The sequence below is a fragment of the Bos mutus genome, chromosome 15 (genome assembly GCF_027580195.1).
Source record: "Bos mutus isolate GX-2022 chromosome 15, NWIPB_WYAK_1.1, whole genome shotgun sequence".
NCBI classification, from domain to species: domain Eukaryota; kingdom Metazoa; phylum Chordata; class Mammalia; order Artiodactyla; family Bovidae; genus Bos; species Bos mutus.
Window position 1 is genome coordinate 55,455,077 of NC_091631.1, and position 144,179 is coordinate 55,599,255.

Below are 144,179 nucleotides of genomic sequence, written 5' to 3' on the forward strand. Positions count from 1 at the left end.
AGGGCCCTGTACTAGTCACACTTCAAGTGTGACATGTAGCTACTGTGTGCATGTGCATGCACAGTTGTGGCCAACTCTTTGCAACCCCATGGACTACAGCCAGCCAGTCTCCTCTGTCTGAGTGGGATTTTCCAGGCAAGAATACTGAAGTGGGTTGCCATGCCCTCCTCCAGGGGATCTTCCAAACCCACGGATCAAACCTGCATCTCTTGCATCTCCTGCATTGGCAGGCGGGTTCTTTACCACTAACACCATCTGGGAAGCCCCTCGTGCATTATATAATAGGATATTTAGCAGTGTCCCTGACCTCTCTGCTCATTAGATGCCTGTAGTACCCATTCCCTAATTGTGACAAATAAAAATGTCTCCACGTATTGTCAAATGTCTCCTGGGGGACAAAATTGTCCCTGGGGAGAGTCACTGGCATATCCTTTTGCCAACACCACATGACTTGAAATTACATAGTATAAGGTCTCCAATTTGTTCTTCTTTTTCAAGACTGTATTAGTTATTCTATCTCCTCCGCATTTCTATATAGGCATAACTCAGAGATATGTGGCTTTAGTTCCAGATCACTGCAATAAAGTGACTCATAATAAAGAAAGTCACATGAATTTTTTGGTTTCCCAGGGCACATGCAAGCTTTGTTTACACTATACTATAGACCATTAAGTGTGCAGTAGCATTATTTCTAAAAAAAAAAAAAAGTATACATATTAATTTTAAAATTCTTAATTGCTAAAAAAAATTGGTAACCATCATCTCAATTTTCAGTTAGTAGTAATCTTTTTGCAATAGTAACATTAGAGATCACATAACAAACATAATAATAATGGAAAACTTTGCACTATTGTGAGAATTACCCAAATGTGACACAGAGACATGAAGGGAGCCAACGCTGTTGGAAAAATGGCATCAATAGATTTGCTGGATGGAGGGTTGCCACAGATTCAACTTATATAAAAACACAGTATTTGCAAAGCACAATAAAGGTAAGTGCAATAAAATAAGGTATGTTTGTGTAAGTTTTAGAATCAGCTTATCAATTTCTACCAAAAAATACCTCCAGAGATTTTGATGAAATTATATTGAATCCATAGATGAATTTGTAAAGAATATAACAATTACTTAATCTTCCTATCTGTCTTAGCTTAGGCTGACTTTATTATTTCATGATATAATAAAAATATCATGGACTTGGTGACTTAAACAGAGGTTTATTTCTCATAACTCTAGAGGCTGCGAAATTCAAGATCAAAGTAATTTATTCCTGGCACTCACTTCCTAGATTGCATATAACCACTGTCTCATGTCATTATATAGCCCTTATTACAGACAGAGTGGTTTAAACAACAGAAACTTATTTTCTTATATTTTTGTAATCTGTAAGTCCAGTATCAAGGTATGCCTATGTTTCTCCTAAGGCCTCACTCCTTGGTTTGTAGATTGCCTCCTTCTTACTCTGTTTTCACATGACCTTTTCTCTATATACACATGCCATTGGTGTCTCTTCCTCTTCTTATGAGGATACCAGTCATAGGATTAGGGCTCCACTCTTATGACCTCATTTATCTTAATTATTTCCTTCAATGCCCTATCTTCAAATACAGTCACACTACAGATTAGAGTCTCAGTGTGTAAATTTGAGGGGAACACAATTCATGCTGCTGCTGCTGCTCATGCTCAGTTGTGTCTGACTCTGTGCTGCTATAGTCAGCCCACCAGGCTCCCCCGTCCCTGGGATTCTTCAGGCAAGAACACTGGAGTGGGTTGCCATTTCCTTCTCCAATGGACTGCAGTCCACCAGTTGTGTCTGACCCTCAGCGACCCCATGGACTGCAGCCCACCAGGCTCCTTCGTCCATGGGATTTTCCAGGCAAGAGTGCTGCAGTGGGGTGCCATTGCCTTCTCCAACACAATTCATAAGGGTTAACAAATTTCCAAAGTATGCTTCCTTTTTTTCAAGAAAATTAATTATTTTAATTGGAGGCTAATTACTTTACAAAACTGTGTTGGTTTTTGCCATACATCGACATGAATCAGCCACAGGTATACATGTGTTCCCCCATCCTGAACCCCCCTCTTACCTCCCTCCCCACCCCTTCCCTCTGGGTTGTCCCAGAGCACCAGCTTTGAGCACCCTGCTTCGTGTATCGAACTTGCACTGGTTATCTATTTACCTATGGTAATATACATGTTTCAATGCTAATCTCTCATATCGTCCCACCTTCATCTTCTCCCACATAGTCCAAAAGTCTGTTCTTTACATCTATGTCTCTTTTGCTGTCTTACATATAGGGTCATCATTACCATCTTTCTAAATTACATATATATGTGTTAATATACTATATTGGTGTTTCTCTTTCTGGCTTACTTCACTCTGTATAATAGGCTCCAGTTTCGTCCACCTCATTAGAACTGACTCATACATGTTATTTTTTATAGCTGACTAATATTCCATTGTGTATATGTACCACAACTTCCTTATCCATTCGTCTGCCAATGTACATCTAGGTTGCTTCCATGTCTTAGCCATTGTAAACAGTGCTGCAATGAACACTGGGGTACATGTGTCTCTTTCAGTTCTGGTTTCCTTGGTGTGTATGCCCAGCAGTGGGACTGCTAGGTCATATGGCAGTTCAGAATTGATGCTTTTGAACCATGGTGTTGGAGAAGACTCTTGAGAGTTCCTTGGACTGCAAGGAGATCAAATCAGTCAATCCTAAAGGAAATCAGTCCTGAATATTCATTGGAAGGAGTGATGCTGAAGCTGAAACTCCAATACTTTGGCCACCTGATGTGGAGAACTGACTCTCAAAAAGACCCTGATGCTGGGAAAGATTGAGGGCAGAAGGAGAAGGGGATGACAGAGGATGAGATGGTTGGATGGCATTATCGACTCAATGGACATGAGTTTGAGCAAGCTTTGGGAGTTGCTGATGGACAGGGAAGCCTGGTGTGCTGCAATCCATGGGGTCGCAAAGAGTTGGACATGACTGAGCAACGGAACTGAACTGAATTGATGGCAGTTCTGGTTCCGGTTTTTTAAGGAATCTCCACACTTTTCTCCATTGTGGCTATACTGATTTGTATTCCCACCAACAGTGTAAGAGGGTTCCCTTTTCTCCACAACCTCTCCAGCATTTACTGTTTGTAGACTCTTTGATGGCAGCCATTCTAACCAGCCTGAGATGATACCTCATTGTGGTTTTGATTTGCATTTCTCTGATAATGAGTGACATTGAGAGTCTTTTCATGTGTTTGCTAGCCATCTGTATGTCTTCTTTGGAGAAATGTTTGTTTAGTTTTTTGGCCCATTTTTTGATTGGGTCATTTATTTTTCTGGTATTGAGCTGCATGAGCTACTTATATATTAATTGGAGATTAATTCATTGGAGCTGCTTGGAGATTAATTCTTTATCAGTTGTTTTGTTTGCTATTATTTTCTCCCATTCTCATGACTGCCTTTTCACCTTGCTTATAGTTTCCTTCGTTGTGCAAAAGCTTAAGTTTAATTAGGTCCCATTTATTTATTTTTGTCTTTATTTCCATTACCCTGGGAGGTGGGTCATAGAAGATCTTGCTGTGATTTTTGTCAAAGAGTGTTCTGCCTATATTTTCCTCTAAGAGTTTCTTGTCTTATAGTTTCTTGTCTTACATTTAGATCTTTAATCCATTTTGAGTTTATTTTTGTGTATGGTGTTAGAAAGTGTTCTAGTTTCATTTTTTTATTGGTGGTTGACCAGTTTTCTCCATTGTATATTTTTGCCTCCTTTGTCAAAGATAAAGTGTCTTTAGGTTTGTGGATTTATCTCTGGACTTTCTATTTTGTTCCATTGATCTATATTTCTGTCTTTGTGCAAGTACCATACTGTCTTGATGACTGTAACTGTGTAGTATAGTCTGTAGTCAGGCAGTTTGATTCCCCCAGTTCCATTCTTTTTTCTCAAGATTGCTTTGGCTATTCGAGGTTTTTTGTGTTTCCATACAAACTGTGAAAATAGTTGTTCCTAGTTCTGTGAAAAATACCATTGGTAGCTTGATAGGGATTGCATTGGATCTATAGATTTCTTTGGGTGCTATATTCATTTTCACTGTATTGATTCTTCCAATCCACAAACATGGTATATTTCTCCATATAATTGTGTCATCTTTGATTTCTTTCATCAGTGTTTTATAGTTTTCTATATATATAGGTCTTTTATTTCTTTAGGTAAATTTATTCCTAAGTATTTTATTCTTTTCATTGCAATAGTGAATTGGATTGTTTCCTTAATTTCTCTTTCTGTTTTCTCATTGCTAGTGTATAGGAATGCAAGGGATTTCTGTGTGTCAATTTTATATCCTGCAACTTTACTATATCATTGATTAGCTCTAGTAATTTTCTGGTGCTGTCTTTGGGGTTTTCTTTCTATATGAAGATCATGTCATCTGCAAACACTGAGAGTTTTACTTCTTTTCCACTCTGAATTCCTTTTATTTTTTTCTTCTCTGATTGCTGTGGCTAGGACTTCCAAAACTATGGTTAATAGTAGTGGTGAGCATGGGCACCCTTGTCTTGTTCCTGATTTCAGAGAAAATGCTTTCAATTTTTCACTATTGAGGATAATGTTTGCTGTGGGTTTGTCATATATGGCTTTTATTATGTTGAGGTATGTTCCTTCTATGCCTGGTTTCAATGAGCCAGAGTTTTGGCTTTGCTATTTTCTTTCTTTTGTCTGTTTTCTATTTCATTGTCTTATCCTCTTATCTTTATTATTTCCTTCCTTACGCTTACTTTGAGTTTATTCTGCTCTTCTTTTTTGACTGTCTCACAGTCTTATAGTGGAACACTAGGTCATTGATTTAAGACCTTTTTCCTCTTTCTAACATGAGCATTTAAAACCATACATTTCCTCTTGGCACAGGATAAATGGCATCGTACAAATTTTGATATACTGTGGACTTACTATTTTTCAGTTTTAAATATTTTCTAATTTCTCTTGTGATTTATTTCTTGAGCCATGTATCATTTAAAATGAGTTGCTGTATTAAAAAAAAATAAATAAAAATAAAAAGTAAATGAGTTGCTGGTTTAAAATTTTTGGATGTTTTCTAAATTTTTTACTGCTTTTGATTTCTAGTTCTTGTTTTGGTCAAAGATCACATATGATTATAATAATTTCATTTTGAGAGTTTTTTTAATGCATAGCACTGGGATTTCTTTGGAAGGAATGATGCTAAAGCTGAAACTCCAGTACTCTGGCCACCTCATGCGAAGAGTTGACTCATTGGAAAAGACTCTGATGCTGGGAGGGATTGGGGGCAGGAGGAGAAGGGGACGACAGAGGATGAGATGGCTGGATGGCATCACTGACTCGATGGACATGAGTCTGAATGAACTCCGGGAGTTGGTGATGGACAGGGAGGCCTGGCGTGCTGCGATTCATGGGGTCGCAAAGAGTCGGACATGACTGAGCGACTGATCTGATCTATTGTTGTGAAAGCACCTCTAGAAAGGAATGTGTATTCTCTGGTTGGATGTAGCATTCTATGAACATCAATTAGATCAAGGTGGTTGACAGTATGTTCAGATTATATTTTTGCTGATTTTTTGGGGGGGAGTCTCGTTCTACCTCTTCCTACAGATGTTAAAATCTCCTACCACTATTTTAGAATTGTATGTTCCTCCACCCTTTTGTTCTTTCAATTTTTGTTTCATGTATTTCTGAAGCTCTGTTATTAGGCACATACCCATTTATGATTATTATATGTTTCCCTGATGACTCAGATGGTAAAGAATCTGCCTGCAATGCAGGTAACCTGGGTTCAATCCCTGGGTTGGGAAGATCCTCTGGAGAAGGGAATGGCTACCCACCCTGGTATTCTTGCCTGGAGAATTCCAGGAACAGAGGAGCCTGGCGGGTTACAGTCCAGGGGTGGCGAAGAGTCAGACATGACTGAGCGACTCACACTTTCACTTTCACAGCTTCCTGATTAGTTGATGCTTTCTCCAGTATAAAATGACCCTCTGTGTCATAAGATCTATTTTGTCCAATATTAATAGCCACTCTAGCCTTCCTATGGTTATGCTGCAGGATGTCTTTCATCATTTTGAGCTGCTGTAATAGAATACCATAGACTAGGTGGCTTATAAACAACAGAAACCTATTTCTCAGTTTTAAAGGATCAATGTCCAGATCAGGGTGCCAACATGGCCAAGCTTTGATGAAGGCCCTCTTCTGGGTGGCAGACTACTTGTATCCTTATATAGTTGAAAGAGGACTAGAAAGTGCTCTACAGCCTCTTTTATAAGGGCACTAATTTCATTCATGACAGCGCTACTCTCATGACTTACTTTCCCAGAGGTCCCACTTCCCAATACCATTACACTGGGGGTTAACAGCATATGAATTTTAAAGGGGACAAAAACATTTAGTCCATTGCACATGGTACATTGGTATATCTCTTCTTTTTCCATCCATTTACATATGTTTTTATATTTAAAGTACATCTCTTGTGTAAAGCTTAGTTGGGTCTTGCTTTTAATTACATTTTGTTAATTTATGTCTTTGGTTATGTTTGCTCCATTAACATTTTAAGTAATTATTGATTCGGTTGGATTTAGGTCTTCCATTTTATGATTTGCTTTCTATATTTGTTTCATTTATTGTTCCTCCTTTTCTGCCTTTTTTTTTTCAGTTTTTCACTTTCAAAACTCCTGTTTAAGATTACCTGTTGGCTTTTTGAGCTACCAGGGAAGCATAAGAATGTTCAAACCATCAGACAATTGCACTCATCTCCCATGCTAGTAAGGTCATGCTTAAAATTTTGCATTCTAGGCTTCAGTGTTACATGAACCAAGAGCTTCCAGGTATTAAAGCTGGGTTTAGAAAAGGCAGAGGAACCAGAGATCAAATTGCCAGCATTTGTTAGATCATAAAGGAAGCAAAGGAACTCAAGAAAAACATCTACCTCTGTTTCATTGACTATGCTAAAGCCTTTGATGGCATGGATCATAACTAACTGTGGAAAGCTCTTAAAGAGATGAGAATACCAGACCATCTCACCTGTCTCCTGAGAAACCTATATGAGGGTCAAGATGCAGCAGTTAGAAAGCTGTATAAAACAACTGATTGGTTTAGGATTTATAAAGGAGTATGACAGGGCTGTCTGCTGTCATCCTGTTTATTTAACCTGTATGCTGAACACATCATGAGAAATGCCAGGCTGGATGAGTTACAAACTGGAATCAAGATAGGTGGGAGAAACATCAACAACCTCAGATATGCAGATGATACCACTCTAGTGGCAGAAAGTGAAGAGGAACTAAAGAACCTCTTGATGAGGGTGAAAGAGGAGAGTGGGAAAAAAAATGGCTTAAAACTGAATATTAAAAAAGCTAAGATCCCAGCATCCGGCCTCATTCTTGCAGAGTTCATCTAGAAACCAAGAAACCAACTTGGAGAGTTGGAGAACTCAGGTTTATTACACCGGTGGGCCCAGAGGCGTAACACTTCCAGCTCTGAGCCCAGAACAAAGGTGTTACAGAGTTTTAATAGACAGTGCATGACACCAGATTTAGTGGGCAGTGTTGACTGTTAATACGCTAGTTCAAACTAGGGGTTTCATGCAGGTGGGAACAGCAGGTTAGGACAGAGCAGAGGGGATGCCTGACCTTTACACAAATAAACATTGTTAAACAGGATTACAGGGGCTGGGTAATTGACAAGGGTGAGAGAGGTAAGGTTCAGCTCCTAGTATTGTTGTAAGTTTGTTTCCCCCAAAACTATGTAACTTACATGACTTTGCAAGGAGTTAGCTTAGTTGCAGAAGCAGAAGGAGCATGAGGTTATTTCTAATGGGTCCAAGTTTTTTTATTCCTCTTCACCACTACTTCATGGCAAATAGCAGGGGAAAAAGTGGAAGCAGTGACAGATTTCCTCTTCCTGGGCTCTGAAATCACTGTGGATGGTGACTGCAGCCATAAAATCAGAAGATGATTGCTTCTTGGCAGGAAAGCTGTGACAAATCTAGACAGTGTGTTGAAAAGCAGAGACATCACTCTGCCGACAAAGGTCCGTGTAGTCAAGGCTATGGTCTTCCCAGTGGTCATGTACGGTTGTGAGAGCTGGACCATGAAGAAGGCAGAGCACCAAAGAATTGATGCCTTTGAACTGTGGTGCTGGAGAAGACTCCTAAAAGTCCCTTGGACAACAAGATTAAACCAGTCAATCTTAAAGGAAATCTTCCCTGAATACTCATTGGAAGGACAGCCAGCTCATTGGAAAAGTCTCTGATGCTGGGAAAGACTGAGGGCAGAAGAGGGTGTCAGAGGATGAGATGGCTGGATGGTATCACCAATGCAGTGGACATGAACTTGGGCAAACTCCGGGAGATGGTGAGGGACAGGGAGGCCTGGCATGCTGCAGTCCATGGGGTCACAAAGTGGGACATGACTGAGCAACTGAATAACAATTAACATTTTAGCTATACCTTTTACTTAATTTTCTTAGTGATTGTACTAGGGATTAAAATATCCATTCTTAACTTTCCACAGTCCACTTTTAGAGTTAGAACTGTTTCTTCCCATGAAATGTAGTAACTTTGTAATCACTTAGTTCAATTTATTAGCTCCTGTTATTGTCATATGTATTCGATCTACACATATTATTTACACTATAACAAAATATTATATTTTTCCTTTACATAAATACGTAGCATGTTATAAAGCCAATTCAGTTACTCTTTTATTTCAAATACTGAATGTTTTAAATTCTAAATTTTTCATTTTGGTCTTGTTTATATTTTGCTATCTGTTGGGGTTTTCTAATTTTTTATTTATTACGTTTGTTTTCCTTTACTTCATTGAACATTTATCTGATAATTCTAACATCTTGATCTGAACTGACTGTCTTTTGAGAATGGGTCACATTTTCCTGGTTCTTTATGTATCTAGTACTTTTTTATTGTATGCTGCACATTATTATTTTGTTCAGACTAGATTCTGTTACATCTAAAAGGAAGAAAAGATGTGTATGTGTGTGTGTTAACGTTTTTGTTTTAGCAGTGAAATTAATTTGGTTATATTCAAACTTTAAACTATTTCTTCTAGGGTGGGTAACAGCTCAAAGCTCAGCTGATTCTTTTTGTCCTTTTTGAGGCACTTTGTGTCTATGGGAGAAGAGTCAGCCAGAGACTTGGGCAGAGTCTACACAAGAACCCAAGAACGCTCTACTCTACTTTGCTCCTTCTCACAATTCCCTTTCTCGCTTTTGAGTGGCTGTATTTAAATATCCCAAGCTCTGGTTTATGGTTCATCAGTCCAGAAATCTGATTGGCTTTCTATAATTGCTTCAACCACCCTGTGTCATGCTGAAATTATAGCCTGTTGTTAGGATAATGCTGCCTAATGGGGCACACACCCTTTCTCAGAACTTCCACGTTTTGATTTCAAGACCTATATTTAATGCTCAGATCCTTCAAGTGGTTGGTTTTTGTCCAGAGTTTATAGTTGTTATCTGTTGGAGGGTAGGTTTGTTAAGATTTTATTCCTCCGTGTCAAAAGCTGTACTCTTGATTGCTACACTTTAGGTTTATTTTAAAAGTCAAGGACTTCCCTAGTGGTTCAGTGGTTAAGAATCCATCTGCCAATGCAAGAGACACAGGTTGGATCTCTGGTCCAGAAGATCCCACGTGCCATAGGGCAACTAAGTCATGCAGCACAACTCCAGAGACCGTGTTCCTAAAGCCTAGAGTCTGTTCTCCCTAACGGAAGCGACCACAGTGAGCAGCTGATGCACTGCAACTGGAGAGAGGCCCCGGCTCACTGCAACCAGAGAAAGCCTGCAGGCAGCAAAGAGGAGCCAGTGCAGCTAAAAAAAAAAAAAAAGTCAACTCTCTATCAGTAATACAGAAGGAAAGTATCACTTTCTGTGAACTGAATATAATCATAAAATAATGATTCATTATTATTAATTTTTTAAACCTGAAAGTAAAAATAGATAAGAACTATAAGTAAAAATTTAAAATATAAATTCTTTGGTGAGAAAAATAAAACTACTTTTAATGTCATTTGTAAAAGAGACAATAGCTCTAGTAGGTTAGTTTAAGATAAAGATATCTTATCCTTGAATTGTTCAGTTTTTCAGATTTTACCAATAGAGATTCCCAACTAACACGTGAACGAGAATGGAAAAGGCATAAGATGTACCATAGTTTTTCTAGCATGACTAAATACAGCTAACCAAGAAAGGAAACACAAATGTCACTCTAACAAACTTCTGCTTCAGGAAATCTCTAGAATCTGCTCTGATTGTGCAGACTTACTCAGTAATGTCTGCAAGCTAATGGAGTAGGGGCTCTTTACCCTATCTAGTTTGAACAATGCATATTTAGCATTTGTAAAAACAAAAACTTTTTCAAGTGTCAGTTCATGTCACAGTATTTTCATGTTCATCAGATGAGCTCAGAACCCGCTCACTGAGAAACAAATCACAGCTTTGGTTTGCCCTCTACCCATTCTCCTTGACTTGCCATCAAAATAACGATTTAGCATAAAATAAGTTACTAGGATCACTGCTCATCTTTTCATGAAGTTGAGGGCACAAAAATTGAGAATCCTCTTCTTCAAATAACAAGACTGACGATTTTATTTTTAATTTTGCCTGCATGGGCGGGCTCTCTACTTCTGGCACACTAGCCTAGTTACCCCCTGGCATGTGGACTCTTAGTTCTCTGACGAGGGACTGAACTTGCATCCCTTGCACTGGAAGGCAGATTCTTAACCTGAGGACCACTAAAGTCCCAACATGACTAACAATCTTAAACGGAAATACTTTCCCAAAGCTTTTTACTCCTTGGTACAAGAGCTCCTTGATTTGCAGAGACCATCTCTCTAATCTGGTGGCCTCAGGAAGACAATACGTGAACTCCCTGAAGCCACTGACACCCATTCTATAGTGCTGCAGTTTCTCACAAAAACAGCTGGGTTCCAGTCTATTCAGCACCCTGTTCCTTTAGTTTTAAGCCGCTTGCTAGGGATTACTCTGGAGAAGTGTTAGAGAGAATAAGTACAACAAATAATTGTTTCAGAGCTTCCAGTGTTCTCACCTTTGCCTCCTCAGGTCTGAAATTCTAAACTTTCCTCTCCAATGGGAGCTAAAAAGTGTTAGTTGCTCACTTGTGTCCGACTCTTTGTGACCCTATGAACTGTAGCCCTCCAAGCCTCCTCAGTCCATGGGATTCTCCAGGCAAGAATACTGGAACAGGTTGTCATGCCCTCCTCCAGGGGACTTTCCTGACGCAGGGATCAAACCCAGGTGTTCTGCATTGCAGGCAGATTCCTTACTGTCTGAGCCACCAGTGAACCCCTGGGGCTGAAAGCCCCATTTAATTTCTGCCCTTAGCTTTTACCCCTGAGGCAGAGACCATTTACTTATCCACCCTCTCCCCAACTCCACAATGTCTCCATCTCTTCAGGGCTGGCCTTGAGGCCATCTAGCCCTTGCCAATAAAGGTTAGCTTACAAAAGTGAAAGAGTTACAGCCCCTTAAGGGCATGGGACTCCAGGCAGGGAATTCACTCACCCTAGGCTACCCTCCGGAGAAGGTGATGGCACCCCACTCCAGTACTCTTGCCTGGAAAATCCCATGGACAGAGGAGCCTGGTGGGCTGCAGTCCATGGGGTCGTGAAGAGTCGGACATAACTGAGCGACTTCACTTTCACTTTTCACTTTCATGCATTGGAGAAGGAAATGGCAACCCACTCCAGAGTTCTTGCCTGGAGAATCCCAGGGATCGGGGGAGCCCAGTGAGCTGCCATCTATGGGGTCGCACAGTCGGACACGACTGAAGTGACTTAGCAGCAGCAGCAGGCTACCCTCTACTCCTTCTAGCTGTGAATGATACTCGCTCAGAAATACTTCGGGAAATACTATGGTTAAGATTCCCTAGGATCACTGCTTAAATTCAGGTTAAAATGCTCCATAAATAGATATAATATATAATTTATCACCCAAACCTATACATTTGAGAAAGGTGGAGCTACTAACAATCATGCTTGGAAAATAGGGTTAAATTAGAATTGCACCAGCAATCCGGGACCTGTGGTCACCCCAACAGTAAATGGTCTTCTGCGTGCCAAAATCCCCATTGTCTTTCTCAACTCAAATAGCACCTCCTCAGAGAAGTCTTTGAAGGCTTTTTGTTCTCTTAATTGTTCATCTTTCGCAGCTAGGGTTTCTCTAAACCAGAATCTTTATATCTCACCTCAGGCTATAGAGAGAGAAAGAGATTGCTTAGCTTAGAATCCTATCTCTACCTTTATTAGTAGAGTCCTTGGGCAAATAAACCTTTCTGTGGTGGTTTATACTCACTTGTGAAGCAGGTATTAAAAAAAAACAATCGAACTTACTTGGGAGGATGAAATGAGTAACACACGCAAAGCACTCAGAACATCACCTAGTCCATAGTGCTCAGTACAGTTAGCTATCACTTCCTCTAAAAACGCCCCCCACTTCAAGAGTCAAGTATCTGATCATTAAAAAAAAAGCAAAATTTATATGTCACTTCTGCCTCATCCACTCTTTCCATTCTGATATTTTGAGGAGGAATATTTTTTACTTTAATAGTGATCCTGAGTGAAAAAAAATTAAGTCACCTGGGGCCCAAATTTATGTCACAGTACTCGCTGCATTATAGAAGTTTCTATTTGCTTTTCCTGGGTGGTAGCTTTCTGGTTTTTATCCCAAGTCATGTTTTTGTTTTTGAAGCAAGGTCCCAACTATGACACATGTGGACAAAGTAGGTCCCGCCTGCCATTTCAGTAAACAAAGTATGTAGCAGCCATAAAGCCACCTGTTGTGCCCTGAGGGGAATTTTAGGCAGAGAAAAGATTCTGACCCTTGATAGCACACATGTTGTTGTTCAGTCACTAAATGGTGTTTGACCTGTGACCCCATGGACTGTAGCACACCAGGCTCTTCACTCCTCCACCATTTCCAGAGTTTGCTCAAATTCATGTCCACTGAGTGAGTCGGTGATACTATCTATCTCAATCTCTGCCGCCCCCTTCTCTTTCTGCCTTCAATCTTTCCTAGCATCATTTCCTGGGGTCTTTCTAATGAGTCGGCTCTTTGCATCAGGTGGCCAAAGTATTGGTGCTTCAGCTCTAGCACCAGTCCTTCCAAAGAATATTCAGGGTTGATTTCCTTTAGGATTGACTGGTTCAATCTCCTTACAGTCCAAGGGACTCTAAAAGAGTCTTCTACAGCACCACAATTGGAAAGCATGTTTTTTGGTGCTCAGTCGTCATGGTCCAACTCTCACATCTGTACATGACTACTGGAAAAATCATAGCTTTGACTATATGGACATTTGTCAGCAAAGTGATGTCTCTGCTTTTATAATATAGTCTAGGCTTGTCATAGCTTTCCTTCCAAGGAGCAAGTGTCTTAATTTCATGGCTGTAGTCATGATCCACAATGATTCTGGAGCCCAAGAAAATAAAATGTCACTGCTTCCACTTTTTCCTCTTCTATTTGCCATGAAGTGATGGGACTGGGTGCCATGATCTTAGTTTTTTGAATGTTGACTTTCAAGCCAGCTTTTTCACTCTCCTCTTTCACCCTCATCAAGGGGCAATTTAGTACTTCACTTTCTGCCATTAGACCGGTATCATCTGCATATCTGAGGTTGTTGATAAGATGTATATCAAAGGAATAATTTCAGTTAAGCCCAGACTCTTACATCTTTCCTACATAGAAAAATACTAAAATCATCTTGAGATGTCTTTTTTTGTGATTAGCAGTAATCTTTCAATGCTTGACTACTTTTTCCTTTTTGCAAAAATTCCTATATATCCTTTTCCCTTACGTCCTTGGAACAATTCCTCAGAACATGGCTGTATCCTAGGCTATACCCCTCATTAAAGCTACAGAATTAAACACAATTCTCAACTGCACCTGTGTGTTTTGTTTTTCGGTCAACCCACAGACGTCTTTTGCAAAGAGCTAGGAGCTAAAAGGGAAAATATTTTACAATGTAGACTTGCTAAAATCTATAATCTGGATTTTTGGCACATCCTACATAAAATGGAATGGTAATTTTTGTTTATCTTGAAGATAGTCAACTTACAATTTCTACTTATTAGGCAAGACTGCCTTATCAATCACATAATAGTTTTATTTTCTGTAAATTTGAGATTTTTGTCAGTTTTGTGAGGACCACAGAAATGCTATTAGAGAATGAGGATGGTTTGCTTTTAAGCTTTATTTTTTGATGAGTGTAGTTCTGATCTTTCGTTGTTATAGAACACATATAAAATGATTTAATGAATACTCATGTATCTACCACCTGACTTATGAAAATAGAACATTATCAGTATCTTTGAAGGTCCTTATATGATTTTTCTCCAACCCATCACTTCTGTCACAGCTTCTATTCTGAATTTTGGGTTTATAGTGTTCTTGCTTTTATTTGTAGTTTAATCATGTTTGTCTCCATAGACAAAATATTAACATTTAAAAAATTTGTATAAATGGAGTTATACTGTATGTCATCGTCTGTGCTTTGCTTTTCATCCCACAAGACCATGATCCTGAGCTTCATTCATGTTATTGCATGGCTATCATTCATTCCTTTTTGATGTTGTATGATGTTCCACTGAATGTCTATACAAGATTTGAGCAATTTATATACTTATATACTGTTGATTTATTTAGGTTGTTTCCTGTTTTGCCTGCTGTTCAAAGTGTTATGAACATTTTTGTACATATATTTTGGTAAAAATGCTCAAGAATCTTTCTAGGATACTTACGGGAGGAATGGTTGGCCATGAGCCATGCATGACTTCAAAGTTTAGTTGTTATTTAATTGCCAAGTTGTGTCCAACTCTCTGCCACCCCACAGACTATAGCCTGCCAGGCTCCTCTGTCCATGGGATTTCCCAGGCAAGAATACTGGAGTGGGATGACGTTTTCTTCCCCAAGAGATCTTTCTGACCCAGAAATCAAACCTGTGACTCCTGCATCAGCAGATGGATTCTTTACCGCTGAGCCACTAGGGAAGTCCAATTTTAGTAGCTAACGTCAAAGTGTTTTCCAAAGTGGTTGTGCTATTTACACTACGCAACAGTGTAACGTGTTCTTCCATTGCTCTGCATTCTCACCAACACTTGTTAATGTGGACTTAAAGTAGGTTTTCAGTTGAATGGATGAAATGATGCACTTTAATTCATGTGCTCCTGATTACCAGTGAGTTTAGCACCTTTAAAAATTTATTTTTTGTCACGCCCTGCATGGCATGCAGAATCTTACTCAACCAGAGATAGAATTTGTACCCCCTGCAGTAGAAGCACCCACCAGGGAAGTCCTCAGCTCCTTTTTGTATGCTTGTATTTCCTTTTCTGTGAAATGCTTTGCTTAGGCCTTTAGCATTTTTTTTTCTATTGCATTGTCTTTTAATTTGTAAGAGTTTTTCACTTAATTTACTTATCTTTAATTAAAATATAGTTGATTTACAATATTATATTAGTTTCAGGTTTACAGCATAGTAATTCAATATTTTAATAGACTTCACTCTATTTAAAGTTATTACAACAAAGGATTAATCTCCAAAATATACAAGCAGCTCATCCAATCAAAAGGTGGGCAGAAGACCTGAACAGACATTTTTCCAAAGACATACAAATGGCTAACAAATACATGGAAAGATCCTCAATATCACTCATTATTAGAGAAATGCAAATCTAAACTTCAGTGGTGTCACCTCGCACTGGTCAAAATGGTCATCATCAAAAAATCTACAAACAATAAATGTTGGAGAGGGTGTGGAATAAAGGCAACCCTCTTGCACTGTTGGTGGGAATGTAAATTGACACAGCCACTATAGAGAACACTATGGAGACTCCTTAAGAAACCAGCAAGAAAACTACCATATGATCAAACAATCTCACTACTAGGCATATACCCTGAGGAAACCATAAATGAAAAAGACATATGTACCCCAATGTTCACTGCAGCACTATTTACAATAGCTAGGACATGGAAGCAATCTAGATGTCCATCAACAGATGAATGAATAAAGAAGTTGTGATGCTTATATACAATGGAATATTACTTAGCCATAAAAAGGAACACGTTTGAGTCAGTTCTAATAAGGCAGATGAACTTACTATACAATGTGAATTAATTCAGAGAAACAAATGTCTATAAAGACATACATATGGAATCTAGAAAGATGGTACTGATGAACCTATTTGCAGGGCAGCAATGGAGATGCAGACACAGAGAAGACGTGTGGACACTGTGGGGGCGCGAGAGGGAAGGACGAATTGACAGAGTGACAGTGAAACAAATACATTACCACATGTGAAACAGCCACGGGAACTTGCATATGATGCAGGGATCCCACACCTGGTGTTCTGTGACAACCTAGAGTGGTGGGATGGGATGAGAGGTGGAAAGGAGATTCAAGAGGGAGGAGACATCTGTATACCTATGACTTATTCGTGTTGATGTATGGCAGAAACACAATACTGTAATTATCCTCCAATTAAAAATATAATTAAAAAACTATAAAAAAGTCATTACAAAATAATGGCTATATTTCCCTGTTGTATAATATATCCTTGTTGCTTATTTATTTTATACATAGTGTTCTCTCTTAATCCCCTACCCCTATCTTGCCCCTCTTTTCTTCCCTCTCTCCACTGGCAACACTAGATTTGTTCTCTATATCTGAATCTGTTTGTTTTGTCATATTCATTCATTTATATTTTAGATTCTACATTATGTAGAATATTTGTCTTTGTCTGACATATCATTTTTCATGTAGTTTAAATATGTGATTCTCAAATGGAGGAGAAATTGCCCCTTAGGAAACATTTGGCAATGTCTGGAGACATTTTTAATGGTCACACAACTTGGCAGGGGAAGCATGTAACAGGTTGAGATCAGAGATGATGCTAAAACATCCTATAAAGCACAGTCTCCACAGTAAAGAATTACCAGGCCCAATATGTTAATCATGTCAAATGAAACTAGAGATTTGTCCTAGGGACCAATATGTTATCAATTATATGTGTTGTAAATATTTTTCCCAGTTTGTTGGTATCTTCATTTTTCCTGTGGTACTTTTTGATGATAAGAAATTCTTAATTTTAATATATTTAAGCTATCAATCTTTTCTTTTATGGACTATGCTTTTGTCTCTGATTTAAGAAAGTTCCCCATGCCTTAAGAATAGAGATTTTCCAATGAAATGTTTCATAAGTTTTAAATTTTGCTTTTTTATATTTAAGCTTTGATTACGTTTGTTTATAACCTAAGAGTCCAAAACTAACTTTTATATGAAGAAATGAGGACTATTTATTTAAAATCCATCTTATCCCCACTGGGTTACAATGCTGTCAAAACTGAAGTTTGCAAAAATGGGCTTATTTCTAGTTGTCTATTTTTATCTTTTTATCTGGAGGCTAAAGTTGTTTTTACTTTCTTATAAAAGAAAAACTGAATCCCAAGAGTTTAAGGTTTTCATAAATTTCATGAAAATAGATTCTAGAAGCTTTTTTAAAAAGTGTTTCTCTGTCTTTTCTAGAGATACAAAAAGAAGGAAATTTGATGTTATTTTGAACCAAGACCAAATACTTCTCAAATTATTATAAAATGAACTCATTAATTTCACTGAAAGTTGTTTCACTTCTCCACAAACTACACTGCCTACAGTATACATTTCACAAAGGTTGGAAACCCATTTATTGACTGGCAAAATGAAAGCCTTTCCTCAAATATTTTTTAACATCTATATTTAACCTTATACATCATCCAACTCTTTTATCTAGGGGTTGTAACAGAAATATCCATATTCTTTCCTCCATAGTAAGAAAGACCATTTCCTAACTGCTGAGAAGCTGGCTCTTAAGGACATTCCCGACCAGATCATTCCAGGAAAGGAATTCATAGCTCAAAAAACATTCACACCTGTCAATCAGCCTCAGCCAGCAGCTTTCAAATCCAGTTGCTCTGAAGCCAGTGGCAAAACTATTCACAGGGTGAAGCAGAGATGAAATATATGTAAACATCTTTGTTTCCTTTTCGCTTTTCTTATTCTAACATTTCCCCTTCATTCTCATTTAGCCCACACAAGCTCCAAACTAGTATTCAGTAACACCGAAGTGGGATCATTTTATTAAAAGAAACTATACCCTTGGAATTGAGGTAAATCAGAAGCAGAAGTATAAATCCACTGATCCAGAAAATAATCCAGCATTGGGACAAAAACTTTTCCAGGAAAGGAACATTTTTTTTCAATTTTTTCCTTTGGGAAAATACTCTGGAAATGATTCCCTTTTTAAACAAGTATTTGCTATTGCTTGTTATTATTTCTTTTTTTTTCTGAATATTCTTGAGGATTATCAACTAATAATGCAATTAATCTGGAGCTTCAAGTATGGGTTTAAGGGAAAATGAGAAGGGGTTTTCTGTAGTGACAGCACTTTCCAAGATACCTACTTTTGATATATGATCACCATAAAGATTGACAACTCATGGCAAAGCAATGATATACAGTGGTCATTAAATACTCTGGTTGGACAGGATGTCTCTAGCTGATCACCATGTCTGGGATCAGGCGGTAGTTAAACCCAAGGGGGCTAAGAGGATTTACCACATATACAGCTCTCAGATTCTATCAGATTTATTACATTCGGAGCACTGTTTAGAACCATATAGCAGAAAGACGTTTACTCAAAACTCAAGAGACCTCTATTTACCAAACGGTTGTACATACATCTTTCAGATATAGGAGTACAGATCTCTGGTGGTCTTTTAAGGAAATATTTCATTAACAAGATTTATGAGTTTCCAGCTCATTTAAACACATTAAATAAGCAATTTCCTAAAAATTGCAAAGGCACATAGGAGCTGCTCTAGGAGCAATGTATAAGTACACAACGCTGCAAATAAACTGGACTGAGAAATCAGTTTGTTTTGCAATGACTCCCTCCTCTCCAAGTTGAGGCCAGGAACACAGGATTACACATGAGGAAAAAAAAAAAAAAAAAGACAAAGCCACAAGCATAAAAAGTCCTACAACCATCAGACATAAATACACACCCGACCTGCCAGGCAAGGGCTCCAGGTGAAGGAAGTAGCAACAGTCATGGCCCAGGCTCCTGAGAATAATCGGGTCTCCCATGGGAGACGCACCTGATCTGTACCTGTTTCCTTTTGCCTCAAACTGCTCACATGCAGACTAGGAAGGCCTACAGGTGCAACATCACAATCACATGGACAACAATGCCAGGGGCACAGGAAAGGCCACCATCCACATAAAATTCACACTGAAGGTGCTGCCCAAGGGCTTTGACCAGGGCAACGATATCAGCTGTACGCCCTAAAAGATCCTTCCCTACCCAGCCTCCACACAGATTTGGAACAGCCAAGTGGTACATTTGAATGTGAAGTGGGGTTTAGCAGTTACCATTTCCACCAAATTGTTGAAAGTAAATTGAGGGCACCTTAGCTCTTTATATGCCATCATATGTATCCGGCTCAAGCTTAACAAAATACTATGAAATTTTAGTTTGAACGTCAGAAAATCTAAAATGGGACAATGTGGCGATTCTTGCTCCCCAGGCCCAGGTCGGTGTCAGGGTACCTCCCCAATCATCAGTGAACACAAGTTCTGGTCCGTTCAGTTAGTTATTTGGACGTCTGCCCACTCCGTCGAGTCTCAGTCTTCCCTTTTCTTCAGGACGAAGCATTTTTTCGCGTCACTGGACTTGGAGACGACTCCAGTGAGGTAGGGCATCCTCTATTACCCGTTCCCTAAGACAGGTTCCCAAAACAGGGAGTAGCTTTAACTCGTCTGTGAGGAGTCTTGAGCCGGCGGTGAGTCCGAAAAATGAGGAGGTTTTGAGGGCCGACACCGGAGAAAGAGACTTGGGAAAGGAGGGTCCCGGATCGGCACCACCACTTCCGGGCCGCAGACCGCCCGACGGACGTACAAGCTGACCGTTAGGCACGGGCGGGGCCGGGGTCACGTGGCCTGCGCGGGGTCAGAGCCCGGCGTACGCGGGAGCACGCAGAGCAGCTCGGCCCGCGGCCGCGCGCCTCGCGTGCGCGCGCAGGCCGGGGGCAGAGCGTGTGGGCTGAGCCTCCGGCGCGCGGCGGGGCGGAGGCGGGGCTCGAGTGGGGTGGAGGGCGGAGGCGGGGCCTCCTCCTTCACCTCCTCCTCCTCCTCCGGCGAGGCTGGGCCGGCGGCGGCGGCGGCGGCGGGAGGAGGGTGACCCACGGAGGGGCGTCTCGGCCATGACTGCGGAGCTGCAGCAGGACGACGCGGCCGGAGCGACCGACCGCCACGGCTCGGTGGGCCTCGCGGCGGCGAGCGCGAACCGGGGGGCGGGCTCCGGGTCCCACGGGGTAGGGGTGCGGGGCCCAGGCGGGAGCCGCGCGGGGCGCAGGCGGGCGGGCCTGCGGAGATGGGGCGCGGGGCTGCGGAGGGCGCCCGGGCCCGGCGGGGGCGAGGGCAGTGCTCCGGCCGGGGTGAGCACCGGGGCTCCGGGAGGAAGCTGAAGTCTCTGCAAGGCTCGCTCGCAGAGATTGAGGACTCTTCTTGGGGTCCAGAGACGGGCTGAAGTTCGAGGGAGATTAGCTAATTTGGGATATCAAAAATAAAGGGCTGGACGTGGGCTGCTGTCTGCATCAGGGATCTCTAAAGAGAGCGCTCCTGGCCCCCGCGAAACTTCGGAAAGGGGCGGCTTTGCTGAATTTTTTTTTTTTTTTTTTTTCCGAATCCGTTTTAGGGCAGTGCTGTTTTAAGAGTCTAAAGCAGACCGAAGTTATCTAAGTTAAAGCGAGGATTTTATCTACACCGTGTGAAAGACCAAGGGTCCTTGTTACCACTTCCTACCTTCTACATTTCCCTCCCCACCCCCCATATTTTTAAGCAGAAAGCAGCCTCCCCAGTTACTGCATTCATCACTGTAGATTGTTAAGGAAGGGGGAGGAACACCGTGATGAATAGAAGGTATGCTGATAATGCTTTCCTAGTCCTAGTATCTAAGAAGATTGAAATCAATACAGGGGTTTCTGGGCTAAGAAGGTGAGAGGAAAAGAACACTGGTTTGAGAGAAAAAAGGCTAATGTCTGTGAAAAAAAAAAAAAAAAAAAACCTTGGGAAGTGGGCAATTTGAGAATGTCTTCTAATGTTACTTTGGAATGTTCTAACTTAACACTACCCTGTCACCCGTCAAGTGGTGCACTTTTTCAAGACAGAATGGGAAGTATTTAAATGCGAGTTTGGAAGTGAGGAATTTCATAAACTATCTATTTACAGTACAGAGCTGTCAGATACCTCCATGTGAGAAACCTTTTACGCCTCCTTTTTCCCCCCTCTTCGGACACTCAAGAGACCAATGGAGTATAAAGTGACCGCACTTCCTTTTTAAATTCCTGTAGTAAAAGATACCTCCAGGTCCTGGGCTCTAAAATGAAAGTACGCAAATGGTGTTTCATGTGTTGATTTCTAATAGAAATATTGTTAGGCGTTTACAAATGACCCTTGGAATGTGAGTCAGGATTTTCTCTCGTTTCACAAATCAGTTCTGTTTGTTTAAAGGACAGTGACTTAAAAGCAGGTGGGAAAATCTTAGTTTTGAGATGTCATGTTATTTTAAGGGAGAGCAAGTCATATTTAAATTTGTTGGCTGAGACCATGTGCCTTTTGGTCAGCAGCAACTGCATTTACCTCTGCCGCAGTTTGAGAGATGACCACTGTCTCAGCCTTCTCGGTTTAAGCGTTCATGTGTGAGGTGTTTTATGAACACTTGTATATAAGTCATAGCTATTTTTGGAAAGCTTTGGAACTCCAGTGGCTGTGGCTGGCTGGAGGACCTGATTCCTGGCAACCTGCAGAGTGGTGACATTTACTGTTCTTCCCAGCGATTCGCCCCATACAGACAGATGATAAGCTTGGAATGCTTGATAATGTTTGCCCTTTTGGTTTTTTCTAATGTAAAATGCCTGAAGTTAGCAGGCTAGAATGAAGGAGTCTTATATGAGAAGTACCTTTCCCATCTCAGAGGAAAAATTTTGGTATTTTCTTCATCTTAAGTTTCATGTTAGAATGAACTCTATTTTAAATTCTGTGAAGCAATTCTTTATTGTCCTTAAAGGATCTTGAATTGTTCTAATTGAGGGGAGCTCTCCTCCCCTGACACTCAGCAGCTATTTAAAACTTAGAGTGCTTCCTTTCCCTTATTGGTCAGCGTACATGGTACAGGCAGAATCTGTTATAGCCTCAAAGAACTTGAGTGGGACGAAAACGCAGTACTCTTGAAATCTGTTCTCAGTCTGCACTTGAGTCTAAAAGAGGTAGGTACCATTTAAATCGCAGCTTCCCAGGTGGCGCTAGTGGTAAAGAATCCACCTGCTAATGCAGGAGACTTGAGAGATGCAGGTTCGATCCCTGGGTTGGGAAAATTCCCTGGAGGAGAGCATGACAGCCCACTCCAGTATTCTTGCCTGGAGAATCTCATGGACAGAGGAGCCCGGCGGGCTACAGTCCATGGGATCTCGAAGAGTCGGACGAGACTGAAGCGAGTTAGCATGCACCATTTAAATCAGTTCTTGACTTAGATGAAAACCCAGCAGCAGCGTTTACTGTTACTGTAGTGCTCTCGGAGGGAAAGCATTGAGCAGTCCTGAAGAGAGATCTTAGTTCTCTGCTTAGGAATTAAACCTGGGTAACCTGGATGGCAATGGCACCCCACTCCAGTACTCTTGCCTGGAAAATCCCATGGATGGAGGAGCCTGGTAGGCTGCAGTCCATGGGGTCGCGAAGAGTCGGACACGACTGAGTGACTTCACTTTCACTTTTCACTTTCTGCATTGGAGAAGGAAATGGCAACCCACTCCAGTGTTCTTGCCTGGAGAATCCCAGGGATGGGGGAGCCTGGTGGCTGCCGTCTATGGGGTCACACAGAGTCAGACACGACTGAAGTGACTTAGCAGCAACCTGGATGAAAACCAAGAGTCCTAGCCACTGGACCACCAAGGGCTAGAGGCTAGAGTCAAAGTGGCGCTGGCTCTTGGCCCTGTTTGAAGCAAGAATATTTCAAGGAGGCAAAACATATAAAAACAGATACAAAGTTTATTATTAGAGACACAGCACAATATATGGGAGAGCACACAGGAAAAGCGCTTGTTTATCCAGCTCAGAATCAGGGCGGAGATACACACCGGACAGCGTGTGGGCATCCTCTCTAATGAGGAGCGGTGCCATAAGTCAGAAGTCAGGCAGCGACGCACACCTGCAGAGGAGCACAGGCATTCAGAGACACGCCCAGAGAGATGTGCGGTCGTCCGGGATGAGGAGGAGGTGATGTAAATCATTTATGTAGGACTGTCCTTCCAGGTCTTTGTTTACCTCTGACCGATTATCTTGTTTCTCTGTCCATGCCTGACTGGCCTATGGATCCTGCCCAAGATGCGTGTGCAACTTTTTGCTGAGACAGTTCCCACTGTAGAGGCCTGTGGGTGCATGTCCACACTTACTATGGAGTGGGGTCCCCTCCCTTTTCAACCCCCAAAAGCATTCCTTCTCATGTGCAGACAGGGAAGTCTTCCTTGACCTCAGGAGCGGGCACTTTATCTCTGCTTCAGCAGCACTCAGCTTTTACCACTAGCTTTGTCCTTCGAGTGTCTGGTTGAGAACAAAGGCTCAGTTTTACTCCACTTAACAACCACCAGGTGTCCAGCCCAGAGACCCACTGTCTCCTACCTCAGTAGGACAAGTAATTTGAAGTCAGATTGGCTCTTACAAACCTGTCAACCTTGGCAGCTATACTAAGGCTCATCACACGTGTGTCCTGCTAACGGAAGCCCTATGAAAACCTGTTTCTGAGAAAATTTAGTGCCTTCTTTTGATTTATTGGTTTTACACTCTTTTATTTTGTCTCATTACTTGTAATTTTTGGAACATCAGTGAGTGAGTGCTTGGTTGGCATCCACAGCTCTCATGCCTCCAGCTACAAACAGTTGCTACTCACACAGTACTTTTAGTAAATTTATAAAACCCATTGACAAGTAACACCTCACCAGGCAAGATCTTGCCATGTGTTTTCTTTCATCAAAGAAATTTAAAGCAATAGCCAGATGAAACATATTTTTCAAGGAGAATAATGATGCTGATAGTAGTAGTAGATAACCTTGATTGATCATGTACTATATGCCAGACTGTGCTCACAACTTAACATATTATCTCAGTACTTAGGACAGCTTCAAGAAGTTTTCTTATTTCTTGTTAAATAATTTGCACAAGGTTACTTACCTAGTAAAGGGTACAGCCAAGGTTGAACCCAGGGACTTCTAACTCCCAAGAGCTCAAGAAATCTCTGATCCTACTTCTTAGTTGATGGACTCATGGTCTTGGGTTAGAACCTGTTAGTCTGTAGAACTCTCTTCCTGATGTTTTAAATTTTCAGTTCTCATTGCAGTCTTTCTCAATAGATTATCTTCCTTTCTACTTGAACGAGCTAACTGATACCTAAAGAGCTCTCTGCCTCATGCTTGGGGTCCTCCCCCCTTCAGAATCTTTTCTCTTAGTGGAAGATGTACTCTTCCCTTCTTCCCTCTTTTAGAGATGAATCTAAATCAGTGGTATCTAGAAACCTTTTTGATTGTGACTCCTAGGGAAGAATACTCCTGTCATCTAGTGAGTGGAAGCCAAGAATGCTGCTAAATATCCTGCAGTGTACAGAGAGCCCCCCCTTCCCCAAAACAAGAAGTTGTCTGGCCCAAAATGTCAATGGGGCTTAAGAAACCCTGGTTTAGATGATGTTTCTCCTCATTCGCCTAAGTTTTCTTTCATCTTCTTTATCCTAGCCTAATTCCCAGGTACCTTCACTGCCTTCTGCGCCCTTGAGACTCAGGATATGGTCCATGGACCAGTAGCATCCATATCACCTAAGAGTTTGTCAGAAATGTAGAAATTTGGGTGTGCTGGAGCCAGCTTGTACTTGTACTGCCTCTCCAGGTGACTGTATACATTTCTTCCCAACTCTGTGTTCAATGACTTCATGTTAGTAGCTTGAAATCTCAGTTGAAATATTTCTACTAAGGCAATAAGTAGGCTGGACAAATCAACATACCACTGTCTGGGCCTCCACCCTAGACTTGCAGAATCAGAATCGCTTTTTGACAAGATCCCTGGGTGATAAACTTTGTGAAAGTGATCAATTTTCTGCTCCAAAGGATTCCCATTTTCCCTTCAGCTATGCACACTCCTCCTCAATCCTCAAACAAAATAGCAACAATAGCAAAATTGTCTGCCTTGTTCTTTAATTTTGTTTACTATCTTTCATTTTGTTTACTTTCTTGTAAGTCCACCTGTTTCTTCTCTAAAACAGTTTTCCAGTTACAATGTAATTCCAGCTCCTTGTGGATAATTTGAAAAATACAGACCTAGGCAAGGTTTAGCTCTTGGCTGGTAGGAGGCCCCCCCTCCCCATGCCGAAGTGAGTTGGTTCCCAGATTTTACTTGAGGTGCAGCAGCAACTTTGCAAAAGCCCAGTTAGCAGGTGACTCTGGGGATCACTTAGGCTCCAGCAGGATGAGGGCTGATTGCCCACAGGCCTACAGAGAGGCTGACCAGGCAACAGAAGATTAGATTGTAGGGCAGTGAGTGGTTTTATGTGATCAACATCTCCGAGGGCACCCAACGAGAGCCTTGCCAGCAGTAGGCTTTAGTAGCAAGTGAAATGGATCTCTTGGAGGTGACCAGTGACTAATCACCTTCTAGTCAGGTCAGTGACCTTTTAGTTCTAGTTCTTTCTACATCCTTGCTTATTCAAATTCTTTCTCAAGTTCCATTTTCATGGTTTGATTTGTGATGATTTTTCATGGCCACTTTTTGGTTGATAGTTATTTTGGCTCTTGATTTTGTTGCTAGTTATTACCAACTGTTCTGCTTTTTACAAAAAAATTCCAGCGTGTTTTCTTGAATCATTCACCATGGTCTCATCACAGATGTACCACAGTAAGCCCTCGGTTCTGAACTGATGACATCATTTTATAACTTTTATGAAAACTAGCCCTGGAAAAGATGTTTGAATTTATGTACTACAGCTTTCTCTTTTTTGTGTGGAGGGATGGAGTCGTGCTGCACAAGTTTGTAGGATCTTAGTTCCCAACCACGGAGAAGGCAATGGCACCCCACTCCAGTACTCTTGCCTGGAAAATCCCATGGACGGAGGAGCCTGGAAGGCTGCAGTCCATGGGGTCACAAAGAGTCGGACACGACTGAGTGACTTCACTTTCACTTTTCACTTTCGTGCATTGGAGAAGACAATGGCAACCCACTCCAGTGCCGACTATTGGGTCGCACACAGTCGGACACGACTGAAGCGACTTAGCGGCAGCAGCAGTTCCCAACCCAGGATTGAATCTGTGCCCTTAACAGTGAAAGTGCCAAGTCCTCACCATTGGACCACCAAGGAATTCCATACTGCACCTTTGCCCTAGAGTGCCAGGGCTTCAGTAGTTGTGGCACTCGGGCTTAGCTACTCAGTGGCATGTGGGATCTTGTTGAGCCAGGGATCAAACCTCTGTCCCCTGCATTGGCAGGTGATTTTTATCCACTGCATCACCAGGGAAATCCCCTACTACAGCTTTCTTGGTTTTGCAAATATAGTAACTGGTTTAGGAGTTGATTTATTCGTGATCACAGTCTGTGGCAGAACCCTGGCCTCAGGCTTTGGTTCCGTGTCCTGGTAAGTGTGCCCAGTGTTGCTACTGTACTTCCTGAGCCCTCTGCCCTGGGACCTTTGGGCCCCGTGCTTCATGTGTGTGTGTTTGTATGCACGTGTGTATGTATTTGGCTGCTCTGGGTCTTAGCTGCACGCAGGATCTTTAGTTGTGACGTGCAGCATGTGGGATCTAGTTCTCTGACCAGGGGTGGAACCTGGGCCGCTTGCATTGGAAGCTCAGAGTCCCAGCCACTGCACCACCAAGGAAGGCCCTGAGGCCTTTATTTTTCTGGCTTTTCTACATTTCTTCTCTGCTAGGGGCGAACCTTTGCTTTCTTTGTTGTTACTGTCCTTTTATTAACTGCTTCCAGATCTGCATGTCTGATCCCAAATTGCAGACGACTTCAACTCCTCTTTTTCCAAATGCTTTTTGAGCATTTCTACTTGAGATAAACATTTGCTGCCTCACTCCTTTTCCCACAGTTACTGTACCAGCCCTGTAAATACATACTTAGAGCATCTGCCATATGCCAGTTTTTGGTACATTTTTAATCTTTATAAAAACCCTATAAGGTATGAATTATTATGTCTTATTACTGTGGGAAAACTCAGCCTCAGATATTAATATAACTTACAAGGTCCTAATAAGAAAATTTTAAACCAAAGTCTGTCTCTGTATTGCATTTGAAAAAATGACTCACTCAAGAATAAATTCTAAGTAGCACGGTTGAGGGGCTTCCCAGGTGGCTCAAATGATAAAGAATCAGCCTGTGAATGCAGGAGATGAAGGCAGAAGAAGCAGCGTTCCTGCCTTGGGTCGGGAAGATCCCCTGAAGAAGGTAATGGCTACCCATTCCAGTATTCTTGCCTGAAAAGTCCCGCAGACAGAGGAGCCTCGCGGGACTACAGGCTACAGTCCATAGGGTGGCAGAGAGTCAGATGGCTTAGCAACTGAGCACACGCAGCATGGCATAGGTGAGACTTCATGCCATTCTGACTTTGCCTGCTGCAGTACATGTCTCTCTAGAACCAAACTTTTTGACTACCTTGACAATTTATGGAGCACTTTAACATATATTTCTCATTGAACCCATATAGCAACTCTATGAAATAAAATTTAGTGTGAAGCAGAATTTGCAAAGTGACCCAACTAGTAAGTAATAAAACTAAAACCCTGGCAAAGGCAATTATTTTTCTAGGATATCAGTATTTTTACTATAATCTGTAGATGAATTTTGTTAAGATGGACAGATCACAGTATTTTACATTTAAAAACTCATTTTTTCATTTTAATAACAATTCCTGTACCCATTACTTCATTTCACAGTCACACCTGTGCTGTCAAAGCTTATGGTATACTTTATTTTCCAGCTGTAGAAATTGATGCTCAAGAAAGTTGAAATTTACCCAGAGGCTAATGTGTGGTGCAGTCGGGGCTACCTGGTGCTATTGCCACCATCAAGGCTTTCTAATAAACACAGAGGTCAAAATGCCAGACATTCATAGCCAGATTAAAGATCTGTGTGAATAGATGCTAGCAGCTGCTACATAATGGTTGGTAGGTTAAATTTGAGATATCCTAAGAAAATATTTCCTTTTTCCAATATTCCTGCCCAAGTTAGTACTTTCCTGGTGTCTTTTTTCTTTTTTGTTGTGTGTATGCATGTACATATGCAAAGCTCAGTTTTTATTCAGTTGAGGTGAAATTCATATAATATAAATTACATATTTTAAAGTATACATTTAGTATATTCACAACATTGCAGAACCACCACTTCTGTCTGGGTCCAAAATATTTTTATCACCCCAAAAGAAAACCGAATTCTACCAAGCAGTCCCTCCCCATTTCCCCTCCACTCTCCCTGCTGGCCACACTGATCTGCTTTCTGTCTCTGCGTTTTACCTGTTCTGATAGTTCATGTAAATGGAATCGTATAATATGTGACCTTTTGTGTATTGTGTCTTTCACTTAGTTTATTGAAGTTTATCCAAGTTATAGCATGTATCAGTACTTCATTCCTTTCAATAATGGCTGATACTCAGCTCTAGAACCAAACATGAAACAATGGACTGGTTCCACATTGGGAAAGGAGTATGTCAAAGCTCTGTATTGTCACCCTGCTTATTTAACTTATATGAAGAGTACATCATGCGAAATGCCGGGCTGGATGAAACACAAACTGGAACCAAGAGTGCCGGGAGTAATATCAATAACCTCAGTAGTCATGTACAGATGTGAGAGTTGGACCGTAAAAAAGACTGAGCACTGAAGGATTGATGCTTCTGCACCATGGTACCAGAGAAGACTCTTGAGAGTCCCTTGGATAGAATTGATGCTTTTGAACTGTGGTGCTGGAGAAGATCTTGAGAGTCCCTCGGATAGCATAGAGATCAAACCAGTCAGTCCTAAAGGAAATCAACCCTGAATATTCATTGGAAGGACTGATGCTGAAGCTCTAATACTTTGTCCACCTGATGTGAATAGCTGACTCATTGGAAAAGACTATGATGCTGGGAAAGATTGAAAACAGGAGGAGAAGGGGTCGGCAGAGAATGAGATGGGTTGGATGGCATTGCCATCATGAATAGACAGGAGTTTGAGTGAATTCCAGGAGATAGTGAAGGACAGGGGAGCCTGGCATGCTGCAGTCCATGGGGTTGCAAAGAATTGGACTCGGCTGAGTGACTGAATAACAGATATATCTGTTACATCTTACCTGATGTGAGATGTAATTTTTCCATTGGTGGACATTGGAGTTTTTCCCACCTTTTGGCTTTTGCAAGTAGTACTTCTGTGAACATTCATGTCCAAATATTTGAGTGTATGCTAAGTCACTTCAGTCATGTCTGACCCTTTGCAACCCCGTGGTCTGTAGCCACCAGGCTCCTCTGTCCTTGGGATTCTCCAGCCAAGAATACTGGAGTGGGCTGCCATGCTCTCCTCCAGGGCATCTCCCTGACCCAGGGATCAAACCTGTGTCTCCTGCATTGCAGGTGGATTCTTTACCACTGAGCCACATGTAAAGCCCTAAATATTTGAATACCTGCTTCCAATTATTTTGGGTATATACCTAAGTGTAGAATTGCTGGCTCATAGGGTAATTCTATACATAACGTTTTGAAGAACCGTCGGACTTTTCCACAGCATCTTTACTGTTTTACATTCCCACCAGCAGCACACAAAGATTCCAGTTTCTCCATATCCTCTCCAAACTTGTAATTTTCCATTTTTGCTTTGTTTGATAGGAGTCATCTTTGCCTATGATGTGGTATCTCATTTAGTTTTGGTTTGCATTTTCCTAATGGCAGTTGTTGTTAAGCATCTTTTCTTAGGCTTATTGATCATTTGTATCTCTTCTTTGGGGAAATGTCTGTTTCAGTCCTTTTCCCGTTTTTGAATTGGGTTTATTTGTCTTTGGTTTTTGAATTGTAAGAATTTTAATATAATCTGAAATACTAGACCCTTCTCAGATTTATGTTTTGAAAATATTTACTCCCATCCTGTAGGTTGTCATTTCACTTTCTTGATAATGTCCTTTGTTGCATACAAGTTTTTAATTTTGATGAAACGCCACTTACCTGTTTTTTCTTCTGTCACTTGTGCTTTGGGGATAATATAAAAAGAAACCATTGTCAAATTCAAGATACTGAAGATTTACCTCTAACTTTCTTGTTAGAGTTTTATAATTTTATCTCTTTGACTTTAGATGTTGATCCATTTTCAGTTAGTTTTTGAATCTTGTGTGAAGTAGGGGTCAAACTTTATTCTTTTTCAAGTGTATATCTAGTTGTTCTACCACCGTTTTTGTTTGTGGAGTGTGTAAACATAAAGTGTACATCATGTTCCTTGGGTAAGTGTATATATTACAATATGTTTGCTCTTCTGATATTTATCACATCACGTACCTATAGTGCATTATTATGATGTTCTGTAAACCTTACATTAAATCTCTATGGCTACTTTAGTACTTGTTGCAAATTTTGCTCTTAAATACTGTCAATCTTATGCTTATACCATCCTGAATGCCATTTTTTGAAGAGGCTTTTTTTCCCCCATCAAATAGTCTTGACATCCTTATCAAAAATCAGTTGACCAGGACTTAACCTGGTTGTCCAGTTGTTAACTGTCTGCCTGCCAGTGCAGGGGACACAGGTCCCATCTGTGGTCCTGGAAGATCCCATAGATCACAGGGCAACTAAGCCCACGCGCCACAACTACTGAGGCCCCGCGCCTAGAGGCCGTGCCCCGCAGCAAGAGAAGCCACCACAGAGAGAAACCTGCACGCTGCAACGAGGAGTAGCCCCCACCTGCCGCAGCTAGAGAAGGCCTGTGTGCAGCAGTGAAGACCCAGCACAGCCAGAAGTTAAATCAATAAATAGATAATAGAATTTTTTAAAAAACTTAAAGATCAGTTGACCAGAGATTATGACTCTCTTCTGGACTCCCAATTCCAATTCATTTGCCCATCTGCTTGTCCTTATGCCAGTACTATACTGTCGTGATTACTCTAGTTTCACAGTAACTTTTGAAATCTTAAGAGTGTGAGTGAGTCCTCTTTGTTCAATATTGTTTTGGCTATTCAGCGTCTTGTGAAATTCCATATGGATTTCATATGGATATGGTCAGCATTTCTGTAAAAATGGTCATTGGAATTGATCTTTTTTACATTGCATTGAATCTGTAGATCACTTTGGGTAGTATTAACGTATTAATATTAAGTCTTTGTGGTGGTTCATTTTATGTGTCAGCTTGACTAGACCAGGAGGTGTCCAGACATTTTGTCAAACATTCTGGTTATGTCTGTGAGGGTGCTTCTGGATGAGATTAGCATTTGAATCAGTAGGGTGAATAAAGCTGATTGCTCTCTCTGATGTCTTTGGACCTCATCCCAGCTACCGAAAGCCTAAACAGTAAAGGCTGGTAGAGAGGAAACATTACCTACCTAATTGGGTGCAGGTCTTCTCTTGCCCTCAGACTGAAAGTTATATCAGCTTTCCTGGTTCTCAGGCTTCCAACTCAGGTTAAAATGACCCCATTGGCTGGTTCTCCAGCCAGTGTAGATCTTGGAACTTCTCAGCTTCCAAAATCCCAAGAGCCAATTTGTAATAATAAATTTCTTAACTCACATATACTGGAAACTATGAACACAGGATTTCTTCACACACACACTCACGCCCTGTTGGTTCTGTTTTTCTGGAGAACCTTAATACGGTCTTTCCGTCCATTACCTTGGATGTTCTTCCATTTATGAAAGTTTCCTTTACTTTTTTTCTCAGTGTTATGTAGTTTTTAGTATACAGATCTTTCACCTTCTTGGTTAAATTTATTCTGGAGTGTTTTATTCTTTTGGAAACTATAATGAATGGAATTGTTAATTTCCTGTTTAGATTGTACACTGTTACTGTATAGAAACACAGCTGATTTTTTTCTATAGATCCTATGCTCTTCAACTTTGCTGAATTTATTTATTAGCTCTAGTGGATTTTTTTGGTGTTTTATATATCATGTCATCTGTAAATAGAGATAGTTTTGCTTTTTCCTTTCCCATGTAGGTGTCTTTTATTTATTTTTCTTGCCTAATTGTTCTGGCTAGAACTTCTAGTATAATGTTGAATAACATTGGTGAAAATGGCCTTCTTTGTATTAATACTGATTTTAAGGGGGACTCTTTCAGTCTTGCACTACTGTGCATGATGTTAACTGAGTTTCTTTTTTAAATACAGGTCCTTCATCACATTGAGAAAATGCCGTTCTTTTCCTAGTTTCCCAATTATTTATATCATCAAATGTGTTGTATTTTTTCTGCATTGATCAAAATGACTCCCCCCCCCTTCATTGTGTTAGTATGGTATACTACATTATTTTTTTTATGGTTTCTTTTTATGTCTTTGTCAGTCACATTCTCTTAGGCATCCATTTTCAAATACTTGACTAAGCTTCATCTCTTCACTCTTTGAGATGTACAGAGTATACTCTTAGTGCTTAGTCGCTCAATTGTGTCTATCCCTGTGACCCCATGGCCTGTAGCCTGCCAGGCTCGTCTGTCCATTGGATTTATCAGCAAGAATTCTGGAGTGGATTGCCATTTCCTCCTCCAGGGGATCTTCCCAACCCAGGGATCGAACCTGAATCTCCTATGTCTCCAGCATTGCAGGTGTATTCTTTACTCACTGAGCCATTGGAAAAACCCATAGACTGTACTCTACCATTCCATTTTTCCTACCAGCTTCCAACTGCTTTCATCATCTTTGGTTTATTCAGTAGCTCTGTAACTCATGGTTAAGCTTTCTTTTCCTAATTTTAACCACTTTTAAACTAGCTGTTAACATGTGATAGATTAATCCCTTTAAAATGCCTTTTTTGCCCCTCACATTTCTTCCCTGCTGAAGAGCCTGTAATGATTTTATGTTGTTCATTAGATCAAGTCTAAACTCATCCTGACATTTAGAACTGTTCATAATCCCATCCCACATCACCTCTCTGCTGCTGCTGCTAAGTCGCTTCAGTCGTGTCTGACTCTGTGCGACCCCATAGACGGCAGCCCACCAGGCTCCCCTGTCCTTGGGATTCTCCAGGCAAGAATAGTGGAGTGGGTTGCCATTTCCTTCTCCAGTGCATGAAAGTGAAAAGTGAAAGTGAAGTCGCTCAGTCGTGTCCTACTCCTAGCGACCCCATGGACTGCAGCCCACCAGGCTCCTCCATCCATGGGATTTTCCAGGCAAGAGTGCTGGAGTGGGGTGCCATTGCCTTCTCCATCACCTCTCTGGTCCCTGTTATTTATAAAAGATGGAAACTACACACTGAGGCCCATCTAATAATAACATAGAATTTTGTTTCTGAAACTATAAGTGTGTAAACTTGCTTTCTATATCTTTTCCTGTATTTTCTTAGTTTCTCATTTAGCAAATAGATGGCTAAATGGCATTTTCTTAAACTTTTGAAGATGCGTTTCATAAGACCTTGTCATATTAGTTTCCTGGACCTGTTTCCTGTATTTGGTTGAGGCATATATGTATTTAAAGAAATGAAAAAATATTGTCTTAGTGTATTCTAAAGTAAGGGGAAAAAAGGTGCAGGACGTCGTGTATAGTATGAAAGAAGACGTTCGTGTGCATAGACCGTTGCTGAAAGATGTCAGCAACTATTAATAGTGATTACTCCTGGGACATGGAACTGGATGGAAGGACCAGGGAAATTTCCCTTTCATTTTATATCATTTTGTGCTGTTAGAATTTTCTACTCAGTGAATGTGGACAAAAGAGATGAAAAAGTTTGAGTAAATAATGATTAGTTCTTTTTCCTTGCTTTTAATATTAGTTCATACCCCTCTAAACCACTTAGGATTGACTAACTTTTAAAAGCTTTTAATGCTTTTTAAAAACGTTAAGCCAGTTGATGAACTGTAACAGTGATTTTCATCATGTACCTAAGTTTTGCACCATTAAAATAAGTTATCGATTTCAGGGGATTCAGTTTTATCCAGAAAAAAATGGCTATTTGTCATTTGTGGAGTCATGAGGCACTTTAGATTTCCATGTTATGAGTAAATTGTACCAACATAGAGTTGTTACTGGAATAAAAATTGAAAAAATAGCAGGGCTTTTGCGGACTTTTTCCGTGGAAGTTGGAAAGGTTAGCGGCAGTCTCAGACTGTGCTAAGACTCTGTTATATAGTCTGGGTTTCTGGAGTTGCTGCTGTGTATTTTCTTTGACTCCTAGAGTTACCCTTTGCTTTCCTTGGATATTTAAGGTTTATTTTAAAATTAGAAAACCAGATCTTTGACTTTGGAGAGAATTTTATTAGGCACACCTTGGTATTTCTTTGGAATAAAGTAGCATTTATCAATTACTTAGCTTTAAATTTAGAAATGTCCTTGTAAAAATAGATAATCGAGATCAGTAAATGTGTGCATCAGAATGGTGAAAATAGCATTCCTGTTTGAAGGAATGGAATCATCTAGAAAGCACCCTTGTCACAGTGCTAAACTGGGTATTTTGAAGATTGTGAGATTAGTAATCGCAGTAGTTTGCTCATCAAGGAGTTTTAATTTAGTTGCAGTAGGATTAGGTCAGTTGTTTATTACAAAACTTGATAACTTAATGTTTTTACCATGCAAATAATCCTGTTTATTGTTTATGATGAGGTGAGTTGCCATCTTTGCTGTAAGAGAACCTCAGTAGAGAGAAGCTTTGCACCAAAACCATGGAGTAGCTGAGCTCTTTCTAGAGATTTGTGTGTGCCTGTCTTTCTTTACTGCCTCTGGGCAAGAAAAGAGAGTGCTCTTTGTTTTATGAAAATAATCTGTATTTAGTTAAGGAAATGCAGACCTGTTGGCTCTTGCCAGTTATTTGACTTCATTATGACTAGAGCACAGGCTTTGTCTTGTCTCTTGTTGGCTGTGTGCTTTATTTGTAGCATCATAGTTATGGTGAAGTTAATATTTAAATCAATTTCGTGTGAAGTTGAGGAGAAACTGTGAGTTATCTATGCACAATGAGCTTAGCTTGTCTGTTGTTGTAAAATTAAAATGTCAGATATACCACCAGGCTCCTCTGTCCATGGAATTGTACAGGTAAGAATACTGGAGTGGGTTGCCTTTTCCTACTCCAGGGGATCTTCCTGGCCCAGGGATCGCACCTGAGTCTCCTACATTGCAGTGGATTCCTTACTGTCTGTACCCGGGAAGCCCTGATTAGGATTTGGGTTGTGGGTGCCACTGAGAGTTTAGGTTTAGCTAAATATTTATAGGACTGAGTCATGTAATAGCACTTGTTCATGTGTGCCAATAGCATAGCTTATTCGTTGTGAAATGTGCTGTTCAGAATCTTAATGGTTATTTTTGAGTAATCATTTAATCAAGATATTTGATGACAAAATTGATTTTATAAACCGTAGTTTTCTAATTTGCACAATGAAGATGATCCCTGACTATTTTAGGGTTGTTTCAGGGATTACATGATGTATGAGGCATCCGAAGTTCCTGACAGAAAGGCGTTCAATAAGTGTTGGTTACAACTGTGAACAGCACTGTCCTGTGGGTAATTCACATTAGGTAGTGTGTTGTGTGATTCTTGTCTTTATGGAGGCAGGAATTTCACATATAAACAGAGGTCTACATGGGGAGAAATAGCAGGTAAAGATAGTAAGTCCCATTCCTTTACAGGCTCGTTTGTTCCCTCAGCATGGGAGGTTAGAAAGGGCAGAGAATAAAGGGGCTGGAGTCCTTGAATAGTATGGGGCTTCCCAGGTGGCACTAGTGGTCAAGAACCTGCCGCCAGTGCAGGAGACGTGGGAGATGCGGGTTGGTCCCCAGGTCAGGACGATCCCCTGGCGGAGGCAGAGCAGCCCACTCCGATATTCTTGCCTGGAGAATCCCCAAGGACAGAGGAGCCTAGCAAGTTACAGTCCATAGGGTCACACAGAGTCAGACTGAAGTGACTTAGCACACACACAGAGTTCTTGAGGGAGATGAGATGAGTATAACACTGTTCTTGGAGCTGCACAGAATGATTTTATGTCGTTGTCATCTCTGCCCAATAGCTTTAAAAAAAAAGGGAACCTGAGTTTCCTTTCCTGAGAGTATTCTAGATGTGTTAATGTCTGCTGCTACCTCTTTCAGCATGGAGACAGAGGAGTGGGACTTTAACCTGTGGCCACATGTAATGGTTAGTAAGTTACTTATCATTTGAATACCGTATTTCGTTGATTAGCACTTATTCGGCATTCTGAGATCTCTGAACTTGAGATGCTCCTTAATTTACCATCCTCCACATAGCACATGTGGTGTAGTTTTTATGGTCTACACACATGTGGGCTTGGTCATAGCTCTTCCTGCCACCATGGCAGCCAGGTTACACACCCTGTTGGTACTGCATGGTTAGTTTACTTGCCGTCTAAAACGACTTTAAAAAGATCACACTATGATTCAACAGTGAAACAAAAACTATGAAGAAAAGCATAGAAACAGAACAGCAGGGTACAGATTTGATTTTATGTGAAGTAAAATATTTGTCTTTGGAGGAATGATTGCAAGTTGAGATTTTCTTGCAAAACTACAATCGAATGCATCATGGGACCTCAGAAAGGGAGATACTGTAGGTGTTTTAAGCCTTTTTTGATGTTGTTGCTGAGAAATATGCTAAAGAATTACCTAATGCATGCCAGGCTATGCACCTGGAAGCAGGGTGACTTGTGTTTCTCAACATAAATGAGACATTTTGGAGCTACGAGAAGCTGATGTGACCAGGTCATGTGTCTCCTAGGATTGTCGTGAAGGTATTGTGTCATAGTTGAGCAGCAGTTTTTCTCTTTGGTGACACCATTTTATAACTGATGGCACCTTAGATTCAGTATCTTCTAGTGTTTACACCTCTAGCTCCTGATGGTAGCTTATTTGGAACTGATTGTTCTACTAAGTAATCAAAACTGTGCTTCTGTAAAGGCAGCTAAAATAAAAATAGGAAACTTGCTAAGATCAAGGTCAAAATTTAAGAATAAAATATTTGCATTGTTTTGCATTAAGTAGGCGTTTTTTGCCTGTTTTCTTCGTCTTCTCAGATACAGCATGGCATAGAGGTTAGGGTGCAGACTCTGGGGTCGGGCAGCCTGGGGTCCAGTCCCAGCTCCAACCCTTACTAGCAGTAACTTTCTGTAAGTTACTCAACCTCTCTGTGCCTCAGTCTTCTGTCAGACGGCCACAGTGTGTCTCTCACAGGTTTGTTCTGAGAGATAAATGAGTTAATACCTCTGAAGTGCTTTGAACAGCACCTGGTGGGAAGTAAGCGGTGTGAGTGAGCTGTTATTCCACCTGGCATTGTCTTTTGTTGAAACACTGAGTGGTCTGAGGTGAAGGTGTGTCTGTCTATCCCACTCTTCTCTCCTTGGTTCCAGTTCAAGGCTGATACACTACCCATTTCCCCTTCGCAGTTGTTATTCCATCCTTTTTTGGATACGTCATTTTGGACTTTTTAGAAAATTGGATATGATTGAGCTATATAGATTTGCACACTTTTACACAGTATGATCTGGAGAAGGCAATGGCACCCCACTCCAGTACTCTTGCCTGGAAAATCCCATGGACAGAGGAGCCTGGTAGGCTGCAGACCATGGGCTTGCAAAGAGTCAGACACGACTGATCGACTTCACTTTCACTTTTCCCTTTCATGCATTGGAGAAGGAAATGGCAACCCACTCCAGTGTTCTTGCCTAGAGAATCCCAGGGACGGGGGAGCCTGGTGGGCTGCCCTCTATGGGGTCGCACAGAGTCAGACACGACTGAAGCGACTTAGCAGCAGCAGCAGCAGCAACACAGTATGATCACGGAATTAGGATTCATTTGAAAACAGACTTTTTGATGCATTACTTTTCTAAACATCACATGCTGGGTGTTTTCAGTGTTTTCCAAGGTTAGCTCTGGACACTTCTTAGTGCAAAAGTCCTTCTCCCAGTGCCCAGGCAGTGACTGCCTGAGACAGATGCCCAGCCTCCAGGACTGCTGGGCTCAGCAGGGTAGGGTTCCATTTCGAGCCTATGACCATGGCCTGTGACTAGAACAGAAAGACTGTTGATGCTTTTCTGAGGACTGCACAGGGGTGTTTCAGTTCGTTTTTTCTAGTTCGTGATACTTGAGTGTTGCATTGGGCCCTCAGCTGTTGAAGAACAGAGGATACTGTTTCTCTTACACCTGGCAGGGAACTAGACTGCCTCTTGGAGACACAGCACTAACCAAAAGATAGTTAGTGGTCAACATCAGCTGTTGATTCGGGGCTTCATTCTAGGATAACCTTAAGAATAGTATAAATTAGATTTCTGCTGGCTGCACTAAGTTAGAACTATTTCGTTTTTAGTATTCATCTGAAAGATCACTGTGTCTTCACTTGGGCCAACCGACCGTTTAAGTTGAGCTTACTTGTAAATACGTGTTTTGTGTTAACTTTTGTCTTTGTGCAAAACAGGACCAAATGCTTAGTGAAGGCTTTGAGGCTGAAAGGGGTTATAAACTGATCTCATATCACGGAAGGTTTTGCCATGATTCAGATTAGTGAAGAGAAAACACTCCATACTTTATTCTCTCTGGAATTTTATTTGTAATTCAGAAAATTCCAGCTTTATCTATACTTCTTTTTAATCAATCAGACCTAAAGTTTCAAATGTGACGTTGTTGGTGTTTGTTAATTACATGATCAGAAACTTATTGTCAGTGAAAAATGACACACACAAATGGCATGTGCAGTGCAGCTTAAAATAGCACATCTTCACATCCATGCAAATTCCCTGGACTCCTTATAGTGACCTACTTACGCACTGCTCACAGAGAAACAGGAGGCACTTTAAGTGTCCATTAAGGCTAGAATGTTACATTTAAATGTTTTATGCATTTGTAGTTTTACTTGTCACTTGTATTTCTTCCACAAGTATCAAAAGCATTTTCTGTGATTAAGCTTTTAAAAGAGTAATACATTTGACATTTCACAGTGTGTCTGACAGTCAGTACCTTGTTGCTTGGAGCTTGTTGGTTTCTTAAAGTAAGAAATGCAGTTCTCAAGCCTGTTTACCCTAGATGTTCATGTCTCTTCGTTACATGTATCCCGGTTTACTTTCTGATTGACACATGTCTTATGTTCATTTTGTTTCTGAAATACAGAGCTGCCAAATGCTGTTAAATCAACTGAGAGAAATCACAGGCATTCAGGACCCTTCTTTTCTTCATGAAGCTCTGAAGGTTAGTTTCAAGGCCTGTTTGAGTCAACAGGTTTTAGAACAGTTGTTCATATCATAGTTGTGTCAGTCCAAGCTATTTTTATGCCAAAATGAAAGTGCATATGTATAGGGACAGAAGTTCTAGAGGTCAAATGACCCAGTATCTTCAACCTATAAATTATAAGAGCAAGAAAAAGTTGAGGATGAAAGAGACAGTGCAGGGAACTCTGCAGAGATTTGAGATAAATATCAACTAACTGCCCTGTATGGACCTTTTATGGATCCTGATTCAAACTAAAAAATAAATGAGTCAGGGCAGTTTAAACTGGTGATTTGTGTGAGAATAACACTGTGGGTTGTATATTTTTTTAAAGATACATTCTGAAATGTTGAATGATGATGATGTAATAAGATGCTTAGGATTTGCTTCAGAATATCTGGGGGAGAGGAGGCAGAAGAGATAAAATAAGATTGACTGTGGCTCAGTGACTATCGAAGTCAAGTGATGGGCACTTGGGATTCAGTTATATGTTCCCACTTCTGTTGTATACGTTAGAATTTTTACCTAAGGAAAGTTTAAAAAGTTAAAACGAAATAGAAATATGGCCACCACTAGAGAATATGATGACTGACTGGCACCTTTATTGTAGGGGCTGATTCATTTGGAGTCTGATACATCATGCCTTAGCCATTGTGCAGTTGGGAGGAGAAGTATCCAAAGCAGTGAGGTTTCATTCTTGTTTGCGTGTTGTGGGGAATCAGCCCATGCCACTCCCTTCCTGTACCTGGGAGTGTGATGGCATCGCTTCACGTTTCCTACCGTATATCCTAGAATTATATCTAGATTTAGTATGACACCAGGATAGTAAGGAGTTATAACCCCCAAACTCACTTGCTGTTTATTTTAAATGCCGTGATGTTTGACTTTTGAAATTTGTTTTTTTCCCTCCTCTTAGGCCAGTAATGGTGACATCACCCAGGCCGTCAGCCTTCTCACTGATGAAAGAGTTAAAGAGCCCAGCCAAGAGACTGCTGCAGAACCATCTGAAGAAGAGGGGAGTGCTGCCAGCAAAGAGGAATTAGCAAGTAGGTATATCCTGGCTGGGCCCTTTTCTGAACTAGCAGAAATTAAGAGATGAGTTTCTGTGAGTGTCCTTTCCATCACATCAACCCTTCGGAAATAATGGTAATCATGGCTAATTACTGAGCCATAATGAGGTGCCAGGCACAATTCTCAGCACTTAAATGGTTCCATTCATTCAGCAGTTATTTAATGAGCCCCTGTTAGGTGCCAAGCACTCTTTTAGGCACTGGAGATGAACAAAAGGAACAAGAATTGCTGCCTTGTGAGAGATGAGGCCATGGAGGGAGTGAACGGGAGGCAGATTATGCAGAGGCTTCATAGCTGCTTGGCTTGTACTCTGAGCTGGAGGACCAGCCATTGGAGAGTTTGCTGCAGAGGCATGCTGTAAACTGGTTTCCACTCCCTAAGGATCATTCTGGCTGCTATGTTGAGAACAGAACTGTGGGAGGGAGTAGTGAGCATGGGGCAGAGAAGGGAGCCCAGCACCGTTCAAGAAGCTGTTGCTGCTGAGGGCAGTGTGGGCCAGGGCGCGGTGGTGGAAGGGTGACACGTGCTTGCTGCACAGGATCTGCTTACACAGGAGATGGGGCTGTGACAAAAAAGAGAAGGGTTAAAGGTGACTCCAGGTTTTTTTCCTAAGCGGCTGAAAGTGTGGAGCTGTAGTTAACTGACATGGGAACAATTACCAATGGAGCAGATTTGGGGTGGAAAATGAGAAGATCGATTTTGGCAATATTAAATTTGAGAGGCCTGTTAGACATCAAGGTGGAGTGTCAGAAAGACAGTGGCGATCCAAGTGTGCCGTTCAGGGGAGAGAGCTGGGCTGGACCTGGATAAAACTTGAAATCATAAATTTGTAAATGGTACATAAAGTTATGGGAAAGGATGAGCTCTCCTAGGGAGCGGATATAGAAAAGAGAAAAGGTTTCGTGTCTCAGCAGTAGGTACTTCCGATGTTGAGATGTCTGGGGAAGGTAGAGGGGGCAGTGAAGAGTGTATGGAGGCATAGCAGAAAGACCCAGAGAGTGGTACTCTGGAGACCAGAGAGGCTTCTGGGAGGAGGATCTGCCAGCTGGGTCAGGTGGTATTAATGGATATTTGGGCAGTTTCGAGCTATTCTGAGTGCTGCTGCTGTGAATATTCTTCTATATGTCTTTTAATACACAGTGACTTATTTCAATCCATATTTTTCTTGTTGAGATGCATCCATGTTGGCTATACCTGTAGTTATTTCTTTTCATGTATAGTATTTCTTGGTCTGAATACACAAGAGAATTGATATATTGATATATTTGTTGATTGACTTTGGAGTTGTTTTGAATTTTTTTGCCATTATGAACAAATCTACTGTGAGCTATTTTAATTCGCGTTTTTTTGTGCATGTATGCAAGAGTTTCTTTAGTGTTTAAAAACTCGGGATGTAATCGGTGAGTACTGAAACATGCCTGTCTTCATCTTAGTAGGTATTCGGTGTCTCAGATGGTAAGGACTCCGCCTGTAATGCGGAAATCCTGGGTTTGACCCCTGGGTTGGGAGGATCCCCGGAGGGAAAGGCAGCGCACTCCAGTATTCTTGCCTGGAGAATCCCCGTGGACAGAGGGGCCTGGTAGGCTACAGTCTGTGGGGACACAAAGGGTCGGACACGACTGAGCACTGAGCGGCTAAGCACACAGCGTTGGTGACATTAGTTTCCGAAATGATTTTTTAACCTATGTATACTCCCACGAATAGAGTTTGAGGGTAACTCTTGCTCTTACGATTGTTAGATTATAAAATTGTTGCTTGTGTTTTTGATGTAAAATGATTGTCCTGTTTTTAACTAGAATTTAAAAAACTTAAATAATGATACTGGTCATCTTTTCCCTTTTGACCTTCATGTTTCTTCATGTGACATTTCTCTTAGTATCTACTGGTTTTTCTGTTGGTTTCTTGGTATTGATTCTTGATATTCTTACTGATAGTGACCTTATTTTCTTGATATGAATCCATCTTTCTGGACTTGGGCTTTGCAAAATACCTTCTTATTGATGACCTGTGTTTTTCCTCTGTGGTGATGAGCTAATAAATAGCTTTCATTTATTAATCTTCTTCTGTGGTTTATGGTTTTTGTTTAAGAACTCCTATACCATGGTGTCATAGGATATTCTGTTTTATTTTCTTCTAAAATTGTAATGTTTTGCTTTTCATATTTAAATATTTAATTCATCTGAAATGGATTATTTTGGTAAGAAATAAGATAGAAATATAGTTAGATCTATCACTGCCCCCCAGCACCTCCCCTCACTACCCAGGACCTTTTATTGAAAAGGTAGTACTTACCACTGATCTGTAGTATTAGCTCTGTACATTATTTTCGTGTTTTCCATTTTACTTCATTTCTGTTTTTAATTCTTTGCGGTATATACCTAGGAGTGGAATCGCTAGATCATATAACAATTTGTGCTTAAGTTAAAAAAAATTCTAGAATACCTTTTTTTCCATGACTACTACATTATCACACTTAAAAATTAATAACAATTTCTTAATCTCATCAAATACTATTGTAGAAATTTCCCTGCTTGTCTCATGAACAATATGTTGGTAGTTGGTTTGAGAGTATAATGACCCACATAAAATAAAACATTAAGCTATGTTTGAAGTCTGGTTCAAGATGGCAGATAATAGAAGGATGTGCACTCATTTCTTCCTGCAAGAGGACCAAAATTGCAACTAGCTTTGCAGGAGGACAACCTGCAAAAATTTGCAGCCAGACGGGATGACACTGGAACCCACCAAAAGAAGATACCCCACATCCAGAGAAAAAGAAGAAGCCAAGGTTAGACAGCAGGAGGCATACAGTCATGAAAAAAATCAAATCCCATATCTTCTGGGTGGGTCACCCACAGGCTGGAGAACAATAACGCCAAAGAAGTTCTCTCCCGTCTTTGGGATCTGACAAAGGGAGTGGAAGGCCAGGGAATCTGACCCTGAAGGCCAGCAGGATTTGATTATAGGACTTCCAGAGGACTGAGGGGAAAAAAAGACTCCAGTCTTGGAGGACATAAACAAAATTTTGTGCGCACCAAGACCAGAGAAGAGGAGCAGTGACCCCACCGGAGGCTGAACCAAAACTCCCTGTTAGGGTTGGAGGACCTCCTGTGGAGGCGTGGGTCAGCAGGGGCTCACCACAGAGACAGGGCCACTGGAAGGGCCCCCTTGGAGTAAACCCTCTTGGAGGTTGCCATTAACCCTACTGTAGAGCCCGTAGACCGCAGGGCTGGGTCACCTCAGGCCAAACGACTACAAGGGAGGGAGTGCAACCCCAGCCATCAGCAGATAATTGGATTAAAGCTTTACTGAGCAAGGTCCTGCCCAACAGAGCAAGACCCAGTTTTTCCCATCAAATTTTTCACCAGACTCTCCCATCAAGAAGCTTACATAAGCCTCAGCCATCAGAGAGGGGACAGAAGAAGCAAGAAGTAGCACAGTCTCACAGATGGCCAAAACAAAAACTGTATTACAGAAAGTTAATCACGATGAAAAAGCAGAAAGTTATGTCTTAGGTGAAGGGACAAGATAGAATCCCAGAAAAACAACTAAATGAAGCGGAGATAGGCAGCCTTCCAGAAAAAGAATTCAGAATAATAATAATGAAGATGATCCAGGATCTCAGAAGAGAGTGGACACAAAGATTGAGAAGATGCGAGAAATGTTTACCAGAGACCTAGAAGAACTAAAGAGCAGACAAATAGAGATGAATAATACACTAGAAGGAATCAGCAGCAGAATAACCGAGGCAGAAGAATGGATAAAAGACCTGGAGGACAGAGTCGTGGAAATCACTGCCACAGAACAGAATATAGAAAAATGAAAGAAGAAATGAAGAGAGCCTAAGAGAGCTCTGGGACAATGTTAAACACACCAACATTCACATTATAGGGGTCCCAAAGGAGAAAAGAGAGAAAGGATCTGAGAAAATACTTAAAGAGATAATAGCTGAAAACTTCCTGAGCATGGGAAAGGAAGTAGCTAAGCCCAGGAAGCACAGAGTGTCTGTCCCAGGTAGGATAAACCCAACGAGGAACACACCAAGACACATAGTAATCAAACTGACAAAATTAAAGACAAATAAAACACTACAAGGGAACTCTCATCAGGCTGTCAGCTGATTTCTCAGCAGAAGCTCTGCAAGCCAGAAGGGAATGGCATGATAAATTTAAAGTGATGAAAGGGAAGAACCTACAACCAAGAATACTCTACTCAGCAAGACTGTCCTTCAGATTTAATGGAGAAATCAAAAGCTTTCCGAACAAGCAAAAGTTAAGAGAATTCAACACCACCAAACCAGCCTTACAACAAATGCTAAAGAAACTTCTCTAGGTAGGAAACACAAGAGAAGGAAAAGACCTACAGAAAATAAACCCAGAACAATTAAGAAAATGGTAATAGGATCATACATATCGATAATTACCTTAAATGTAAACGGATTAAATGCATCAACCAAAAGACATAGACTTGCTGGGGAGATGAAAACATGTGCATGTATGCACTTCCATTTACCAATCACTCTGCTTGACCCCCCCCCCAAATTGTATAATTATTTTATATTATAATTATTTTATATTATTCAGTTAATCATGTTCCCATTAAGGCTTGCAATTGTAATTATCTTTTTTTTTCTTTTTCTGGCTATTGATTGTGAAAACATATAAACATCTTTTACTATTGTGATTATGTAACTATAACTCGTTTAATACCATTATATCATGATTGGCAACAGAAAAATGAGCTCGATATCACCAAAACTAGGATATAATAGAAAAGCCTTTGAAAAAAATCAGTTTTTAAAATCCAGGTGCATACCAGAATTATCTTGAAATTTTTTGAAAAATACAAATGCTCAGGTATTGCTTATTTTCTCCAGAGCTCCAGATATGTTTCTAATGAGCAGTCATGTTTAAAAACAGCTGGACTCTGGGTCGTCCCAGTGCACCAGCCCAAGCATCCAGTATTGTGCATCGAACCTGGACTGGCGACTTGTTTCATATATGATATTATACATGTTTCAATGCCATTCTCCCAAATCATCCCACCCTCTCCCTCTCCCACAGCGTTCAAAAGACCTGGTGCACTGGGACGACCCAGAGGGATGGTACGGGGAGGGAGGAGGGAGGAGGGTTCAGGATGGGGAACACGTGTATACCTGTGGCAGATTCATGTTGATATATGGCAAAACCAATACAATATTGTAAAGTTAAAAAAGAAAGTAAAAAAAAATTTTAAATAAAAACAACTGGACTATATGATGACCTTTTATCTAGTTTGTTTCACTTTTTCTATTTCATATTCAGTACTCCCATTTCATTTAGTTTATGTTCTCCAACTTTTCCATCTCTTTTTAAAATTTTCTTTCTCAAGCCTTTATCAGGTGTAGTAGAACATCTTTTGTATACATATATATAAACGTGTATTATATATATTTTAAAAAACGGATGAATTTTTGCCTAACTAAAAAAATTATGACATTTTGATTCCACTTGTTTGACTTAGTATGAATAGAATGCTTGATTTCTAATTAAAAAACAGATAATGCATGAAGTAACAAAGGTTTACTCTATGGCACAGGGAGCTATAGTCTATATCCTGTAATAACCTCTGATGGAAAATAATTTCAAAAATAATGTATGTATATTTGTATAACTGAATCATCTTGCTGCGCACCTGAAACATTGTAAGTCAACTATACTTCCATAAAAAATAATGTGTTAAAATATGTTTGAAATGATTTTAAGGTTCCTTTTATCTATAAATTCCCCATCTCTTTTTTTGTCGTGTTTCATACATTCTGGAATTTGCTGTTTGCAGTCCTGTGGTGTACTTTAATGAAGTTTTATGTCCTCTGTCTTTCCTGTTAATTTAGGTGCTTATCTGGCATGATAGTGTCATAGGTAGTATTGTGTATATTTCTCCTGTTTTGTCATATCAAGAAGCAAATAATGTCTGGTCACCCCCTTTTTGTGTTGTTAAAATTGTTAGTGTGTTCAGGTTGTCAGCTTGATTCGTTTATCATAAAATTCCCCACCTAGTGTTTCCAGCCACCATTGGTGATTATTGCTTAGATTCTTTATTTTATTGGAGATTTCAAAATGATAATATTTTATATATCATTACCTTGTAATTTATTAGTTAGAATTCTTTTTTTCAATTGTGGTAAAAACACATTAACAAAATTTACATTTTAACCATTTTTAAGTGCATATTTGAGTAGTGTTAAGTATATTCACATTATTGTGTAAAAGATCTCCAGAACTATCTTGTAAATCTGACACTTCATTCCCATTAAGCAACCCTTTTCTCTCTCTACCCCATCCCTGGTAACAGCCTTCTGCTTTCTGCTTCTATGAATTTGACTACTTTAAATACCTCATATAAGTGGAATCATATAGTATTTATGTTTTCATGACTAGCTTATCTCATTTAACATAATGTCCTCAATGTTCATTGATGCAGTGGCATGTGACTTTCTTTTCTTTCCAATTTTTTTCCTTATGGTAAATTACACATAACATGAAAGTTACTATCATAACCATTTTTAAGCGTACAATTCACTGGTATTAGGTACATTCGTGTCATTGTGCAACTAGCATCACCATCCATCTCCAGAACTCTTTATTTGTTTTGTAAGACTGAAACCTGTACCCATTAAACAGTAATTCCCTATTACTCCCTCTCCTAGCAACCTCTGTTATTTCTGTTTTCCATGATGTTGACTACTCTAACTAAGTACCTTTTATAAGTGGGATCATAGAGTATTTGTCCTTTTGTGCCTGGCTTGTTTGACTTAGTATAAGGTCTTTAATGCTCATTCAGATTGTAGCATGTTAGAATTTCTTTTCTGTTTCAGGTTGAATAATACTCCATTGTATATGTATACCAGATTTTGTTTATCCATTTATCTGCCAATGGATATTGGGGTTGCTCCACCTCTTGACTCTTGTGAGTAGAGCCATTTGAACTTGGATGTGCAGATAGCTCTGAGACCCTGATGTGTACCCAGAAGTGAAATCGCTAGACCATATGGGAGTCGACTTTTAATTGTTTGAGGAGCCTCTGTACTGTTTCCCGTAGCATTTGCACCGTTTTTTAATCCTACCAGCAATGCAGAAGAGTTCCAGCTTCTCCAAATCCTCGCTAATACTTGTTATTTTCCGGTTTTTGGTTGTTTTTTTGATGGCCATTCTAATGGACGTGAGGCGATAGCAGCACATTGAGGTTTTACTGTGCACTTTCTCTGACGACAGTGACACTGAGCATGCTTTCATGTGCCTGTTAGCCATCTTACATCATCTTTGGAGAAACGTCTATTCAGGTCTTTCACCTATTTTACAATCAGATTAGTTGAGTTTTTATTGTTGTCGAGTTGTAGAAGTTCTGTATATATTCTGAATATTAACTGTCTATCAGATATATGATAGGCAGATATTTTCTTCCATTCTGTAGATTGTCTTTTTCACTCTTTTGATTGTGTCCATTCATGCTTTTAAAGTTTTTTACAAAGCTTGATTTAGCTGTGTTTGTTGATTTTTGTTTTTGTCTATGCTTTTGGTGTCATATCCAGAAAATCAATTTCGTGAAACTTTGTGTTTAACGTTTTGAAGAACTGCCAAACTCCATTCCTCTAGCTCCCCCAGCAACTGCATGACTTTACGTTCCCACTAGCACTACGCGAGGTTCTAACTTCTCCACATCTTCACTGACACTTGTTATTTAGCCTTCCAAGTGGGTGTGAAATGTTAATCTCATTGTGGTTTTGATTTGAATTTCCTAATGGCTAATGATGTGAAACATCTTTTCATGTGCTTATTGGCCATTTGTGTATCTCCTTTGGAGAATTGTCCATTGAAATTCTTTGCCCATTTAAAGTTTTTTTTTTAATTATGTATTATTTTATTATATTAAAGTTGGTCTTTTTATTTTTCAGTTGCAGGAATTAATGTATTCTGTACATAGTTCCCTTACCAGATAGACAATTTGCAAAATTTTTTCTCTCATTTTGTGGGTTGTCTTTTCACTATCCTGATGGTATCCTTTGAAGCCCAAAGTATTTATTTGATGATGTCAAATTTATCAGTTTTTTCTTTAACTCTTGTACTTTTAGTGTCATCTGGAAGACGCCATTGTCTAATCAAGGTCATGAAGATTTACCTATTTTAAGACTTATTTTACCTCTTATCTTGAGGGTTTGATCCACTCTTTGAGTTCATTTTTGTAAATGAAGTGAGGAAAGAGTTAAAAGTCATTTTTTTGCCTGTGGCTATCCAATTGTCCCAGCATCTTTTGTTGAAAAGATATTTTTTCTCTGTTGAATTGCCTTGGTACCTGTGTTGAAAATCAGTTGACTACAACCATGAGGTTTATTCCTGGACCGTCAATTCAGTTCCACTGATTCTGTTCCATTGATCCATACATTTATTCTTAGGCTGGTAGACAAGGTCTTGATTATTAGTTTTGTGTTCTTTGTGATTTTTGTCTTTATAAATTATTTCATTGCTCATGTATAGAAATTCATTTAACTTTTGTTCATTGATGGCTTATCTAACCACCTCTTATTATTCATTATGCCCATTTTCCATAGATTATTTTGGGCTTCATTGTATATGTGAATTATCAGTTTTGTTTCTTACTTTGCATTCTTTATTTTTTCAACTTTTATTTTCTTATCACACTACCTGGAACTTTGAGAGCCACGGTGAGTAAAAGCCCTCAGAAGAGACATCTTCATCTTACTCTTGGTTTTAAAGGAAATTTCACAATTCAGTATAAAGTCTGCTGTGGGTTTTCCATGGATAATTCTCAGTCTAAAAATACTTTTTCCCTTCCTACTTGGCTTGGAGTTTTTATTCCTTGATAGAGGTTGAATGTTACCAAATACTTTTTTCTGTATCTATTGAGATGATCATTTTTTCCTTTAATTGTTTAGATGATGAATTTTACCAGTCTCTTTTCTAACAGTAGCTCAGTATTTCATTTCTACAGTGAATTCAGCTTGGTCTTAATATATAATCTTTTGTGGTGTGTTAGCAGGATTCTGTTTGCTTATATTCAGGCTTTTCACGTGTGTGATCGTGCGTGAGCTTGTCATTTTGCCTTTCTCTTACTGTCCTTGATTGGCTCGGGATGTGACAAGGTGTTATGCTGGCTGTGTAAAGTGGGTTGAGGAGTATATTCCCTATTCTCTAGAGTAGTTTGTGTGAGATCGAAAGTACCCCTTTTTTGAATGTTTAACTTTTAGCTGCTACTTTACAACAAGTACATTATTTAACCTTCAGGTATGGGATATATTTCTGACCCTGTGAAGTAAGGCTGCAAAAGGGGGTGTTTGATTCGTTGTACTTCAGCAGCTTGTTGTTACTGTACTGTTAGCTAATCTTAAGGTTACAGTGTGGCAGTAAGTTATTACTTTGACTCTGGCAAGGAGTAATCAAGTTGTTTTTTCACAGATGAGCCATTGTAGTGAGAGCTAATTTTGTGACTGCTTTTACCTTTTTGCCTTTAATATAGACAATATAGACAGAAAGGCAGTGTTTCCTGCATGTAGACTAATTAAATTTCTGTTTATCTTACAGAAGTGATAGACCTTACTCACGATAGCAAGGATGATCTTCAGGCTGCCATTGCTTTGAGTCTGCTGGAGTCCCCCAAAATTCAAGCTGATGGAAGAGATCTTAACAGGTTATTGACTTAATTTATAATCTTTGCGCCACACCTTAGTGTGTAGGTCGAAGACAGTTCTGCCAGGCTTCTTTAATTGCACCTAAATGAAACTTCTTTTACGAGAAAATTTAAATTCATGTTAGCTTACTTACTCTTTGGTTCACTTTTGAAGAAGCTAAATATGATAGTCTTACTGCAGCCTGCTGTCTTTGAGTTGAGTAGAAACTGCAAGGTATTGTAGTTTTCAGTTGATAGGATGGAAACCAAACTAGTGCAAATATCTGATAAATACATATTCTCTTTTTTTTAAGGTGTCTATGAGTTGGTATTCTGTTCATAAACCTTGAGCCTTTGTAAACTTTGAGAGTTACATTGTTGGCTATTTGAAAAGGAAGGTTATCATTAACTCCCCTGTCTCAGAGGTGACTAGACGGATATATTTTTTGAATTGGTACTGATTTAGTGTTGGTATTGTTCACAAATACCCAGTTCCAGGGGTGGCATGTTAGTTTGTAGACACGTTGATCACCTCCTGTTGCAGAGTTGCTTAGGACCATGGTATGTGTGTGAAACAGTTTGGAGGCGCTTATCTTTCGCAGAGTGTCTCTCTTACCTCTTTCAATGGCAAGTCTGAAATAAGGCACTTTCATTGAAATGTAAAACTTTTAATAGTCTTGAGTCTCAACTCGGTTCCATCAGAGGCCTTACTGGTAATAATCTCTGCTAGGAAGAATGTTAACAACTTTATGTTTAAACCTTACTTTTCATTTATGTTAAAACTAAAGTTATGATATGCCCAGTGATAACCCAGTTAGTAGTGTACCTGGCATTTTGAATTTCCTATGAAAGGTTATCTACAGCCTCCTTATTGTTGTTTAACTCTTTTCTTTTTGATGTGTGGTATGTTGGCACAATATAGGATGCACGAGGCAACCTCTGCAGAAACTAAACGCTCAAAGAGAAAACGCTGTGAAGTCTGGGGAGAAAATCCCAATCCCAATGACTGGAGACGAGTTGATGGTTGGCCAGTTGGGCTGAAAAATGTTGGCAATACATGTTGGTTTAGTGCTGTTATTCAGGTATGAAATTTTTAAGAGACAACTGTGTCTTTTGGAGATAGTTTTGTAATGTATTAAGCTGAAATATGAGAAAAACAGCTTTGAAAAAAATGGAGAAAGATAAATAAAACTGGAGCATTTTCCCCACGGTATGATTGTATTTCGGTTACTTTCTTATGTTTCGGACCTAGACGCTCTGGTGTCTAAAGCGGGCAGTACTGAAAACAAAGTCTTCTGTGCTTTTAAATAGGTTGAGTGAGTGGTGTGTTACAGCAGAGCACGAGTTAATTAACAAGGAGAAACCCGTCTTTGAGAGGCTATTGTAAGGGACCAAGCAGGAAGGAAATGGTCGCGGCCTGGAATGGAAAAGTGGCATAAACTGTGGAAGGTGGGAATAAAAACATTCTCAAGGTGTTCAGGAGATCAGATGTATAGAGCATGGCAGGCAGCCTAGTAGGGATATGTGCAGGAAGGGTTGAGGAAGACCAGATTTCTGACTTGAGCTACCAGGTGGGCAGCAGTGCCGTTTGACACCAGAGGAGGAATAATTTGCATGTGTGTTAAACGTGGGGTTTGGTTGGTTTTAAAACATGCTGAGCTGTAGGGTCCACATGGACTACTGGGTAGGCAGTTGTCTTTGTGAATCTGTTGTTCAGTAAAAGGACCTGGGCTGCAGATAAAATTCTGGGAATCAGTAGCCTGTAGTTGGTGATCAAGCCCCGTGGATGGATGGATGAATTACCCTGGGGAGCGTGTTGCCTCTTAAACTTAACGTGGCTGCAGTGCAGCACTTGACCCCATCCTGCAAGCTTCTCCTTCATTGTACTTGACAGCAACCCAACTGCTCAGCCAAAAACTGAATCCTCTGCTTCCACGCATAAAACCCATGGGTTCCTTCAACTGACTCCTTGCCTGGCACTGTTTTAGCGCTGGGGAAACAGCAGTAGATAAAACAAGGCCCACACTCCCAGGGAGTTTGAAAAGAGTGGGACATACAGGATACAAATTACATATCAGGTGGTGCTAAGGACTATAAAGACGAATGAGAGTAAGAGGGACTAGAGAGGAAAGGGGTGCTGTTCATTCAAGGGGGTTGGGTAAGGCCTTTCTGCCATGGTGAGCATCCGAGCAGAGGCTGGACTTGGGCGAGGCATTGGATGGGCCATGTCGTTACATGAAGAATGTTTCTTATGATCACATAAAGAATGCTGCAGACGGCAAGTACAAAGACTCAGGGTCAGGAGCTTAGTACGTTGAGAAATAGGGAGAAAGCTGGGACTGAGTGTGACCAAGGGGGAGTAGCAGACAGCAGTGACAACAGCGGTGGTGGAGGTACGGGGAAACCTGGGGGTCATGCCGAGGACTCAGGAATTATGAGAGGTGGTAAGTGTCGGAAGGTTTGGAGCAGACAAGTCCTGTGAGTCTGCTTCCGCTTTAAGCGGCTCACTGGCTTCTGTGTCGAGAATAGGCTATAGGGCGTTCATTGGGAATTAGGGATGCCAGTCAGTTCTTTCCTTTTGAAAGAGAGGGAGAGAGATTGACCAAGACTGAAACCCCGCCCTGAGTTGACGTCCCTCCTGTGAGAGATGATGATGAGGAGACAACTGAGAAAAGTTTCAGAGAAAGCATGGGAAGATGGGACAAGGAGCGTGTGGGGAGGGCTTGGTCTCCAGTAGCAAGAGGGCAGCAGAGTAACAGCAGAGGACAAGGAAGAAGTGATGACTGCTAACTCAGGTTGAAATGGTTCCTAAATTGTCATTTTTTCCTCTGAAATAAGCACCACTTTCTGAGACAGCGTGGAAAAGATGACAGAATCTCTTTAAGAGGGTGAAAGTTAAAAAGAGTTGTCAACAGCGGGAAACCAGTTGGCACCAGACCACAGCAGTAGAATTTCTAAAAATATGAAGCTCTGCTTGAGCTTATAGACTTAAACACATAGTGGTATCAGTGTGCCCTGCTTTATCGAGACTTTTTCTCTTGGCAGTGCTCCACACTGCTTAAGTGGAAAATTAAGTTCATCTACGTTGGAGGATTTGCTGGGTTAGATGAAAGAACGAAAGGGCAGTTTGAGAATTTAATGAAGGGTGGTTAAAGATCATGGGATCAAAGCTGGGGAGAGGGCAGAATGATGACAGGAAGGAGGTAATGACTGGGGAGACAAGGAAGATACTCATTTGCTTGGGTTCCTGATGACGTCGAAGCACAAATCTCCTGTGGGCCACTGGGCCACTGAACACATGAGCCAGAGGACAGGTTATGGTTCCGGAGGGGGGTGTTCTGAATTTGAGGTCTGACCTATGGCAGTTGTTTCAGGTACTGACATATCCTGGGTGTAGATGAGGATGTAGAGATGGAGCCGAGGAGTAGGTCACGAGAGGTAAGATGCTCAGGGAGCCAGCCGGAGGTCCCCGGGCTGAACAAAAGTACCTGTGCTCCCTCCATGAATATAAGCCAGACAGCTGCTGTGTGCCTAGTGCTGTTCTGAGCACTTGAGATACAGAATTGAACCAAACCCAGACTGAGCCTTGCCCTTAGGAAGGTAGATTGTTATGAGGCAAGATGGACAAGGAACAGTAAATAGAAAATAATAAATTGCTGGAAAACTTAACTAGGTAACTAGATAGCTAAGTTTCTATACTATGTTAAACTGTGGTCGGTGTGGTGGGAAAGAGAGGAGGGTGAGGGAGACTGGAGCTGCCTTGGGAGGGCGGGAGGAGTTTCCCACATCGACTGCGAGATCAGGCCAGGACTCTTGAGGGGCTGAGACTGGAGCACATGCCTGGGCAGCAGGCAAAGGGGAGAGCCCATAGCTGCCGGGGGCGGGGGCAGGGGTTGGGGGTGTTCCAGGCGATGGGACCTTCCTCGTAGGGCCCCAGCATGGGCGCGAGCTTGGCATGTTCAGGAGACTTCAGAGTCCTGAGTGGCTGGAATGCTCGGAGTGGAGGTGAGAGTCATTGGAGGTGTTGTTGGAGAGGTAACTTGACTTTTGTTCTGAGTGACATGGGGCGTCTCATGCGGGTTCTGAGCGGAGGAGTGATGGACTCTGGCGTGAGTTTTCAAAGGCTCCTTCTGGCCCCTGAGGAGAGCAGAATGGAGGGGTGAGGATGCAAGTGCTGAGACGTGTGAAGGGGGCTGCCGCAGTCGTCACCACGAGGCGTGCTGGCTGGGGCCAGGCTGGTGGCCGTGGGAGTGGAGGAGAGGTTGGAACCTTGATTTATTCCCAGGGCAGAGCTGAGAGGGTGTCCCATAAAGTCACCTAGGAAGGATGGCGGACTTGGGGTAGTCAGAAGACCTCTCACCAACGTGACGGTCTTCAGTGACTCAGGAGCTCTGTTTTGGTCACACATATTAGAAAGATAGTGAGAAGGACCTGTGTGGAGAGTGGGCTGGTAGAGAGGAGGTTCTGGAGGCAGGGAGATGATGTGTGCAGAGCAGGGAGTTGGATTAGGTGCTTGGGACTGAGGGAGAGGAGGTGGTTATGAATAAAATAGTGCCCCAGAGGCAGAGTGCAACGGCCTTCTTACTGGATGTCAGTGGTTAGTAAAAAGAAAGGGGTCGAAAGATTATTCTGAAGTTCTAAACTCTGATGCCTGGAGGAGGAGGATGTAATTAGTGCTAGAAAGACTTCAGGAGAAGCAGCAGATGGTGGACGGCCAGTCGGTATCGGACTGGGAAATGTGTAACGTTAACTCACACTGTCGTCGTTTTTAAGAATCACAGCATCTTTGGGGGACACCAGACTTTGGTGAAGCTGCAGACGTGCAGTGAGGAGACTTGGGAATGTAAAACCATTTTTCTCATGGTGGAAGAGAACTCCTGGAACTTTCCTGTTAGCAGAACAGGGATGAAACTGAGAGGAGTGGAGATGGGCTAGGTAGACAGGGGAGGTGGGAAGAGAGGAGAGCAGGTGGCAAGCAGAGCTGAGCATTCCCAAGGCCTGGCTCCAGAAAGAACTTTGCTATCCCAGCCTCACCTGACTGAAGTTGCCAGGCCAGGTGTCCACTCCTCCTGTTGGCTGAATCCCAGTGGAGCTTGTGATGTTCCCAGTCCAGGTGTACTGTTGGCTGAAACCTGCAGAGCTTGTGATGGAGTGTGGGAGGTTGGAGGCCTGTTGTCCACCCAGGCTGCCCCTTCAAGAGTTCCGGTCTATGGGCTGGAAGGCTTTTTCACTGGAGGAGTATGTTGGGATGAGGAGTTAGGGTCATACAAGAGGTTTTTTAAAACATCAACTTTTAAAAGAGAGTTAGTTAGTCATAGTTGGAAAAATGTGTAATTTACAAGCAATAAAAAGGAATTCCTTTCCCTAATTCTGCCAGTCCAAGATATCTATTATTATAATTTCTTAAAATACAGTACTTACGACAGAGTGGAGAATAATGAACACAGCTGTACTCACCACCCAGTTTTAGAAAGAAATGTTTCAAATCCCTGTACTATTGAGTCCCTGTTGTGCCCTTCCGCACCTTCCTAGATACACCCACAGGGGTATGTAACCCTAAACAGTGTACCGTGTTGTTTTATATGATTAAACTTCAGGTACACAGCATATACTCTTACTTTTCTACACGGGATGTTTCTGAGATGCATCCATGTTGATACATGTCACTTTGGAGCCTTCGTTTTTACTGTGTATGTGTCCGTTTTATGAAAACGTTGTTTCTACAGTATTAATGACTGTATAATAATCTGCTGTGCAGGTGCACTGTAGTTTATGTAATCTTTTCCTATTAGCCATCAGGTTGTTTCTAGTTTTTCTCTAAAAAGGATTAATATTCTTCCTGCTAAATTTTTATACATAGCCATTATTTCCTTAGAATAGAATTACCAAGTTAATGGGTTATACACATATTTTTAAGATAAAAAATATTTTTTTGCTGCAGTTATTTTGAAAGAAAGGCTATTAATCCATTTCCTTCTTTATTTCAGTCTCTGTTTCAATTGCCTGAATTCCGAAGACTTGTCCTCAGCTATAGTCTACCACAGAATGTACTTGAAAATTGTCCAAGTCACACGGTAAATTGATGTTGAGGACTCTTCACTGTTCAGCCCCTTTCATCCCAAAGACCTTTGGATTTTGGTTAAAGCTGGTGACTGTGATGTTCTCTGGCTTCTGCAACATTTGTTTCCATTTCCTGATGACCCCTTTTATTTCTTTGTGACAAGAAATAAGGATTTACAAAAACGTGAAGTTAAGCAGGAATAAAATGATAAAAATAGTTCTAAGAAAGCAACGAGTCACTCTGGTGGCCTCAGCTTTTCTGCCACAGGGCCTCCTTCAGGCTCCTTCAGCCATTTGCACTGAGTGATGCAGAGTAGATGACGTGACGCTGGAGGCCTGGACCATCATAGAAGAGATTTCAGCTCATTCTTGCCAAAGGGGGTAGCCTTCTGCCCAGATCAGCCCTGCCCCGCCAAGGTTTCACCATGGTGATGCTGTTCCCAGCAGGAGGGAGGGCAGCGGCTTTAGAAAGGGAGCACTTTTGCTTTCTGATAGCATTCTGTCTCTGGCTTCTGTCAGTACACAGGTAGGCTTGGGTTTAGGGCAGTCCCCACCACAGCCCTTATCAGAATGCCGGTAACAATTTGAGACCTGACTCTGATCCAGATCTTCATAAATGTAAATTAGGGAGTGATTGTTAACAGTTTTCTCTTTACGTGTTCTGATTTTCCAAATACGAGGTTATAAGTACGTATGGCTATCTTTCCTGCAGGAAAAGAGAAATATCGTGTTTATGCAGGAGCTTCAATATTTGTTTGCTCTGATGATGGGATCAAATCGCAAGTTTGTCGACCCTTCAGCAGCCCTGGACCTCTTAAAGGGAGCGTTCCGATCCCCTGAGGAACAGCAGGTACAGGAAGCCTCTCGTCCTGGAGCTTGCAGTGATGCCTTGCGACCATCACTGTGATGCTGCTTTGTCTCGGCTGTAGAATAAGCTGTGAACGTGACGGTGTGGGGCTTCAGTGCCCGCTTTTGCCCTTTATAATGCTTAAGGAACGGGCGGTGAAAAGGACGGACATGCACGTGTGTGTTGTGTAGAGGAGGCTGGCGGTGCTAAAGGAAAGAAGTAGGAGAAAGAATAGAGTTTTCCAGGGGCTGCTGAATTAGAAAGGAGTTTGGAAGATACCTCAGTGAGTCATGGCAAAGGGTCACAGAGGAAAAGAAAGTCCGTCCTTTTTCTGCACCTTTGTCTTGGAATGGCCCAGATCGAAATCCCAATTTTAAAACTGTCTAAACCAGAGTTCAGTAGCTTTTCTGAGCCATCTTTCTTGTCTAGTCACAAGTCTATTCCTTTCCCTATCTCCTGTTAAAATCAAAACTAGCACTGTTCATACAATTACTTTTTTTTCTCCTCTGTTTGTCTAAAGGTCCTACAGTTCTACAGAATTCTCAGAATATTTAAAAATGTTTCCTTTCTCCCCACAAATCTCCCATATAGTCTGTTCTTTGAAACCTTCTGAAAGGCCTAGTTGGAAGTGTTTGATAGTTTGTTACAAATAGCCGTGGCTGGAAGGGGCTGCGTTTCCTTCTAGTTAGAGATCCTAGCTCCCCGTGTGCTGTCTGCAGCCTTGGGCTCCAGTGCTCCTTGTATCTTCATGATATTTGGACCTGAACAAGAAATCTTGTGCAGTCATAGAGCCTTACTCATTGGTGGGGTAAGGGCAGAGTTTCATTTGCCCACATACAGTGTTGAGTCTAACTCTTCTGCACTTTGTGCCTCTCTTACAGCAAGATGTGAGTGAGTTCACACACAAGCTCCTGGATTGGCTGGAGGACGCCTTCCAGCTAGCTGTTAATGTTAAGTGAGTGCGGCGGATTTGTGCATTCTCCTACTCATAGCAGTTCACTGAGAGTGATGATACAGGAGAAGATTATTCTTCTCAAGTAGAAATTACTGATTTTTTACCAAACCCCATGGGGTAACCACTCATATTTGTCATTGTTTATCCCCCTTGCCTTTGGTTTTCCCCTCTATAGATAATCACATTAACCTGTAACTTTTTACTAAAAGGGCCATAGCTATTAACTTTAAAAAGTCAACACCTGTGCTGTAAAATGTATTGAAAGGTCAAATCAATCCTTGATGTGAGAATGGAGCTGTAATATGAATACATTGAATTTAATTGTTTCAATTACTGACAGAAGTAAAATTCAAGGCAAAGAATATAAATACCTCTTACCAAATATAGATGCAGAGGTATTTGTTTCCTAAGCTTTTTTTTTTTTTAACTCTACATGGAAGAAGTATGTATCATAAAACAGCTTTCCAGTACATTTAAGAAGGGATTATAGAAATAAACTTCTCTTTCCATTTCTATTGTGCCACCAGGAAAACTTTTTCATTTGAAAAACTGCACAAGAGGGCTCATTCTTGCTTTTGTACAAGTTCTGTACCTTATATACTTCTGTCACTGGATATGGATGTTATCTACTGAACAGACACACATACATGTATTTGCATGTATGACTTATTAGACTTTCAGCTCCTTAAGACGAGCAATCATGCCTTTGTGTCTCCAGAATTTAGTACAGTGCTGGGCATATACTTGATCAGTGAGGTTTTGAACTAAACTTGTTCAGTGAGTAACTAATCCTTTAGACCATACCTGGCTCTTAATGAAAATGTTTTATTTTTGTTTTTGAATGATTGTTTGGTTTAGTATATTGCTTACCTCATCCAAATGGTACAGAATTGTTTCCTTGTTTTAAAAGTAGCAATCCCAGGAACAAATCTGAAAATCCAATGGTGCAGCTGTTCTATGGTACTTTCCTCACGGAAGGGATTCGTGAAGGTAAATCCTCTGCTCTAAATGTTAATTCTCAACTTGTGACCACATGTGTATTTACTGTGGAGAGGCTTGAGAGTCAGACAAATGCAGGTCTGAATACTAGTTCTGCCTCTTTGATGTGTGTGACCATGGACAAGCTCCATGATCCTGGATCATGAATCCTCAGTCTCTTCATCTGCAAAATGGGCACAGTGTTTGTTGCAGAGATGTTATATTGAATTGTATAATATTGCCCAGCCCAAACCTGGTATTAATATCAGACGTACACTGATATTTATCAGTTTTCTCTGTTTTTTTCAGACATAATATCTAAGCTCAAAGTTCCGTTGAGTCAGACTGCCAAAAATGTGTATCTCTTCTAGTGGCTTATCTAGCTGCGCATTGGACACATGGCCAGTCGTTCCGCATCTAACCCTTGTCATCTTTTACCCTTCTGATAGCCTCCTTAAAACAATCTATAATCGACTATCATCACTTCCCCAAAACAGCATTTCTTACTGTTGTATACAACTAGCCAAGTGTTCCAATACCCTATTTGTTTTATAATTTTTTGTGTATATAAATGAGTAATTTTACGTATGTAAAGATACGTGCACTTCCCTATGTGTATACTTTTTACAGTTTGTGTTAATCAGGATCAAATGTGGTTTGTTTGTGACTGGTGATATATGTCTTTTCAGTTTTTTCCAGAATCTACAGACTATCCCGTCCTCCCATTCTTTCTTCCTCGAAATACATTTTTTTTTTTTTAAAGAAATTGGGTTGTTCTCTTATATTTTCTACAGTCTAGAATTTTGCTCTCACTTATCTGTGATATAGTTTAGCATATTCCTCTTTGCTCATCATTTCATAAATTGATAGTTGGATCTAGAGTTTGGCCAGATTCAGGTAAGGCTTTTTAATTAGTCAAGACTAATCTGTAGATGGCGGGACAGTCTTTGATTAGGAGGCATGTTACCTCTGGTTGTCTTTCTTTTTTATGAGGTTAGCAGTTGTCAGTGATCTGTGAATGGATCCACTGGTTCATCAAGGCCATGTATACTTCTAACCTGATTTCAGCAAATTGCTGAATTAAGAAGATACTGTTTTTGTGGTGCCAGGAAAAAAGCTTTAGAAAGCAGTAGTGATGCCTTTAAAAAAGCAATCTGTCTCTTTGCCTAGGAAAGCCCTTTTGTAACAATGAGACCTTCGGCCAGTATCCCCTTCAGGTAAACGGTTATCGTAACTTAGACGAATGTTTAGAAGGGGCCATGGTGGAGGGTGACATTGAGCTGCTTCCTTCCGATCATTCAGTGAAGTACGGACAAGAGGTGAGTTGGATATTTTTGCTTTTGCCAATGACAAAGCCAGTTAAATAGGACTGAGCTTTTGGGCAGGCTGTTTTCACATCATGTATTAAATAACTTTTTACACTTAGCAGGACTTGTACTAGTCTGAAGTATCTCATGAGTTGGTAAGAGTAGTGAGTCTTAGTGTTTGATAATTAAATTCTTGTATAATTTGAGTTAATCATATAAAGGTTGTATGCTGCCTCTGATGTTTTAAGTATGATCAAGTTTCTCTCTTTCTGTTGAAGCCTACCTGTACCTGAGTAGGGAGAACCCACTGCCTCCATATTTTCGGAGGGTAAAAGTACAGTGATTAATTCCTATGGTATGCCATTTAGAATATCTTCCCTATTATAGTATTTACTGTTCTCAGTTGTAAATTCTGCCTTTTCTTTAAATTTTTTTAAATTTAAGATTCATTTATTTGTTTTTGTGGGTTGGAAAGAAAGGGGGAAGGTGAAGGACGGGTAAGGGTAATTAATATCTCAACATTCCCATTGGGTTAAAAATTAGTGAGTTATATTGTAGCATAATTGCCAGCACCACACAGCTTGACTTATTCTCCTTTCATCATACATTTTGAAACAGAATTGTGCTTTTTATGAGTCCAGTCCAGTAATTACTTAAAAGAGGAGGAAAATCTTTCTTGAATTTAACAGGGAGCCTGACATGAGCCTTGTCAAAGTACATTAGCTGTAGAGCAGTGTTAGAACCGGGAGAGAACTGTTGCCTCCCTGGCTTTTCAAGGAGCGTGTTGATTCCTGATTGGGAGGCATACCATCTGTGTCACCTGTACAGAGCTGACGCATGCTCTTACAAAAGAGAAAGAGTGTTTATTCACAACTTGGACCTCTGGAGACTTTTATTCAAGAATCAGACCTCTCTATTAAAAAAAATAGATGGAGAAGGCAATGGCACCCCACTCCAGTACTCTTGCCTGGAAAATCCCATGGACGGAGGAGCCCGGTGGGCTGCAGTCCATGGGGTCGCGAAGAGTCGGACACGACTGAGTGACTTCCCTTTCACTTTTCACTTTCATGCATTGGAGAAGGAAATGGCAACCGCTCCAGTGTTCTTGCCTGGAGAATCCCAGGGACGGGGGAGCCTGGTGGGCTGCCATCTGTGGGGTTGCACAGAGTCAAACACGACTGAAGTGACTTAGAAGCAGTGCCTGTTTAGATTTAGCTCTGAGGAGGTCAGGCAGACTGTCTGGTTCACCTCATGCCAATAAGGGTACGTGGAGGGAATATAGCTATTTGCATCTTTGGTAAAGGGAACATTTTAAAGTTATTGGTATGAACCTCTGCCACACAGGTGAATTGAACAGAAATGCCTTTCCTGGTTTAGTCTTTCCTCATCTATGATCAGTGACAGTTGAGATCTTTTTTTAATAACTCAGTACTTTTCTTGAAACTCAAGGTAACTTAATAGGTTGATTTGACAAAGTGCTTTGTGATATCCATAAATTCTTGGAATTCAGAGATTTTTTTCAGAACCCTCAGAATCATGAGGCTATTTCAAATTTTGTTTTTAGTAGTAAAGGGGATTCAAATTGTGTGTGAATAAGTAGTATAGAGGATGTGTACACGTATTAGTCTTTTTAGACAATTTTGAATTTGTTGGTTGGGCTAGCTATTTTCTCCAGGTTTTAAGCTTCTTAAATGCTGATGATGTAGTGAATGATATGTAGATTTTTGGTGCAGTTCACATATTTAAAGGTCATTATTTCTGATGATGATAGTTGAATTAAAATGTTGTTCACTGGCTTGTAAGTTCGGGGTCTTGAGGGGCGTTTAACCATATTCTGTAAGAAGGCATGATTCTGTGTGGGTGTTTTAACTATTTGGGGTTAAAAAAAATTTCAGTATGAGTTTGATTTGAATATAAATTCTATACCAAAAGAGAGTCTAATGAGGGATAGTTTAAATCTGGCTATTGCTGTTTCCTAAACTTTTATCTCCTGTATTTCTACTCTTGATTTAGCGTTGGTTTACAAAGCTACCTCCAGTGTTGACCTTTGAACTCTCAAGATTTGAGTTCAATCAGTCCCTGGGTCAGCCAGAGAAAATTCACAATAAGCTTGAATTTCCTCAGATCATTTATATGGACAGGTGAGTTCTGTGGTTGATTGTCTTCTTGATGTGCTGTAGCAGAAGTAAGTTAATGTAATATCCATAGTACTCTTCTGGAGGTCTTGATAATATGCAAATTTGGATTCAGTGGATCTAGGTGGGGGCCCGAGAGTTTGCCTTTGTAAGAAGTTCTCAGGGTGATGCTATTTTCTGATCTCTGGACCACAATTTGAGTAGCTAGGCTTTAGGTGAAAGCTCTGCTCTCTGCAATGATGGACAGTATGTGGAGTAGCTGCCGTGTATTTCTTTCTCATCTGAATACTATTTGTATTCCTGAAAAAAATACTAGACAGACTGACAGAATTTTAAGTCTGTTTTATCAACATATAGTTTACATACAAAGAAATGTTACCATTCTTAAGTGTACAGCCAATGAGTTTTGATGAATATATGCAGTCAAGTAACCACTGCCACAGTCAAGATACAGAATATTTCCATCACCCATGCCCTTTACAGTCAGTCCCTTCCCTCTACCCTCAGGCAACCACTGACTTATTCTCTGGCCCTCTAGTTTTGTCATTTATAAAGTGTTGCAATTAGGGACATTAATATTCATTATGCACCCTGTTGTGGTCATCATCTTTCACTTAGAATAATGTTTTTGGAATTCATGTGTGTTGTTGCATGTATCAGTGATTTCTTTCTTAATATTGAGTGGTATTGCATTGTATGGACATACCACAATATTTTTTCCATTAACTAGTTTAGGGACATTTCAGATGTGTCCAGTTTTAGGCTATTATGAATATGAATTTTCACATAAAAGTTTTGGTGTGGCTTTTAGTGCTTCTGGGTAAGATACCTGGGAGTGAGATTTCTGGTTGTTGTATGAAAAGTATGTTTTTAACTTTATAAGAAATTTCTAAACTGTTCTCTAAAGTGGCTATACAATTTTGTGTTTCTGTCAGCAGGGTATGAAAGCTACATTTGCTCTAAGTCCTCACCAGTATTTGGAATTATCAGTCTTTAAAATTTTAGCCATTCTGTTGGGTTTATTGGGGCTTTTCTTGGTGGTTCAGATGGTAAAGAATCCACCTGCAATGCGAAAGACCTGGATTCAATCCCTGAGTTGGGAAGATCCCCTGGAGAAGGGAATGGCTAGCACCCACTCCAGTATTCTGGCCTGGAGAACTCCATGCACAAAGGAGCTTAGCGGGCTAGTCCATGGAGTCGCAGAGAGTCAGAAATAACTGAGTGACTTTCATTTTCACTGTTCATTGGGTTTATAGGGATATCTTTATTTTTCTTTTGACTTGTATTTCCATGGTAATGACACTGAGCATCTTTTTGTGTGCATAATTAATGGTCATTTATATGTTTTCTTAGGGGAGGTGTCTTCTGTCCACTTTTTAGTTTGGTTGATTGTGTTCATACTGAGTTGTAAGACTTCTTTATATATTTTAGATATGAATATAAATCTATCTTTGTCTCTTCCATTTCTTTACTAGTATTTTTAGAAGAGCAGGAGTTTTTAGTTTTGATGAAGTCGAATATATCAGTTGCCCTTTTTGTATTCTAAATAAGAAATCTTCCAACCCAGGGTCACAAAGGTCTTTGATACTTTTTTTCTAGAAATTTTGTGACCTTTACTCTTATGTTCATGTCTATGACCATTTAGAGTTTATTTTCATATATGGTATGTGGTAAGGGGATATTTTTGTAGGAGGCAGTCAGGCAGCATGTGGATATCCAGATATATCAGCATCATTTGTTTAAACAGCTCCCTTTTCCCCACTGAATTACCTTGATACTTTTTAAAAAAAATTAGTTGGACTTACATTTGTGGGTCTTTTTCTGGAGGTTTTATTCTATCTGTTGTATAATCTTAAGCCGGTGCCACACTCTCTTAGCTACTGTGATTTTATTATAAATCTTGACATCAGATAGTATGAATCTCCTACTGTGTTAGTTTTTTTTTTTTTTAATGTGTTGGCTATTCTCAGTTCATTTCTATCTAAGTATTAAAATCATCTTGTCAAAACCCCTGGTAGCTATTGGGATTCTAATTGGGACAGTGTTGAATGTATAGATCAATTTGGGGAAATTGACATTTTAGCAATTTTTAGTCCTCTAGTCCATGAGCATGGTATAGCTTCTTTTATTCAACTGTTTGTTAATTTCTCTCAGCAGTGATTTATAATTTTTTTGTGTATAGTTCTTGCACATATCTGGTTGTTTATTCCTAAATAATTATTGCCTTTGACGTTATAAGGCTTTGGAAAAAAATGTACTTTTCATTTTTCCTTTACAGGTATATAGAAATGCAATAGATTTTTTTTCCTCTTTCTTTTTTAATTGACTTTGTGTCTTTTGGCATTACTAATAAATTCAGTTATTAGTTCTGATACATTTTTGTAGATTCCTTGAGATTTCCTATGTACATGATCCTGTTATCTGCAAATGAAGGCAGTTTTACTTCCTTTTCTATCTATATGACTTTTATTTCTTTTTTTTCACCTTATTGCACTGACTATGCCTCCAGTAAAAACATTGAATAGAAGAGGCAAGAGTGGTCCTTCTTGGATTGTTCCTGATCTTAGAGGGGAAGACTTTTAGTCTTTCATCATTAAATATGATGTTAGCTCTGTATTTTCATAGAGCTAACATAGAACTAACCCTGTGTCTGATTAAGGTAGTTTCCTTGTATCCAAAGTTTGCTGAAACTTTGTGTTATTAATGTTTTTAAATATAAATTGTGTTTGTGGGATTATTATTTGCTTAGGTATATGTACAGGAGCAAAGAGCTTGTTCGAAGTAAGCGAGATTGTATTCGAAAACTCAAAGAAGAAATAAAAATTCTGCAGCAAAAACTGGAAAGGTGAGTCATAGACACCTTTGTACTTAGAATGGGGTATTAAAATTGGATAATTTGCTTTTATCTAAAAATTGTGAGTTTAAGTATTAACTAATATATTTTATAAAATGGATAAGGAAAATGTGAAACAGTCTTTAAGATGGGCAGTGGTGGTCCCAGGACACCTTTGACCCAAGTCACATGGTGAGTTATTGACAGTGTACTGAAGAGAAGCCAAGTTCTGATTTCATAGCTCTTTACTTTTTCTGCTCTCCTTGCCATCTTGTTCACAAACACAGGAGAGGTAACTATCACAAAACTCTAATCCCTTTGTCTTGAGAAAGCAGTTTTTGAAGTGCCTGGTGAAGGTAAAACAAGTCAGCAGTGCTGACTCAGAGGGCTTGTATTTTTGACACATACGAAGTCCTTTCTCCTGTGGAGAAATCATTGTTCATCTGTTCTTGCTAACTGCTTTTGTGAAGTCACCCTATGACTTCCTAAGAAGGAATCAGTGTAACTTCTCTCTAGTCAGAGACTATTAGTTTAGAAAGGAGATTCCATACAATGTCAGTGGCTTTTTTTTTTTTTGCTTTTATCTACTTACTATTTTTGCTGCTACCACTACTCCATCTCTGACTGCTTCATTGCTAGCTCAGTAATTTCCCTGAGAGGCAAACCCCGCTATACCAGCCTGAGAAAGACCCTGCACCTCTGGGTGCCACTTCCCAGCTCCCTCCCTCTCACTTAGGAAGAATTTACCCAAGACTTGTTATGATCCATCATCTCGTTGTCTTAATACAGACTTAAGCTGGAAATTGAGTCCTCAGATACTCTTGGAAGTGGTTTACAGGACTTTATACCTATAGCAATATTTTACTTTAAAAGTTTGAGTGTTGCTTTATAAGATTGGAAAGTTATAATTGTTTTCATACAACATACCTGGTATATTGGATGTATTTTAGCTGAAAAATACTCAATTTGCCAGTAACCAGCTAGGCATTCTGACTTATTTAGATTTTAAATAGCGTACAGGAGTATTTTCTGTAGTATGAATACGACTTTCTTTTTAAAATAAAGTGACTTAAATTTTTGGATAATTTTACTTGAGTAATTACTTTTGAAAAATTGCTTGTCTATGTGTGACACAGTTCTGGGAATCTTGGCAAGGAACTTGCTAATGGATACCATTAGGTAGTAGAACTGAGGTGGGAATGGATGGCTTTTATGGTTTGTTTTACCCTTGTTTGAATTTGAGTTTTCTTACCAGGTATATGTATTACTTTTATTATTTAAAAAAAAAAGTTCACCATTTCTTCTGTAAAAGTATCTTGATATCATATTAAAAATAAGATGTCTTGTGTACAGTGTAGACATCTTTTTTGAAACCACTTTCATTCTAATTCTACTGAATTAATACAGTGTATGTAGGAATTCATTAGAAGAACAGGAAAATGATTATGTCTTAGAATTGAAGATAAGTTTCTCAAAGAAAATTTGTTCCTGAAATTTTGTATAAATATCATGTTAAAATACAACAAACCTGGAAAGAGTTAGAGATGAAAAATGATGGCTTAAAATCTTATGACAGATTATCAGTGCTGCAATTCTAGAAAGATGTTTCCTTTGGTCCAAGGCAGTCATGTACTAATAAATTCTTTCAACAAACAGTGCTTAAGAAGACATTTACCATGTCTGTGGGATAGACAAGGAGTTCAGAGATGGGAGATGTTCCTTCAGTGTTCAAGGGAATGACATGCTGAAAGAAGACCATGGAGAAAATAGATCTTGAAAGATCAGTCAAGTTTAGATAAGTTGATAGCTGAAAGTAAGCCAAAGATACAGATCTAAAGACCAGAAACAGTTATTTAAAGTTCCTCTAGCTTTATATATTCAATATCCTTTTCTTTGAAAGCCAAAACTCTCTGTGGCAGGCACATCCACAGGAGAAATCATTCTGATTCTCTTTTAAATTAGAGAGGATGAAGTGTCTTTGCTACATATCCTCTAACATGTGGTTGATTTTGAGTTGCATTTTATTTTATTTTTCATTTCATAATGTCCTTTTTGATATAGAAACAGACAGTTTTACTTCTCCCTAGTTCTGTGGCTGTTTCTTTCACTTTATTCAGAGAAGAAAAATGTGATTCTCTCCTTTTGTAAATAGAATCCCAGAATTATAGTTTACCTATACCAGTAAGTCAACTTATGTACCATTTAGACTGTCTACTGCAGTGAACTGTAGAATTCACTAAAGTAAATCTCTTTTCTTAGTGTAACATGTGTTAGTAATGGCAGAACTTTGGGTATTACTAAAATAATTAGTTATTTTGATTACATACCGAAGACATTTGTTATTTACTGATTCCAAAGAAATCTTCAGTAATTTATGCCTGGTCTGCACTGTTAAATGAGTACGTGAATCATAGTGTACATAGGACTTAAACTCTGACCTTTGTCAACAACTACTTCCCATTTCCAGCTTTCTCTCTCTCATTTTTCCTAATTGCAGATTACTTGATCTAAAACGCAGCAAAGAAAACAAACCTTGGGTACATTGGATTGGTATAAAAGTATTTGTGGTTTCAGACCCTGAATTTTAACTCAGTATAACTAGGCTCAAACACATCTTTATTAATCAAAGTAGGAACCATTACAATCAACACATTTTTGCCAACGAGAAAAAAGTACGCTTATTCCCGTAACATAAAAATCTGTACCTTCGGATTCAATGAACTCTTGGAAAGCATTTCCTGCATCCTGCTGGTTGTGGAAGCATTTTCCCTGCAAAATGTTGTTGAGATGCTTGAAGAAGTGGTTGTCAGTTGGCGAGAGGTCAGGTGAATATGGCAGATGAGGCAAAACTTTGTAGCCCAGTTTGTTCAGCCTTTGAAGCGTTGTTTGTGTGACGTTTGGTTGGGCGTTGTCATGGAGAAGAATTGGGCCCATTCTGTTGACCAGTGCTGGCTGCAGGCGTTGCACTTTTCAGTTCATCTTACCCATTTGCTGAACATACTTCTCAGATGTAATGGTTTCACTGGGATTCAGAAAGCTATAGTGGATCAGACTGGCAGCAGACCACCAGTGACCATGACCTTTTTTGGTGCAAGTTTGGCTTTGGAAAGTGCTTTGGAGCTGCTTCTCTGTTCAGCCACTGAGCTGGTTGTCGCTGGTTGTCATGTATAATCCACTTTTTGTTGCACATCACAAACTGTAGGAAATGGTTTGTTGTGTAGAATAAGAGAATATGACACTTGAGAGTAACAAGTTTTTTGATTTTCAGTCAGCTCATGAGAGTACCCACTTTCTGAGCTTTTTTACCTTTTTAATTTGCTTCAAATGCCAAACAATCATCGAATGGTCAACACTGAGTTCTTGGGCAACTTACCCTGTAGTTGTAAGAGGATCAGCTTCAGTGATCCTCTCAATTGGTCATTGTCAACTTCTGGTGACCGGCCACTATGTCCTTCATCTTTCAGGCTCTGGTCTCCTTTGCCAGACTTCTAGAACCACCACTGCATTGTACATTCGTTAGAAATTCCTGGGCCAAATGCATTGTTGATGTTGTGAGTTGTCTCAGCTGCTCTATGACCCATTTTGAACTCGAATAAGAAAATCGCTTGAATTTGCTTTCTGACTAACATCATTTCCATAGTTTAAAACACATATAAAATAAACAACAAGTAATAAGCCATTAGCAAAAAAACATAAAGCAAGAAATGCACATTACAATGTATAACATAACCACGTTTATTTAAGAATATATTCCAACATCAAATGGCAAATTTCAGCAACTCAAAACTGCAATTACTTTTGCACCAACCTGATAGTTCAACAGCATTATTTTCAGATTTGAGTAATGATAATATATCTCTCTTCCTTTAAAAAATAGAGTTTACTTTGATGAGTAGAGCCTAAATGTGATTTGAATTAAGAGAAAGCACCATTGGTGTGACTTTGAATAGGAGCCCACCTGAAATGCTTTCTGTCAAGTGTAAAGATTCAGATTGTTGTCAGTTTTCACTTTCGTAGTTAGAAAACTTTTGCTCTATAGATTAATATATTAAATATTGTATAGCCTTCAGGGACAAGCCTTTCCGTTGACTCTCCATATAATAATGTAGCGAGCCTGAAAGAACAAGATGCTTTGGCACTAGAGTACCATTTTCTCTGCCTCGTAGGTATGTGAAGTATGGCTCGGGCCCAGCCCGGTTCCCGCTTCCGGACATGTTGAAATACGTGATTGAATTTGCTAGTACAAAACCTGCCTCAGAGAGCTCTGCATCTCAAAGTGATGCGTGCATGACAGAACCACTTCCTTCAGCACACTGCCTGACTTCTGACCTGACATCCAAGGAAAGGTAACAGAAACAAGTTTTAAAATAGTATATATTGGTGATTTTGGCTTACTCTGAGCTGTGTGCCATGTCTCCACCTGACAAACACTCGCCCCGTGAGAGCTCACGGGCCACGAGCTCTTTGTCTTTCAGGGAAGGGTTTTGCCACTTGAGTGAGTTGTTCGTAATTATTCCCACTCATGTATTCGTCTCACCCAAGGGATAGTTGGGATTATTACAGAGACGTCTTGAACTGTCTGGAACAGTGTTCATTCTCTGCCAGGCCCACCTGGCTCGGAGTTTGCTATAAGCTAACTGCCATGAAAGGCCTTGCCCAGAGGAAAAGTCAGCCACTGATTTTCTAAAACATGGCATTCACTCGTCTGCTGTGAAGGAGTCTGCACATCTAAGTAAACACCAAGCAAAGGGAAACTTACTTACAAGTAGAAAATTAGAATAAGAGAAAGAACTGGCTAGAAATTGAAGAGGACAACCTCCAGCGGCTTATCCAGCGAAGAGACAGAGAGGCCATGGCACGCGAGCCTTGGTTCTCTTCTGGCTCAGCTGTGCAGCAGCCTTTGTGGTCTGGAGGAGCCATTGGGGCCAGCTCGGATCAAATGTGATCTGTGTGCCCTGGCTAGCAAAAACACTAGAGCCTATAGAAGAGTTTAGACTTTTTTATGTTTTTAAAAGAAACCCAATCATTCCTTTGCCGCCCCTCCCACACACACACGTGTTACTATTCATTCATTCACGTGTGTGCAGAGTGCCTGTTTGGATAGAACATACCAAATGGTAATAGCAGTTATCTCTAGGAGATGGCGCTAGGCACGGGGTGGAGGGAGGGTTCCTTTACTTTTGTACTCTACTTAGGTGTGTTTGGATTTTTGTAGACTGTTTTCATGTCCTTTGTAAAATATAAATGATTTTAATTTTTAAAAAGTGGTTTTATCTGTTTAATAATATGAAACGATACTGACTGATATTAGATTTTAAAGTTATCTGTGTGTGTATGTGTGTAATCTTTTTTGAGATTGAGACATTTCCTCTTTTGCTTACATTGGCTTTGTTTTCCCATATTTATAGGTCCTCAGGGAAAAGAGGTTTGCTCTGTTATTTTGTATATGGGAGAGAGGCAGGGAGGAAGGGGAGTGAGAGTTTAAGTCAGAGCTGGGAAGTTTATGTTCTTCAGTTTTGGTGTGAAACAGAAACCTAAGAACCGTTAGATTTGTTTGTATTCCTGCTGATTTGTCTGTGTACAGTTTTTTTGGCGGTAGTTAATTAGTAGATAAATTAACAGTTACTTTACATACATTATTCTCAGTTTATAACAATGATGTAAAGTGGTTGACATCCACCTCTTTCAGCTGAGGTGTTAGATTCCTTACCCGAGGCTGCTACCGTCTCCTTGGGTGTTTAGCTGAGATGTGGTGGAGCTGGAGTTGTCTGCCTGTAAGTTCTGCACCCTGTGCCTTCCCAGAGTGCCACCTAGTTTGCGTTCCTGCGTGCTGGGTATACAGCTGATGCTATTTTTCTTCTGTGTATTTTGTTCCTGGATCCACCTGTCCATCTCACTTTGGTCAGTTACATCTTGGAAACACAATAGTTGATCCCTTAACTACTCCACTCCCCATCTCCTCTTTTCCATGTTCCTTCTCATCCTTTCTTCTTGAGAAGAAGGTTCATTGTTACAAGTGGTTACAGAGCAGGTACCATAGACTTGTAAATTCAGGCGGATGTGAATGTAATCCCTCCCTGTCCTTTACTAGCTGGGTGAACTTGGGAACACTGCTTTATTTCTCTGAATCTTAGGTTTGAAAGTTGGTAAAATAGGAATGGTGATAGTACCTGCCTCATCAGCTGCTGCTGCTGCTGCTGATGCCTGTAAAGGAAAGGTTTGGCTCAGTAACTTTATAGAGTAAACACTCACTAAATTGTAGCTGTGCTTTCCCACAGAGCAGCTTGCTTTACAGAGTGCATTAATTTAGGCAAAGACGTATTTTGGAAATGGAGGAGAAAATGGCAACCTGCTCCTGTGTTCTTGCCTGGGAAACCCCATGAACAGAGGAGCCAGGCAGGCTACAGTCCATGCATGTATGCTAAGTCGCCTCAGTTATATCCGACCAATTCTTCGTGACCATATAGACTGTAGCCCACCAGGCTCCTCTGTCCATGGGATGCTCCAGGCAGGAATACTGGAGTGGGTTGCCATGCCCTCCTCCAGAGCTATAGTCCATGAGGTCCCAAAGAGTCGGACATGATTTAGCGACTGAGCACACACGTGTAGTTCGGAAATTATCATCTGAGCATTTTTTTTTTTTTAATCTTCCTTCAGTACAAGTGAAGAGAGCACGTCTCAGGAAGCTGAAGGAACCTTTTCTTCCTCTGAAGATTCTGTACGCAAGTCTAGGATGGCAGAGCAGCCACTTAAACCTCCCCGTTCTTCCGTGGAAATGCCCGCACACCCAGCTCCTCGAACAGTCACAGATGAGGAGATAAACTTTGTTAAGACCTGCCTGCAGAGGTGGAGGAACGAGATTGAACAGGATATACAAGGTTGGCTCTTTCTGCTTGTCAGAGGGTTACTCTTTGCCTTTTCTGTTTGTGTGAATACATGGAAATTAGGCATCTGGAGACACATCCTGTCATGGCCATGGATTCTGTTGAATTGAGGAATTTGACCTCTTTGGTACTTTTTGTTCCCTGTGAGATTACACTTTGTAATGTGTAAGTACAATGAGTGTCAGACACTTTGCGTTAGTAATATAACCATGAAAAGTTCTTCCCTAGATTCCTTCCTCAAATTTTCTGGGAATTCCTGGGTATCTTGGACACACAATGCCACTCACCTTAGAGAATTTTCTGCGTCTGCTGGATTTCTTTTCCCATAGTTTATCTGAACTCTGACTTCAGTTGACCCAAACTTAGAATTGCAGTTTCCTGAATTTCCACTTTAAAAATTTTTTCTACATACAGTATGCTTTATTGACAGTTAAGGAGGCAAAGAATATTTGATTAATGCATGCAGTGTAAAATCACATTATTCAGTATTTTGTTCCTAAAATCCTTTGGTCTTGTCTTGTTTCTCGTCCTCCCCTTCTTTCTCCTTTTATCTAGGAGCAATAAATAAGTAAATGATACAAATCTAGATTCCTCTCTAGTTTTTTTTAGAAATCTTAATGTAGTTATATTAAACTATAAGCCTTTGTAACCTAAAGGACTAGCTGCTTTAAAACTGCATGCTTCCTTATGGTTCATAGAAGCTGAAAGGGTGAAAACCTCAGGTACAGAGAAGCTGTAGTCTTTGCAGAGCTAAAGCTGCATATGTGACGGGATGAAATCATTATAACTGAGTTTTCTTTTTTAACAGACTTAAAGAACAGTATTGCAAGCACTACCCAGACTATTGAGCAGATGTACTGTGATCCTCTCCTCCGTCAGGTAGAATGAAAATTGATGGGAAGTAGTCAAGGCATGTTCTAATGGTGCTAATGGGATACAGACAGAGCAGTTGATGGTTTTCTTTGAAACTGAATGGAAACTTCCCTAAGATATAAAAATTAATTTTGGAAAGAAATATGTATTATTCTATATTTTAGGCTAAAAAAAAGCAGTGTATCTTCCTTCTACCACCAACAGGATGTAAAATGTAGTTGTCTTGAGTTTGCCACATGGTATTTTTTCCATGTATTGGAAAGATTTGTTGTTAAATATTAATAAAATTTCTCATAAAATGGTAATTAAGCAGTACAGTGGAGGAAACCTGACCAGGGACTGGTTCCCCATCCTTTGTAAAGTACCATGATCCTTCATGATCCTTCATTTAGCAGTATGATTTTTAACCTTTATGTCTCTCTTAATTCCAAAAGACAGGTAGGCATGCTAGAAATTCTTACTTTCCACATATGTTTTTATTTAGAATAACATTCTGGGCATAGATGGGAAAGAGGCTGCAGTTAGGGGACTGCCCTCCACGGGCTTCTGTGTAAACGAGGGACTGTGGGAGGAGAACCCTCAGGTTCTCCCAGGAGGAGGGTCACGGGAAACCATAGTTATGCACCACGTGAATCTTGGGTGTTGACCATTTTCTCTTTTCTATTCTTTAAAAAAATTTACTGTGTTTTTTTTAGTTCATCTTGAATCAACAAGATGTTTTGTTGATGTGAACCCTACATCAAACACACGTGTAAATGGGCAGTTTTCTTAGGTCTTATGGTTGGGTACACTTTGGAATTTTCGTCATGTAAACCCCTGTCGGATGACTTTGCTTTAACCTAACACGGGGAACACTTTCTGACTTGCAGGTGCCTTATCGCTTGCACGCAGTCCTCGTTCACGAAGGACAGGCAAACGCGGGGCACTACTGGGCCTACGTCTATAATCAGCCGCGACAAGTCTGGCTCAAGTACAACGACATCTCTGTTACTGAGTCTTCCTGGGAAGAACTTGAAAGAGATTCCTATGGGGGCCAGAGAAATGTTAGTGCTTACTGTCTGATGTATATTAACGACAAGCTGCCCCACTTCAATGCAGGTAAAAATACTATAAGCAGAGGCCAGGCTAGGGGAGATTTTGTACTTCTCAGGGAAGGGAACAGTCTTGTAGTTTAAAAAAAAAAAAAAACCTCGGATTTATTAGAAAGTAATGATGTGTTTAAGAAATACAAATCGTATAAAAGAGAAGAAAAAGGAAAAATAAGTTTGCTTTCCTACTTCCTTGAGCCCAACAAATATCCGTTCTTAGGCTCCTAAGGTAGTCTTCTAGAAATGTTCTGTGCAGATGCTAGGTTTTATTTATTGATATCTCATGTACACCCCATTTTTTCCCACCAAATGGGATATTTTTCCATTCTGTTTGGCATCTTTTTCACTGTTTTTCTTAGTAATCTCTATTTTTATAAATAGAACCAAGTTATTCCTATTAACAACTATAAAATAATTTCCATTGCATGGAAGATATATATATATATAATTTATTAAACCAGCCTCCTGTTGATAGACTTTTAAGCTGCCTCTAGTTTTTCCCTTTTTTAGTGACATTCTTGTGTGTGTATTTTTTGCACCTTTTGGAGAATAGCTAGATTTTACAAGTGGATTTGCCTCAGCGCTTTCAGACTTCTCCTAATACTGCTACTAATACTAACAGTAATCATAATTATCATTTATGCTGGTACTTTCCTCCTCACTGCCATGCTTTCAAGCTTTATTTCTCTAATAACTTATTAACTCTTAACATGGAGGAGGCAGAGCAGAAATTCTTATCCCCCACATTTTCCAGCTGAGGTTCTGTACTTGTCATACAGCCAGTAAATATTCTGGTTCCAGATTCTGTGCTGTTTTCCATGTATATTACTCTTTCTCTCTTCTTTTACATCTGAGATCATACAAGGCGTCTTCTTTTAATATTCAAACTTCACTGTGCTGCATAAGTAAGGAAGCATACAAGGCATTTTGTCTGGGCAGCAAGTGATCTTTCTCTTGGGCTTGGTGGGTAGGGGATGGAGAGAACGCTCACTTCACAGTAACTGATCGTCCTAATTACGTGTTTGCAGTGTGAGGGCAGGAACAGCTGCTCGTGGGAGTTTCTGTACAAACGATTGTGCTGGCTGTGGGTGGTATATAGGGGCCTTGTTATAACGGGTACGGCTCATCTATAGAAATAGACAAAAAGTGGGAGCTGTCATTTACTGACAGACTAGTTAACAGCAACCAGTATGTGGATGTGCTACTCTTCTGTAGGTTTTTATGATTTGTTTCGGTTGTAGGGTTGGAAATGAGATTGAATATGTCATTGATAGCCTTGTCATTTTTCATCATAGCCTTTAGTGAACCCCAGGTATTATTGACCTATTGATCTAACCTTTGTATCCCTTTGCTTTGTGGTAGCACTTGATTATGTGAACTTTAAGGCAGTATAAACGTCTTGGTTTTCATTTTCAACCATCTTGAGATGGATATACTTTGTTATTTAATTCAGTTTATTATTATTCTTTTTTGACCACACTGTATTGCATGTGAGACCTTATTTCCCTCACCACGGATCAAACCCATGTCCCCTACAGGGGAAGCTCAGAGTCCCAACCACTGCACCACCAGGGAAGTCCTGGAGATGGATATTCTTAACAGTAATAGGGGCACTGTTTACACTGATAAAACTGTTTATCTTGAAATTTCCATTGAATCTAATGATTTTCTGAATTCCCAAGAAATGTTTGTTCTTGCTGCTTTGTCTGTGATTGGCCTCTATTCCAAATCCTCACTTGTTACCATTGATTGATTCATTTAACAAATATTCGGTGTCCCTCCCTTCCAATATGCCAGCCACTGTTACTAGGGTACCATGACTATTGGCCTGATACTGTCAGCACTTCGGACAGTGGATGGGTTATGTGCGTATTTTTCATTAAAAGTAAGAAAAAAGACAAAGTGTCTTACTTTCTTTTTTTCTGGAAAGGAGCTTTGGTTTCCTTGATACGTTTTGCTTGGTGGGACTCTGTTTTAACTGTGTCTTTGTTCTTCCTCAGAGGCGGCCCCAAATGAATTAGATCAGATGTCAGGAGAAGTAGAAGCCCTGTCTGTTGAACTTAAGCATTACATTCAGGAAGATAACTGGAGGTTTGAGCAGGAAGTGGAGGAATGGGAAGAAGAACAGTCTTGTAAAATTCCTCAGATGGCATCTTCCACCGGCTCAGCATCACAGGACTTCTCTCCATCTCAAGGTATCTGAGCAGGCTGTTTATGCCAGTGACTTGGGGGAGTTCACGCTGCACTCCCGTAGCCAGCCCCGTGCGCATCCTTTGAGTGAGCCATGCCACGCTCTGCACAGTGTGATCAGAGTTGGTGTTGCACAGCCTGACAGCCTAGCTTGTGGCTCTAGACAGTCAGTTCTGCTGAGCAGAAGTAATAGCAGAAGGATTAGCAGCTAGCTACCTGGACTTTCACTCTGTTTAGTGCTTGCTCATTTCCCAGGTTGCAGGAGAAACTATGGTAAGATTAATAGGTAGATTTTATGAAAACTATTCTGTAAAGTGATCTTCCTAACGGATAGTTATTTATAGGAAGCCTTTTTGCCATGAAGAAATATGATAATATTGGGAGCACATTAAACTTTACAGAGTCATCAGTGACTCCTTGCTGAAGTAGCTGTTTCTTTTAGCTACTTGTTTCTAGGGGAAATTTACATAATTTTTTCAAAAGGTGAGTTAGAAGGTGTGCACATTAAACTTTGTATCCAGTCCTGCTTGCCTTGTAGAGTGTTCTAGTGGTTTTATTACCAGATGCTGATTCGTACCTGCTGTTCTTTCTCAGAATCTTCAGTAGCCTCTTCCCACGGGGCTCGGTGCCTGTCCTCTGAGCACGCTGTGATCGTGAAGGAGCAGACTGCCCAGGCGATTGCAAACACAGCACATGCCTATGAGAACAGTGGCGTAGAAGCTGCACTGAGTGAGGTGAGAGGCCGGGAAGCCCAGAATCTGGAGGGGTGGGCTTTCGGCAATAATTGCCACAGTTTTCTCACTTTTCTGTTATTCTGTGTCTGCTGCATTTAACCAATCCCTCTTTATTTCTGTTTTTTTCTTACTCTTTCTCTCCATTCTGCTGCCACAGCTTAAGGAAGCTGAACCCAAGAAGCCCATGCCCCCGGAAACAAACCTTGCAGAGCAGTCAGAGCAGCCCCCACAGGCTCGTGACGCAGAGTCTGCTGCCCAGCCTAATGCTGAGGTCTCTGAAGTCGAGATTCCCAGTGTGGGAAGGATTCTGGTTAGATCTGATGCAGATGGATATGATGAGGAGGTACAGAGATGAGTCAGGGTCTAGCTGTCTGTTGTCAGTCTTGTATTTCCTTCTCAAGTGACTAAGCATAGCTGTGTAAGGTGTTTGGCAACAGTGTTTTCTCCTAGACACAGGTGGTGGGCGAGAGGGCCTTAGTCACACTGCTGCCAGCAGGTCTCTACTCAGACCTGTCCTTACAAGGCCACTGTGGAGTCCAGGTGGCTCAGAAAGGTAGAATTTAGTTCCATGCATCATATCCTGAACACAAAATTGCCTTTTAAATTAGGAGTCTTTGGTAATATTAGCCCATTGCATTTCCTCCAAATATGAAAATTTCAGTTGTCTAGTGAGCAGGTCGAATGTGAGTTGACCTGGTTTTAACTCGGAAGCTCCGGGGAGGAGCTGCAGATTTCCAGGCTGTTTGCTGTCTGCCTCCTTTGCAGCTGTCACCACACACTAACAGTCCTGAATCCTGTCCTCAGGTTTCTGTGGGATGGTTTTTTTTTTAATCATTGCAAGGTTTTCACATTATAAAGTCCTATTTGTGCACCTGCTAGTTTCAGACTGTTTCAAATGTGCTGTTCACCCAGATAAAAGCTCTGAAAGACCGATGTATTTAGGATGGACACCCAAACCTCGGAACTCAGGTGGAATTCTCACCTCAGACCTTTCCCCTCTGAGAGCTGTAACTTACCTTGATTGTGTAGCAGTGCCACATCGTAGGTATTTTTAGACATACCTCTTTATTCATCTGCTAAATTAGAGAGCGTCTGTAGGAATAGCTGGTCATGGGCAAGGTCTGTGGTCGTGCAGAGGGCCAGGGGCCGCTAGTGTGGAGCGGGGTGTGCGAGCCTGCCCCTGCAGTGGCCGCTGGCCGGGGAGCACGCCGCCCCACTTCCCTGCGGCGGTCTGTTCACCTTTCTTTCACAGTCTTCTTCTGAACCCTTCTTCTCTGCTTTCTCTCTGTGTTTTGTGTCCTCTTGTGGTAGGTGATGCTGAGCCCTGCCATGCAAGGGGTCATCCTGGCCATAGCTAAAGCCCGTCAGACCTTTGACCGAGATGGGTCTGAAGCAGGGCTTATTAAGGTATCTCTGTTTTGTCTTGTCTTTTAAATTCTCATTTAATTAGGATTAAATTCTAATCCTTATACCACAGGGATCATAATCATGGGGCAGTGATTATATCAGATGCTAAAAAAATGTCTTTCATTGAAGTAAAACGTAAAACTCCCTTTGCTGCCCGGCCAACAGCCCAGCCATTCCACGGCACTGATGGCTCCTCCTCTCGTGGCAGTAACACAGCCTCGATGCTCAGGTCACACCTGGCCTGGAGTAACCTCCTGGTTCTTAGGAGGTGCCTATTAATAAAGCTGTGAGTGAGACCTTGCCTTTGTAATTTGGAGGCTGTAATATAAGAAAGTAGGCCATGCTTTTTAAGGTGTTTGAATAAAATTTAAGAAAAGAAATACATTTGGATTTTTAAATTTCAGGTCCTTGGTACTCAAAGATAAACGCCTGAAACAATTAAAACTTTTGTTTTTCTGAGCACTGTATGAGGAAAATGATTTTCTTGTGAGTACAGGATGTCTCTGGTGCTAGAGGAGTTTTGTTCTTTTTTGAAAGGCAAAGAGATTATAGGCTCCAGTTGCCTCTGTCATTCCTCAATAAGAACTTCTTAGAAGTCTTCTTAGAGTGATGAAAACCCCCTTAGGCAGCGGTTTCTGTGTGTATAAGCCCTCCATGCCCCCTTTTCTGACTACCAGTTCTGTCTTCAATAGGCATTCCATGAAGAGTACTCCAGGCTCTATCAGCTCGCCAAGGAGACCCCCACCTCTCACAGTGATCCTCGTCTTCAGCACGTGCTCATCTACTTCTTCCAAAATGAAGCGCCTAAAAGGGTAGTAGAGCGGACCCTTCTGGAACAATTTGCCGATAAAAACCTTAGCTATGATGAAAGGTGAGAAGGGAGTACTTCGATGAACCACCCTTCCTTCTATGTTGACTTAGTCCTCTGGAGGGGAAATGGTCATTGCTTTCTTAACTTTGTCCACAGATCGATCAGTATTATGAAGGTGGCTCAAGCAAAACTGAAGGAGATTGGTCCAGATGACATGAATATGGAAGAGTACAAGGTGAGGTCTTCTCTTTACGTCTACAAAGCAAACATATAAATTTCTAAGGCAACCCTAACAATTAAAAAACAAACAAAAAGGTAAGGAGGCCAAGCTGTTGAAACATTTGGGGCTGTCATTTATGTGTTCTTCTCGTGCGTGCTAAGTCACTTCAGTGGTGTCCAACTCTTTGTGACCGTACGGACTGTAGCCTGCCAAACTCCTCCGTCCATGGGATTCTCCAGGCAAGAATACTGGAGTGGGTTGCCATTTCCTTCTCCAATATGTTCCTCCTCGTATAGTAAATTATACATATGCACCAATATATTTATAATCCAATTTGTACAACTTGTAGTAATATTAATAAACTTTATAAGCTATAAAGCAAACAATTTTATATTATCGCCAAGACTCCCACCACCTTTCAAAAAAAGCTGAGTCAGAATGAATGATCTTTTCTTAACCCTTTGAATGGCCAGTTTCTTTATGCCATTCTTCTCTTCAGCTGATCAGCACTTCATTTCCCTTAAATACTCACTTTAGAGAAGGCAGTAGCACCCCACTCCAGTACTCTTGCCTGGAAAATCCCATGGACGGAGGAGCCTGGTAGGCTGCAGTCCATGGGGTCGCTAAGAGTCAGACACGACTGAGCGACTTCACTTTCACTTTTCCCTTTCATGCATTGGAGAAGGAAATGGCAACCCAATCCAGTGTTCTTGCCTGGAGAATCCCAGGGACGGGGGAGCCTGGTGGGCTGCTGTCTATGGGGTCGTACAGGGTCGGACATGACTGAAGCGACTTAGCAGCAGCAGCAGCCTTGTCCTAGGCAATATAATTCGTGACTTCGTGGTTTTGGTTTGCTTTAAATAATACAGTTTTCTAATATTTCTGTATTCAAAACTAAATTTTTATGCATTAAAATGCACGCTTGACTACAGATTTCCAAAAACAAAACACATCATGTAGGTACGACACTGTTGTGTGCCACCTCGGTGTGCCCTACTCATCGCCCCTGGCCCCCACCCCCCACCCCCCCAGGCAAGGTTAGTGTTGTTCCTGAAATTGGAGCGGCCTTGACCTTCTGTCTTCCCTCATCTGAATGGCTTCCTCAGAACTCGGGAGGCCGTTCATTCAGACCAGAGCTGAATGACTTTGGCGTGGGTGTTGGAAGTTAAGATCCGAAATTCTAAAGCTCATGTGAAGTGAATATTTCTGTTGCTCGGCGGCAGGAACAGGACATGGAAAATTAAGGTCAGCGGTAGACTTTTATCATAAATGTCCAGTACTTTATAATCTGAAAGCTTTTGTGTCTCCTGTTTTTGTGCTGGGCCATATGAGCTCCGTAAGTATTAGTACTGAGTTTGAAAGTTGCTGTGGGGAAAAGGGTAGAAGTAGTTTTGGTCATAATCATGAATGGCTGTCATTCCTTTTCAGAAGTGGCATGAAGATTACAGTTTGTTTCGAAAGGTGTCTGTGTATCTGCTGACAGGCCTGGAACTCTATCAGAAAGGAAAGTAAGTGGCGACTCATGTTGCCGAGCATACTGGTTGTGGATGCCCACCAGGAACTCTAAGGACCACAGCCCCTTCCACACCCGCACCGTGTCTCTACCTTTTTCAGTGTTCTGCTTCACGTTTGCACTGAACATCAAACATGTATCTTCATCTTTTATATAATGATAGATTTCTTGGTTGAGAGATATAATGGCCAATTTTCTTCGTGATAAATGAAAATGAACTCAGAAAATGAATTTTAGAGTCAGTGTGGACCGTAGTGAGCCTCTCTTCCACTTCCTTGTTGTAGAGTTGGGAGAAACAGAAGTCCAGGGAAGTGCCATGATTTGCCTTGAGCTTCTCGGCCAGTTTGCAGAGGAGCTGAGGCTGGCTGTGGTCTTTGGCCCTCTTTTCCACCTGCACCATGCTGCCTCCATGCTTAAGACTTTTCCATCCCTGTAGCTGGTTCCATTCTTGTATTAGAGAGCGATGGGGACTAAGCCCTGGGTTTGGGAAAGGAGCACTGAGCTGTTTTTCATCGATAACTTTCTCAGGTACCAAGAAGCGCTTTCCTACCTGGTGTATGCCTACCAAAGTAATGCCACTCTGCTGATGAAGGGGCCCCAGCGGGGCGTAAAGGAGTCGGTGATCGCTTTATACCGAAGAAAATGCCTTCTGGTGTGTACTCTGTATAAAGCCTGACAATTTTTGTGTTTTATTGTATTTATTTACCTCTGTTCCTAGAAGCCAGGAAGAAATATAACATAAAACAAAAAAAACCTCCTGCAGGTTTTAGATTGTTCTAAACCCTCAAGAGTAGTTCTACATTGAAACAGATTAAGTTACTTCAGTGAACATCATTCTTCTTCCGCCCCTGATAGAAGTTAGGTGAGAACCTCATCTCCCCTTTTTGGTGCTCTTCATGTGTGCTGCATCACAGCTTATATATCACATGCCTCTCTGCTAGATGGTGAGTTCCTTGAGCATAGACCCTCTTCTTAGTCAGCCTTTCTCTGTGCCTGGCACACAGTAAGCATATAATAAACATGTGTTTTCTATGTTCCCTAATTAATAAGCTAGTAGATGAGAAGCTTTAGTGATGTCTAAAGAGACTCCAGTTTTTAAAAGGTTTGAACCATAAGGATTGATCCTGCCATTCTGTTAACATTCTTGTCATAAACCACAGGAGATCTAGCCCGGTCGTTTTGCACTTGGCTGCTGTGTGGGAAGGCGCACCCATAGTCTGTCTGCCTCCCCAGGGGTCCCTCCAGGTGCTTGTCTTCAGAAAACTGCAGAGGCGGCTTAACCTCAGGCTAAGCTTGCATTGGGCCTCCCTGCCACGCAGCAGGATCACCCTCCACCAAGGAGCAGTCAGGCCCGCATTTCTGCCACTACCTCTCGTTAATGCCAAATGGAAGAGATTAAGTTGTGACATGTATGTATCTCAGAAGCTTCATTTTCTTATTATACTTGGATTCCTGTGTCAGTTGTAGATATGGCAGGGCACTTTGAAGCTGAAAAGGGAGCCTTGTAGATTTGATGGACCGCAAGTGCTTTTATTTTTTAAATCACCAAATAGAGATTACGTTTTGAACGTCCTGCTCAGCTGCCACAGGAAGGCAGTAATAAGGATTTGGCTTCTTTCCGTCTCTGGCTCTCAGTTCCCGGTGTGTGTCAGAATCACCTAAGGGGCTTTCACATGTTGGTGCCCAGGCCTCCTTCAGACGGTTAAACCAGTCTCCTGGTGAGGGGCCTGGGCACCACCTTGTCTTCTGCAGGTGATTTTTGATTTTTGGTGAAGAGTGAGAACCATCAAATAGGTCTTTTGATAGAAGCAGGTGTTAAATATGACCTTGACTTATAAGTTTAGGCCACTTGGTAAGAGGCTTTGCTGCATTCGTATCACCTTGGGGGCATTTAAAGAAAAAAATCCCAGTGCCTAGGTCAGCCAAATACCAATCAAAGCAGCATGAGTGTGTTAGGGTATCTGTGGTTTTTAAGGATCCCGGGCAATTCCAATGTACAGTGAAGTTTGGGAACTACTTGTTTAAATATTTGTCTTCTTTTTGAGACTTTTTTCCCCACTGTTTTTTATCCATAGGAGCTGAATGCCAAAGCAGCTTCTCTCTTTGAAACAAACGATGAGCACTCTGTAACAGAGGGTATTAATGTGATGAATGAGCTGATCATTCCCTGTATTCACCTTATCATTAATAATGACATCTCCAAGGATGACCTGGATGCCATTGAGGTCATGAGAAACCACTGGTGCTCTTACCTTGGGCAGGATATCGCAGGTGTGTTGTTTGTTGCCATTGCTAATAATTTCTAAGACCCCTGAGAGTTCTAGAAATGACAGTTGGACTCTGTAGCACTGGTTGTCAAACCTTTTTAAGGGATTGGAATCCCCGAGCATATAAATGCATGAAAATTACATCTGTTGTATTGAAACAAGGAACAGGACCCTGAACCCCTGTCCTTAGCCTCCCCTTACCTCCTCTTTGGTTGCTGAATCACCTCCACAGCTAGCCACACAGCTCTATTTGGAAAAAAATATCACTGTGCTCCAGCAATGTTAGACTGCTGTTACTTTTCCATCTGCCAAAATCTGAACTTGAACTTTGTAGTTTAAATATAAAAAAAAATCTGTTTATGCGGCTTGATTACCTGTCAGTGCCATAATTAAATTTTCCTGTGACTTGAAGTTGCAAGACATAAACATTTTATTAACTGTGATGCCTTCAAGGTTAATAAATTAGTAAATGGAATGTTTGTGCCTGTCCAAAGCATTTTGGAGAGAGAGCCTAAAACTAGATATTTTTAGGCGAGTTTAGTTGACTTAGAAAGTTGTTATGTATCCTAATATGAAGCCTCTTTGTTGCTCACTGATGTAAAGATATTCTGGTGATTTGTCAAAGTGTTCAAGTTTATGATATTTATTGAAAAAATCTATAATAATTAGTAGCTAAGAATTTCATTTTAATGTTTTCAGTTTTTGTTTAAACTGTGTGTGACGTTATAGCTTTACTTAATGCCATGTACACACTGGTATATTTTAATTGAAGGATAAGACCAGCGTTATCTTTATGGCAGTAGTATGTTCACAGCACATTATATTTATGGTACTTTCTCAAATTTTAAAGGATGATTGATTAGAAGACATGTCCATAATGAAGTGAATATATAGTGTTATCCTGCCGCATGTCAGATGCCTTAAAACAATGACCTAAAACTCTGCTATAGTCGGCAAATAGGTCTTTGCTCTTGATTTGGCCTGAAGGAATCGTCATTTGTCATTAGCTGGCCAGAACAATGCTTTGAACTTGGAGGTTGTTGCAGACTTAGTAGTTTTAACTCAAGAGATTTATTTAGCTGTATACTAACCATCTATTTTCCCTCCACAGAAAATCTGCAGCTGTGCTTAGGGGAGTTTCTACCCAGACTTCTAGATCCTTCTGCAGAAATCATTGTCTTAAAGGAGCCTCCAACTATTCGGCCCAATTCTCCCTATGACCTTTGTAGCCGATTTGCAGCTGTCATGGAGTCAATTCAAGGAGTGTCAGCTGTGACAGTGAAATAAGCCCCCACGTGTTCAAGACCCAGCCTGGTCTTTGGTTGACCGTCTGTTGCACAGAAGTCTGTTGTCACAGTGTTTACCCTGGGAAAGGGATTAGGTGGGAAAGTGAGACTCAGATCGAGATCCTAACTATGCTGTGTGTGTAAAGAAGGGTTGAAAATAAAACTGCACTTTTTAGGTACAGAATCATAGAAGCAATTTCACGAAAAAAGGCAGGAACCAGTGTATTAAGGCATTGATTTGTGGCAGAAGCCCTGAAATGTCTCTTGTCCCTGCAAGACAGCCTGGGTTTTTCTGAGCCTCAGAGTATCCTTCAGGCATCAGTATTTTTGACAGCAGACTAAAAGGGTGATTCATCAGGACCTGAACTGTATGAACAGCTACTCGTTATTTTATCAGATACAGATGACATTAAAAAAAATTAGCTGCAAGGGAGGAGATGAAAAAATGGGTTGTTGCCCGGCTCTTGACAGGAGATGAAAAAAATAGGTTGTTGATGAGCCACCACCCTTTCACATGTGGGTAGAACATAAGGTCATGTGGCAGTAAGAGGCTGAAAAGTCAAAAGAAGGCTGCCTCTCCTTTCTTCCTTTGATTTTATTTTATATTTTTAAATAAACCAGAAAACCTCATACTCAGTCCCGAGTGAAAGAAAGGAGAAAGCATTAAGGACATCAGATGGAAGAGCAGCATTGTGAAACTTGACTAAAGATCACATTTTCAGAGTTGTTAACTATTTAAAGGTAAATTTTTCTAGCATCTGAAAATGGCTAAAACACATGGCTAAGGCTGCTGCTGGTCCAGAAGAACATTATGACACCCCACCCCCTTTTTTCCTTTTAAAAAGTAGGGGATGTGGGTTTGTAAAAAAATATATATATGTATATGTAGAGAGAGAAATATCCTGTTGACCATTTTTAGAAGGCTCCAGATTGGGTATTGTGTTTTAACCAAATTTTAAAGATTACCAGGGGAATTGTGGGAGGGTCAAAGACTTGCTACAACTATGCAGATTTTATAAATGTGCAATAAAAGTATTTGTTTTACCTTTGGTATGCAGTATGGCCTTTGTTTATATATGTTCTATTTTGGAAATGGATGGACTCAGTAAGCATTTCTCATGTTTCAGTTTTTCTTCTTACAGAGAAAAGAGCAGATTAAAGGGTTAAGAAGCTTGATGGGAATGAAAAGTGTCAACTAAAAATAGTCACAACCTGAAAGCAGAGAGAGGTTTTATTCGGTGGGAATTTTTAGAACTTCAAGCCTGGGAGGCAGCCTCTCAAGTAGCCCCGAGAAACTGCTCCAAGGAGGCGACGGGGAAAGGAGTCAGGTTATATAGAAGTTTGTACCAAAGAGAGGTAGATAGTCTGAACATCAAAGATTACTGATAATTAAGGAAAACCAGCTATCACAAGGAGTTCAGCGCTCTTCTCTATGGGAAGGTGCAAGCATCTGGGTTCACTGAACTCATTCCTTTCCTATGCATCTCAGCTGTCTGGGGGCATTGTTCTCCCTGTTCGGGCCCTCTGGGCTCAGAAACGGACATTTGGAGGCCTTGAACCACAGCTGGCTGTGACCTCCTTTCTAGATAGGGCAGGGGATACTCCATTTCACAAAGGCAAGTCACTTCTTGAGCAACGCCTAGTGGTGTCTGATTTCCTCTCATTTGCTGTTGCATTGCACTTGAGTGTATTCACATCGTAATTTGATTCAGAAGGCAAAAAAGTTTTTCTTGAAGCTGAATATTTTATATTTTGGTCAAATGAATGGTTAAGCCATCTTTTACAGATATTCAGAGGTGCTTTTGTGTTTTAAAGCTCACTGCAAAGATTTTTTTCATGGGGAATTGATTAATTTTCTTACTCATTGATTGTGTGTGTGCTAAGTCGCTTCAGTCATGTCTGACTCTTTGCGACCCCATGGACTGTAACCCTCCAGACTCCTGTGTCTATGGGATTCTCCAGGCAAGAATACTGGAGTGGGTTGCCATTTCCTCCTCCAGGGGATCTTCCCAATACAGGGAGCAAACCCACGTCTCTTGGCATTGGCAGGTGGGTTCTTTACTGTTAGTGCCACCTGGGAAGGCTTTTACTATTTACCATTTGCCTTTTGCTTTTAAATCCCTGTCATTACTGAGTGCTGTGCACAGTTATGTAACAACCCTGGGATGATAATGAGGATTGTTGGCTTGCCCAAGGTCACAGGTGTCCTAGGTAGTGGAGCCAGGACACTTGTCCTTGGTGTGTCTCATGTCATAACCTGTGTTATTAACAACTACTCGACTGCTTTGTGCCTTTTCACATTAGTTATTTCCTGATCAGCTTTTGAAAATCTGTAGTTGGTGAAGAAAGGAACAGCTGGACATCTGTAGAGGTGGATCTGCTCAGACCACCCAGCAGGGTGCTGGGACTGCCTTAGGTATTGCTAGATTTCTTTTAGGGTCAGGAAAGTGCCTCAGGCTAAGAATGGTTTTACTTATTTCAAGGGTTGTGAAAAAGAAGGATGAGCGGAAGGGATGTTGGGGACAAGGTGGGAAAAGAACCAACCTGACCCTTGACCTGGAATGATTCAAGAGTTTGGGCAGGTTACATGACTTCTCCATGACTTCCCTGGAGACTGGGATTCACCTGTCCCTGGTTAACTGGCATTGCAATCCTTTTCTGTTGGGCTTTGTTAGCTCTTTTAAGAACTATCGTTCAGTCACTCAGTCATGTCCGACTCTGCGACCCCATGGACTACAGCACATCAGGCTTCCCTGTCCTTCACCATCTCCCGGAGTTTGCTCAAACTCATGTCCATTGAGTTGGGGATGCAGTCCAACCATCTCATCCTCTGTCATCTCCTCCTGCCTTCAGTCTTTCCCAGCATCAGGGTCTTTTCCAATGAGTCGGCTGTTCGCATCAGGTGGCCAAAGTATTGGAGCTTCAGCTTCAGCATCAGTCCTTCCAATGAATATTCAGGGTTGATTTCCTTTAGGATGGACTGGTTTGATCTCCATGCAGTCCAAGGGACTCTCTACAGTCTTCTCCAGTGCCACAGTTTGAAAACACCAATTCCCTGATTGGGTTGGACAATTAGAGGCCGCATGCCACAACCAAGACCCACTACAGCAAATCAATCAATCAATGTTTTAAAAAATAATTTCTTGGCTTTTTTTTATGGCAGGAATCCAATTACTAGCTCTTGTGTTGGCTATTTTACGGTTCTAAAGAGAACCCTGTGCAAAACCTCCACATCATTCCCTGGTGCAGCTTTGGGACTTTCTGACTGACCTCTCCCAATCCTCTCAGCTCCTGCTCTCGCCACTCCCACCTTCCAGCAGTGCTCCGGACAGTGCCACCCAGGCTGCCTTCCCCGGCACCCATTCAGGTTACAGAAAACTTAGCCATCCATGCACCAGTCAAAGGCAGGGGGGCTGGTGCTGCTGCCTCGCCCCATCCAAGCCAGCCCGCCCCCTGCCGCGGGCTGCTCCAGTGCTGTTCAGGCACCCTCCTCTGTGCCTCGGCCACCAGGAGTTTGCGCCACTCAGCAGGGTGGGATGCGTACGTTTCAGATACCGTCTTTCCTGCTGGGAGCAGCTGCATCTGTGAGTGGTTCTCCTGTGGTCCATCTCCCTGCCGCCCCCCTCACAAGGAAGGGTGGAGACATCACAGTGCTCCCAACTGTTGTGAATTCCCTTCCAGGAATCCTCCCTGATGAATCTGGGTGCTTCTCTTAGGCGGGCTGTGTGAAGGCTGACCACCAGTTTACTTCCTAGCAGGAGTGGTGAGCCCCTGTCTTTAGAGTGAGTACTAGTACTAAGTCAATGCACTCGTGTCCAGCTCTTTGCAGGCCTTAAGGACTGTAGCCCACCAGGCTCCTCTGTCCAGCAAACAGGGCTTCCTGAAGAACCCAAGGCATATGTCGCCCATTGGATTTAGCTTTGAGGTACTATTCAAAATTCTGGGCAACTATAAATATGGACAAGGTAGCAAGAACACCTGGCTTTAAAAATAAATCCATCAATTAGTAGAGTGGAGTGTGATTCCAGTTTCTTTCAGTTCTTCATCAGAGGCCAGCGACTAAACAGTTGTATTACCCTAACCCTAGCTGCTAAGACACACCTCCAGTCCAGAAGCCCATGGATCTATTTCTGATTTTCCTCCCATTCCAAAATGTGTCTCACCCTTGCGACTTTCCCCTTAGAGCTAGTCCCAGAGGCTCAGAAGGGTAACAGATGAATATTTTAACAGGAACTTCCTGGAATGCCTTCTTTGCAAATGGTGAAATGTTCACCATTCAAAGGAAGGCCAGTGGAGAAGATAACACGGAACTCATCAAATTCTAACTGCATTAAGTTTGGCAAGTCCCTGAGTTATTTTCTTAAAATGCCTTGCACATAATAAAAGCTTTTGGCTTGAAACCTTAATTGATTGATGTCCCTTTCTGTTTTTCATACATATGACAACACACTTCTCCATGTGTAACCACAACAAAGAAATGTTTTTAATGCTAATTTGCCACAAATGTATGAGAAAAGACTGAGCTGAAGCTAAGATTTAATGAGTTCTATTTTTATTTCTCATTATTTTCCCTACAAAGTAGCAGGTAGATAAAAGCACCGTGGCAGTTTTAGGTGAAAAACATCTTCTTCCTCAGATTCTTTCTCGAAAAGTAGACTCTGTCCAAAATGCAGATCACTTCCTTCAGGGGATGACATGCTATTGACTGCTTGGGAATCAATCAACAGGGCCTGCTCCACTCCCGAATTTTTTTTGTTTAATGCCTTTGTGTCCTTTTTAAAGGAGAGTTAGAAAAACAGACTTTTTTTTTTTTTTTTTTTAACAGATGTTAGTTTGTGCCCTTTCTTTGCAGAGGAAGCCATAATCACATGCTGATGGAAAACATCATCAGCACCTGCACCCTGGGGATTAGGGTGAGGGCTGCAAGCCACCAGCAGGAGCAGGTGAGCTATCTGACAACAAAGACCCTGTTTAGACCCCAACAAATGCACAGAGAACGAGATTTTTTCTGACAGGTCTTTTTCCTTCTTCTGCTGGGGTGCTGGTTTTTCCTTTGTTCTGGTGGATTGTCGGCAGCCCACCCCCACGAAGCAACCAGCGGGGTGATGAAAGACTTCGGCAGCATCCAAACCTTGGATTCAAGTCTCTGCCAGCTAATTACTCACTGTGGGCATGTTGCCTAAATTCTTCATTTCCTCATTAGGAAAACAATATCTGTTCTCCCCAGCTCAAAAAACAAAACACCAACCCTCAAAATAACAGTAAATAAAGCACAAGATATGTGAAAGTGCATTGTCATTCTTAAACCCCACCCAGCTATGTGGCAGGGATATGGCACAGGGACAGTTCAGTTCAGTCACTCAGTTGTGTCCGACTCTTTGCGACCCCATGAATCGCAGCACGCCAGGCCTCCCTGTCCATCACCAACTCCCGGAGTTCACTCAGACTCACATCCATCGAGTCAGTGATGCCATCCAGCTATCTCATCCTCTGTCGTCCCCTTCTCCTCCTGCCCCCAACCCCTCCCAGCATCAGTCTTTTTCATTGAGTCAACTCTTTGCATGAGGTGGCCAAAGTACTGGAGTTTCAGCTTTAGCATCATTCCTTTCAAAGAAATCCCAGGGCTGATCTTCAGAATGGACTGGTTGGATCTCCTTGCAGTCCAAGGGACTCTCAAGAGTCTTCTCCAACACCACAGTTCAAAAGCATCAATTCTTCGGTGCTCAGCTTTCTTCACAGTCCAACTCTCACATCCATACATGACCACTGGAAAAACCATAGCCTTAGGTGTTAGGAAAGTAGGGTGGGCTCCTGCTGCAGGTCAGCTGAGCTCCTATTCCCAGCCCCCATGCTTGGCTTCCTGTGGTTCTAAGAACACAGATAACGTTCTTCAGGCCTTACAGGCCCTGCAAGGTCTGGTTCCTTCCTACTTCACCAGCCTTGCCTTACACTTTCTTCTCTTTCCATCTAGAACTGCTGTCCACCCTTTAGCTTTTAGCCAGTTACCATTTCCTTAGGGTACCCACTCATCGAACCTGACTAGGTTAAAGTCCTCCTATTGCATGATCGTATAGAACTATGTGGTGGTGGTGTTTAATCACTCGGTCATGTCCGACTCTCTTGCAACACCACAGACTGTGGCCTGCCGGGCTCCTCTGTCCATGGGATTTCCCAGGCAAGAATACTGGAGTGGGTTGCCATTTCCTTCTCTAAGGGATCTTCCCCACCCAGGGATCAAACCCATGTCTCCTGCATTGGCAGGTGGATTCTTCATCACCAAGCTACCAGGGAAGCCCATGGAACCATGTACCTTTCCAAGTTTGTAAAGTCTGTCACAATTACAATTTCCACTGATGTGACTCCCTGTCAATATTTGTGTCCCCTAATTGCCTAGATGAGGGGCAGGGACAAGTTTTGTCTTACTCCTGGTTGCTAGCACAATGCCTGGGATGTGGTAGGTGGACAGTAACATTTGTTCAAAGAGATGGATGAATGATGACATGGGTCCTCCTTGTAGATCCTATGGGATCCAAGGACAACTCTTGGCTATTTGAGCTTCGATGGCACCCCACTCCAGTACTCTTGCCTGGAAAATCCCATGGACGGAGGAGCCTAGTAGGCTGCAGTCCATGGGGTCTCGAAGAGTCGGACACGACTGGGCGACTTCCCTTTCACTTTTCACTTTCATGCATTGGAGAAGGAAATGGCAACCTACTCCACTGTTCTTGCCTGGAGAATCCCAGGGACGGGAGAGCCTGGTGGGCTGCCGTCTATGGGATCGCACAGAGTTGGACACAACTGAAGTGACTTAGCAGCAGCAGCCTGATTGAAACTTGGCCTCGAGATCTTTGAAATGTAATCGAGAAAGGATAGTTGATAAAATGGGCATCAAAACCAGAGAAGGCCAGAATACAAATTTGATGCAATCCCCTTTTATACTGAAAAATTCATTTACCTAAGGCTTTTAGATCTGTGTATGTGAAGTGAACATATACAAAAGGATATATGTAAAAGGGAAAAGAGCTTTCTGGAGAAACCGATCCCTACAGGATGTTATTCTGGGTGAGAAGGTATGTGAGTCAGGTACTGCAGACAAAGCTGCACCAGGGCAGACTCATTTCCTCAGAAAAAATAAAGGGAACTGATATGGGCTACGCTGGCAAACGGTTTATTCTTGTGTTGGTATGTGCATATTCTTGTTGAGCAATGGGTACCTCAAGATGCCAGGGCTAGGCCAGGGCTCTTCATTAGAGGAGAAGCATCTGAACACAAACAGTACAGCCTCAGGGCAAAGTGCACCACCAGTGTGTGGAGGGAGGGTCTCCTGGGTCCTATGAGCAAAGGTGCCTTTGAACTTGAAGAAGCGATCTGTGTGAGGACATTGGGACCATCACGCTTAGTTGTTCTCCTGTGGGAATTGTCGATAGGGTCAGTGGTGACTCTTAGCCAATTAGGGGAGTGGGAGGCAGATGGTAGTGAAAGGAAGAGGGCGAGTTTGCAGGGTAATTTCAGCTGATGAGCGGGTTTACGAGCAAGCAGGAGGCTTCCTCTTGAGGACCTGCAGAAATTCCTAGGGAAGATTTGGGGCGGATGGTCAGGAAAGGGGGACAAGCAAAGGAACTGGGGTCATTGTTGTGAAAGGGACTTTATTGGTAGCTACAGCCTAGGTAGGTCATCTGACACTTGGATTAAAATGTAAGGGATTTATGATGTGAGTCATATAGTAAAAGGTATTTCCAGGAAGCTGACAATTCTTTCCAGGTATATGCCCATGTTGGGCAGTCCTTGGGCACAGCCATGCCAGGGATCTTCCTAGGGTCAGTGCTGAAAGTGCCCTGTTCTGGGCAAACCAGGATTGTTGGTCACCCTATCACTCACTCACACCATTTCTTACCTTCATGTTGGGGAGACAGACCACATACAGCCTCCTAACATAGCAGAAATAAGAATATGTCTTCCCTTTGGAATATTAAGAATCTACAAAACAGCAAAGATATATTGTGACACTCCCTTTCAAATCATGCACCTGAAGCTGAAAATGAAGGCAAGGAGGGTTCCAATCCTGAGGTATTATTCTAGGCCAATATTTCATTTTCAATTGCCAAGGTATATTCTTAAACTTTTCTATCTACATGTAGAGTAGACTAGTTTTTCTAGGATGGATGCAATTTTGTAATGTTTTCCTTGGTAATAGAAGAATCAAGTATATAATTCATAAGTTTAACAGCATGTTATGTAAATAAAATCTAAATCAGATAAATATGCTTTTAGAAACTGTGCTTTGATTTTTCATTCTGAAATTAGGATCATCACATCACTAAGACAGTCAAATTCCTGAACAAACAGGACAGTGACCACCACCCCTAAAATGAAGCAAACAAATATAGAGTGAAGAGGGTAAGGAAGAAAAAGGATTCTACTGACATTCCTCTGTCCCAGAGATTCCTTGGCAGAAGCTTGTCCTAGATGAGCAGGGTCCTAGGTCTTGGCATTAGGTAGAACGAGCCATCAGATAACTCTGCTGGAGCACAGGATGGTGGGGCTGTTGTAGGAACAGCCATGAGGGGAAAAGTCACATCTTCTTTTCCCAGGCAGGCTGAGAAGATGAGGAGTAACCCACCAAGGGCCAGGAAAACACCAGAAGCCCAACCCAGGTAGAGGGCATCTCCAAACTCCCACCGAGGCACAATCTCAGGGATGCTGTCATCCCAGAAGTCTTGGATTGTGGCGTAGGCCACCCAGGAGACGGGAAGGAGGGTAGTGGCCGCAGCTGATGCCTCCAAAGTCCCTCCCAGGAGGCAAAGCCTCCTTTTAAGCACCCGTCTGATCCTATGAAACTGGAAGCATTCAGCCCCAAAGCCAGAGAGCAGAAGCCCCATGAGTCCGAGCCCATGGGAGGCCACCATGAGGATGCGGGACGCCTGGAGCTCCTGGGGCAGAGACAGGAAGGACTCAAAGGCTTTGCACACGGTGGCGACTTCCTCCTGATCCACGCAGACCTCCCAAAGCCCCATGGTCCAGGTCTCCATTTCGTTCAGCTCCAGACTGAGAGTCTTCCACCGGGGAAGGATAGTGGTGACGCATAAGCAGATGCAGCCAAGGAGAGAAAGGAGCAGTCCCCCTAGCTGGATTTTCCCGTGGAAACTCCAGGACATGGTTGCTCCCACCAGAGAATAAAGGCAGAAAGCAAAGGAGGAGAGGCGGCTCAGTGACTGCGTCAGGCAGGACTTTTGGGAAGTTGAGCAGAAGGTCTTTCAGGTTTGGAGAGGGTTCCTGTTTCAGTTTTCTAGGCGGCTGGTGCCAGGGACTTGGCAATGTTTGGTTTTAGGGGGTGTGCCCAAGATTAGATGTGGGGGTGGATCCTGGGGGAGGGGCCCATGAGAGGCAAAGTAGTCAGATAGTAAACCATCAATACATATTTGATGAGTACATCCAAAAAATTCCTCCCCAGGTCCAAGAAGACAAGAATGATGTTCTGGGAGTACACATTTAATGTAATCTTTCCGGAGGGTAACATGACATCATGATTTACACTTTTTGTTGTTTTTTTTGGTTAGTTGCTCAGTTGTGTCCGACTCTTTGTGACCACATGGACTGTAGCCCATCAGCTCCTCTATCCACAGGATTTTCCAGGCAAGAATACTGGACTGGGTTGTCATTTCCTTCTCCAGGGGATCTTCCTGACCCAGGGATGGAACCCATGTCTCCTGCATCTCCTGCATTGGCAGGCAGATTTTTTACCTCTGAGTCACCAGGGAAGCCTTTTACACTTTAAAATATATACACAGGTGCATGCGTGCTCAGTCGCTTCAATCATGTCTGACTCTGTGGGATCTTATGGACCGTCACCTGTCAGGCTCCTCTGTCCATGAGATTCTCCAGGAAAGAATAATAGAGTGGGTTGCCATGCCCTTCTCCAGGATATATATGCATACTTTGTCCCAACACCCTACCTCCAAGAATTTATTGTGAATATATACAAAGATGTATGAAACTATCCTTTGAACTAGTGTTGATCATTGTGTATTATTATGTACAGTTTAGGCAGCTGTTTTAAATTGATGTAGAAGAAATTTTAATGACGTGAAAAATGTTTTTGATATGTTAAGTGACAAAAACAGTGACCAAACAATATATAGGTTCACTTTCACAAAAAAGTGCATATATCTGTATCTATATGTATTAATATGTATGTGTGTTTGTATATGTATATATGTATTAATATGTATGTGTGTGTATATATATACACATATATATGTGTATATATATACATATATATGTGTGTGTGTGTGTGTATATATATATATGTATATACAATATACCACAACGTGTTAACCATGGTTATTTTTAGTGGTAAGAGCATGGATAGTTTTTTATTTGTGCCTATGTATTGAGTTGGCCAAAAAACTCATTCGGGGCTTTCCATAACATATAATGGAAAAGCCCAAATGAACTTTTTGGCCAGCCCAAAATTTTATACATTTTACAGATTTAATCATTTAGTGATTTCGTAGGCAGAAAGAAAAAAAAAAATCTCCTATCCAAGGAGTTTATTCAGACCCAGAATATCGCAGGAGGTAAGCGCTTCCACCTCCGTCTCCAGCTGACAGCAGCTGTAAATAGATGGTAGTCACACCAGCTTTCATTCCTATTTGCTGCTGCTGACAAGAGGCAGGTTCCGACAGGAAAGGAAATAATTCGCATTTATTGAGTGTGGTTAAAAACCAGACTTTTGGCCAGATTCTTTCTCCTTATTTAATGTTCACACCCGCGCTGTGAGATACAAGTTAGGGAGCTTGCCAAGGTCCCCCAGCTGGTAAGAAGAGATCCAAGTCCTGAGCCCGCGGCTGGGACTCATGTTTCCTGTGCGGTCTCCCGCCCGCTCAGAGACGCTTCCTGCGCTGCGCCTGCGCACTGGTGACACAGCACGCCCCTGTGGGCTCATCTTTATGGCAAAATACGAAAGAAAACTGGGGTTTATTATATTGAAGACGTAAGTGTTGACCAACGTATTCCCCTATTTACATTTTAATCTGAGTCCTCTGTAGTACACTAGGAAGTGAAAAGGGGGCGTAGGATAGTAAGGGGGAAGCATCTGAAAAAACAGTACCTTGACTTAACCTGAATGACACCTCAACGCTTAAGCAGCCTGATTAACTTGTCAGTCTTGTAGGGGTGGACAGAGGTGAGCAGAATCTTCTGGAATGTCTCCTTTCCTTTCATGTTTTATTATGGAAAATTTCAAACATAGATAAAAGTAGAGCAGATGGCATAAAGAAATCTCGTGTACTCTCACTCAGCTTCAGAAATTCACTGATAGCAATCTTGTTTCATCCGTACCTGCAGCCACAGCTCCCCGTCCCTCCTTTAATCCTGCCTTGAAACAAATGGGATGCTCTTTTAAATTGTAGTCTCCTTCTGCTGCTTTTACAGCAACCACATGTTCTAATCAAAGCGATGGCAAAATATTATGCTTCCCTGGAAACCCTGTCTGCTTGTACTATATCCATCCAGATTTGTGTTTGACACTTTGCTTCCTGAATCCAGGCATGCCACACGTGTGTGACACATGTTCGGTCAGGAGGAGTTCTTTCAGACACTGTTCCTTACTTCTTTGGCTTTTCTTCAGAGCCCTTTCTTGTGAAAATCTGTGAGTTAGGAGATATACAAACCAGGATAAGTATGAATTATAAAAGAGATCAGGTAAGGAAAAACAGAACCCATTTATTTGTTAATTTCTTTAACAAAATTTAAAATAAATATCTGGCTGCACCAGGTCTTAGTAGTGGCATGTGTGATCTAGTTCCCTGACCAGGGATCGAACCCTGGTCCCCTGCATTGGGGGCATGGAGTCTTAGCCACTGGACCACCAGGAAGTCCCTAATTTCTTTAAAATTTTTTTTTAAATTTATTTTTATTGAAGTATAGTTGATTTACAATGTTGTGTTAGTTTCTGGTGTACAGCAAAGTGATTCAGTTATATAAATATATATATATACACACACAACATTTATATAAATATATATATATACACACACATGTAAATTCTTTTTCAGATTCTTGTTTATTGTAAGATATTATAGTTCTCTGTGCTATACAGTAGTACCTTGTTATTTATCTGTTTTGTATGTAGTAATGTGAATCTGCTAAACCCAAACTTCTAATTTATCCCTCTCCCCCTTTCCCTTTAGTAACCTAAGTTTGTTTTCTGTCTGTGAGTCTATTTCTATCTTGTCAATAAATTTATTTGTATCATTTTTTTTTAGATTTCACATATAAGTGATACTATATATTTGTCTTTCTCTGATAGGTCCATTTGTATTGCTGCAAATGTCATTATTTCATTCCTTTTTATGGCTGAGTAATGTCCCATTGTATATATACCACATCTTTTTTAATTCATTCATCTGTCAATAGACATTTAGGTTGCTTCCATGTCTTGGTTATTGTAAATAGTGCTGCTGTCAACATTGAGGTGCATGTATATTTTCAAATTCGTTTTCTCAAGATATATGCCTTGGGGCTTCCCTGGTGGCTTAGAGGGTAAAGCATCTGCCTGCAATGTGGGAGACCCGGGTTCTATCCAAGACTCGGGTTCAATCCCTGGGTCGGGAAGATCCCCTGAAGAAGGAAATGGCAACCCACTCCAGTACTCTTGCCTGAAAAATCCCATAGACAGAGGAGGCTGGTAGGCTACAGTCCATGGGGTCGCAAAGAGTAGCACATGACTGAGCCACTTCACTCACTCACTCACTCATGACTAGGAGAGGGATTGGTAGATCATATGGTAACTCTATTTTTAGTTTTTAAAGAAATTTCCATACTGTTTTCCATAGTGGCTGCATCAAATTACATTCCCAACAAGAGTACAGAAGGGTTCCTTTTTCTCCACACCCTCTCCAGGATTTATATTTGTAGCCTCTTTGATGATGGCCATTTTAAGTGGTATGAGGTCAAACCTCATTGCACTACTTTTGATTTGCATTTCTCTAATAATTAGTAATTTTGAGCATCTTTTGACCTACTTTTTGGCCATCTGTATGCCTTCTTTGAAGAAATGTCTATGTCTTCTGCCAATTTTTTTGATAGGGTTGTGTGATTTTTTGGTTATTGAGTTGTATGAGTTGTCTGTATATTTTTAAAATTAGCCCCTGTTGGTTGCATCATTTGCAAATATTTTCTCTCAGTGTGTAGGTTGTCTTTTCGTTTTGTTTATGGTTTACTTTGCTGTGCAAAAACTTATAAGTTTGATTAGGTCCCATTTGCATATTTTTGCTTTTGTTTCTATTGCTTTGGGAGACTGACCTAAAAAGACATTGTTATGATTTATGTCAGAAATGTTTTGCCTATGTTTCATCTAGAAATTGTTTGGCCTCATGTTTTACACTTAAGTCTTTAAGCCATTTTGAGTTTATTTTTGTGTATGGTATGATGGAGTGTTCGAACTGCATTGATTTACATGGCAGTCCAGCTTTCACGACATCACTTGCTGAAGAGATACACCACCCCCTGCCCCCTGCCACATTGTATATTCTCGCCTTCTTTGTCGAAGATTTATTGATGGTAGGTGTATGGGTTTATTTATGGGCTCTGTATTTTGTTCCATTAATCCATATGTCTGTTTTTATGCCAGTATCATGCTGTTTTGATTACTGTAGCTCTATAGTACTGTTTGACGTCTGGGAGGGTTATGCCTCCAGTTTTTCTCTTTTTCATCAGTATTGCTTTGGCAATTCTGGGTCTTTTATTGTTCCATATAAACTTGAGCATTATTTGTTCTAGTTCTGTGAAAAAATTTCATGGGTAATTGGAAAGAGATCTCATTAAGTCTATAGATTGCTTTGGGTAGTATGGCCATTTTAACAATATTAATTCTTCTAATCTGAGAGCTGTTAATTTCTTTTTCTTAACTCAAGTGTTCACTTGTACTTGGGTACATTGTCTGTGTGTAGCAATCCCATTCCATTCCCTATGCTCTTTACTGTTCTTCCTGACTCTTCCTTGTCTTTTGTTGGAAATTTGAAGAACAGTCTTTAGCTTATCCAGTGCTCAGGGAGAGGTGGAACTTCTACAGTTTAGTTTCTTAGAAGAAGATTCCAGAACTTCAACCTGATAACTCTTTCCATTCTTAATTCAGATTCCTTCTTACTGTGAAACCTCCCTGATGCAATCTGAGACTGGGTTGCTGCTGCTGCTAAGTCGCTTCAGGCATGTCCAACTCTGTGCGACCCCATAGACGGCAGCCCACAAGGCTCCCCCATCCCTGGGATTCTCCAGGCAAGAACACTGGAGCGGGTTGCCATTTCCTTCTCCAATGCATGAAAGTGAAAAGTGAAAGTGAAGTTGCTCAGTCGCGTCCGACCCTCAGCAACCCCATGGACTGCACCCTTCCAGGCTCCTCCGTCCATGGGATTTTCCAGGCAAGAGTACTGGAGTGGGGTGTCACTGCCTTCTCCGTCTGAGACTGGATATCCTCCAATATTTCTTCTGCCCTTTGTATCTTCCTTAGAGGTAGATTAAGCTTCCAGGGCTGTTACTTGTACGGATCCCTTCCAAGGGCTGCACTTGGTTTTATATTTTTTATTTTACATTCTTTTCCTTAAAGAGTCCTCCCCCTCCTGACAATTGTGTAAGATTTAGGTCCCACAATATCTGGATCAATCCCTTAACTACCTCCAAGATAGTAATGACCAATATTTTTTCCTGAGATTATTTATTCACATATTTAGGATTCCCAGCCTAGCAGTGTCTGTCATATAGTAGTTGCTCAAGAAATATTGTTACAAGTTTTCAAGAATTTCATCTGCAGGTCCTTCTTTCCTCACTGGGCATTTGTTAGTATAAATATTTAGATTTCAACGAGAGGCTGACAGGTCCACCAAACAAAAGTTGGTTAATCTTCTAGAGAGAGGCACTTCTCAAGATATTATGGCTTCCTGTCTCAACCCCAAATTCATTTCCTTTGCTTATGTCACAGGAAAATTCCCCTGCCTCACTAGTACAAGAAGATTGTTCCATGGACACTTAAAAATGACAAGAACCTTCAGGTCAGCATCCACTTGGGGTCTACCCTCAGAATGTACCTTTAAAATTTTTTTAAAAAGCATTTTAATCAATGCAATATATGTTTATTGTAGAAAAATAGAAAAATCAGGTGAAAGAAGAGAATAAATACCATCAGTTCATCACTAAAAGTTAATTTGGTGTACATACTTTATATTTGTATCTATTTGTATATTGTATCTATTTATTATTTTTAATACTCTAAGTTTATAAGCATGAGCAGAAATGAGAATATCAGGAATCCTTGCAGTTAGTCACAAACTAGAGTAGGCGGGTCACACATATTCACACTTTGCAATTACAAGTGGGAGACGCTGCTCTCATCAACTTTGTATGTGGCAGCTGAGTGCTGGCAATTTTAATTAGGTCATTTCATACTTGACGCTGTGTACTTGTTCTGAGAACACCTCCCAAATTAATTACTCTTCTACACCTTTCCCAATAAGGACCTTATTTTTGTTTGAACAAAGTTTACATGTATGTTCATTTTTTTTTTTTAGAACTTTATAGCTTATAAAGCTTTATAATTAACCCTGTGCCCAGATCCGTGGGTCAAGAAGATTCCCTGGAGAAAGAAATGGCAACTCACTCCAGCATTCTTACCTGGAGGAATCCCCATAGACAGAGGAGCCAGGCGGGTTACAATCCACGGGGTGGCAAAAAGTCGGGTATGACTGAAGTGACAGCAGGCAGGCACATATGCACATAGTATATTGCGAACATCTTTTAGTATGTAACACTTGAAAAGTGAAACAAATTTTTTAAAGTTTTGATAAAATTGATTTGTAACCTCTGACAGAAAGCGCTAAGTATCATGTTCCACTCCATTCAGTACTAATGTTATTTATACTTCAGTTCAGTTCAGTCGCTCAGTCGTGTCCGACTCTTTGTGACCCCATGAACTGCAGCACGCCAGGCCTCCCTGTCCATCACCAATTCCCGGAGTATACCCAAACTCATGTCCACTGAGTCAGTGATGCCATCCAATCATCTCATGCTCTGTCGTCCCCTTCTCCTCCTGCCCTCAATCTTTCCCAACATCAGGGTCTTATCAAATGAGTCAGCTCTTCACATCAGGTGGCCAAAGTATTGGAGTTTCAGCTTCAACATCAGTCCTTCCAATGAACACCCAGGACCAATCTCCTTTAGGATGGACTGGTTGGATCTCCTTGCAGTCTCCTTGGAACTCTCAAGAGTCTTCTCCAACACCACAGTTCAAAAGCACCAATTCTTCTGCATTCAGCTTTCTTTATAGTCCAACTCCCACATCCATACATGACTAATGGAAAAACCATAGCCTTGACTAGACAGATCTTTGTTGACAAAATAATGTCTCTGCTTTTTAATATGCTGTCTAGATTGGTCATAACTTTCCTTCCAAGGAGTAAACGTCTCTTTAATTTCATGGCTGCAGTCACCATCTGCAGTGATTTTGGAGCCCCCCAAAATAAAGTCTGACACTGTTTCCACTGTTTCCCCATCTATTTCCCATGAAGTGATGGGACCAGATACCATGATCTTCGTTTTCTGAATGTTGAGTTTTAAGCCACCTTTTTCACTCTCCTCTTCCAATTTCATCAAGAAGTTCTTCAGTTCTTCACTTTCTGCCACAAGGGTGGTGTCATCTGCATATCTGAGGTTATTGATATTTCTCCCAGAAATCTTGATTCCAGCTTGTGCTTTTTCCAGCCCAGTATTTCTCATGATGTACTCTGCATAGAAGTTAAATAAGCAGGGTGACAATATACAGCCTCGAGGTACTCCTTTTCCTGTTTGGAACCAGTTTGTTGTTCCATATCCAGTTCTAACTGTTGCTTCCTGACCTGCATACAGGTTTCTCAAGAGGCAGGTCAGGTGGCCTGGTATTCCCATGTCTTTCAGAATATTCCACAGTTTATTGTGATCCACACAGTCAAAGGCTTTGGCATAGTCAATAAAGCAGAAATAGATGTTTTTTCTGGAACTCTCTTGCTTTTTCGATGATCCAGCGGATGTTGGCAATTTGATCTCTGGTTCGTCTGCCTTTTCTACTTAAGTTAGGTAATATAAATAATATAAATGTATATTTAATAAATATTACACATACGTATGGGGCCTCCTAGGTGGCGCTAGTGGTGAAGAGCCCGCTTGCCAGTGCAGGAGAGACAGGGGATTCAGGTTCCATCCCTGGGTCAGGAAGAGTCGCTGGAGGGCATGGCAACCCACTTCAGTATTCTTGTCTGGAGAATTCCATGGACAGAGGAGCCTGGTGGGGTACGGTCCATAGGGTCGCAAAGAGTCCGACAGGGCTGAAGCGATGTAGCATGCGCACACTGACACACACATAAATAAATAAATATACATACATATAAACTATGCAATATGAAAGGAGTGCGATTATGGGCATACTTTTATTTATAAGGTGATGCCACGTCCTTGAACAACTGCAGAGGCACCATTCACATACATTCTGATGGTCACTGCAGTCCATGAGAATGAATACTTAACGAAAAAAGATCAAGATGCGCTTCTTGGGTCTTCAGGCTACATAAATTTCACAGGAAAGCGTTTTGCAATTGAGAAAGGTTCACTCGGGACTGGTTATTAAATAAGACCATTTCACTTCTAGTGAAAAACCGGCGGGAAAAGACCAACTATTTAAAAAGGAGCTAGTAAACGCGTCTACGCACAGTTTGCCAACTACGGGACACCGTGGAAAATCCCCGCCAGGATAGCCGCGGTGCCTGCTGGGAGCTGTAGTGCAGCCATCGCTTTTCGTGAGGAGACCTGGGCCCCGCGAGACTTCGTTTCCCGGCAGGCTGCGCGCCAAGGCTGCCGGCGGGACGGGAGCTGCCGCGCTGGCTGAGAGTGACCCTGTCAGTTTTGGTTCTTGTGGTGGCGATGGCCTCGTTCGTGACGGAAGTCCTGGCACACTCCGGGAGGCTGGAGAAGGAGGATCTGGGCACTCGGATCAGTCGCCTGACCCAGCGGGTGGAAGAAATCAAGGTGAAGCCGGAGCAGCGGGCGGTTGACTGTAAAGGGACGGAGGGAGGAACGAGAGTGGGTGCAAGTATGTGGGATGAGAAGGGGGCTTAGAGGGGAGCCCAGACTGGGACTGGGACTGCGGAGCCGAGGAGGCTGGGACGGTGGGAAGAGGCGGTGGCTGGGGCAGTATTGGGAGTGGGGTTAGGCTGGGGAGGTATGGGATAGGGGGACGAGGGGAGGGCGGTGGAGACCGGCAGAGCAGGGAATTTGGGACTGGAAGCCCGAGGCGTCTAGGGAGCGGGGGATAGCAGCTGGATAGAAATGAGGGCAGGGTCACCCCACCCCTCTTCGGTGTGTAGTTTCCTCCTCTGAATGATTCGTGGATGAATGTGATAGCTTTGGGAGGATTGTACCGTTCTCCTCCCTGAATTTTTGTCATTACAAACGTATCAGTACTTTATTAAACTCAACTCTCTTCACCCCCAGGCCTTTGAGACTATGCCGAGTGTTATAAAACACGTGACTAGCACTTCTTTGGACCTTGCTGTCTTGGAATTGATACAAAAACAGAAGGCACCTGACCACACGGAGTTTCACTTCGTGCTACTGTCATTACCTTACATTTGTTATTTGCCACATCTTTGTTGCTTTCTTAAACATCTTAAAAAGACGTGTACCCTGTGGATTTAAGAGAGCAAGTTTGGCACTGAACCATAAAGGCACAAAAATGGTTTTATTTTACCAAAATGATTTCCTGAGTGTTAAGTATTCACGTCACTGGCCTCTCCTGGAATATGGCTTTAGGATTTTTCATTGCTTTTTTATATGATGGAAAGAAGACCAACTGTTAAGCTACAGGCTCCTTCCTGTTCTGGAACTAACTTGCCTTTCTCCGGTTTATTTTCCCATCCAGACAGATGAGAATTACTTTCTATTCTCCAAGCAGACCCACTTTTCCCCTAGTTGCCAGATTTTGTTTATGTTGTCATCTCTCCATCTTTTACCTGTTAGTAGTTCTACTCATTCTTCAAGTTCCATCTCAAATGTCGTTTCCTGTATGAAAAATATCCCCATTTACCCTCAGGCAGAGGTGCTCTGTCTCTCAGCTGTGCTTCTGGAGTACCTGAACTCTTGTTATATTGTATTTCTGTGTTCTGATTACTTAAGTGTATCCTATCTTTCCTACCTAAAAGGAATTTATTTGGGACAAGCATAATTTCCTTGGTTCAGTTTAAAGAATCTGCCTGCAGTGCAGGAGACACAGGAAACGTGGGTTCGATCCCTGGATTGTGACGCTCCCCTGGAGGACGAAATGGCAACTCACCCCAGTATTCTTGCCAGAAAAATCCCATGGACAGAAGAGCCTGGTGGTCTACGCTCTGTGGGGTTCAGAAGAGTCAGACATGACTGAGCAACTGAGCATGCATGCAAGCATCGTTTATTCTTGTCTCCCAAACATTGACTAATTCAGTGAAAAATATTCAATAATTTATTAAATTATTTTGCATTAAAGGAAATAATGGAACTCAGATCAACTTAGGTTTTAAGATTGTGTGTGCTCAGTCGTTTGTTGTGTCCAACTCCATAGCCCCATGGACTGTAGCCTGCTAGGCTCCTTTGTCTAGGGAATTCTCCAGGTGAGAATACTAGAGCAGGTTGCCATTTCCTACTCTAGGGGATCTTCCAACCCAGGGATTGAACCTGCGTCTCTTGTGTCTCCTGCATTGGCAGGAGGATCCTTTACCACTAGTGCCACCTGGGAAGCCTGAATTATTTAAGATTAGGTCTTGCAATTTTATAAGCAAGAAAATAGAAATTCATAAATCAATTGAGGTATACAGATTATGGTCTTAATTTATTCATTTACTTTTTTTCCTATTAGATATATGATTAAAATTAGTGACTATAGTCTGAACTGGTTTGATTCAAAATGAGAATTTCTGGCTCTGCCTTTCTCTTTTTCAGTGTTTGTACAATTCTTGGGCACTGTTGGGATTTGTTGATCATTGTCTTCTTGTATCCTTGTGTTATGGGACTCTTAACGGTAGGAGAAATGTTTTTTCAGAGAAACCCATTGGCTTGGAAGGGAAAGTGAATGGGTATGAGTAACTGGGCAAAAAGGCCCTGACTTGGAAGATCCCTAGCAGAAGACGAGCTATGTATTTTAAGAGTTCCCTACTCATGTCATTGTAACTTTTCTCTTGTATAATAGGGCGAGGTGTGCAGTATGATCAGCAAGAAGTATAGCGAATTCCTACCTAGCATGCAGAGTGCACAGGACCTGGTTACCCAAGTGGATAAGCTATCTGATGACATTGGCTTGCTGAAATCTAGGATAGAGACTGAGGTAAGAACAGTTTGTTATGTGGGATGGGTTTGTAGGGAGAAAGTTCAGCTTCCTGATTCCAAGGACAACTCAGTTTACAATTTTTTTTTATCTTCATTTTTTAAAAAAAATAAAACTTATTTATTTGACTGCACCAGGTCTTAATTATGGCATGTGGGATCTAGTTCCCTGACCAAGGATTGAACCCTGGCCCCCTGCATTGGTCCTCTTAGCCACTGCAGGGAAGTCCACCAGGGAAACCACCACCAGGGAAGTCCTTAATACAAATTTTAAAGACCTCACTTTCCTTATTAGTGAATGGAAGTTGAATTAGATGACCTTAAGGTAACTTCCAGTTTTAAAATACAAATGTTTTCCAAAACTATAAACAATTTCTTTTTTATGGTAAAAAATTTTAAGCTATGCTAATAATGTCTTGCATCTTAGTTCACTTTATAAATTAAAAATATAGCCTCAAGATTTTAATGTCTTCATAATAAAAACAGATAAAGCATATAAGTGAATCATTTGGCCTTGTCTCTTATCATCTCCTACTTTAAAATGCTTGTATCTCTTAACGGCATGCATTCTCTTATATCTGCAGCTGGCCTCAACGTATTAAAGCTTCAGCACAATCTTTGTCTTTTGGCTTTCTTGTGGAAAATTGACTTGGATTGCCAGTCACAACCACTGTACTTCCTGTCATAAAGCCACTTTCCTTGGACACGCAGGGAATCTCTGCCCATCTTATCCTGTGTCACTTTATACTTTATGGGGCTAGTGCTTACTGTACTTCCTATGGAAAGTCTGGCAGTTTTTAAGAATGTTCACCTTGTTTGCCAGAGTACTGTCATCACAAAGGAGTAAGCCAGTGTTGAAACAGGAATATCCACTTCATAATTTAAAAGTTGCTTTTCATGTATATTATCTCACCAGGATTTTTCCCTTACAGTTTTCTTTTAGGAAAAATAAGCCATTGAAAAAAATCAAGTTGATATTAGAGGTTTAAACTGAATAGGTGTTTTGTACATCTGTTTCTAAATTTTCACTCAGGGTGCGTTGATATCCAAAATCAAGATGTTGAGATATTCTCAAGGTCCTAAAGGAAAGAAAGACATCAAGTCTCTTCTCTGTGTGACAGTTCCTAAAGAAGGAAAGGGAACAGATGTGTTTTTAAAAGTTCTGTATAAAACTTGAATTGCAAGTGGGGAAACCACTAGCTATTTGGAAAATCTATTTAATACTGATTTTACCTGTCATTCTGGTTAGAGGTTTTAATAAAAATAAATCCATTACTCTGCAACTCTGGCACAGTTCAAATAATATATTCAAAGGGTATTTGTCAGACAAATAAGTCAGTAGTGCAATTACTAGACTGTGTTATTAGAAATGAAGTATCTGGAACAAGAAAGTAATGGACTATGTACGTTTTCCTGGCCAGATTATGACTGGACAAGATTTATTCAGTTCTGATTGTTGTATTTTTAAAGATGACTGGTCTTGATGAGAGGGTCCAGACCTGACCACCATACCATCTGAAGAACGGTGAAGAAACTGGGGGTATTTAGCTGTGAGAAACACTTTCAATATTTGGAGTCTTACCATTTGAGAGAAAGATTCAAATGTATGGCTAGAGAGGGGGAATTCGATTCAATAGGTGGTCTAAAGGGTTTATTCAGTCATTTGATATATTTACTGAGCATCTGTAAATTGCCAGATACTATGGTAGTTGGTGAACTAGTTTTTTATTTCAAAATGTGAATCTCATGCCTGCTATAGAGGAATAAAATAATGTGATACACATTAAATAGGAATAATTCAGTTAAAGAGAGGAGATGTTGCTAAAGATGTCTTCCTGTACGAATTGGGGTCCAAACCAAAGTCTGAAGTGATAGGTAATTAAGCAAAAGAAGAAGGAGAAATGTTTAGGCAGGCACAGGGGACAGCATGGTGGAAACGTGGAGGTAGTGGAGAGACACCACTTTTGGAAAGCTGCATGTATTCCATATGACAGATGATGACAGATGTTGATAGAATGTGGTGGGAGGGGCCATGAGATGAGATTAAAAAGGTAAGCCAGAACCATGTGTATCAGTTTAAGTAGTAAGGATTTTCTTGATTGCCCTGTAGAAGCCGTAGAGGAGTTTTAAGTAGGGGAGTGATGTCAGATTTGAATTTTAGGAATCCCATTCTGCTTGCAGTTTGAAGAAAAGACTTGAGGGAAAAGAGACTGGGAAATGAGAAGGCAGCTGAAGCATCAGGAGGCAGTTAAAGTAATCAGGCAAGACAGGCTGCGACCTTCACCACAGTCAGTGGCAATAGGCATAGAGAAAAGTGGATCAATCCTGGGGACTTTCAAAAGATATAGGATCTTTGGGAGTTGTTGATGTGAGGAATCAAAGATGGAGGAGTCACTGGTAACTGTGGAACTAGGTTATTGATGTGCCATCCATTGAAACAGGGAATCTGGGGGAGGAGGAGGTTTTGGTTGAGTTTAAATATGGGCTGCCTGTATGAGATCCAAATGAAGCTGCACAGTTGGCTTGTATGAAGATGGAGGCTAGACTATTGTAAATAAAGATGGGGCAGGGCCAGAAACTTGAAATGCAGTGGCTCAAACAAGATACATATTTTTTTAATCATGGTCTCCAGGCTAGCAGGCTGATTCTACAACCCAGGGCCTGGCTGTTCTAGTGCATTCTGAGTCAAGAACTGTGGCGGATAGTCTGTTCCCTACAATAGTAGCCAGTGGATGAATGTTTTTGCACAGCACCCTGAGCCCCAGTTTCTACAGGGCAGTGTGGTGGGCTGCATGATAGAAGAAAACTCCTGAGCTTAGACAGCATAAACATCTTCTAATGGGTAGTAAGCATGCTGGATTTTTGTCATGAAGGGAAATACTATTTCTGTTTTTCAAATGTTTGTTTACTACACAAACATTTTTGGAAAGATAGTTCAGAACAAAAGACAGTCCATTGCTTCACTTGCAAGATGGTGCTGAAGTGTAGAAAATCCTAAAAAATGGTCTTCCAACAGTCTGTAGAGCAGTGGAACTGGCAGCATTTGGTGGTTTGGTAGGCACAGAGTATCTCAGACCCCATCTCAGGCCTACTGAATTTGAGGCTGCATTTTAATAAGATTCACCAAGCAATATGTATATATGCATGTTATAGTTTGAAAAACACTGCGTTAGAATTTTGCTGTTTTTGTGGTTGCAGTTGGTCTCTCCCCATGTCCAGTGATATCTGGAGGTTCAGAGAAAATAGAGGGCATAGAGAAGATGCATCTATTTTCTTAAGACCCAGATTTGGAAATGGTAGACATCACTTCTGCTTATATACCACTGGTGGGATCTTAGTCACATGGTCACAACTGACTGAGAGGGACAGTGAAAACAGATAGTGTAGTTGGGTAGCCACATTCTGTTCCTATGAGAGAGTGGATTTTAGAGGATAGTTTGCATATCACCCCCTCCATATACATACTTGGATTTTAGGAAAATGGTGTGGACTTGAGAGAGCCACACTTAGAAATTGAAACTATGAGAATGGAGAGAGAATATAGAGCAGGGTTTTTCAATCTAGGCACTGTTGAATGCCTAGATTGGGGCTGGATATTATTCTTTGTTGTGGGGGGCGCTCCCGTACATTGTAAGATGTTTAGATGTTGAGTATCCCTGGCTCTACTCACTAGATGCCAGTAGAACTTGCTGATTTGTGACAAGCCAAAATGTCTCTAGACATTGCCAAATGTCCCTGGATGGGGGTGAGCAAAAAATGTTTGATTTTTTGAGAACCATTGGTTCAGAGTAATAAGAGGGCCAGGGAGAAAGGATTATCAGTATGTGTGAAGTGATCAGAGGGAAAATGAAGGTCCCAAAAGAAAATGAAAAGAAATGGCCAAAGAACCAGGAGAAAAATGAGTAGAAATTGGTGTCATAGATCTAAGGAAAGGAGAATAACAGTGTACTGACGAATGGTTAAGTACTGGTGATACATGCTTTAGACATAGCAACAAGGATTTGATTGATATTTTTTTCTTAAAGATGGGGGAATTTTTAACATATTTAAATCTGATGGGAGGAGCCATCCTCTAGTAGATATTGAATCAGTATGTAATTCATGAATGAAGAATGAATTGGTAAGAAGTAAAAGATAGAGAAAAGAGGAAGTAATTGATAGTGCGAAGTCCCTGAAAAGGTAGGACAGAATAGGAGGTGGATCCTCACTTAACCTATGAAAACCTTCCTATTGGTTAAAACTGTTCAACTCTAGAGTGAATTATCACTTGGCCATGGGGACACCCTTCTAGTAATCCAGGTGGGTGAGTTCTGTGATGTGAGGTAACTGCTTAAACTAAAACTCGTTGCTGACAAGAGGATACTATGTTGATGACAATGGGTGTTTCTGCATAAGACAAGGATTTGGGCCATTTGGACCACTTCAGGTCTCTTCCTACTACATTCTATGATTTTTATTCCATTCTTAACCAGCATTTAAATTTAATCATGAGTTATATTCAGCTAATAAGGCTTATTGATTATAATGAGTGTTTTATTTCTTAGGTATAGTATAGCTAAAAAGTACTTGTCTTTGGTATTGTGAATTAGGTCCGCCGGGATCTTCATGTATCAACTGCTGAATTTACAGACTTGAAGCAGCAGCTGGAAAGAGACTCAGTAGTCCTCTGTTTGCTTAGACAGCTACAAGAGGTCAGTAAATTCAAACCAAACTTTAGCACTTTGGTGGTGAGAAAGTTGTTTTTTTTTTTTTTTTTCCAGTTGGTCTTATCGTTTAATGAGTATCCCTTGACTATGTGCTATTTTTTTCATATTTTAAAAACAAGCAAGCAGACAGACTTGAAATAATAAGATGTATCAGATAAAATACCTAATAACTATACTTATCTTTTTAGTTTTCTACTGCTATTGAGGAATATAATTGTGCATTGGCAGGAAAGAAGTATATTTCTGCTGCTCAGCATCTAGAAGAGGTATTAAACACTTTCTCTAAAGCATGAACAAGTAATGCTACTCTTGTTTTAAGTAAATTCTGTGTCACATGTATTCCTTACTGTTATACAAATATGTTCGAATTGCCTAGAGTACAGATGAAATGTTTAACAGTGATTCCATTTCACTGCCAGGCCCAGAAATGCTTGAAGTTGTTAAAATCCAGAAAATGCTTTGACTTAAAAATATTGAAATCTCTCAGCATGGAGCTGACAATACAGAAACAGAATATACTTTATCACCTTGGAGAGGAGTGGCAGAAGCTGATTGTATGGAAGTTCCCACCATCGAAAGGTGATGCTGACCTCAGTGAACTGCTTTGCTTAATCTGCCTGAGCCAGTTTGGCTTCTGAATGTATTCCAAATATTTTATATTGGGAGAGAAGAAGGCTTCATTTATTAATCTCCCAATTCTGTATTGAGTTCTCATTTAAGCAGATATGCTGTTGGGACCAAAATGCTTGTTACTTTCTTCACACTTCTCTTTCTGTCCCTTTCGCTAGGAAGGAGCAGAGAAGGGGGGAGGTGATTGGGAGGGGTCCGTGAGGTGAGGGTATGCTAGAGGAGGTGGAAGCACTTCTCCGTTGTAGAGTGTGCTCATTCCCAGAGCCCTCATCCCAACAGTTTATCTTTTCTAAAAAGCTTGAAGAAACTGTTCGACCTTTCTCTCTCTTGCTAAGGAAGACAGAGGATCGATGGGATAGGAGTTGGACCCAGTTTTTGCAGTCCTTGGGGAAAATCGGTGACAGAATCATGAGAAATGGGATAACTCTGGCCCTGGTTTTTATTTATACTACTTGGCTCTCAGCCCCTCTGCCCACCTCTGGGTGTGAACCCTCTTTGATATCTTGTTTATACAAAGTATAATCTCTGAGGGTATATTGAAAGACATGCCATTAAATCCAGTATATTTTCCAACATTTAATCTTGAAATTTAGTCTGTTTCAGAGGAAACCTCAGAGTCTCCCCTTTCTTCCTTCCCCTTATCCACTTTGGCCTTCAAATACAGTGTATATGTATGTATGTACATAGACACTCCATCCCCTCACACACACCCCATGTGTATTTTCAAGGAAGTCATCCAGAAGTTTTCGATTCTATTTCCAAGCAGGTTATAAAATTAAGAGAAGATGGCAATTCTTTGTTGTAACACACCCTTCTTGTTAAACTTGTTTGGCAGGCTGTTCTCTTTCCTTCATAAGAGGGAACATAGAAGACGAGGCCTTAACTGAAACTAGGATCTCACTTTTTATTCTTTGCCTTCATTCAGTCATTCAATATATTTTTTATTGTTGAGGTATTGTTGATTTACAGTGGTATGTTAATTTCCTCTGGACAGCAAAGTGATGCAGTTATACATACATATATATACACACACACATACACACACACACAGATATATACACACACACATTTTAAAATTTTCTTTTCTGTTATGATTTATCATAGGATATTGGATATAGTTCCCTGTGCTATACAGTAGGACTTTGTTGTTTATCTGTTCTCAACACATATTTAATATGCAGTTATTGTAGGTACATCATCTTTTGCACTCAGTTTGATTCTTTGAGCATACCAAAAGAAGTAATTTCTTGTTTTAAAGTGATGCCAAGGATTTGTATGCAATAATTCGTACTTGCTTGCATTAGAAGTGTCTTGTACTAAAACCACGTTTTTAGGACTCTTGGTAGACCGTAGGCTCTCAGGAATAGAAATGGGAACATCTTGTACTGCTGAGACAGCTGATATTTTTTTCCCTTCTCCATAGATATCAGCAACTTGGAATCTTGCCTGCAAACAGAGCTTCATTTATGCACCGAACAATCTCAAAAAGAAGAGAAGAACCCCGTGCCACCAATCAGTTCTGTCCTCTTGGCATTTTCTCTTCTTGGAGAGTTACATACCAAGCTTAAGTCATTTGGTAAGCCATCCTACTTTGTTTCATTTACATGACATTTTCAGAAAGTCCAATGTTAAAGGACTGACAGGAAAAATTAGCAAATATTCTCTGAATGATATTGATGATGGATCATAAAGTTTGGCTTCATGATTCATTAAATAGAATTGTTATAAATATTACCCTTTTCATTAAGGGCTTAGATCCTTTCCTTTTTTTCTTTTCTCTCTCTTTTTTTTCTCAAACTAGCTGCTGGTGTTTTTTTATTTTTTAATAATTTAAATAAAAATCTGTAGACAATCTGGGAAACTTCAGTGGGAAAACTTGCAGTGCATATGGGTGTTATGTAATGTCATGGTACATGTTTTTTGTTGTTAGGCTCAAAGATCTTTTGTTTTTTCTCAAGTGTCTTCAAGTGATTTTTTCTTTATGAGTGTTGATATAACTTTCAGGTCAGATGCTGCTGAAGTATATCCTTAAGCCTCTGGCATCTTGCCCATCCCTTCTTGCCGTGATAGAAAGCCAGCCTAACATCACCATCATTCGTTTTGAATCTGTGATGACTGACTTGGAACATCCATCGCCATCTGAAGTTTTTGCCAAGATCAGACTGGTACTGGAAGTGGTCCAGAAACAACTTCTAGGTGTGTATTCCCAAGGCCATGCCTTCATATTTTGGAAAAGTTGATGTGGTATTTGAAAGTAAATATTATTTTAAAAAGTGGACAAAAATGTCGCCATTCTGAGTGAATGGAGGATGGAGGTGAGTAAATTATGTCTTGGGGAAAAAGTAGTTACCTTTCTGTTTCTTGCTCTCTTTTGCTTTCCTTCTCTGCCTAGTGTTGACAGGTAAGGTCATCAGTGGTACCCCGTATTCTTTGTTTGTAATATATAGTTGGATTTTGGAATGCATTTCTCTCATGGGACTTCTAGGGACATCATATTTTGGGACTTTTGGTTAATTATAGGAAAAGCAGAAATGAACTAAGTGCTGTTTTATGTATTTCAGTGGGAAAATCCCCATCAACCTAGTTGATATAAACAAACTGGGTTTAACGTGGGACATGAATTTCATTCCAACTCAGCCTACTGGTTAGACCTTTATATATTCACCCTTGAAACAACCAGTTTCTGTTGCTTGAATCATTTTTTGGCTGTCACACTATTAAAAGTAAAATTTCTTCTTTTTTTATTATAATACTGTCATTTTAGTCTATTTGACTTACCTTCTTTTTGCTTTTCTCAGTTGTCTTATTGAATAGTCAAATTAAGCACTCTTGCTGTGGAAAAAATGAAAAAAAGAAATGCTGCTATTGTTTGTAAGCCTTCCTGGCAGTCACATAATTTATTTATATATAAAGACTTTATTATTTTTTATTAAAGTATAGTTCATTTACAGTGTTGTGCCAATCTCTGCTGTATAGCAAAGTGACTCAGTTGAATACATATAGACATTCTTTATTTATATATAAATAATTTAAAGCAAAGAATTCATTCTAGTTCTGATAGCAAAGAATAAAACATTTCAAGACTTGGATGAACTGCAAAAATCCAAGGTAGTTTTCTTCTTGTTCGTTTACTTAGGGAGATAATGTAACAAAGAGTCCAAGGATTGGAAGGAACTAGAAAGATAATCAATGCAGATATCTCTGAGGCTTGACTCTACTCTGTAACACTCCCATCAACTGGTCACAACAAGCCTGAGCACCTTTTGAGAGTCTGTCCTACCTCTGTGCAGCTCTGAGTACTATCAAGTTTTTGTTTGTTTTTTTTTTTTTTTCAAAATTGTGTCTCTTTTCTGTATTAAATACTCTTGCCAAAATGCCCTTTTTGGAAATTAAATCTTTAGGGCAGTTGTTTAAAAAATATGTTCAAAATATATTGCGCTGTAATATCTGCTTTACTGATGCTGTTTCTACTATGTGGAGCTGTATAGAAGTCTAATTCTTTGAAATTGGTCTTTGAAATTCTTTCCAGTCTCTGTTATTATGTCCCCTACGTCTTACCACCATCTTTACTTCTTTTAAGATGAAATAATGTTAGATCTTCTTATCTTCAGTGATCTTCTGTGGATATATTCCATTTCTTCCACAGTCCTTTTTATTACAGTATGGTGTTGAAAACAGAACAAAGTATTCTAGATATAGCCTGAACCAATTCAGATTCATACGGAAGGATTATTCACTCCTTCGGTCTCAGTTTCAGGTTTCTGTTAGTACAGTCAAAGGCTGTTATTACACAGGTAACTTACTGAGCTTGATGTAAATGAAAATCCCACATCATACTCAGTGCAGATGGCTGCTTTCCTGTCTTACACTTGACTTTTTACAGTTAACATTGATCTTTGTTAGATTTTACATGATAAAATTTTGCAGTGAGTTAACTCCCCTTTCTACTTCATGTTGAATGCATATTTGATAATCATGTTTACTTGTAGCTTGTCAGTGATGGTACTGTTAGCCTAGGATAGGGCTAGATTGGAGGGTGCTCTAGGAGCACACTGAAATGTCTTTTCAGGTTGACATTGGTCCTTTAAGTGCTCAATCCACTGTGTTTGTAAGTTTTCTTTGTACCTAGGATATTCAGAGCAGAAGACAACTAACTCACTGTTGCTGGGTTCTCTTCTCATCTCTTTAATATCTTTCAGTCAATATTCCTTCCTTCATACTTAGTTTCTCTTCTTTGCATCAGCAATAACACCTAAAACAATGTTAACAAATATTAATGTCTGTGCACATTCCTGACTTAAAACTGATTTTAATGGAAATAAATGGGGCTTTTTTTTTTTAAATGGTTTATTCTTCCCCTAAATATAACCTGAGGATCATACTTTGTAGCCTTAGTTCTTTTTGGAGTCTTCTACTTTCTTTGCATTTTAGTTATTCTGAAACTTCATAAAGGTTTTTACCTTCTCTCTTATGTTTGGTTATATGCTCCTTTCATCTTTTAAATATGTGTTTTTTACTTCTAAGTTTTCTTTATTACTAAGCATCATTGTACCAAAAACAAAAGAATTTTTAAAAAGAGGATAAAAAATTCTTTTGGAAATAACTTGGCAAAATATATAAAAACTCTTAAAATGTTTGTATTTTTAAACCAAGATTTCAACTTCTAGAATCTGCCCAGAAGAAATAATCTTAAATATATGAAACCATTAAAAAAAAAAAAAGCCCCATTTATTTCCAATAAAATCAGTTTTAAGTCAGGAATGCACACTGGCATTAATATTTGTTAACATTGTTTTAGGTGTTATTGCTGATGCAAAGAAGAGAAAATAAGTATGAATATTAAAGAGAAGAATTTACTTGTAAATGATGTGATTGGATACCTAAAAACCCAAAAGACTACTAAAACTTTTATAATTAGTAAGAAATTTACTAAGTTGTCTAGGTACAGTATAAATCTATAAAAATCAGATTTATTCTCTCTAGCAACAATCAGTTATAAAATATAAAGGTATCTTATTTACAATGGCAACATAATCTATTAAATTCTTAAAGATAAATTTAATAGGAATAATATATGTAAAGGAAAGCATAAAACTTACTGAGGGCTTAAAGGGAAGGGAGGCTATCATGGATTAGAAGACAATCTCAAAAAGTTGTCAACTCATTCCAAAATAACATATAAACTTAATACTTTCCAATCAGTTGCTTGTTATATATTTTTTGAATTGGACAAATGAATTACTCTAGAGCTTATATCAAAAAATATGAGCCTTGCCAGTAAAGATTTGAAAAATACTAGTTGGAGAATTTTATAATTAAAACTATGTTTTTGACGTAAGCTCAGTGGAATGAAAAAGAGTCCAGAAGTAGACCCAGGAATAAAGGAGAATTTACCGTTTGATCAGTCACAGTTGAGTTTAGTGGGACACACAGTTTATTAAATAATTGTGTTAGCAAAACTGGCTATGTGGAATGAGACAAAGTTAGATTCCTGCTTCGTACTTCAGAGATACATTCCAGATGGATTAAAGCCTTATATGCAAAAAGTAGAACAAAAAAAGTGTTGGAAGAAAATTCACAAGAATACTTAAATATTATCAGGAAGCTCCAAATACATAAAGGAAATGATTGACAAATTTGACTGTGTATAAATGTCAAATTCTATGATGGTGAACAGTACCATAAACAAAGATTATATTATACTGGGAGAAAATACCTGTAGTGTGTTTGACAGACAAGGAGTTGATTTTTAGATTTTTTTCCAAAGAAAGAGAGAACATAGTAACAGAAAAAGGGTAACAAATATGAATAGGTAATTTATGGAAGAAAAGGTTCAAATTATTAATAAAAATAAAAATATGTGTTGCTTAATCTCCCTAATAGTGGAATGGAAATCACACCATCAGAGTAGAAATTTCCACCCTTAAGGTTGACAAAATTCAGAGATATGTGTAAGACACTTTTGGTAAGAAAATGGAAAGGTAGGCTCCATCATTGCTTTTGTGAGTGTTTTTTAGCAAGTAATCTGAGGCACTATAGTTATGCTAAGATATTCATCCCTTTGACCCAGGTAGCCCACTTTTTAATTCCTTACAGATGTCATATCAACAGTATGTATGTTTGCATATGTAAGTACTGTATGTACTTGCATACTGGAATGGGTATCATCTGAAGAATGGTTGTATAACTTACAGTTGAGCCATAGTATGGAGTACTATGCAGCTATTAAAAAGAAGTAGAGCTAGATACCTCAGAGATGGCCACCATCTATTTTTAAGGGATAAAAAGTTAAGTGTAAAATCTATGGCATGAACCCATTTTATAAAAATGAAAGTGTAGCCCCCTATTTGAGTATTATATTAGTTTACTAGGCCTTCCATAACAAAATACCACAGGCTGTGTGACTTAAAAAGCAGTAATTTATTTTCTCAGTTTTGGAGGCTGGAAGTCCAAGATCAAAGTGTCAGTAGATTTGGTTTCTCCTGAGCCCTCTCTCCTTGCTTAGCAGACAGTCTTCTTACTGCCCTCACATGGCCTTTCCTCTCTGTATGTTCATCCCTGATGTCTTTCCTTTTCTTAGAGGAACACTAGTCATAGTGGATTAAGGGCAGGGCTCCACCCTTATGACCTATTTAAAGGTGAGTCCTGTCTCCAAATGCAGTTACGTTGGGGACTAGGGCTTCAACATATGAATTGTAGGGGACACAGTTTGATCTATATCAAGTGTGTATATTATAAATGTAAGGGAGGAAGAATACAAACCAAACTCTTAACATTGGTTACTTGGGCACAGAGAGACAGACAAACTTGTGGATATGGAGAGGGAAAATTACCCTTTTTCTTTAGAAATGTTAGTGGTGTTGATTTTCTAGAAAGTATAAGTTACTAGAATTTACTGAGAAGTAGAGACTCTGAACATACAAAAAGTTGTAGAAGAAATTTGAAAGGTTGTTAAAGATTTCCTATTTAAAAGGTCACCATTAGGCACATTAAGTTTATGGCTAAATTCTAGGTACCCTTTAAATTACACATAATCCTTTTTGATAATCAAGCTCTTTTGGTCAATAGAAAAGGATAGATAAGTATCCTGATTAATTTTTTAAAAACAAGCATAAATTTGATATCAAAATGTACACACAGAGAAAACATATAATGATTTTATCAAGTCATTTTACCACTAGCTAAATTTACAAGCTCAGTTCAGTTTAGTTGAGTTGCTCAGTTGTATCTAACTCTGTGACCCCATGGACTGCAGCACGCCAGGCTCCCCTGTCCATCACCAACTCTCAGAGCTTAGTCAAACTCATGTCCATCGCATCAGTGATGCCATCCAACCATCTCATCCTCTGTCATCCCCTTCTCCTGCCTTCAGTCTTTCCCAGCATCAGGGTCTTTTCCATGAGCTCAGTTCAGTTCAGTTGCTCAGTCGTGTCCAACTCTTTGTGACCCCATGAATTGCAGCACGCCAGGCCTCCCTGTCCATCACCAACTCCTGGAGTTCACTCAGACTCAAGTCCATCGAGTCGGTGATGCCATCCAGCCATCCCATCCTGTCGTCCCCTTCTCCTCCTGCCCCCAACCCCTCCCAGCATCAGAGTCTTTTCCAATGAGTCAACTCTTCGCGTGAGATGGCCAAAGTACTGGAGTTTCAGCTTTAGCATCATTCCTTCCAAAGAACACCCAGGACTGATCTCCTTTAGAATGGACTGGTTGGATCTCCTTGCAGTCCAAGGGACTCTCAAGAGTCTTCTCCAACACTACAGATCAAAAGCATCAATTCTTCGGCGCTCAGCTTTCTTCACAGTCCAACTCTCACATCCATACATGACCACTGGAAAATTCATAGCCTTGACTAGACACACCTTTGTTGGCAAAGTAATGTCTCTGCTTTTGAATATGCTATCTAGGTTGGTCATAACTTTCCTTCCAAGGAGTAAGCGCCTTTTAATTTCATGGCTGCAGTCACCATCTGCAGTGATTTTGGAGCTCCCCAAAATAAAGTCAGCCACTGTTTCCACTGTTTCCCCATCTATCTCCCATGAAGTGATGGGACCAGATGCCATGATCTTCGTTTTCTGAATGTTGAGCTTTAAGCCAACTTTTTCACGCTCTTCTTTCACTTTCATCAAGAGGCTTTTGAGTTCCTCTTCACTTTCTGCCATAAGGGTGGTGTCATCTGCATATCTAAGGTTATTGATATTTCTCCCAGCAATCTTGATTCCAGCTTGTGCTTCTTCCAGCCCAGCGTGTCTGATGATGTACTCTAAATATAAGTTAAATAAGCAGGGTGACAGATCCCATTAAAATCACATTTTTGGTTGGACATTTAATTGTGATTTCAGGCGACTAATTTTGTCAATTCTTTTTTGAGAGGAAGCTTGACAAATTCCTAATATATTTGCTGAAAATGTTTCCTAATATTGTCTGCTTTATCATCTTAAAATGCTTTTTGCATAGCAAAATTTTGCCTTGCTCTGTTTTAGCAAGTTGCACTGCCATTTGTTGTAAAATTCGTGGAATATTTTCTCCCAGTCTCTTTTTTCCTTTACTGTTTCTAGCAGTTCCTCCAACTTTTGCATCTTCATTTGATTCTGCATCAATAGTATATTTTAGTTTTAAATTTGAAGCTTTGTTTATAGTTATTTTCTTAAATGAGAAAAATATATCATAATGAAAATAATAAGCACTTCAATTTAACTGCTTTTTTCAGTTTATATAGTTATCACTGTAACCTGTGCTGTATGCACAGAATATTCAAGTGCACACATTACAGTGTTACATTGATGCATAGGAAAACAAAGTCATTGGAGTGGAATGAATCTGTTTACTCTGACTACATCGGAAATGTGTTTATATGAAATACTAGAAGTAATATATGTGCCTGAAATTAATACTACAGTACACATACGTGATGCTGTGGTTAAAGTGAGACATGGTCTTATCAAAGCAACAAAATTGTGTTTAACAGAAAAGTATTTTACACTACTTCCTTTGTTTTGTTTTTTTTGAGTTTAAAATTTTTATTCAAAAAATGTATAGAGATCCCTTGTACCCTTCACCCAGTTTTCCCCAATGTTAGCATCTTGTGTAACCATAGTATAGGATCAAAACCAGGAAATGGACTGTGGTACGATTCACAGAGCTTATTCCGATTTCTCCAGTTTTCCTTGCACTCATTTGTGTGTGTGAATAGTTCTGTGCAATTTTATGACCTGTGTAGATTCATGTACCTACCACTACGATCGAGCTACAAAACCAGCCGATCACCACAAGGCTGCCTTATGCTACCCATTATAACCACACACCTTTGCTTCCAGTTGTTGAAATTACTTAAAATTAAAAAAAATTGAGTTCGTCAGTCACACTAGCCCCATGTCATGTGCTCAGTACCAAAATGTGGCTGATTGCCATCATATCAAACAGTGCAGGCCTAGACTTGTGATATTATAAGATAGCTCAAGGCTTTGAGGTAGTATGGTCACTTTCTTTTAAGGTTCTCTTATACTATTTAGTTAATTAATAATGAAAGTCACACAGTCGTGTCCAGTTCTTTGCGACTCCATGGCCTATACGGTCCCTGGAATTCTCCAGGCCAGAATACTGGAGTGGGTAGCCTTTTCCTTCTCCAGGGGGTCTTCCCAACCCAGGGATTGAACCCAGGTCTTCCACATTGCAGGTGAATTCTTTACCAGCTGAGCCACGAGGGAAGCAGTTAATTAATTAACTTCCTCAAAATGTGTTAGAAAAAGCCACCGTAAAATATACCATGGAAGGTATATTGAAGTATTCTGTTTGACAGACTAGATATTACATGATAATGTAAGGTATTTATTGATATTTTGCTTAGAATAAACACTCTGATCCTTTGCAGAGATGAAAAAGTATGTTTATTTATTATTGGAGAGATGGGATTTTATTCTAAACTAGTTTCAACTTGGTGTGCAGAACTTCTGAGTGCTTGTCATATAATCAGATCCGTGGATTAGCAGTGGATGATTATAATGTAGATAGCTTACTACCTAATTGTTACAGAGAACAGGCAGGCAGTCTTACACTGCAGATGATTCATCTGAGCAGTGAAAATGCAATAATAATTGTGTGTCATGATTTTCCCACATAGTTAGTTGAAGTAGGGTAGAATTACTTGTGCTGTTTTCTTCCCTGTCATCTTAAAAGTGAAGAGTTCTAGAAAAGTAGGGAATTTGAGAATATATCTGGTATGTGAATAGCTTCTTGTTTAAAACTTTTTCTCTTGATTTCAGATTTACCTCTTGATGCTGACCTAGAAAATTTAAAGACATCTAAGATCACATTGGCTGAGATGCTTGGTGACATAATCTGGGAGGACCTATCTGAGTGCCTTATTAAAGATTGTTTGGTTTATTCTATCCCGACAAATAGCAGCAAGTTACAGCAGTATGAAGAGGTAAGAGCAGAAGTGTCACTGAAGGTTTGGGGAGACCACAGGTTCTTGTCACTGTCCTTTGTTTATCTTAGAGATCGTTTGTTCTTTAAGAAAATTATTCATAAGGTGTGGATGCAAATTCCCTATAACTTCATTTCTCTTCTGGCTTGCTGCCTTTTGATTGGGAAGTATGCTTTCTTATTCAGTATTAATATGTTTTAATTAGGTACTTTTGAAAAACAATTGTTTTTATATTTGTATCAGGTCTAGTAGCTACTAGGTGATACTTTACTTTTTGGCTTCTTTCTAGTGTTTCCTCAAACACTAAAATAAGTACAGAAGTCCCCCTCTTATGTTTGGGGTATGTTCTAAGACCCTCCATGAAGACGTGAACCTGTGGTTAGTATTGAACTGTAGATGTATGTGAAGTGTTTTTTCTATACTAATGGGCAGGTAGTGTATATAACACGGATATGCTGTACAAAAGGATGATTCATATCCCGTGGGTAAAACACAGCAGGACAGGGCGATATTTCATTACGCTACTCAGAACAGCGCACAATTTAAAACTTAGGAATTATTTGTTTCTGAAATTTTTCATTTAGTATTTTCAGACCATAGCTGACTGTGGGTAACTGAAACTGAGGATAAGGGAGGGGGATTACTGTATATTTACTAAAAAATTTGTTGCACTTTTACTAAGCAGAGTCAGAAACTCCTAATGAAGATGCTCTTCCTGATGAGTTTAAATGTGTAATATTTTCTGCCTAGTAGTGGATGGTCTGTTCTAAAACTTAACCATCTGCTCCTTATTCTTTTCTGTACATTGGATTTGAAATTTTAATATTGAAAAGGAATATATGTATATAATTCTTTACTTTTCTTTCTTTTCCTTGCATTTCTTTCTTAGATCATACAATCCACTGAAGAATTTGAAAATGCCTTAAAGGAGATGAGGTTTTTAAAAGGAGATACTACTGATTTGCTGAAATATGCCCGTAATATCAATTCTCATTTTGCTAACAAGAAGTGTCAGGATGTGATCGTCGCGGCTAGAAACCTAATGACCTCTGAAATTCACAACACTGTGAAGGTATGGGGGGGATGGTTATAGTTTATTACACTGAGTTAGGAAGCAGCTGATTTTTGAGATGATTGTGGTAGAGTGGAAGAGCACGTGACATTTGCTGAGGTCATTGAGGTGAGTTATTAATTTTCTTAAACACTAGTTTTCTCATTTTGAAAGGGGTCCTAAGATCTACCTCTTTCATAGGGTATTGTGGGATCCTGATAAGATAACACACATAAAAGCGTTGTATAAATTGAAAAAGTATACGTGAATTTAATGGATTACTGTTGTTGAAATCATAGAGTGTATCAACCTATAGTTTTCTTGACATTATCACTTGAATTTTTAGTACGCAATTTTGTGACAGGTACTGTTATATCCAGAGATTATATCCTGTTGTGAAAATGTTGACTTCATTGCTTAGGCTAATAGAGGTGCTAGTTTTGAAGTTAATAAAAGGAAACAAAAAGATACGATCTTTGATGGTATAAACAATTATCTGTAAAATCCATGGACAAATTATAATTTGCATTGAGAGTAATTTACTCCTTTGACCTTAGATAATTCTGTGTATTTTTTCTGTTTTTTTAAAAAATATCTTGCATATATAAAATAATATTTAGCAAATGTAAGTGTTATTTAGATTAAAAGACGACATAGACTAAACTAATCCCTTAGAAAATTCCTCAGCCGCTTTTCTGTGACCACTGAGAGGACCATGCTTCTCTCCCCTCTGTGCTTTCTGCATGCCCCTTTCTCCTGGGGTTACCCTGTTGTAGTGTCCGCTTCAGTAAAATATTTAATTAGCCATTTGAGCTCCACAGATATTAACACATTTTGGTATAATCTGGGGATGTGAGGGGAACTGAAATGCACTCAGTACTGGGAACTGGGCCGCAGGGTTTTACATGAAAGTCAGTTATGTCACTCTCATGCACAAAGCCCCGTGGCTTCCTGTCTCATTCAGAGAAGGACCCAGTCGGCTTACCGTGGCCTGCAAGGCCCAGGGTGATGGGTCCCCTATTGCCGCTCTGACTGCATCTCCTGCGGCATTCCCCTTCAGTCACTCTCTTCATTTGCCAGGACGGCTTGGCTACAGAACTCTGAAACCTCTCTCCCCCTCTGCTTGGAATATTGCTATAGACTTGCTCCCTTTCCTGATCACTATTTTACTTTTTTAAAAAAATTCATTCTTTTAAAAAATATTCCTTTGGCTGCGCCGCTCAGCATGTGGGATCTTAGTCCCCCAGCCAGGGATCAAACACACGCCCCACCCTTGCATTGGAAGCCCAGAGTCTTAACCACTGGACCACCAGGGAAGTTACCTGACCACTGTTAAAATTGTAACCTCCCCCTACTTCTTTTTTTTTTAAATTATTTATATATTAATTTTTATTTTTGCCTGTGCTAGGTCTTCTTTGCTGTGTGGGCTTTTCTCTGGTTGCAGTGAGCGGGGACTGCTCTCTACTTATAGTGTGCGGGCTTCTCACTGCAGTGGCTTCTGTTGTTTCAGAGCATAGGCTCTAGGCCTGCAGGCTTCATAGTTGTGGCTCCCAGGCTCTAGAGTCCAGACTCAATTCTTGTGGTGCATAGGGTTAGTTGCTCTGCAGCATGTGGGATCTTTGTGGATCAGGGATTGAACCCGTGTCTCCTGCATTGGCAGGCAGATTCTTTACCACTGAGAGTCACTCAGTTGTATCTGACTCTGTGTGACCCCATAAACTATAGCTCGCGGGGCTCCTCTGTCCATGGAATTCTTCAGACAAGAATACTGGATTGGGTAGCCATTCCCTTCTCCAAGTGATCTTCCTGACCGAGGGATTGAACCAGGGTCTCCTATGTTGTGGGCAGATTCTTTACCATCGGAGCCATCGGGGAAGCCTCCCCCTATTTCTTGTACTCTTTCCTTGCTTTGATTTTCTTCCCTGACAGCTCATTTGGTAAAGAATCTGCCTGCAATACAGGAGACTCAGGTTTGATTCCTGGATTGGGAATATTCTCTAGAGAAAGGATAGGCTACCCACTCCAGTATTCTTGGGCTTCTCCTGTGGCTCACCTGGTAACAAATCCACCTGTAATGCGGGAGACCTGGCTTTGATGCCTGGGTTGGGAAGATCCCCTGGAGAAAGGAAAGGCTACACACTCCGGTATTCTGGCCTGGAGAATTCCATGGACTGTATAGCCCGAGGGGTCCCAAAGAGTCCGTCAGATATGACTGAATGACTTTCATTTCATGTTACTTATTGTCAATAAATATTTTGTCTGAATTACTGTTTTTCCCTGCTAGCAAACACGCTCTATGTGGGGAGGGTTGGTTTCTCTTTTTCCAGTGTGTTTTGTTCTTTGCTGTTTTGTTTACTGTTGTACCTCTAGCATCAAGAATGTACCTGGTGCCCACTACTGTGTACTTAGTGCTCAGTCAGTATTTGGTGAATTAATATGTATCCCCAGAGCTCGTCCTAACTCCTTGTTATAAATGAGATTGTTACTAGGTTGCTTTGTGCTCTGGGCTAAATCTTTCAGCCTTGTTGGACCTCAGTTTCCTTTTATGTAACATGACAGAATTGAACTAGATAATCTCTGAGCTCCCTATTCAACTGCTTCTGACATTCTGTAAGACTGTATTTGCCTCCCAAATATCCAGATCCTAATGATGGCACTTCCTCTAGATCAGAGTTTCTCAGCAATGCCACCGTTGACATTTGGGACCAGGTAATTCTTTGCTCTGGGGCCTGTCCTGTAGGATGTTCAATAGCACCGCTAGCCTCTACCCACTCGATGCCAGTGGCACCTCCCCTGGGTGTGATATTTGTATTCTCATTGAAACGTTATAACAGCCCTACAAAATAGATGTTATTGTACAAATTTTATATATAGATGGCAAGTCTGATGACTTTAATGTTTTTTTGAGACTTGAAAAAAACTTAAACTTTTTCTATCAGAAATTTTCCATAGAGGTCCAGTATGTGCTGAGCAGAGCAGCTCTTCTTGAGGTAGGAACCTGCCGCTTCCACCTGCTTAATCTCCCCCCAACTTTTTTTTGGCTCCTGAGGCATCTTTGATAAGCGAGATTTGAAAACCATTGTTTTAATGCAATTTATTCATATTGCAATGAGAAAATTGAGGTCAAGAGAGGTTAAATGACTTTGTGTAAAGTTAGGGTAGAAAATATCACTGATGTTTCCAGACTAGAGGCCTAGTATTCTTTCCTTTGTGTGTGTGTGCTCTCACGCTTTAGTCATGTCCGACTCTTTGCGACCCTGTGGAGCCTTCTTTGTCCGTGGGATTCTCCAGGCAAGAATACTGGAGTGGGTTCCCATGCCCTCCTCCAGGGGGTCTTCACAGCCCAGGAATCAAACCACTGCCTCCTGCATTGCAGGCCATATTCTTTACTGCTGAGCCACCAGGGAAGCCCCGTTCTTCTCTTTATTTTTCACCAAATCTGGGAATTCTCATTCAGTGTAAATGGAGGGAAGGTTTTTGGATTTTGTTTGGAATTTTGTTTTTAAGAGCAGCATAAGCTAGCTTGAATGTGTTGTTTCTTTGGCTAAGCCGAGACATGTTTCTGATGGGAAATAACTTAATGACAGTGGAACACAAAGTCATACTGGTGTGCGTTAGTCCAACAGTCTAATCTGAGAAAGAGGATTTTTTGAAGGTCCTTTCATTTACCTAAAGTCTTGGGTCAGTTTCACAGCTTTGTTGTTTTCCACCAAGAGTAAGAATGCAGAGTGAAGAGAATGGCCCAGTAAAGGGTATTGCTTATTCCTTATGACATCCTTTCACCCAAGGTTGAGCAGTCATTAAAGTACTGCCACGTTCACTCATATCTTGTAATTATTCTGTGGATCCACAACTTAATTGTGATGGAAGCGGTCAGTATCTCATTCCTGACCATCTGCATGCATCTGGATTATTCTGAGGACGATGCGTTTTCTGTGTTTGACTCTTAGATCACTCCTGCTTCTCAGATAAGTGTGCCAGACTTACTTCGTCCTAATGAGGACGACAAGCTACAAGTACAGGAAGTATCCACCGCTCAGTGCAATGAAGTGGCGAATTTAGAGCCTGAGAATACATTGGACCAACATTCCTTTTCTTTGCCCACATGTCGCATCAGTGAATCTGTGAAGAAATTAATGGAACTTGCCTATCAGACTTTACTGGAAGCAACAACCAGCAGTGATCAATGGTATGAGTTCTGAGTTATCTGAAAATGGCAATGACTTGGTTAAATGTATATCTAAACTAGACATTTCTTAAGAAAATTAACTGGAATTCTTTGGGTTTTCTTATCCTATTAATATTTTTTCCCTAAAGAATCAGTATAGCACACAGATATGTATTAGTAACTAACTTTTACTTATAACAACATATAGTCTTACAGCAAAGTATGAGAAATAAAATCATATATGTGGATGGACAAATGGATTTGACATTAAAAATTGTTAATCACTTTTTAACAAAAACCTCTTTAATTTTTTACTTTCAACTTTTTATTTGACTTGAATGGTATTACATGAGAAAGCTCTTGTGAAGAACATAGAATGCTCCCTTGGAAATAATTAATACTCAGATGTTAATTAGCATTGGTGGTGGTGGTCATAGTGATAGTTGTACCACCTGCTTCAGCATGCTCTGGCTCTTTAGCCTAACATTCATTTTATCTTTTGAAATCTAGTTCCTAATTAATTTATATTTTAAATACTAATTTTAAGCAGTAATAGTTTGTTGGGCAGCCAAAGGTAGACGGAAAAGAATGAAATGCACCAAAGTTCTGATTTCTCCCTTTCCAGAAGATTTCTTCTAATCAACATTATATTCAAGATACCTAAACTCGATCCCACATACTTCCATATTTGAATCTCTTTTTGTTTAATAGGCTCCTTCCCCTACTCCTGAACCAGACTGAGGAGACGACAGTAGGCTGTAGCCCAAGTTGATCATAGAGTGGGTTTTCCAAAGCCTCTTTAGTTTGAATCTGTGTATCATAGTTTTTTATTTCACATTCTCATAGGAAAACAGTTTCAGTTAGAGCTTGACTTAATCAAATTGCGTCTTCCATGGGGCTTCTGAAGTTTTAATCCCCATGTATAAACAAACCCCTTTATTCTGTTCCAGAAAGAACATGCATTCTAAAATACTTCCATGACTTCAATGAATCATTATATTCATAAGTCTGTCTGGTTTTAAATATAAGGAGGAAGAAAAATGTAATACATGTGAAGGGAGTTATGTACTCTTTTGGCAGAATAAGAGCTTCCCTTTGGCTCAGCTGGTAAAGAATCTGCCTGCAATGTGGGAGACCTGGTTTCGATCCCTGGGTTGGGAAGATCCCCTGGAGAAGGGAAAGGCTACCCACTCCAGTATACTGGCCTGGAAAATTCCATGGACTGTATAGTGCATGGGGTCACAAGAGTCGGACACTGAGTGACTTTCCCTTTCACTTTGCAGAATAAATACAGGAGTGAATAGGGCTTCCTAGGTGGCCCAGTGGTAAAGAATCCACTTAGCAATGCATAAGACACAGGAGACGCCGGTTTGATCCCTGGGTCTAGAAGATCCCCTGGAGTAGGAAATGGCAACCCACTCCAGTATTTTTGCCTGGAAACTTCGGTGGACAGAGGAGCCTGGCAGACTACAGTCCATGGTGTCACAAAGAGTTGGACATGACTGAGTGACTGAGTATGCATGCAGGCATTTTTACGTGGCATTCACCTGAAATATACTCAAGCAGAAGTTAGGGACGCAAGGCAATTTTTCATAAGATAATACCAAACTATATATGTGTGTGTGTGTGTGTGTGTGTGTGTATTTTTAAATTTACTTATTTGGCTGCACCAGGTCTTAGGTGCAGCCTGTTGGGTCTTTACTTGCAGCATGTGAACTCTTAGTTTCGGAATGTGGGATCTGGTTCTCTGACCAGGGATCTTACCCACGTCCCCTGCATTGGGAGTGCAGAGACTTAGCCACTGAACCACCAGGGAAGTCCCACCAAACAACAGTTTTGTATACTGAATGTCTACAGACATCCTTCTCACCAAAAAATTAGTTTTAATAGGACAAACAAAAACACAGCTACAACAACCCACTTTCCTATTATCAAACTTCAAACAACAAGAATGCAATGAAAATAAAATGAAATAATTTAGGTATCATAGTCATCAAGTTTTAACAGTGTTTTGGGGTATAGTGAACCATGACTAATTTTTAATAATCATTGGTGGAATTCCTGTGACTTACTCAGGGTACATAGTTTCAGTTAGTCTTATGTAGAAGTAAGCTCCATGAGCCTTTTATTTGCTCTGAGAGCTTTTTAATAATAATCTTCAGGTGTTCTAAGACCAGACTTAAAGGGCAAGAAATCTTGAGGTTGGATTCTCTCCTAGAAATGTTGATTCATGTCCTTGCGTTGGGGTGAGAAGGAGAAAAGGTGGAGGCTGAAGGCAGACTGGCCCTGGCAGCACCAGTGAGTGCCTTTATTGATGCCTTGCCCTTTGCAGAGTGCACCAGTGAGCAGGTGACATTTGCTGAGGCTTAGCTCCATTCATTACTGAAGGGATACTCGGGGTCCTGGCAGAACACAAATTGATAAATGGAAAAGAGGCTTTGGCTTCAACGCCACTGTTCTTAATGCTGTGAATGGGCCCAGGTTTTCAGACCTGCAGTTCAGTTGGTAACTCCTAGCTGAGAATTCATTCCATCCAGAGGAGTGGTGTTCTCAGCAGTGGCCAAGGCAGCTGTAGTCTCAGCTGTAGACTGAGCATAGTCTCTCCAGCTGTAGTCTTAGTAGGGGATCTCACTTAAGGTGCACTGACTTAGAATTTTTTTTCTCATTGCCTTTATATCCTTATGCGTTTCTCTTGAAACTGTGTTTTCTTTTTAGTGCTGTTCAACTTTTCTACTCAGTGAGGAATATCTTCCATTTGTTCCATGATGTTGTACCAACATATCACAAGTAAGTGCCACTGTGTCTGACTTCGGTATAATATTGTAGGCTTGAAATGTTTGAGTCAGGTTAAAACAGTAACTTTATATTCCCACATAAGATAATTGGCTGCTAAAACTCACAATAAAGTACAATAAACCATTTACAATACATGTTTAAAGAACATCAGTCATTTAATAATCAGTTAATAGGGGTACTATGCTGCTGCTGCTGCTAAGTCACTTCAGTCGTGTCTGCCTCTGCGTGACCCCATAGACGGCAGCCCACCAGGCTCCCCCGTCCCCGGGATTCTCCAGGCAAGAACACTGGAATGGGTTGCCATTTCATCTGTAGTATAGTAGGTAAGACAGATTTGAAAACTCAAGAGAACTTTTACCCTATTAGTAATGGTAGGTATTTTCAAAACTGTCTCACTTTACTTGGTTGCAAAACAAAAAGGTCATCCATTGCTCCATATTGCTATCTAGTAAACATCCCACATTTTTTCCTTGGCATTCATAGCTTTGCAGACTTAATACCAGGGGGCACTAGTGGTAAAGAACCTGCCTGCCAATTCAGGATACTTAAGAGGTGCTGGTTTGATCCCTGGAGGGGGGAAAGATCCCCTGGAGGAGGGCATGGCAACTCACTCCAGTATTCTTGCCTGGAGAATCCCATAGACAGAGGAGCCTGGTGGGCTATGGTCCATAGGGTTGCAGAGAGTTGGACATAACTGAAGTTACTCCATCTTCCTTCACCTTTTCTCCTCACCCCACCGCAAGGACATGAATCAACATTTCTAGGAGAGACTGCATGTGACTTAGCACACACACACAGCTGCTCTTCTTAGTGACCTTAGGGTGTATTTACCTCACATCTTGGATTTTTAAAGTTTCTTTTGATATTAATCTGATATGTTAATATTTAAGCCTCCAGGAGTTCTCTCTATCATCCAAATAAAGTGTTTTGGATGACTTTATAAATATTTTAAGTAATATGTCAGCAAAGCTATTCCTTAAGTCAAGAACTCTGGTTTCAAAGAAAAGGTCAGTTTAATGTTGATAGATTTTTGAACAATTGAGATGTTTTTAAGTAGGCCCAGTTATTTTGTTCTAAAAGACCACTTATTTATTGTAAACTTATTATTTTTATTTGTATTCTCTTTGCTGTGGCTTAAAACTTTAATTCACTTTCTACTTAGTTAGGTAAAGGAAAAGAGAAAACCTCTTCAGGTCAGTTGATAGCCATGTCCTTGGGGATTCAAAGACAGTTGGCTTAGGGCTTTTTGTGCTTAGAAACATTTTTCACACTGGGGTGGAGTTAGATTTGTTGTTTCCCCCCTTTGTATGATCTGAGAACTTTATGCTAGACCAGTGGTTTACAAACTTTAGTGTGTTTCAGAATCACCAGGAAACTTTGGTAAAATACAAATTACCAGATTTCATGCCCCACAGATATCTGTTTCAGTAGGGCTGGAGTAATGTTGTTTGGTCGTTAAGTTATGTCCAACTCTTTGAGACCCCATGGCCGGCAGCACGCCAGGCTTCATGGTCCTTCACTGTCTCCCAGAGTTTGTTCAAATTCATGTCCATTGAGTCAGTGGTGCTGTCCAGCCATCTCATCCTCTGCCGCACCCTTCTCCTCCTGCCCTCAATCTTTCCCAGCGTCAGGGTCTTTTCCGGTGAATCGGCTCTGCACATCAGGTGGCCAAAGTATTGGAACTTAAGCTTCAGCAGCAGGGTTGGGATAAAGCCTAGACTTTTTAACAGATTTCCAGGTAATGCTGCTATTTTCTTGCCAGGGGACCACACTTTGAGAACCACTGTTCTAGATTAGTGTTCTCAGCTTTGGCAGTATTTTAGACTCTTTCATGGACCTTTGAGAATATATATATTTGCTTAGGCCCCAATTCTAGAGATTTTGATGTATAGGTGTGATTTAAGACTCAGATATCTGTTTTCTAAAGCCCTGTGATGATTCTGACATGTAGCCCAAAGTGAGGACAACTGTCTTAGGATGTTAGTTTCCAGCTTTGTATATTCTAGCCTGACATGGAACAGAAGTTTTAATTGAAAACCAGGAAGTTTTAATTGAATGACTGCAAGTGGATATGTAGCAGAGGTTTAAGACAAGCTCTCTTCCCATGCTAGGCAGATAGACTAATATGTGTGGACGAATGAAAACAGTGATTTTTAATCTTTTATGAAAATTTAAAATCACCTGGGGGGGGTGTTTAAAACATATAAATGCCCTGATTTCACTCAGAGATTGTGTTCTGTTTGGAGAGTGAGGTCTAAGCATCTATATATTTAAACTTTCTCAGATGACTCTAATCTGCAGCCATCTTTGAAAACTAGTGAATTGGAAAATAGTTAAGTGCTTCATTGTATAAATGAAATAGGAGTTTGGAGAAAGAGGAAGCAAACCTATATTTCCACAGACTTACCAGTGTTAAATTTTAAGGGAATTATGTATAGCGATTCTAGGTTTCTAGTACAAAGAGTTGACACAGGTAAACATCCATTCCCTTGCTCTTTCTTTCTTGTTAACCACTGGGCTAGTTTTATCGAATAATGTCTCATGCGGGCAGAACAAACTCACTGCGTGGGAGTGGGAGCGATGAGTTTACATCTTGTTACGTATGGCATTTATACAGTAGACAATGATTAATCCCGAGAAAGTCATTAGACGAGTCAACTTCAGTAACAGGTGATTTCTTTCTTTTCCTTCGCTTCCTCCTGACCTAGGGAGAACCTTCAAAAACTGCCACAGTTGGCTGCCATTCACCACAACAACTGTATGTATATTGCCCACCACTTGCTAACCCTCGGGCATCAGTTCAGATTGCGTCTCGCCCCCATTCTGTGCGATGGCACTACTACTTTTGTGGACCTTGTACCTGGCTTCCGGAGACTTGGTAATGATGCCTTAAATGTAGGGAAGCATTTTGATAATGCAGCTTGTCAGACTAGTATCTGTGTAATTTACAAATGAGACCTGTTTGAAATTAGATGGTGGTCCCTGAGCTATACTGGAAGAGAGGGGGCATTTAATTCGCAGGTGTTCCCAGTTATTTAGCTTTATGAAGTGAATGCAGTCTTTTGAAAGCATTGCTTTTTCATGACATGATTCTGTGGTACATTAGAGTTCCAAACTGCATTGCTGGTGTGTGGTGAATTCACCAAATTAGAGTTTTGTCAGTAGAGTGACATGTCCTAAGAGGAGTAGTGTGACAGTCCTGTTAGCATTATTCGTAAGAGTCACTAATGTCAGTGCTTATTTGTTTGCAAAACCTCAAACCAGCTCCCTTGTATTCTACCTCCCTTAGCTTTACTTCTGATTATTAAAAATAAAAAGAAATATGGGATATCAGTATGTTTACTATAATGATAGCCTAGGAAAAGCAGAGAATCTGTATCATTTACGTAGCTTTTCAATTCCTGACTTTCCCCTGAGGTGGTGTAGATATATCAGAAAAATAAGCAGTGGCTTCTACTGTATATGTAGTCTTTCTTATCTGATTCTGGATGGACTTTTGAAAAAAGCTCACTATTCTGAGGATGGGCTTAGAGGGACTGGCTGATGTATTAGAAGTGGTGTTTTTATTAATCGTAACCTTAGGGCCACCTTATGTTAACTAACAAGCAGTTGTTTTCAAATAGGCAAAAACAGATACTAGGTTCCGTCTTGTCTCTCCTCCTCCACCCTGTGTGTAACTGAACGACACTCAGAATTCTTTATTCTCTTTTCTCGTCATAGGGACAGAGTGTTTTCTGGCCCAGATGCGGGCACAGAAAGGAGAACTCCTGGAAAGATTATCAAGTGCTAGAAACTTTTCAAACATGGACGATGAGGACAATTATTCTGCAGCAAGTAAAGCGGTGCGGCAGGTAGGGAGCTGTTGTTAGCTCTGCAGTTCGTGCTCTTTCTTTAGATGCTTCCTGCTTGTTTTTAAGCTGCAAAGTGTACGTGGCAGGTAGCTCAGTTGATTCCCCACAACTCCCTGTGGAAATGTGGCCACCTTTTCTAGTCACATTGATGGCCTTTCCTTTCCTTTTCCCTGCCCCACCAAGTCAATAGGAAGCTCTCTTCCCATTAAGCCAGTAGTGCGCCTAGTTATCTAATAAGTCTCCCATCACAAGTATTGGGTTGGCCAAAAAGTTCGTTTGGGTTTTCCCAAAAGATGTTGCAAAAAACCCAGATGAGCTTTTTGACCAACCCAGTGTTTTAACCCATGAACTTTGAGAAGTTTGAAATACTAGCTTTCATCTTAAAAAAAAAAGATGCTTCTCTCTCTTAAGTGACAGACCTTTTTACTCCAGTTTTCCTGTCCACAGGGTAAGTATTTTTCATCAAGCAAAGATATCACTAGGGTGAAATATTCGAGAAACGTGTTCTGAATGGCTTTACATCACTTTTATATAACACCTCTTCTTCCACACACACAGAAATGGTAAATGTAAATCTAGGAAAATGTGAGTTGTAACCACCTCTGTTCCATGTAAAGATCTGTGTTTTTCTGACAGGTGCTGCACCAGCTAAAGAGACTCGGAGTTGTGTGGCAGGATGTCCTGCCGGTGAACATATATTGCAAGGCTATGGGGACTTTACTCAACACAGCGGTCTCCGAGATCATTGGCAGGATCACTGCACTGGAGGTAAGGGCCACTAGATGCCTCTCCAGACTTGAGCTAAAGTTGTTCTTCCAATGATGTTGATGCCTCATTTTTAGTCAACACAGATGGTAGAAGAAATTGTTCATGTTTCATGTCTAAGTCATTATACTGTTATTTTCTCACTTTTGTCTTAATTCTGTTTTGCTGGAGTCTTGCTAATCTCTGTCCTTCGTATCTATCTAAGAAAGTAGGATTATACAGCTGACGCCACCTGGCATCTGTGTAAATTATGAGTGAGGAGCCTGGAAATGGGGCAGTGCTCCCAAAATCCAGAGTGTGAAGTTGTATACTTAATGAGTAAGTGGATCGAATACTCTAATTTAGTAAGATAGAATGCAGCCTTGTGCAGGCACCACTGTTCCAGCACCCTGTTGACATGGGGACTATATGTGTGGTCCTGCAGCAAAGTTGCCTGGACTCTGCGAGCTGATTCCTCTAAAATATAGATTGGCTAAACCCCTGTAATAAGATTCCCTGCTTTCCAGCACGCTGCACCATTTTCTACTGGAGAAACAGATTCTTTCATGCAAGCAAATGAAATTACCAACAATCTGTTGAAACCTATTGCATGTCATTCTAGTTTGGGGAGTATTGTCAGAGCTGATGAGATCAGTAAGATCTGCTAAATTGGTTGGAAAATATCTTGCTGCCACTGACCCCCTGCGTAGCTTGCACCAAAGATCTGCTGTTTTCTTCCCGCTAAATTGGTCCGATTCTGTTCTGTTGTGTTCCCTTTGTGCAAAATCAGGACATCTCTACCGAAGACGCTGACAGATTGTATTCCTTGTGCAAAACAGTGGTGGATGAAGGACCTCAAGTATTTGCACCTCTCTCGGAAGAAAACGAGAATAAGAAATACCGAGAAGAGGTGCCAGTCTACGTGTCCAAATGGATGCCGTTCAAAGAGCTGATGATGATGCTACAAGCCAGTTTGCAAGAAATTGGGGATCGGTGGGTAAAACCCTTCTGTAGGACTGATTTATGTCTTCACAACCATAAAAGAATATTAGTGCCATCGAAGGCAGTGCTTTTCTCTGTTTCTTAGTGTTACTCAGGAAGGTTTCATATCGAGTAGCAGTAACTGGGGCCTTTGCACGGCCTGTCGTAGCGCGGATCTCATGACCACTGTTCATATTTGATAGTGTAAGGACTTCTTGCTTCTGTTATTTTTGTCTTGAGCGTGTTGTTTTGTCGTGCTCTACAGATAGATGATCTTGTACCACTTGTACTTACAAGAAATACAACCTTCTGACACCTAGATGGAAATTCTTGCCCATTTTAACCAACAGGGGATGCATTTTAAGATCGATTTTGATATGTTAGTAGAGAAGTGACTTTTACCTGTAAGAATAGTCAGCATCAAACCATTGTTTGATTGGGCAGCAGTTTTTCTACAGGGATTCAGTACCACACACATAGAAAGGATTCCTCTTTTCTTAAATACAGTGGATGTTTTCTCTCAGCACCATCAGTTAACATTGCTATGCTCTGCAATTGCGTGCTTTGTTGTATCCTATTGAGTGTGTGAAGGTCATTGATACTGTGCAAAACAGGATAGATGTTGGCTAGTTGCATATCCGTGGATGCTTTAATTTTGTCTTGGTGTATGATTAACAAACACACATAACCTTGCATAGAGAACGCACTGAATAGGCGTTAAGGTCCATATCCATCTCTATAGCTACTTGTCTAGCTGATTTAGGTTGGTTTATTACAGATGCCCAAGTATATTAGACTACCTATCCTCGATGTGTCTGAGTTGTTCCCAGCAAATACTATTCATTCTTAAACAAGGTAAATGAGAGTTTTGCTTGAAAAAAAAAAAAAAAAATCACCTCAGAAGACCTCTAACTGCACTTAGTACAAACTTCAGTTGATTCCTCTATTATTTACAAGTCCTTGGTGGGTTATGTCTTCAGATAAGACTCCAGAGGGCAGCAGATGAGAAATTTTGTTTCTGCTGTTAAAAGGGCCCTCTTGCAGCCCAAGAATGATCATTAATTCTTTGTTGAGAACAGTTATAATACTGATATATCTCAGCTTCTTTTCTTCTGACTAGGAAGATGTTTCTCCTCCCAGAAATTTCAGTAGATATAAGGATAACTAATTGAGAAAATATTTTTTTTTACCAAAGTAACTATCTCCAGTGTGTAGTTTAAACATTTAAAAATTAAAAAATATACCTATGAAGGAGTACAGTATATATAACATATTCACAGGTCTAAAGAAAAAAAGAGTAAAATAAATGTTTGCGTACCTATTACCCAACTTAAGAAAAATATTATCATTACCTTTGAAGACCCTTATGTGCTGTTCTCCAAATGGTCCCCCCTCCCCCAGAGGTAACTGTCTTGAATTTTGTGTTATCTCCTTGCTTTTCTTTATAGTTTTACCACATTCATACATATCCCTAAATATAAATTTTAGACTTGCCTGTTTTTGAACTTCCTGTTAATGGAATCTTCTATAACTTGCTTCTTTTGATTAGAAAATTCATTCATGAAAGTATATGTAACTACAGTTCATATGCACTGCTGTATCATATTCTAATAATAGTCATAGTTTTTTAAAAAAGAGTTATAATTAACATATTATATTGCTTTCATGTTTAAAACATAGTGATTTGATATTTTTATGCATTATGAAATGATCACCACAGTAATAGCAGGTACCATCCATCACCAAAGTTGTTACAATATTGATTATATTCCTTATGGGTATGCTACATCCCTGTGACTTACTTATCTTATAGCTGCATATTTCATAGTTTATTTATTCTGTTGTTTCACATTTTCACCAGTATTTGGTATTATCAGACTTGAAATTTTTTCCTGGGCTAGTTGCTGTGAAATGGCTCATTGTCCTTTCAGTTTGTATTTCCCCAAATTCTAATGACATTGAGCATCTTTTTAGTGATCATTTTTTTTTCCATTGTAAAATGCCTATTCTTTTTTTTATATTGAAAAATCTGTGCTTTTTTGTGGAAAAAAGCATTTTGATGCATAATATTAAGTTACAGGTGCACAATATGGTGATTCAGTTTTTAAAGGTTATACTCCCTTTATAGTTATTATTGGCTATATTCCCTGTGTTGTACAATACATCCTTGTAATTGATTTTATTAGTTTGTACCTCTTAGTCCCCTACCTCTAAATTCCCTCTCCCCACTGGTAACAATTAGTTTTTGTTCTTTCTGTCTGTGAGCTGTTCATATTTTTTACCCTTTATTCTACTGACTTTTTTTGTGTGTGTGATTTTATGTATTATTTTTTGTGCCTATTCTTTCTCAGTTAAAATGTGCTGCCTGTGGTTCGCTTTTTAAAGTAGTTACAGATCCCATTTCTCTATATAACCCTGTGAGCATGTGGTCATAATTGTCAAGTTTAAACGGGCTTAGTGAGTATAGAATAAGGGAGAAGAGTTTTTATCTTTCTAACTTGGTCTCTTCATCTGTCTCTGCTGATATCAAAATGCAGCCAAGAAGCAGAAGATGTTAAAGATACTGAGTGGTAGACTCATAAAGAAGGGGGAAAATGCCAGAACTTGTTTTATTTCCATTTTAACACATTATTGAATTAATGTCATTTATATAACAAATCACCGGCCACAGGCAGTAGTTTCTGCAAAAATCCCCTGTTCAGTAATGAGTTAAACAAATACATGTTTGGAATCAAGTAAGCAATTTAAAAACTTTGCTTATACTTAATAGGAAATAGAAATTGTATTTTTTTATTTTGCAGGTGGGCAGATGGAAAAGGGCCCTTGGCAACTGCATTCTCTTCCAGTGAAGTGAAAGCTTTAATCCGTGCCTTGTTCCAGAACACAGAAAGAAGAGCAGCCACCCTTGCTAAGATTAAATAGTTCCATCTTCCTGGGAAGGCCATGTCTTGGCCAGGAGGATTCCTCTTGGCATCATCACTCCTTTAAAGACTTCTTGGAATCACTGATTTGTTGTGGAAGTTTGATTTCACCCAAGAACGCCTTACCTCCTGGCCTGTATGCTGAGATATCAAATGAAGTACCTCAAGTTGTTGACTTTTCAGCCGCTCTCCCATGATAAGAAACTCGAGGGGGACACTGTTTCATGTTGCTCCCAGGGTCTGGGGACTGTATCCATTAAGGAATCCAGGACATTCTAAGAGTCAGGATAAAGAATTTGTGAGGGATGGGAGATTTATTTTGGAGGGCAAGGGAACTATATTTGGTCTCGTGGGAATTAAAGAGACTGCTTTTAATTTTTCTTTCCAATAAATAATGATTTTCGGAGTTATGGGTGAGTGTCTTTAATAATATGGGAGCTTAACAAAGGAGGCCATCAAGTTTTCCTATCTTTTGTGCCATTTTTTTATTGACATTTATGATCCTCACAGAGGAATACTGACTTATCTTCTTTCTTCATGATACTCTCTGATAATTTCTCAACATTCTTAGGACCCCTAAGACTTTCTTTTAGTATAAATTTTTGGCACTTTTTGCTGTTTCAACTAAATGCTTTTTTCTTTCTGACCTTGCACACGGCTCGTAGGATCTTAGTTCCCTGACCGGGGATTGAACCCAGGCCTTAGGCAGTGAAAGTGCAGAGTCCTAACCTGTGGACTTCTAGGGAATTCCCAGACTAAATTCTACTTTTTTAAATTGGATTTTCTTTTCTTCTTCTTCTTCTTCTTTTTTTTTTTGTCTTCTCAAATTCCACTGCTTCTGTACCTATCAGATGGCAAAGGTTTTAAATTGCAGCGTGCCTTCGGTCTGTACGTGCTGTGAGGCGCGAACTCTGGGTTCTACAGCCTAATCCTTTATTTGGTGAACGTGGTTAATCCTACAGCTCAACTTTCTGTGTTTGTAACTCTGCAGCCATTGGAGGTTTATATTAGATTGAAGTCATTCTCTGTAGAACTCTGGATTGTATCTCTTCATGCAGAACTATGATTTCCTCTTGTGAAAAGAGGGAGAAGAGTGTCATGTGCGTGCGCCTCGGAGAAAGTGCCGTCTGGAGGAAGATTTCAGTGCAGTGGCCTGCTTCCTCAGGCTTCAGCCCCCAGTCCCCGGCATGCATAGAGTAAACTGCTTTCAATTATTCCCACTTCCCCTTGTTCTTAGTTCGGGCTCAGCCGCTAGACATTCTGGTTGCTTAGTTTTCCTTTTACCTGTTTAGAGGTCATAGAAGAATGAATTAGAAAGAAGGCTGGTGGTTTTTTTTATCAGAAAACTCAGCTGTGGTTAATGACAACCTATTTATTTATACTCAACATACCCTATTATGACAACGCACAGAAAAAAGACGCCTGAACCAACTTCAGTTTTTTTTTGAGAACAAAGAAGTTGTCTTCCTTGAGAGAGGGAGAGGGGACCATTTTCACAGATGAAGAAAATAACTGTTTTTGAAAATCCACACAATTTGAGGTAGCATTCTTTTTTTTTCAGTGATGGAAAGAATGGGGAGCTAAGGACAGAACTGAAATACATGAATTACAGGACTGTTAACACACAATAGAAGATTTCTTTTGTTCATAGAAGCTATTCCTGTTGCTTGACAGGTGTAGCAATTGAGGGGTGGGATCTCTTATATCTGAATAGTGTGCTCCTCATCCCTTCCCTCCCCACCATTAGCACAAAAAACCATCACAATTCTTCTGAGGCTGGGTAGACTCCATCCCTCAGCATTTGTTCCTCTGATGAATACTCTATATTATAGCACACAGAGCGGGCAGACTCCAATTGCCAAGGCAATGAACAACTGGTGTTTAAGTGAATATTCGTTCTGGTCAGAGATGAGCCATCTGACTGAGCAACATGGGAGTAGGGTCTTGCAGCTCTCACTGAAACCTTGAGGTAACTATTCTGACCGGGAACCTAGGATGGACTGGGAGGGAAACCTTCTTCCTCTAGAAAGAGTGTGGATTATGGGAGTAAGGGGATTTTTTTTTTAAAGAATTTTTTTTTTTTTTTTTGATGTGGACCACTTTCAAAGTCTTTATTGAACTTGTTACAGTGTTAAACTTCTGTTTTATGTTTTGGGGTTCTTTTTGGCCAGGAGGCATGTGGGATCTTAGTTCCCCTACCAGGAATCAAACCTGCAACACCCCCTGCATTGAAAGGGAAAGTCTTAACCACTGGACTGCCAGGGAAGTCCCGAGGGTAAAGGAACTTTAAGAGGCTTGACTCTTGTATCTGTAGGTCAACGAGAAGAAGCTCTTCCCAGATTACACCCAGAACTATACCAATCACAGGGAAATGAAATTCCAGAAAGGGTCTCCAAGGTTTTAGTAACATGGAAAGTTTCTGTTAAAAAGGCAAACCCCCGAGGTATCTCAATAGTGGTTCTGTTGCAGTGTGGATTCTGAATGGTTGGTGACCCATGCATGGTCACTTTTGCACTGGATTCTCTCTGAAATGGGGATCCTCCAGATGGCACTCTCTGCTCAGGCCTAGGAGCAGCACAAGGCAGCCAGGCCTGGTCCGTGGGAACCGAGGCCGAGGAGCTTGTCCATTCCACCCTGGGCTTACTTTCTGGCCTTGGTCAGCGCAGCAAGGTGGTCCAGACTCTATATGCATCTGTATTATGAACGGTGACATACCACTGAACAATCACTCGTGAATAGATCAGATGGTATTTTCTTTGAGTAATAACATTGTTTAAAAAAGATATGGGCTTCCCTAGTGGCTCAGTGGTAAAAAATCTGCCTGCAATGCAGGAGACGCAGGTTTATCTGTGGGTCAGGAAGATCCCCTGGAGGAGGAAATGGCAACCCACTCCAGTATTCTTGCCTAGAAAAATCCCATGGACAGAGGAACCTGGTGGGCTGTGGTCCAGGGGATCGCAAAGAGTCAGACGTGACTAAGGGAGCGTGCATGCATTCTATTATTTATTTGATTTCCTATGATTAAGTTTATCTTCTGAAAGTTCTGAGATGTACACATACATCTTCTGGGGATGTTTTTGTTGTGGGTTTTGGTTTTGCGACAACTTCCTCCTAAAAATAGACCTTTTGCTAAAGCCTAAAATTTCCTGAAAGTTACAAAGCCCCAGTTTTGAGAAGTTTTTCAATTATATGGTTTAGACAGACATTCCTCTCCTTGTCATGAGGAGTTTGGTTGAGAAGTTTGTGATGTCACATAATATAACTGGAGCTAGCCTTAGATGTCTCGAAACCATGTTATGAAATCTCTGCCTTGAGTTTGGGGAGGAGGGCAATGATGCAGATGAGCTATGTATAAGTTCTGCACTCCTCCTCAGGAATCAGAGTGCCCCAGATTTCTTGTGTAGTGTGAGAGAGCGGGGTGGGAGTGGATAGGTCTTAGCTACACATGCTATTGAAGAAGACACTAGTACCAGGGCTGAAGACACCTACTCCCTCCCTAGCCTCAGCTTTACAAGTGGTCCTAAAACTCCCTACACTTTCTGGGTGCAGGCATTACTCAAGTCACCGAACAATGACCCCCTCAGAAAAACCCCACGAAAATTCCCTGCTTCTCTAGTGTTTCAAATTCTAGTGCTAAAGAGATAGATTTATTCATAGTGATGCCTAAGGAAGCATCACTACGAACAAAGCTAGTGGAGGTGATGGAATTCCAGCTGAGCTAGTTCAAATCCTAAAAGATGATGTTGTGGAAGCGCTGCATTCAATATGCCAGAAAATTTGGAAAAAACAGGACTGGAAAAGGTCAGTTTTCATTCCAATCTGTAAGAAAGGTAATGCCAAAGAATGCTCAAACTACCGCACAATTGCACTCATCTCACACGCCAGCAAAGTTATGCTCAAAATTCTCCAAGCCAGGCTTCAACAGTACGTGAACCAAGAACTTCCAGATGTTCAAGCTGGGTTTAGAAAAGGCAGAGCAGCCAGAGATCAAATTGCCAACATCCTTTGGATCATAGAAAAAGCAGAAGAATTCCAGAAAAACATCGACTTCTGCTTTATTGATTATAGCAAAGCCTTTGACTATGTGGATCACAACAAACTGGAAAATTCTTAAAGAGATGGGAATACCAGATCACCTTATCTGCCTTCTGAGAAATCTGTATGCAGGTCAGAAAGCAACAGTTAGAACTGGACATGGAACAACAGACTGGTTCCAAATAGGAAAAGGAGTACGTCAAGGCTGTATATTGTCACCCTGCTTATTTAACTTATATGCAGAGTACATCATGTGAAATGCTGGGCTGGATGAAGCACAAGCTGGAATCAAGATTGGGAGAAACATCAATAACCTCTGATATGTAGATGACACCACCCTTATGGCAGAAAGTAAGGAGAAACTAAAGAGCCTATTGATGAAAGTGAAAAAGCTAGCTTAAAACTCAACATTCAAAAAACTAAGATCATGGCATCTGGTCCCATTACTTCATGGCAAATAGATGGGGAAACAATGAAAACAGTGACAGACTTTATTTTCTTGGGCTCCAAAATCACTGCAGATGGTGACTGCAACCATGAAATTAAAAGACGCTTGCTCCTTGGAAGAAAAGCTGTGACCAACCTAGACAGATGTAAAAAGCAGAGACATTACTTTGCCAACAAAGGTTCATCTAGTCAAAGATATTGTTTTTCCAGTAGTCTCGTATGGATTGAGAGTTGAACCGTAAACAAAGCTGAGCACCGGAGAATTGATGCTTTTGAACTGTGGTGTTGGGAGAAGACTGTTGAGAGTCCCTTGGCCTGCAAGGAGATCAAACCAGTCCATCCTAAAGGAAATCAGTCCTGAATATTCATTGGAAGGACTGATGCTGAAGCTGAAGCTCCAATACTTTGGCCACCTGATATGAAGAACTGACTCCTTAGAAAAGACCCTGATGCTGGGGAAGATTGAAGAAATGAGAAGGGACGATAGAGGACGAGATAGTTGGATGGCATTACCGACTCAATGGACATGAGTTTGAGCAAGCTCTGGGAGTTGGTGATGGACAGGGAAGCCTGGTATGCTGCAATCCATAGGGTCCCAAGGAATCAGACACGACTAAGTGACTGAACTGAACTGAACCGAAAGAGAAAATAAACACATGAAATAAGTAAATTAGGTAATACGTTTGAAGATTTTAAATGTGTGGAAAAAATAAACATGGGGTGATAAATCCAAATTCCTTTGTCCTTCCAGAGCTGGAGGAAAGGGGAGAGAGCTGACATTCTGAATAGGATGGTTAGGGGACACCTCCCTGAGGAGGTGGGCAAGCTATGTGGATGTCTGAGCGCAGACAACTCTGAGCAGAGAGACCAGCCCTTGCAAAGCCCTAAGGTGGGAGGAGCGTGTCTGGTGAAGAAACAGCAGAGAGTGAGGGAGAGAGGGGAAGGAAAGGTGCTTAGAGAAGTAATAGGGGTTGTGGGAGTGGGGGATGAAGATTGTGCAGGTCATTAAAAGGATTTAGATTTTTTATTTTTTTTAAACAGAGTCAAATAGGAAATTTTTAGTAGCTTCCAAAAGACAGAAAATATGTATAAAAGTAGAGAAAATAGTGTGGTGAACCCCTGGATAACTACCATCCGTCTTCGGCAATTGTGATCATACAGCCAATCTTGTTTCATCTGTGCCCCTTCCCACCACCCCCACCCCATTGCTCTTGAAAACACACACTGAATTGTTGAAGCAAATGCCAGACAGCATTATCATTTTAAACCCAGGGCTCATTCTTGTGAGAAGTCTGAATGCTGTTTCTTCCAAGCTTTCTCTTTTTCCGTCTCTCCGCCCCTGTCGTTTCTCTGCTCTGCCCACAGGACGTGTCTTTTAGCTGGCAGCCTCTCCCTTTTATCCCAGCTTCAGTTCCTCACTCAGGTTGAGCCTGTATCCACCCCACTCCCTTTCCCTGAGCACTGGCTAGTAAATAACAAACGCTCAAATGCCACTGTTGACGGCTGACTGGCCACCCCTTGACCTTTGCGTCCTCCTCCTCTCTGCCTGGCCACTTGCTCCAGCTAACCCAGTTCCGTGGTTTCTGCGTGTTCACAGGTTGCCCAGAAAAGAGTCTTCCTGCTGATCATCTCATCAGAGAGGATACCTCCTGATGAGAGCGATCCCTTAGAACCAGGGTCTCCTGGCTTCCTCTCACAGACAATCCCAGGAGACTCGGTGTCCCAGCTCCAGCTCTCGGGTGCTGGCTGGACTCTGGGACTGGCTTGGTTTCAGGCAGAGTGACTCCCTTCCCTCAGGCCTGTCTGGGTGGAGTGGCATCAGGAGTGGAGCAGCTGCTGGCTGGCTTCTGTCTCCCATTCCCATTCTCTGACTTCAGAAATGCTGCCTGAAAGAGTATTAATTGTTTTCATGAGCATGAAGGGCTCCATTTATGCTTGATGCAGCATGATAAAAATTATGCACTGCTTTGAATATCTCAGATTAACCTTGTTATACATTTCATTTAATTTCCATGCTAAGTTCTGTTCCTAGAGGCATAGTCTAAATAGTTTGCCATATCTGCATCTACCTTATTATTATTTAAAACTAAAAAATTAGGGCTTCTTGCTCACCTTCTCTTTAGTCATCTTTTCTTTTGTAAAATTGACTTTAATCGCAGTAGGTTTTTTGCCCCCTTTTTGAAAATTAGGACACTTTCTTATCTTAAGGACGACGTAACCTGGATTTGTGATTACATCTGAAGTTCCTTTTAAGTCCCAGAATTCACCTGAGCCTGGAACTGTGAAAAACCCAGTTTTTCTTTTTCCGTCTTTCCACCTAACTTCGGCTTCATTTCCTCTCAAGTGCATTGGTTCTAGCCTTCCCAGGTTGAAGGTAGTTCTCCTTGATAGGAACTGGGGAGCAAGAGTGTTTGAGTCGTTCAACTCACTTTGTGTCACTTTTTTAACATCACGTGATC

General features: G+C 40.6%; 3 protein-coding genes across 16 annotated transcripts; 2 read left to right on the forward strand and 1 right to left on the reverse strand.

Moving 5' to 3' along the window:
* The first annotated feature begins 20,196 nt into the window (after positions 1–20,196).
* USP28 (ubiquitin specific peptidase 28) lies at positions 20,197–85,640 on the forward strand. 13 transcript variants are annotated; one of them, XM_070384187.1, is made up of 26 exons: positions 20,197–20,348; positions 39,374–39,451; positions 40,386–40,515; positions 50,119–50,224; positions 51,126–51,285; positions 56,191–56,277; positions 56,976–57,113; positions 57,992–58,065; positions 58,976–59,055; positions 60,214–60,362; positions 62,364–62,491; positions 65,235–65,330; positions 69,485–69,664; positions 71,976–72,196; positions 73,011–73,081; positions 73,945–74,173; positions 76,164–76,358; positions 76,948–77,087; positions 77,245–77,430; positions 78,399–78,494; positions 79,187–79,365; positions 79,462–79,540; positions 80,954–81,033; positions 81,567–81,690; positions 83,114–83,309; positions 84,417–85,640. In XM_070384187.1, the coding sequence occupies exons 1-26, from the start codon at positions 20,292–20,294 to the stop codon at positions 84,590–84,592; spliced, it is 3,435 nt and encodes a 1,144-aa protein (XP_070240288.1). In that variant the 5' UTR covers positions 20,197–20,291; the 3' UTR covers positions 84,593–85,640. The 13 variants fall into 13 exon arrangements, 12 of the variants coding, with proteins under 12 accessions (XP_070240288.1, XP_070240285.1, XP_070240289.1 ...); XM_070384184.1 differs by lacking the exon at positions 20,197–20,348 and adding an exon at positions 20,383–20,402; XM_070384188.1 differs by lacking the exon at positions 20,197–20,348 and adding an exon at positions 20,383–20,402 and having other exon boundaries at positions 77,245–77,358.
* A 7,413-nt stretch (positions 85,641–93,053) lies between these two features.
* CLDN25 (claudin 25) lies at positions 93,054–93,746 on the reverse strand. The gene has a single exon (XM_005908308.2). It carries the CDS (start codon positions 93,744–93,746, stop codon positions 93,054–93,056), a length of 693 nt encoding a protein of 230 aa, XP_005908370.2.
* Positions 93,747–102,458: 8,712 nt separating this feature from the next.
* Positions 102,459–137,644, forward strand: ZW10 (zw10 kinetochore protein). Of its 2 annotated transcripts, XM_005908307.2 has the most exons (16): positions 102,459–102,639; positions 104,831–104,965; positions 109,554–109,655; positions 109,859–109,936; positions 110,090–110,249; positions 111,724–111,876; positions 112,305–112,496; positions 120,563–120,726; positions 121,616–121,798; positions 125,728–125,966; positions 128,661–128,732; positions 131,450–131,619; positions 132,462–132,592; positions 133,229–133,360; positions 134,127–134,329; positions 137,119–137,644. In XM_005908307.2, exons 1-16 carry the CDS (start codon positions 102,535–102,537, stop codon positions 137,237–137,239), a joined length of 2,340 nt encoding a protein of 779 aa, XP_005908369.1. In that variant the 5' UTR covers positions 102,459–102,534; the 3' UTR covers positions 137,240–137,644. The 2 variants fall into 2 exon arrangements, with proteins under 2 accessions (XP_005908369.1, XP_070240299.1); XM_070384198.1 differs by lacking the exon at positions 109,859–109,936.
* The last annotated feature ends 6,535 nt before the right edge of the window (positions 137,645–144,179 follow it).

Bases quoted from the DNA above. Each gene is read 5' to 3' on its own strand.
- USP28 (XM_070384187.1), top strand. From the start codon at position 20,292: ATGACTGCGGAGCTGCAGCAGGACGACGCGGCCGGAGCGACCGACCGC. The intron at 69,665-71,975 runs GTAACAGAAACA...ATCTTCCTTCAG, and splicing joins GACCTGACATCCAAGGAAAG to TACAAGTGAAGAGAGCACGT. The intron at 81,691-83,113 runs GTGTGTACTCTG...TTTTATCCATAG, and splicing joins ACCGAAGAAAATGCCTTCTG to GAGCTGAATGCCAAAGCAGC.
- ZW10 (XM_005908307.2), top strand. From the start codon at position 102,535: ATGGCCTCGTTCGTGACGGAAGTCCTGGCACACTCCGGGAGGCTGGAG. The intron at 104,966-109,553 runs GTAAGAACAGTT...ATTGTGAATTAG, and splicing joins AATCTAGGATAGAGACTGAG to GTCCGCCGGGATCTTCATGT. The intron at 132,593-133,228 runs GTAGGGAGCTGT...TTTTTCTGACAG, and splicing joins CAAGTAAAGCGGTGCGGCAG to GTGCTGCACCAGCTAAAGAG.
- CLDN25 (XM_005908308.2), bottom strand. From the start codon at position 93,746: ATGTCCTGGAGTTTCCACGGGAAAATCCAGCTAGGGGGACTGCTCCTT.